This window comes from Oncorhynchus keta, chromosome 1 (assembly GCF_023373465.1).
Source record: "Oncorhynchus keta strain PuntledgeMale-10-30-2019 chromosome 1, Oket_V2, whole genome shotgun sequence".
Classification (NCBI taxonomy): Eukaryota; Metazoa; Chordata; class Actinopteri; order Salmoniformes; family Salmonidae; genus Oncorhynchus; species Oncorhynchus keta.
This window is the reverse complement of record NC_068421.1, coordinates 80694869-80839047: the sequence shown is the minus strand read 5'-3', so window position 1 is coordinate 80839047 and position 144179 is coordinate 80694869. Positions and strand designations below refer to the sequence as shown.

The 144179-nt window shown below is 42.7% G+C and overlaps 4 protein-coding genes and 3 long non-coding RNA genes across 10 annotated transcripts in view; 6 read left to right on the top strand and 1 right to left on the bottom strand.

Moving 5' to 3' along the window:
* The window catches only part of magoh (mago homolog, exon junction complex subunit), a 3957-nt gene extending 1807 nt beyond the window's left edge, over positions 1 to 2150 (top strand). Inside the window, exons 4-5 of the mRNA XM_035786280.2 lie at positions 1707 to 1789; positions 1920 to 2150. Of these exons, the coding sequence (XP_035642173.1) occupies positions 1707 to 1789; positions 1920 to 2019 (183 nt within the window). The 3' untranslated portion in view covers positions 2020 to 2150. The remainder of the gene's footprint in view (positions 1 to 1706; positions 1790 to 1919) is intronic.
* A 152-nt stretch (positions 2151 to 2302) lies between these two features.
* On the bottom strand, positions 2303 to 8033 carry cpt2 (carnitine palmitoyltransferase 2). The gene is made up of 8 exons (XM_035786249.2): positions 7612 to 8033; positions 7203 to 7283; positions 7003 to 7109; positions 5705 to 5966; positions 5141 to 5477; positions 4585 to 4995; positions 4127 to 4421; positions 2303 to 3981 (listed from the first exon to the last, which is right to left on the bottom strand). Exons 1-8 carry the CDS (start codon positions 7785 to 7787, stop codon positions 3653 to 3655), a joined length of 1998 nt encoding a protein of 665 aa, XP_035642142.1. The 5' UTR covers positions 7788 to 8033; the 3' UTR covers positions 2303 to 3652.
* Positions 8034 to 13886: 5853 nt separating this feature from the next.
* On the top strand, positions 13887 to 28662 carry LOC118393521 (sterol carrier protein 2-like). 2 transcript variants are annotated; one of them, XM_035786259.2, is made up of 6 exons: positions 13887 to 14021; positions 14722 to 14821; positions 19451 to 19580; positions 19842 to 19921; positions 26848 to 27081; positions 27468 to 28662. In XM_035786259.2, exons 1-5 carry the CDS (start codon positions 13978 to 13980, stop codon positions 27076 to 27078), a joined length of 585 nt encoding a protein of 194 aa, XP_035642152.1. In that variant the 5' UTR covers positions 13887 to 13977; the 3' UTR covers positions 27079 to 27081; positions 27468 to 28662. The 2 variants fall into 2 exon arrangements, with proteins under 2 accessions (XP_035642152.1, XP_035642161.1); XM_035786268.2 differs by lacking the exon at positions 26848 to 27081.
* Positions 28663 to 58341: 29679 nt separating this feature from the next.
* podn (podocan) lies at positions 58342 to 141292 on the top strand. The gene is made up of 13 exons (XM_052461814.1): positions 58342 to 58583; positions 60172 to 60232; positions 60581 to 60949; positions 65274 to 65367; positions 103190 to 103254; positions 111173 to 111282; positions 113362 to 113518; positions 113779 to 113894; positions 129526 to 129739; positions 130292 to 130496; positions 135072 to 135310; positions 135599 to 135747; positions 139851 to 141292. Exons 3-13 carry the CDS (start codon positions 60665 to 60667, stop codon positions 140029 to 140031), a joined length of 1815 nt encoding a protein of 604 aa, XP_052317774.1. The 5' UTR covers positions 58342 to 58583; positions 60172 to 60232; positions 60581 to 60664; the 3' UTR covers positions 140032 to 141292.
* Positions 67158 to 99325, top strand: LOC127907304 (uncharacterized). Of its 3 annotated transcripts, none has more exons than XR_008064101.1 (7): positions 67158 to 67357; positions 70018 to 70406; positions 71933 to 72566; positions 74278 to 75128; positions 75415 to 76455; positions 90276 to 91206; positions 99281 to 99325. It is a non-coding gene; the product is annotated as an uncharacterized LOC127907304 (long non-coding RNA). The 3 variants fall into 3 exon arrangements; XR_008064102.1 differs by lacking the exon at positions 67158 to 67357 and adding an exon at positions 67475 to 67708 and having other exon boundaries at positions 70054 to 70406; XR_008064100.1 differs by lacking the exon at positions 67158 to 67357 and having other exon boundaries at positions 69682 to 70406.
* Positions 76635 to 79742, top strand: LOC127907305 (uncharacterized). The gene is made up of 3 exons (XR_008064103.1): positions 76635 to 76796; positions 78599 to 79019; positions 79648 to 79742. It is a non-coding gene; the product is annotated as an uncharacterized LOC127907305 (long non-coding RNA).
* On the top strand, positions 95695 to 98178 carry LOC127907306 (uncharacterized). Its single transcript, XR_008064104.1, has 3 exons — positions 95695 to 96238; positions 97987 to 98067; positions 98126 to 98178. It is a non-coding gene; the product is annotated as an uncharacterized LOC127907306 (long non-coding RNA).
* Positions 141293 to 144179: the final 2887 nt, after the last annotated feature.

The following is a 144179-nucleotide window of genomic DNA, read 5'->3' as shown; positions in this document are numbered from 1 at the left end:
TCATGCCCCACAGAAGTTTTCAGCTTTAATTGTAGGTTAACTTTCCAGCTAGCTTACAGCATAATTCACTACCTTAGTGCATTGTGTCATAATAAGCAAACCATAACTCAATAAATGCTGATTTCAAAACTGTTTGTGACCAACAACATTATTAATTAACTTTGTCTCCCTCGCCACCAAAAATGTATTATGTTCTTAGTCTCCCTTGCCTCCTGTCTGGTTTCTAGATTGCATAGCCACAAAGTCAGGTTCCACAGCTACGTTCTGCTTTGTGAATGTCATTAGATTCTTAGAGGCAGTGAACACTTTTATAAAAGAGATTGCTACTATACAAATGTTGATCCATTAAAATAAAATGTTCTCCTAGCAGTTGCCAATAAAAAATCATTATTGAAGGGATTGTTTGTCATCTGTACCCCCATGAAATCAGCTAAAACAATATCAATAACATGCACACACTCTTGAATAATATGCATTCACCTGTATTGTGAGTAGACCTAGTCTACGTCTTGATTTACCCAGTTTCAGTAGATTTATCATTCAAATAAATTATTACCAAAATGTTTTGTAGTTTTTACCAAAGTCAAATTGGTTGTTTAATGCATACATGACTGTATCAAATGTAATGAATTTGAACTTAAAAGATGCCCAACTATTGAACGGAGCAGTAGCTGAATTTGTTGGGATCAAGTGCCATTGTGACCGGATAATATGCCTTTTTCTTTGTGGTATCGAAGTCAAAATCCTGATTTGTGACAACACTGGTGACTGCCTATTACTGCGCATCACTTATTAATAAACCATCCGTTATTTACTTTTAACATATTTCAGTTGTGTATTACTTATTTTATTTGATTACTTATTTCATTCCAAGTCTTCTCATCTTTACTCAGGCATTAGCAGCCAGCTGTCTTTCTGTTCTCCCCAAAGAGTCATCTTTCAGGTTAGCCTAGCTGCCTGACAATCACTATTTCAGTAGTTCTTCAAGGTAGATAAGGCATACTTTTAACATTGCTAAATAATAACTAGCAATCAATTAGATGTAGAGACCATAGTAACTGCTCTTCCTCTGTGTTTGTCTGATGGAAGGAACCAATAAGCACAGGCAAGCTGTAGGTGCAATAGATTCTGGTCATTGTAGTTATGTTTTGCACTTTTTCTGTGAGTTGGACAACATGTCCCGGAGAGAGATCTCTCTCTAAAGAGCTTCTGTGTTGAGCGACAGAGAAAAAAACAGAAAGTGGAATTCAAATAATTGAACCGACGTCGGTCAATTAGTTATTTAAAAAATGAAAATAAACTAATTCGGTTAATTGTCAGGACTAAGGTTAACAGAAAAAATAAACTGATATCAAGATATGTATTGCTCATATCAATATCAAATGATATCCTATCCAATTATAAATATTGGTGCACACCACTTCTAAATACAGAAACTTACAACGCATGGAGGTTGACTGAGGCAGGGTTAGCCATGAAAGTTAAGTTCGTTGTTTACTTAGTGATGGTAGTCTTCTAGGGGTTGTGAGCTCTGCTCTCCATATCAGACATACGTCCAATGAAAGAATTTGAACTAGTGTTCAAGTCTGACCCTTTCAGCACAAGACGGGACTCCAGGCACAACCTCAAGTTATGATTTAGTAAACAATGTTTATTTTATTTTTATGGCTTGAATTACTAATAGCGTCTTAACTTAACTCTTTTAGGAGCTGGAGATCGTCATTGGCGACGAGCACATTTCCTTCACAACTTCCAAGATCGGTTCCTTGATTGATGTCAACCAGTCAAAGTAAGTAAATAATAATCAAATTATATATCCCTCAAAGTTCCCAATGGAACTCAGATCTCCACAAGTGCTTAGTGGGGTTGATGTGGAATTAGGTGCCAGCTTCTAAAGTAAATGCCATTGTGTTTTCCAGGGACCCAGAAGGCCTCCGCGTGTTCTACTACCTGGTTCAGGATTTGAAATGTCTCGTCTTCAGTCTCATTGGACTACACTTCAAGATCAAGCCCATCTAAGAGGGGATGATTTTTTTCTTTTGGGAAATGTTTTAATTTCATTTTTTGATTCATGTATGATTACATTTGTACATTTGCTTTTGATCGGTCAGTCTTTTTTATTTTAAATAAATGATTGGGAAAATTCCAAATGTTTTAATAGCCTTGCTTTTCTATACATTTAAGTGTTACTTACTGGATGCCATAGCTGTGGTTTAGTCCATTTTGATAGTATGAAAAATAATGGAGAATTGCACACTACACTACCACTCAGTCCTGAGACAAAGAAATAGGAGTCTCTCCGTACAGAGGTCAGTCTATTTTATTCCAGCACCAAACTCAATACACAGATCAACAAACTTTTCTACATTTTATTTAACTAGGCAATTAAGTTAATCCAGTTAAGAACACATTCTTATTTTCAATAACAGCCTAAGAACAGTGTGCTATAACTGCCTGTTCAGGGGCAGAATGACAGATTTGTACCTTGTCAGCTCGGGGAGTTGAACGGTTACTAGTCCAACGCTCTAACCACTAGGTTACCCTGCCGTTAAATACAGTCGAGCAAAATATATTAATTCGTCATTCCAGGTCACATTTAGTTGAGTTCTTTACACTACTTCAGTAAAGCTGTGTGTGAGAAACATCCAGTGAACATTCCATAAGGCACAAAGGGAAAGGATTTTCCTGCGTTTTATATTTCCACATCGAAGTTGGAATAATACTGTGAAAATAATGCAAGCGCTGTTTGAAAAGACTGGATTTCAGCCTGTTGGTGGGATGGAGTTTTGACCTTCCATGGTAACATCCCCAATGCGATAATTTGATTAATGGACCGCACATTTTCCATTATCCCCACCCCTTGAAGACAGTCCTAGTAAAATTCTTAAGAAGCTGTTATTTTTGACCATTTCTTTATTAAAACGATCACATGTACGTACTTGTTACCTAGAAAGGATTTGATATTGGAGATAACAGCTGCGTTGGACCTTTAATAGCAAAGATCTTAGGTAATTGCTTTAAAACATTTTACATCACAAAGCAACATGGATATCTGTAAATTGTCATACAATCCTTTGACAAGGCTTGCTACAGCAAAGAAAAATTAAGTGCTACTCTGAATATCAATATTACAGGATTTAATTTCCCTATCAAACTGGCCTTTACATGAGGACATTCATTCAAAAGCACTGGCCTTTATCAGTAAAGGTGGTTTAGTGCTCTTGGGAAGGGTTGCAATGCAATCCTTCCCAAGAGATTACAATGCTAGTTAGAAAAGGAAGAAATATTGGATCAAACAAACACCTGAAGCTTTCATTGTTTTTGCCTTCATGACACGAGTGTATTTGATATTTCCTTGGGCATTATGAATCTGTGTAGTCAGTTAGCTATTTGACAGTATAGGAATATGACCTCTACTGAACCATGCAGAGCTTGTTTGATATTCCCTCTTTATTAACCTATACCAGTACTTCCAACCCACACTACGCCTCAGGAAATGTACCTTTTAAATCCGACATTCATCTCACTGTACTATACAACTGCAGTCTAACTCATCCAAACTACAACAAATTTAGAATTTTCACACAATGTCAATGCCTGACGGTGAAAATTCAGCTGAAGTGGAAGTTAAGATTTGCTGTAAAACTTTTCTTTAGCTGAGAGGCTTTCCTTCCAGAACAGAGAAAATGTCCTCCAGAGACTTATGAACACACTGCAGGAACTCATGAACATTACGCTCTGGGTAACTAGACACATTGCAGCCGATCCACTCATCATGGACACCGTAGCCCACCCCAAATCCATCGGGCACCACAGGGGCAAAGCCTCCCAGGTTAACAGCAGGGCTGGTGAGGGTGCTGGTGGAGAGGATGTTGTGGTTGATGGCGGCGTAGGCTGGGTCCTGGTACAGGCTGTGTAGGGCTTGGCCCTTTGAGTTGGCCAAGTACTTCATGGCAAACAGATGCCGGTCAAAGCCTTGGGCTTGTGGGGGAAACATTCAGAAAAACACAAGAATGTAATATTTGAAATGACTGATCAAATGAGACCATAAAAACATTTCACTCAACTACAGTCTATTCAACTCAATTATCAAATATCATATAATCTAGAAATAAAGTGGACTGACCCATAGCTGCCTCTTTGGTGAGCTGCCCGTGATATTTGGAGCATTCGCTGAGCATGCCTATCAGTTGCTCAACGCTGTGTTTTCCTGGCTGTTGCACGAAGGCCTGAGCACAGCGCTGTGTGTGTATTGTAGCAGGCCGGATGGTCTCTGTACGACCATGTCTGAATGCTGCGGTGCTGCAGGACTCGTATGTGGCCACCGTCTGCCCATACTGCCTCAGGAATCCCATCTGGAACGCTAGCTGAGCAATGGCATCCGGACTCAGCTTCTTCTTCTTCAACTGCTCCTTCCCGCCCTTAGATAGATGGATGATAACTTTTAATCCAAGGGAAAATGTATTTGTCAGCAGCAGCAATATATCCAAAACATACAAAGGACAGGGGGTGACAGCAACAATAAACATCAAAGTGCAAAATGGTTGAAACAATCTTCAGGTTCAGTGCAAACCATCCATTCACCTTCATGAACTGCATGGCGTCTATGGTGAGCTTGGATACAGCTGTGTGGAAGTTCTCTTTGGCCTTGATGACCCCATTCTCCAGCTCTGCGTCTAGGTTGAACTGGAGTCTCCTCACGGCTGAGGCTGAGTCCACAGCTGCAGGCTGAGAGCCAGGGTTCACCAGTGGGTTCTCCGTAGAATCCTTGAACACCTCGTTCTGGAAGCGGAGAACAGCCACGCCGTCGCCCCACGAGTGCTCGAAGTTGATGGCGGCGTTTCCGCATTTAGCCATGATGATACTGAAGGACTTGTCATACCAGCGGTTGGTGCCGTCCCCGTGCAGCATGTTGTGGGAGATGTGGATGTGGTCGTTCATGCTCTCGTCGTCCAGGCACAGACAGAAGAGGGCACTGTCCACCAGACCAAGCACCTGAATTGAATATATATATATTATTTTAAAAAATGTTACATTAACAGTAAGCATTAGATCCCAGAAGACAATTTAAAAAATATATATTTCCAAAGTGGTCCTTAATGGTAAAAGACAAGCATTTGAAGGATATCAAAATATTCACTTCTCCGTTGCCAGTGGCCAGGAGCTTCTCCCTCAGCCGGGCCCATGTGTCCCTGTTCTCGCTGGTCAGCAGCCCCAGGGGGTGGGCCGCAGCTGGGGTCGGGTCCGACAGGATGTGCTTCAGGTGGGCCTGGATCTCTGCTGGCTTAACCAGGTTCCCATCGCGGTCCATCACGTCAAACACGTACATGTTGCCTCCCCTCATAACTAGTAGGTGGCGTCCTTTTGGGTCGGTGAAGAGCTCATCTTTCCCTTGCTTGGGGATGCGGGTTGCATTGAAGAGGCGGAAGTACTGAGACATGTCCAGAGGGTAGGCATTCACCATGAAGGCTCCATACCTGTAAATCAAATAACATCAAGAATGTAACCATTTGTGAACCATTTTGTAATGTATGTTTCGATTAGTTATGTACTGTATTTTCTTGGTCTCCTTTTAAATTTATTGTAAAGCCCATCTTGGAACTGATGCTGTATAATAGTGTAAGCTAAAGTATGATGGTGCATCTTGCTGTTGATGATGATTCAATGTGAACAAGTTTTTAATTTTATCTGTACATTTCATTACCAGGACAGGGAGGAGGGGACCCAGCGGATTAGTTTCTTGAAGCTGTCCGTGTCGCTCTTAGCTGGGTTCAGGTGGAACACCTCGGGTTCCAGGAGTCCAGCACGGAGAGTCTTCATGAAGCGCACAGCGGAAGCCACCATGTTGGTTGCTCGCACTAGCTGGTTGTTGTACTCAGTCTTGGGGTCCGGGTTGAAGGACATAAAGGGGTTGAAGTTCAGCACTATGGAGTCCCGCGCTGACAGGTACATGTCAAACCATGGGGCTAGGAGGAGGATGTGATGACTAGTTAAAATAGGAAGGCCCTAAAAATTGCCAAAGACTCCAGCCACCCTAGTCATACTGCACGGCAAGTGGTACTGGAGCGCCAAGTCTAGGTCCAAATGGCTCCTTAACAGCATCTACCCTCAAGCCATAAGTCACTTTACCCCTACCTACATGATCATATTACCTCGACTAACCTGTACCCCCGCACATTGACTTGGTACCGGTAACCTCTGTTAATATAGCCTTGTTATTGTTATTTAGCATCATTTCTTCCCCAACTTTATTTAGTACATATTTTTCTTAACTGCATTGTTGGTTAAGGGCTTGTAAGTAAGCAATTCAAGGTAAGGTCTACAACTGTTGTGTTCGGCAGCGGTGAAAAAAAGTACCCAAATGTCATACTTGAGTAAAAGTAAAGATATCTTAATAGAAAATGACTCAAGTAAAAGTCACCCAGTAAAATACTACTTGAGTAAGTCTAAATATACTTAAGTCTCGAATGTAAATGTAATTGCAAAAATATACTTATGTATCAAAAGTAAAAGTATAATAATTTCAAATGACTTATATTAAGCAAACCAGACAGCACAGTTTAATTATTTAAAAAAATGGATATCCAGGGGCACACAAACACACAATTTACAAATAAAGCATTTATGTTTAGTGAGTCTGCCAGATCAGAGGCAGTAGGGTAGACCAGGGATGTTCTCTTGATAAGGGCGTGAATTTGACAATTTTCCCATAGAGTACTTTAGGGTGTCAGGAAAAATACATGGAGTAAAAAGTACATTATTTTCTTTAGGAATGGTGTGAAGTAAAAGTTATCAAAAATGTAAATAGCAGATACCCTCCATAAACAACTTAAGTAGTACTTGAAAGTATTTTTACTGAAGTAGTTTACACAACTGGTATTTTGACGCATGTGACAAATACAATTTGATTAGAAAATAAAGGGTTCTATGTACGAACAATGGTTATTTCAATGTTACATAGGTTAATATTGTGAGGTTTCTGTTAAAATGGGAAAATCCTACCCGATATGTAACTGGTGTGCTTGTTCTGCTTGTCTTGCGCTACCAGCTCCTCATGCATTTGTTTCCCCACTCCATTCTCAAAGTCACGGGCCAGTTTCTCTGTGGTACTGAAAACATATTGAATGTGTGGGTGACAAATCATTTACAAGGCACCACCTCAAGTGTTAAGTGTGAGTAACTGGAAGGTGACTGGTGCTTACCTGAACTGTTCGTCATCTAGAAGAGGCCGCTGAGCAGCCAGATACCTTTTGATTGTATCCTCCAGTTTTGGAACTGGTAGCCTGTAGAATTTTGCATTGTTATTGTATCTGAAATAAATGGGTAACTACGGCAGTGCATGGTACATATTTACAAACAGCTCCCTCCAGTGGCTATCCTGTATCTCATTCAGATCTATGTGCACTTTCACCTACATTCCCTTTCGTGCCATGAACAGTCACCTACTTACAGAATGATAACTGTTTTTTAGCAAACTTGATATATTTCAGGGAAAATATATGATTGTCTAAGGTGTGATACTAACAACGATTGACAAGGCATTAGGGGGAGTTATTAAGTAACTAAATAACCAAAACATGCTATAAATGAAATTCACATTTGTTTACATACCTGGGTAAACTCTTCTGGTAGTGCATTGTAGGCACGATGCTTTTATGCAGGTACTCTCTATCTTCGCTGCTGTAGCTTCGTTTGTTTGTCAGTGCTGTAGAAGTGCTTCTCAGAGGCTTCAGATTCCCAGGTTTTCTGAGTGTGGCACAAAACTGCATGGTGAGCAAATTCGCCATGTCTACTAGTAAAATAATTTCCTATTCTCACAGAAAGGGAAGGCTCGGATAGGGAGAACTTGCAGTGCTAAGTGCTATATTATTTCCTTGATTACAAGCGTAATCAATCAATGAATGAGTTAGCTCTCCCGACTGCCCAGTAGATACGTCCTTCTTCTAAAGCTTCCCCTCTTACTGCCTAGTAGGATGACAATAGAGACAGACAGAAATACATTGACAAGAATTTGTAACAGCGGAAGGAGGAAGTGTTTTACAGGATATTGACACCTTGTGGTACGTCAGCGGGGGAACATTACCCACTATAGTTTGTTTCCTATGGCGCACTGCAGACCTTTGTTTACATTTACTGTACTTTGACAAAGTAAGTTTCGTATACATGATTAATCTCACACACAACATAATGATAAATAGTGTACATGTTTGCTATTCAAGGTGATGTTATCCTCATAATAATATGTTTTTATTTTTTAAATTCGGGGTTATTGTAGATCTCTGCCTGACCACAATGTGACAAATAGAAAGGGTTCAAACAAATGTTTTTTGTTACTATTTTCTGAAACGAAAATAGACAACGTTCAGTTTTAGTACAATACTTATACTATACCAGCAGAGGGCAGCATATGCTTGATCGGTGATTAGTTTGGTCTGGCCACGGCAAGCGTTCGCTCAATGCTGTGCTGCATGCTCCCCCGATCTAAAACAACAGACTGTCACTCGCACCAGTAAGCAGTCGGCAGTAGCAAAACATTGTCTGGCTTACCTCGGCTTGGAAAACTGTTAGCCTATAATTTCTGTTGGGCGAGAGAGTAATCAAGCCAGCTTGAGTTTGACGCTCATTCCTTAAATCCTCCCCCACCTGTCCCCAGCAGCACCCACTGTATCTATCAATTTCCCCTCCCTGGATCCATCTCTCAACCTAGCTCCCTGCCCTAAGAATGTGACTGTTCATTAGACTGATGCAATTTTCTGCTGTTATGTTTGCCTCCATTCTGCAGATTACAAACGGGTCGACCTGGCCTGTGCATAAACAGCAGTGTCATTTGCTAACACCCCTGCCCCCACGTCCTCTCACATAGCCTCTCGATCCCAACACTCTTAGAAAAAAGGTGCTCTGCAGAAATATATAGGGTTCTTTAGTTTATTCCACAGGATTCCTATTTGATTCAGCCATGCGTCATTGCCCTTCCAACATTTCCTAATCTCCCACCCCTTCTAATGCGACTAACCCCGATCTCTTTTTCCCCTGCCCCGCTACAACATTTCTCTCTGCAGGCAGTCACTGAGTCTGAAGTGCTAAAGGATCTCTTTAAATTTGACCCCCAAAAACCATCTGGCGACTCCGGGATGCTGGCCTTCTAGGCAGAGTTGCAATGAAAAAGCCATATCTCAGACTGGCCAATAAGAAGAAAAGATTAAGATGGGCAAAAGAACACAGACACTGGACTCCGAGAGGAACTCTGCCTAGAAGGCCAGTATCTCAGTCGCCTCTTCACTGTTGACGTTGAGACTGGTGTTTTGCGGGTACTATTTAATGAAGCTGCCAGTTGAGGACTTGTGAGCTGTCTGTTTCTCAAACTAGACACTCGAATGTACTTGTCCTCTTGCTCAGTTGTGCACCGGGTCCTCCCACTCCTCTTTTTATTCTGGTTAGAGACAGTTTGCTCTGTTCTCTGAAGGGAGAAGTACACAGCTTTGTACAAGATCTTCAGTTTCTTGGCAATTTCTCGCATGGAATAGCCTTCATTTCTCAGAATATGAATAGACTGACAAGTGTTAGAAGAAAGATATTTGTTTCTGGCCATTTTGAACCTGTAATCAAACCCACAAATGCAGATGCTCCAGATACTCAACTAGTCTAAAGAAGGCCCGTTTTATTGCTTCTTTAATCAGGACAACAGTTTTCAGCTGTGCTAACATAATTGCAAAAGGTTTTTTTAATGATCAATTAGCCTTTTAAAATGTTAAACTTGGATTAGCTAACACAACGTGCCATTGGAACACAGGAGTGATGGTTGCTGATAATGGGCCTCTGTACGCATATGTAGATATTCCATTTAAAATCAGCCGTTTCCAGCTACTATAATCATTTACAACATTAACAATGTCTACACTGTATTTCTGATACATTTTATGTTATTTTAATAGATAAAACATTTGCTTTTCCTTCAAAAACAAGGACATTTCTAAGTGACCCCAAACTTTTGAACGGTAGTGTATATAAATATAGGACAATACACATCACGACTAGAGAGACAACACAACACTACATAAAGAGAGACCTAAGACAACAACATATCAAGGCAGCAACACATGGCAACACAGCATGGTAGCAACACAACATGGTAGCAGCACAAAACATGGTACAAACATTATTGGGCACAGACAACAGCACAAGGGAAAGAAGGTAGAGACAACAATACATCACGCAAAGCAGCCCCAACTCAGTAAGAGTGCCCATGATTGAGTTTTTGAATGAAGAGATTGAGATAAAACTGTTCAGTTTGAATGTTTTTTGCAGCTCGTTTCAGTCGTTAGCTGTAGCGAACTGAAAAGATGAGTGATCCAGAGATGTGTGTGCTTTGGGGACTTTTAACAGAACGTGACAGGCAGAACGAGTGTTGTATTTGGAGGATGAGGGCTGCAGTAGATATCTCAGAGAGTGGGGAGTGAGGCCCAAGAGTTAAAAAAAATAAAAAATAAGCATAAACCAGTGGGTCTTGCGACAGGTATGTAGAGATTATAGAGTGCTGTGGTGTGTCCTATAAGGAGCATTGGTGGCAAATCTGATGGCCGAATTGTAAGTCGCTCTGGATAAGAGCGTCTGCTAAATGACTTAAATGTAAATGTAATGTAAATGTAAAGAACATCTAGCCGCTCAAGAGCACCCTTACCTGCCAGTCTATAAATTATGTCTCCGTAATCTAGCATGGGTAGGATGGTCATCTGAATCAGGGTTAGTTTGGCAGCTGGGGTGAAAGAGGAGCGATTACGATAGAGGAAACCAAGTATAGATTTGACCTTAGCCTGCAGCTTTGATATGTGATGAGAGAAGGACAGTGTACTGTCTAGCCATACTCCCAAGTACTTGTATGAGGTGACTACCTCAAGCTTTAAACCATCAGAGGTAGTAATCACACCGGTGGGGAGAGGGGCATTCTTCTTACCAAACCACATGACCTTTGTTTTGGAGGTGTTCAGAACCAGGTTAAGGGTAGAGAAAGCTTGTTGGACACTAAGAAAGCTTTGCTGTTGAGTATTTCACAAAACATCCGGGGAGGTGCCAGCTGAGTATAAGACTGTATCATCTGCATATAAATGGATCTGCATATACTGCATGAGCTATGCTGTTGATGTAAATTGAGAGAGTGGGGCCTAGGATTGAGACTTTGGGGTACTCCCTTGGTGACAGGAAATGGCTGAGACAGCAGATTCTCTGACTTTATACACTGCACTCTTTGAGAGATGTAGTTATCAAACCAGGCCAAAGACCCCTCAGAGACACAAATACTCCTTAGCCGGCCCACAAGAATGGAATGGTCTACCGTATCAAAAGATTTGGCCAAGTCAATAAAAATAGCAGCACAACATTGCATAGAACCAAGGGTGACATCATTGAGGACCTTTAAGGTTGCAGTGACACATCCATAACCTAAGTGGAAACCAGATTGCATACCAGAGAGAATACTATTGACATCAAGAAAGCCAGTCAGTTAATTATTGACAAGTTTTTCCAACACTTTTTATAAACAGGGCAAAATAGAAATAGGCCTATAACAGTTAGGATCAGCTTGATCTCCCGCTTTTTAAGTAAAGGACAAACCGTGGCTGCCTTCCAAGCAATGGGAACCACCCCAGAAAGGTGAGACATGCTTGGCAATGATAGGGGCAGCAACCTTAAAGAAGAAAGGGTCTAAACCATCTGACCCAGATGTTTTTTTGGGGTCAAGTTTCAGGTGCCCCTTTAGCACCTCGGACTCAGTGACTGCCTGCAAGGAGAAACTTTGTAGCGGGGCAGGGGAAAAAGAGTGAGAAGTATCGGGGATAGTCACATTAGAAGGGCTGGGAGATGAAGAAATGTTGGACAGGCAAGGAGGTATGGCTGAGTTAAATAGGAGTCCTGAATGAAGTGGTGATTAAAGAGCTCAGCCATGTGCTTATTGTCAGTAACAACCACATCATCAACATTAAGGGACATGGGCAGCTGTGAGGAGGATGGTTTATTCTCCAGGTCTTTAACTGCTTCCCAGAACTTCTTGGGGGGATACAAATGATCTTGACAACTATCGCCCCATTTCAAGACTATTTTATTTTGGTAAGTTTCTTGAATCCTTGGATAATGTACAATTGTGTTCCTTTTTTCTGATAATTGTATTCTTAATATAAACCAATCAGAGTTTAGTCCTGGGCATAGTACTACCACAGAAACCACACTAGTTGTTAATGATCTTGTCAACGCCGTAGATGCTAAAAAGAGCTGTGCTGCCTTGTTCATTGACCTGTCAAAGGCGTTTGACACTGTTGATCATTCTGTTTTGCTGAAGAAATTATCAAGAATAGGCCTGGGATATACAGTCTGTTTATGGTTTCAGAATGATCTTAGCGACAGAACTCAGACCATCTCGAAAGATTAATCTGAATTTCTTGAGATTCAAAAAGGTATTTTCCTCAGGTTTCGATTTTGGGTAAATTATTGTTCACTTTGTATATTCATGACATAGGAAATGCTGTTAATACTTGTAACATTCATGTCTATACAGATGACACAGTTTTGTTTTCCTGTGCCACCTCAGCGCAGCAGGCCATTCATGAACTTCAGCATGAATTTGATTCAATTCAGAAATCACTTACAGATCTTAAATTCGTGGTAAATACAAGTAAAACCAAGCTCATGCTGTTCTCTAGGTCACAAAATGTTGACCCTGAGTACCTGCATATTTGCGCTATAAATGGAGCCCAACTTGAGATTGTTTCTCAATATAAGTACCTGGGTGTCTGGACTGATGACAAGTTATCCTTCGTAACACATACAAAATCTGACTAAGAAGCTAAGATCCAAGATTGTTTTTTATATAGAAATAAGTCATGCCTTGGTATTACAAATAGGAGAAAGATTGTTCAAACAAAACTTTTTGGTGATATTGCTTACATGCATGCGGCAACCTCTGCTTTAAAACCCTTGGACACAGTCTACCATCCAGCAATACGTTTTATCACTGGGGACAATTTTAGGACTCATCATTGCAGTCTGTATAAAAATGTGGGATGGACCTCTCTGTCTGTAAAAAGAGAGCCCCATTCTCTTTTATTTATTTACAAATCTGCAGAGTTCACTGCAGTTGGATGTGCTGGTGCCACTCAGTCCGTTAAATTGATTGATTGAGGACCTCTATGTAATTGAATGTGATTGCTTTTATTAAATGTTTATTTTTGTTTATTGTTTTATACACGTGTATGTTTTAATAGTCTGTTTTTTTTCTAATGTGTACAGGGCTCTCTTGTGAAATAGAGTTTTAATCTCAATGTGACTCCTTGATTAAATAAAGGTTAAATAAAACAAAAATCGGTGCCTTTTGTAATAAGCACCCATTCGGATACAATATACATTCGTTGTTCAGACACATCACAACAGTGAAATAAATAATGCATCTATCTTAAACATAGCAAGGCTTATCATTGGTTAAATTAGGGGTTTACGCCAGAATAATATTGAACATGTGTGATTTGAATAGCCCAACTTTTGAAATTGTGGATAAAAAATCTTCGCCTCCAAGAACTGTAGAGTGCTGCACTAAAGATCAAATCATCACCCTCTCTGCTATCGTCATGTAGGGTCTTGCGAAGGAATTTCGGGTAGCTAGCTATAAAGTGGTTTCACAACCATAGAGAATTGTAGAGGCCTCTAGTGGCCAAAAGACGTTTGAGTACGGGCAGCGCCATTGAGGGCTTCCACCATTTTAATGTAGTTAACCGGGTGAGACTTTCAACTTCATTCCCTCTTGGTGGGGTCATCAGGAGGGATCAGCTAATCGTGAAGAAGAAAATGTACTACTTTAAAATGGAGATTGCCAGCGCCATTGAGGCAATGATTTCACAGACGCTATAAGGTCAGATCCAAAAAGGAGTCCCCTATCTATCTCTATGTTCACAACAGCAGGCAGAGTTGCACACCAGCTGTGTCGGCCTCTGAACAATGGTTGTTTCACATAACAAAATGCGCGAATCGCAGGTTGTAAGGTGAGATACTTGGGGTTAGTAAAATTATCACAGCCCTTTAATTGCCACTCGTTACCTCGAATTATTCATCTGGTTCGGGTCACCCTTGTGAAATGCAAGGTGTAAAGTTAGCTTGATAGCTAGCTTATTCAAAACAATGACATTACTGTTAGCAGCTAACTTCCTGACTTGTGCAATACTTACCGGAAAATAACACCACCCGAGATAAAAACAAAAAAAAAAACTTGCCAACCTGACGTGGATTCAATAGGAATATAATACATCTTAATTCATCCATTTAATTGCAGGTTATTACTTTTAACGCACTGGCATTACGTTCATCAAATTGCATTTAGATGTCTAAAGCTTCAGATAAGTCTAATTATGTAATCAAATCAGAGCCAAGCCCTTTCTACAATTTAAATCAGACATGTTTTCTGCTCTGCATTTGAACTGCGCTCACTGATAATTAGACTAGTTGAAAGACAACGCCATCATATTGTGACTGAGGCAAGAGCCTTATGAGGACTCTTAGTACGCCTGTGTAATATAGCCCCATCCTATTAGTCTGTTGCCTAGCGTCGTGTTTAAGACTACCATGCTAGTTCTCTTTTCTCCTGCTGAATAATCCTAATGGTTTTGTTATAGTTGTGCCTCACAGGCGATGTATGGCATGCCTCCTGTTATGCTGTCAATTGTGTGTGGTTTCTGTGTGTCTCAGCTCTCAGAGGATCCAGTCAGTTAACACCAATGCAGAGCGTACCCTGGAGGGCTTCAAGGCCCATGCAGTCTTCCAGGAGATCACCAAGAAGCTGGAGGAGGTATCTTCATTCATTACTGTGTGCTATTTGTTTCAGGTGTCATGTATTGCAGTTAACGCTACAAACCCACATCCTGTTTTCACATGAAAATGCTTAGACCTCTTTTTGATCCTTTTCACAGAAAAGGTCACAAAAATATTGTGACCTCTGACCATTTCCTCCACAGTACAGCCATAGAATGAGGGTTCATTTTTTAGGTTGTTTTCAATAAAACATTACAATACGTTCGATTTGGCTGCTGGCGGGCAAGTAGACCCCCAGCTATATGTCATTTTAGAGAATTTGGCACTACATTCAACTGGCCTCACAACCGCAGACCACGTGTAACCACTCTAGCCCAGGACCTCCACATCTGTCTTCTTCACCTGTGGGATCGTCTGAGAAGAAGCAGTGCTGAGGAGTATTTCTGTCTGTAAAAAAAAAAAAAATCATTCTGATTGGCTGGGCCTGGCTCCCCAGTGAGTGGACCTGGTCCCAAGTGGGTTGGCCTATGCTTCCCCAGGCCCACCCATGACTGTGCCCCATCCCAGTCATGTGAAATCCAAAGATTAGGGCCAAATGAATTTATTTCAATTAAATGAATTCCTTCTATGAATCGTAACTTATTAAAGTATTTGAAATTGTTGGATGTTACGTTTATGTTTTTGTTCAATATACATGCTTTTCATGATCAGTAAACATCAATAATCATGTAATTTCACATATGTGAAGGTACCTATCCATTTGACATGTAGCTAGTTAAGCAAACCTCATTTAGCTTGCTTCGTCAGAGATTACAGAAGATTGCAAAGGAAAAGATTATCAGCTAACAGTACCACGGCAAATGCTCCCTTCTGCTGTAAGACCGTCAGAGCCCACAAAAGATGAGAAATGAACCTAAACCACTCATAGTTGTCAGGTGTAGGTCACTTTTATTTTCTATCACTAATTGTTTCAGATGGACTACATATTTATTAATTGGATGGTTCTCCCATTGATCAGGTTCCCACCTAAAAATATCTGGGCATTTCGATTGACTAAGATAATGTTTAAAAATATATGGATGAGCTAGTTAACAAGATGAGATTTAAAGGGGGCTTCTTTTTTAGAAATGAATCTTGACTCCCTAAATAGCAGGAAGCAGATTGTACAGCCAGCATTCCTACCAGTTCTTGATTATGGTGTCACAATTTACCAGATTGCAGCAGAAAGAGACCCTGGTCTCAATGGTGACTCAATGTTTAAATAAAGTAAAAAAATAAATATATATATACAAAAATATACAATTAATGGTGGCCAATATTGAGAGATCTCATAAGGCTACCCTCACATATCTGATCATTGATCATGAAAGACATGCAATTACTTGCTGTATAACTGATTATCTAAATGTGCGCCATTGATTTGCATAGAATAATCAGAAATGTGTAGGTCTGGCCATGCTCTTTAAGAGGTGATGATATTACAACCAAATAGTTAACATTGATTTAAGTTCCTTGAAAACGGCACTCAGTTGTCAATGGTTTAAGCAGAGCTGTGGGTCTCCTTGCTCACAAGCAGGCAAATCCAACACGCTACACCTTATTGTGACGTTACATTGGAAATGACCTATTGATCTTTCGACTTTGACTGTAGCACACTTGGGTTCATTCCCGGAAACAGGTGTTTTCCCTCATCATACAATAACAAGGTTTCCATCCATGTCGGATAAAAAAAAAATAATGACAGGCCTGATGTTGACAAAACACAATACGCTAGACACGGTGGGATATTTTTCTGTCGGTGCAATTATGCGAGAAATGCATTTATGCGCAAATATTGATATAAAACCCTACCGAAGTAAACTTGAAGTCACGTGATGACATGTTGCGTGGTCTTCCCAGTACCACTCATCGGGAAAGCATGCAGTTTATTAGGCTACATATAAAATAAGTTATGATGAACTTCACAGGGTGGTGAAAGTGCAAGGCAATGAGCTTGATGCTCCTTTCCAATAAATATCGAGGGTCTTATTCTGGTGACATGATCTTCGATGCTTGGCTGCCATATGACAAAATAATATTGCTATTTTGTCCATAATAATCTCATCATGGATGTTATACTTGCGCTCTTGGCTAGAACGCATGTGCCGATACCGGAGTGGGCACACTTGCTATAAAACGCAACATAGAGTTGAAAATGTGATGGAAACCCATTTTAACTAGTATTTTTTTTATTCAGTACATGGGAATTTTCTCACAAAATATATTTTTTATGTGCACTACATCATCAAGCACAGTCTCAAGCAACAAGTCAATTTGATGGAAACAAATCTCTGGTGGGAAAATGCACATTGTTTTTTTTGCGGAGTTTAGAATACTCTCAATCTGTCACCAATTGGATGGAAATCTAGCTCATGATATAAGTTGTTATGCTGTTTGAATCAATCAGATAAATGGTTCTGCACTCTAAAGTTGTGTGTTCATTTGCAGCTGCTCTGCTTCTGACCTCACTACTATAAACATCACAAGCTGGATGATGACAGAACTCTCTCTCCCTCTGTCACTCTTTCACTTTTCTCTTTCTCTCTTTTCTCCCTCTTTCTCTCTCTCGCCTTAACTCAGCCTAGCCAGCAGTGAACAGCAGTCTGTCCAAAATACACGACTAGATGTCTATTATACATAGAGTACCAGTCAAAGGTTTGGACACACCTACTTATACACATGGAATCAAGTAGTAACCAAAAAATCCAAATATATTTTATATTTGAGATTCTTCAAAGTAGCCACCCCTTTGCCTTGATAACAGCTTTGCATTCTCTCAACCAGCTTCATGAGGTAGGCATCTGGAATGCTTTTCCAACAGTCTTGAAGGAGTACCCTCATATGCTGAGCACTTGTTGGCTGCTTTTCCTTCACTCTGCGGTCCAACTCATCCCAAACTATCTCAATTGGGGCAGGTGATTGTGGAGGCCAAGTCATCTGATGCAGCACTCCATCACCCACCTTGGTCAAATAGCCCTTACACAGCCTGGAGGTGTGTCTTGGGTCATTGTCATGTTGAAAAACAAATGATTGTCCCGCTAATCGCAAACCAGATGAGATGGCGTATCACTGCAGAATGCTGTGGTAGCCATGCTGGTTAAGATTGCCTTGAATTCTACATTTATTACAGACAGTGTCACCAGCACCATCACACCTCCTCCTTCATGCTTCACGGTGGGAACCATACATGCGGAGATCATCCGTTCACCTGCTCTGAATCTCACAAAGACACGGATGTTGTATCCAAAAATCTCACATTTCGACTCATCAGACCACAGGACTGATTTTCACCGGTCTAATGTCCATTGCTTGTGTTTCTTGGCCCAAGCCAGTCTCTTCTTCCTATTGGTGTCCTTTAACAGTGGTTTATTTGTAGCAATTCAACCGTGAAGGCCTGATTCACGCAGTCTCCTCTGAACAGTTGATGTTGAGATGTGTTTGTTAATTGAACTCTGTGAAGCATTTATTTGGCTTGCGATTTCTGAGGCTGGTAACTCTAATGAACAATTCCTCTGCAGCAGAGGAAACTCTGGGTCTTCCTTTCCTGTGGCGGTCCTCATGAGAGCCAGTTTCATCATAGTGCTTGCTGGTTTTTGCAAATGCACTTGAAGAAACTTTTAAAGTTCTTGAAATGTTCTGTATTGACTGACCTTCATGACCTTCATGTCTTAAAGTAATGATGGATTGTTGTTTTTGTTTGCTTATTTGAGCTGTTCTTGCCATAATATGGACTTGGTCTTTTACCAAATAGGGCTATCTTCTGTGTACCATCCCTACCATGTCACAACACTACTGATTGACTGAAACAAATGAACTTCTAACAAGGCATACCTGTTAATTGAAATGCATTCCATGTGCTGGTTGAGAGAATGCCAAGAGAGGGCAAAGCTGTCATCAAGGAAATGGTGGCTACTACTAAAATATATTTAGATTTGTTTAACACTTTTTTTTTTGGTTACTACATGTGTTATTTCATAGTTTTGATGTCTTTACTATTATTCTACAATGTAGAAAATAGTACAAATAAAGAAAACCCTTGAATGAGTAGGTGTCAACTTTTGACTGGTACTGTATATAGACAGGATTAAATGTAACGAAACTAGTCTGCAACTCTTTCGACTCTGGATGTGTGACATCATCTCCACTCAAGGAGGTTTTCCTCTGTTGTCCTACTTTTAGATTTTCCATCCTTGTGTAAGTCTGTCTGGCAGCAGTGGTGCGGTGCTCTCTGGTTCCCATTAGGATCTTTCTCTGTGTTTTGGCATTATGTTATTCCACTGCTATGTATCTGATTATCCACAGAATAATACAATATTACAGGGGAAAAAAAATCCTTGTTAGACATGTTCAGAAAATAGTTGTCCAGTAGCCTAATTGATCGTTAATGTAAGAGTAGCATGTCTGTGTTTTCAGTGTGGTTTCAGTGAATGATTTGTTATTTTATTGATTTTATAAAGCACATGGATAAAAAAAGATTGTTTAACTGGATGTGAAATGTTTTGTTTAGGTGAATAAGAAATATTTTGTGTCCTTCGTCTTTGGACATGACGATATAAACAGCTTTTGTTATTGATGAACACAGTACTTATTATCCTAATTGTTATGACTACCTTGTATTTCTCTGTAGGATGGGGAGTCATTTGTGAAGAAGATTGGAGGGGTGTTTTCCTTTAAGGTGAAGGATGGTCCGGATGGTCAGGAAGCGACCTGGATAGTGGACGTGAAGAATGGCAAGGGTTGCGTTCACAATGACACAGGTAAGAACAGCAAGGGCCGCATCCACAACGACAGGTCAGAATTAGTGGTTTGGTCCACATTGAGAGTGAGAATGTAAATGAGCTGAATTCACAAAGAAACGTGTGGAGGGGAAATATCTAGTTGTATTTTCACAGGCTGTATCATGATTTTTGTGGTTTTCAATGTACAGTATTTTATGATCAATAAACAAGTGTTTTTTTTCTCTCGCTGTAATTCTCTCTTCCTTCATCTACCCTTCCTCTCCTTTGACCCCTTTCTAGCAAAGAAAGCAGACTGCACCATTTCCATGTCAGATGCAGACCTGCTGGCCTTGATGACAGGGAAAATGAACCCACAGACAGTAAGTATTTCATGGTTATAACCTTGCACATGGACCTCACCAGGACCTGACTTTTGGGGCTTTAGCCCAAATGATTTTGGGTCAGCCCCGAAACTTTTGCTCTGCTGCGATGGTGTAAAAAAAGAAAAAAATGGTTGTCAACTGAATGCAGCATTTAGTTTGTAGAGCTGTGGTAACGTGAAACTCCCGAAGTTATTCAACCATTATAAACAAGGGTGTAGTGCTGCCGGTGAGCAGCGGAGGGACGTTCTGCCACTTCTCAGAATGGTGTGGTGTCTCTTAAGATCACTTAATGATTAATATGTATTCTACACAGCAAACCAACTATAATAGCATAGATAATGTCAGGCTACTGTTAGACCAAAAACACCATGTCATTTCTTATGACAATTTAGGATGATTGTGCTGAAATGTTGCTTTTCTTCTCCACCATAGGTCAGTCAATGGTTAATTGTGAAATAAGGTATGCTAGGTAACAAGCTTCACTGATTGACTGACTTCATAGACTCTTGCTATGGGGCCCAGCAGATCTTTATTATCCTGGTCCCAGACCCGTTTGTGCTGTTTGTCATGACAACCACCATATATAGGACTTGGCCGGACAGCAGAAACAGATCTGGGAACAGGTTAAGTCTTCATGGCTCCTTTAGAAGTGGTTTCCTTCTTCCTTGGCCCCCATGCACACCTGTTTGTCCATCCATTAAAGGGACCTGGGGGGGAAAAGGCAAAGGTATTTGTATTGGATCCCCATATTTGTTATGGATCCCCATTAGTTCCTGCCAAGGCAGCAGCTACTCTTCCTGGGGTCCAGCAAAATTAAGGCAGTTTATACAATTTTTTTAATCATTACATTCACAGATTTCACAACACCCTGTGTGCCCTGAGGCCCCTACTCCACCACTACCACATATCTACAGTATCCATGTGTGCGTATGTTATCGTGTGTGTATGCATATGTCTGTGCCTATGTTTGTGTTGCTTCACAGTCCCTGCTGTTCCATAAGGTGTATTTGTATCTGTTTTTAAAAAATCTAATTTTACTGATTGCATCGATTACTTGATGTGGAATATAGTTCCATGTAGTCATGGCTCTATGTAGTACTGTGCATAGAACTCTCATAGTCTGTCATCGAGTTGGGGACTGTGAAGAGACCTCTTGTGGGGTATGCATGGGTGTCCGAGCTGTGCGCCAGTAGTTCAAACAGACAGCTCGGTACATTCAATATGTCAATACCTCTCATAAATACAAGCAGTGATGAAGTCAATCTCTCCTCCACTTTCAGCCAGGAGAGATTGACATGCATATTATTATTAGCCCTCTGTGTACATCCAAGGGCCAGCCACGCTGCCATGTTCTGAGCCAATTGCAATTTTCCTAAGTCCCTTTTTGTGGCACCTGACCACATGACTCAACAGTAGTCCAGGTGTGACAAGACTATGGCCTGTAGGACCTGCCTTCTTGATAGTGTTGTTAAGAAGGCTGAGCATCGCTTTATTATGGACATACTTCTCCACATTCTTAGCTACTGTTAAATTAATATGTTTTGGCCATGACAGTTTACAATCCATGGTTACTCTAAGCAGTTTAGTCATCTCAACTTGCTCAATTTCCACATTATTTATTAGAAGATTTAGTTGAGGTTTATGGTTTAGTGAATGTTTTGTCCCACATACAATTCTTTCAGTTTTAGAAATATTTAGGACTAACTTATTCCTTGCAGTCCACTCTGAAACTAACTGCAACTCTTTAAGTGTTGCAGTAATATCAGTCGCTGTAGTAGCTGACATGAATAGTGTTGAGTCATCGCATACAGACACAAAAGAAGACCCTCTGTTCTACTGGGTTCCCAGAGGAACAGACAGGGCATGAGCCTCCTGACAAGTGCTCAACTTAAAAGAGCCTATTACCCTTATTGTTTCGGTAATTGGGACATGTTCTGTAATAAAAAATAATGGGTTCAATATGAGTAAGGCTGCAGTCAACGTCTGGTTAATGTCCATGTTATTTTACTTTTCATTTGCTCGGTATGTGTTATTGAGTGGAATTTATTTTACCATGTTGTAGTATGCAAACTCAGCTCGTATTTTGTTGCCTTGCGCTGTATGTATGGTCAGTTCATAGTGACCTTCATTGTACAATGATGTCATACTTGTTACTATTCTCTATTATTATTTTCCAGAAGGTTGTTTTGACCATGAGTCTATTTCTTCTTCTTCTATGCTCGGTTTATACAAGGCCTCTTTTATAACAGAGGATATGTGTCTTTGGAACTAAGGACACCTTCAAGGCTTCTGTTACCATGTGTCCGTTGAGTTCTGTACTCGCTTTAGTTTCTTTTCATACAAATGTCAAGACTCAGTCATGATTTCCATCCTACAAGCGGAATGTGGGGGACAGAGTCACTGTGCCACTGCTGGCTGCCACACATGACACAGTCAGTCCTCAGCCCTCCTTTAAGCCCATCTGGTCTGTAGAGCCTCCTCTTCCTGCTCCTCCTCCTGCTGTCCCACTTTCCACTCTGACATTAATCTCCACTTTAACTCTTTAAACCAGGCAGGAGCACACACTACTGGAGTGAAACGCAGAATCAGGAGTAATTTCCATTCGTGTTGTTTTCCAACCAGCTCTAGAATACTATTTCCCTGCTTTGTTGACTGCAGGGGGATTTACTTTCCACAAAATGGAGTCCCCCTGCACTTTGACGAAGGGGCTGCACTTTGACAAAGAATAGTTTGGAGAGATGAATTGTGTGTGCAAGATACAGTTGAAGTCGGAAGTTTACATACACTTAGGTTGGAGTCATTAAAACTTGTTTTTCAACCACTCTACAAATTTCTTGTTAACAAACTATAGTTTTGGCAAGTCGGTTAGGGCATCTACTTTGTGCATGACACTAGTAATTTTTCAATCAATTGTTTACAGACAGATTATTTCACTTAACTCACTGTGTCGCAATTCCAGTGGGTCAGAAGTTTACATACACTAAGTTGACTGTGCCTTTAAACAGCTTGGAAAATTGGCTTCTAAATGGCTTTAGAAGAATCTGATTGACATCTTTTGAGTCAATTGTAGGTGTACCTGTGGATGTATTTCAAGGCCTACCTTCAAACTCAGTGCCTCTTTGCTTGACATCATGGGAAAATCAAAAGAAATCAGCCAAGACCTCAGAAAGATAATTGTAGAACTCCACAAGTCTGGTTCATCCTTGGGAGCAATTTCCAAACGCCTGAAGGTACCACGTTCATCTGTACAAACAATAGTACGCAAGTATAAACACCACGGGACCACGCAGCCGTCAAACCGCTCAGGAAGGAGACGCGTTCTGTCTACTAGAGGTGAAGGTACTTTGGTGGGAAAAGTGCAAATCAATTCCAGAACAACAGCAAAGGACCTTGTGAAGATGCTGGAGGAAACATGTGCAAAGGTATCTATATCCACAGTAAAACGACTCCCATATCGACATAACCTGAAAGGCTGCTCAGCAAGGAAAAAAACACTGCTCCAAAACCGCCATTAAAAAAGGTGGTTTGCAACTGCACATGGAGACAAAGATCGTAGTTGTTTGAGAAATGTCCTCTGGTCTGATGAATCAAAAATAGAACTGTTTGGCCGTAATGACTATCATTGTGTTTGGAGGAAAAAGGGGAAGGCTTGCAAGCCAAAGAACACCATCCCAACCATGAAGCATGGGGGTGGCAGCATCATGTTGTTTGGGTGCTTTGCTGCAGGAGGGACTCTTGCACTTCACAAAATAGATGACATAATGATGAGGGAAAATTATGTGGATATATTGAAGCAACATCTCAAGACATCAGTCAGGAAGTTAAAGCTTGGTCGTAAATGGGTCTTCCAAATGGACAATGACCCCAAGCATACTTGCAAAGTCAAGGTATTGGAGTGGCCATCACAAAGCCCTGACCTCAAACACATAGAAAATTTGTGGGCAGAACTGAAAAAGCGTCTGCGAGCAAGGAGGCCTACAAATCTGACTCAGTTACACCCGCTCTGTCAGGAGGAATGGGCCAAAATTCACCCAACTTATTGTGGGAAGCTTGTGGAAGCCTACCCGAAACGTTTGACCCAAGTGAAACAATTTTAAGGCAATGCAACCAAATACTAATTGAGTGTATTTGAACTTCTGACCCACTGAGAATGTAATGAAAGAAATAAAAGCTGAAATAATTCTCTCTACTATTATTCTGACATTTCACATTCTTAAAATGAAGTGGTGATGCTAACTGACCTAAGGCAGGGAATTTTTATTGGGATTAAATGTCAGGAATTGTGAAAACTGAGTGAAAATGTATTTGGCTAAGGTGTATGTAAACTTCCGACTTCAACTGTATATATTTTTTCTGTGTAGGTCAGGGGAGCTCTACCGAGCTAACATATGGAATTGATTTAAATGTTCATACCCTGGATCATTTGGCTAATTGATTTAGAATATTAGGACCCCTTTAGGTATAACATACAGTACCAGTCAAACGTTTGGACACACCTACACATTCCAGAGTTTTTCTTTATTTTTTACTATTTTCTACATTGTAGAATAATAGTAAAGACTTAAAACTATGAAATAATGCAATAGGAATCTTGTAGTAACTGAAAGTGTTAAACAAACCAAAATATATTTTATAATTGATATTCTTCAATATAGCCACTCTTTGCCTTGACTACAGCGTTGCACTCTCTTGGCTTTCTCTCAACCAGCTTCATGCGCTAGTCACCTGGAATGCATTTCAATTAACAGGTGTGCCTTGTTAAGTTAATTTGTGGCATTTCTTTCCTTCTTAATGTGTTTAAGCCAGTCAGTTGTGTAGAGGTGGTATACAGAAGATAGCCCTATTTGGTAATTGACCAAGTCCATATTATCACAAGAACAGCTCAAATAAGCAAAGAGAAATGACAGTCCCTCATTACTATATGACATGAAGGTCAGTCAATCTGGAAAATTTCAATAACTTTTGAAAGTTTCTTCAAGTGCAGTCGCAAAAACCATCAAGCGCTATTATGAAACTGGCTCTCATGAGGACCGACACGGGAAAGGACGACCCAGAGTTACATATACTGCAGAGGAATTGTTCATTACTTTACCTTAGATTGTGAAGCATTTATTTGGGCTGCAGAGTTCAAGTAACAGACACGTCTCAACATCAACTTTTCAGAGACTGCGTGAATCAGGCCTTCATGGTCAAATTGCTGCAAAGAAACCACTGTTAAAGGACACCAATAATAAGAAGAGACATGCGCGGGCCAAGAAACACAAGCAATGGACATTAGACCAATGAAAATATGTCCTTTGGTCTGATGAGTCCAAATTTGAGATTTTTAGTTCAAACCGCTGTGTTTTTGTGAGAAGCAGAGTAGGTGAACGGATGATCTCCGCATGTGTGGTTCCCACCGTGAAGCATGGAGGAGGAGGAGGAGGTGTGGGGGTACTTTGCTGGTGACACTGTGATTTATTTAGAATTCAATAATGCACACTTAATCAGCATGGCTACTACAGCATTCTGCAGCGATACGCCACCCCATCTGGTTTGCACTTAGTAGGACTATCATTTGTTTTTCAGCAGGACAATGAACCCAAACACACCTCCAGCCTGTGTAAGGGCTATTTGACCAAGAAGGAGGGTGATGGTGCTGCATCAGATGACCTGGCCCCCACAATCACCTCAACCCAATTGAGATGGTTTGGGATGAGTTGGACCGTAGAGTGAAGGAAAAGCAGCCAACAAGTGCTCAGCATATGTGGGTACTCCTTCAAGATTGTTGGAAAAGCATTCCAGGTAACTACCTCATGAAGCTGGTTGAGATAATGCAAAGGCTGTCATCAAGGCAAAGGTTGGCTACTTTGAGGACTCTCAAATATAAAATATATTTTGATTTGTTTAACTAAATAAATAAAGGAAAACCCTTGAATGAGTAAGTGTGTCTAAAATGTTGACTGGTACTGTATATATATTTGTTTTTTAAGTATTTAAGTTCCCATAGAAATACATTGAATACCACATTCATAAATAGCAAAAAAGACAGTATTAAAAGAAATCATAATCTGTAGGAGATATAAGAAAGCTCAGGAAAATATCCTTGTTGTTTTGGACACATTTAACCGCTTATTTTTGTTGCCACAAAACTACCTCCGTATTTCCATGAATTTGTATGCATTACCATCAGACGAGTCCTGTGCCACTTGTGGGTGAACACCATCGGGTTTGTGAGAGTCATCTTTCCATTGTGTTCATATTAGTTTGTAAGCCAAACCGTTCGGACTCTGCAGACATTTCCCTGAGAAGACCGATTTTTCAGGATGTCTCATGATCTGACAAACACCGCTGTAGCTCGGTCACCTTCCACCGCCGATGCGGAAGGCCGATGCGGAAGGCCGACATAGCTGAAAACTGTAGTTCTGATTAAAGAAGCAATAAAACTGTCCTTCTTTTGACTAGTTGAGCACCGGGTCCTCCCACTCCTGTTTCTTTTCTGGTTAGAGCCAGTTGGCGCTGTTCTGTGAAGGGTGTATTTACGAGATCGATTTACGAGATCTTCAGTTTCTCAGAACAAGAATAGACTGATGAGTTCCAGAAGAAAGTCCTTTGTTTCTGGCCATTTTGAGCCTGTAATCGAACCCACAAATGCTGATGCTCCAGATACTCAACTACTCTAAAGAAGGCCAGTTTTATTGCTTCTTAAATCAGAACAACCGTTTTCTGCTGTGGTAACATAATTGCAAAAGGGTTTTCTAATGATCAATTAGCCTTTTAAAATGATAAACTTGGATTAGCTAACACAACGTGCCATTGGAACACAGGAGTGATGGTTGCCGATAAAGGGCCTCTGTAAAATGGGCCTCTGTAAAAATCAGCCGTTTCCAGCTACAATAGTCATTTGCAACATTAACAATGTCTGCGCTGTATTTCTGATACAGGGTCTCCAGGAAATCACAGACTGCAAAAAGATAACCAGCCTCGTCACGGACACCGACGTCACGCTTCCAGACAAACTAAACACCTTCTTTGTCCGCTTTGAGGATAATATAGTGCCACCGTCGCAGTCCGCTAACAAGGACTGTGGCCTCTCCTTCTCCTTCTCCTTCCCAAACCGGTCCACAGACGATTTAATCGCCATCACACTGGTGCTTCAACAAATTACTGAGTAAAGGGTCTGAATCCTTATGTAAATGTCATATTTCATTTTTTTTTATACATTTGCAAAAATGTCTCAACCTTTTTTTGCTTTGTCACTATGGGGTATTGTGTGTGTGTGTGTGTGTGTATTGATGAGGGGGAAAACTATTTGATCCGTTTTAGAATAAGGATGTAACGTTACAAAATGTGAAAAAGTTAAGGGGTCAGAATACTTTCTGAATGCACTGTATAGTTTTCTGTGCTCGAGGGCAACGGTGTCTAAATGGAATTTGTATTTGTGGTCCTGACAACTGGACCTTTTTTGGAACACCATTATTTTTGTCTTAGAGATTTACTGTCAGGGCAAGTTTCTCACTCTCTGTTCTGGTACTAATGACTGACTCTCTCTTCTGATCCTCAGGCGTTCTTCCAGGGCAAGCTGAAGATCACAGGGAACATGGGAATGGCCATGAAGCTCCAGAGTCTGCAGCTCCAGCCAGGCAAAGCCAAGCTGTGAGGTAGAACCTGGGGTGAGGCAGAGGTTACCACCCTAGCGCTGGTCTAGGATCAGTGCTTCATATCACTATCCTAACCTTAACCACTAGGGGTTACAACAACAAACCTGGTCCAAGATCTGCACTAAGGGGTAACTTCTACATTTTCTGTAGCTCAACAGCAGCCCCCACCATCCAACTAGTAGTGTGAGGAGGGGGGGGGGGGGACGCACTGTAGGAGGAAACGATGGTAGTAGAGATGGAATGATGGATGGAGAGAAATACTGTTTTCAACATCTACCTCTCTTTCTCTGACCCCCTCTGTCTTTTTCTAATATATTAAGGACCAGAACACATTAGACTAGAGATATACCATAGGGGTGTAGTCTACTCTCTCCAACTGTGTAATTTTATATTTATTCAAACTGATTTATTATGACTCACAGAATATGTTTGTATGATGTCATTAATTGAATCATGCCCCTCCTGCGATTTCTCACCTTTTTCCTCTTAAGTTTCATGTGTGTATTGGTAATGGAAATACAATTGCTCTTGACAATTGGGACAGGATGAATCATGTCTTGTATGGTCTCAGAGCTGTGCAACACAGTAATTTCTCCCTAGTCAGCCTTTGAGAGATGAATGGATAAAACAGTGAAGTGCCTCTCAGGTGTGGAATATTCCCTGGTGTCATGAACAAGTGTAAAAAAATTGATACTGTCTCATAATATCAGCTTCATAATATCTAAAACAGGACTGAATGGCTGGACCACTGAATGTTACATTTACATTTTAGTCATTTAGCAGACACTCTTATCCAGAGCTTCTGTAGCTCAGTTGGTAGAGCATGGCGCTTGTAACGCCAGGGTAGTGGGTTCGATTCCCGGGATCACCCATACGTAGAATGTATGCACACATGACTGTAAGTCGCTTTGGATAAAAGCGTCTGCTAAATGGCATATATTATTATTATTATTATTATTATTATAGTGAGTGCATACAGTTCCCTACTCTGTTACTGTGTTACTTTCAGCCATGTTGTTATGACTCTGACCATCTGACCCACTGATGATGCTAAAGTGATTTCTACTAAATAAACTCTCTTACTAATAAACACTGAAATAGGTTTGATTCTCCCTCTTTAGAATTGGTTTACTCCTAGATAGGCATGAAGGGTTGGAGGGGGATAGATAGATAGAGGGAGCTACTGATTACAAAGTTTCATAATACCAGCCAACTGGGGCCATGCATAGTCCGGAGACTCTTTCTGGACTACTGCTGACCCTGTTTTCTAGGGGCCGAGGGAGGCAGTCTTTCTCTTTTACGGTTCCATGGTCATGGTAGATTTATGTTGAGGAAGGGGTAACCTAACGTAGCAGGAGTAAAATAAACACCTGAAACTAGATCCCCTACATACTGGTCTTGACGAGAAGGAAAAAAACTGTCAGGGGAGGTCCTCTTCCACACTGTTCAACCAATCCAGTAAATGTGGAGGAGGAGTTAAGATGGAGTGTCGCCTTGTTAACGTCCAAAACATCCATAGGCTCTTTACATTTCCCCTGAACTGGAATATCCGGTTGTTGGGGACGCACGCAGTAGAGGTTAAGGAATGGGAAACATTGATCAGATGTCTTAAAGTAAAGATTCACCAATTGAATGTTACGTTACCAATTGAATGTTTGAATGTTATGTTATTTTTGTGCATCTCTGGGCGGTGTTCTATCGATTCCCTGGGTCCTTTCATGTTTTCATGCCGTTGAAGCAGGGTGAAATTTGTCTGGCGTAGCATTAAGATTAAGCCGCTCTCACTACACTGGAAGTTAATAGGGATACGCCTTTTAGATCACCAAAACATCTATCATACATGTCAGATTTAAATACTGGATGATGTCATAACGCGGGAGGTTGTCTTCTCTCAAATGAGAGCCATTGATTATATTTTTGCAATATTCCTACCTGGAGAAATGTGTGATTTAACAGAGGGTCTAACGTATAACTATTTGTCTGACTCTTCAGTCCAGGGTGCATTGCGTGGTGGTGTTGCGAATGTCAGTCTCCACTCTGTGAGGAACATCGATCAGCAGGTTGAACATGGTGAGATTGGCGATTTTACAACTAACTACTTCACATGCTGATACTGACTTTGGTATTATTGTGTGTAGCCTTGTTTGCTAGTTAGCTACGTAGCTAGCGAGCCAGCCAACCAGCCAGCCCATAGAGAGAGCCGGTCTCTTCTGGGTCCAGCTTTCTTTAGTTGGACTAAAGAGTTGCGAAACTCACTTAGTATAGATACCAAATCAATGATTGTTTTTAGGGCTGTCAAATGTTTCATGTTTTGTAAAGTATTTTGCCTTTTAAGGGACTACATTATTTATAATGAGGAATACCTGGAGAGAATCTGACCTCCCTTCAGGGAAATCTATTTTTGACCCTACCCTCCATGAACGCTTGAAACGTGACCCTCCCCTATACCCAAAATAATAATTGAAACATAAAGTGGAGAGTGGAGAACATGCCTAATGTTTACCCTCACTCCTAAGACAGACCAGAGCCTTAGATATGCAATTTTAAAAACTGTTCTTCATTTTGGAAGCATTACATGGCAAAGTAGCCAGAAAGTTGTGGATTCGCCGACTACTGCGGACAAGGGTAGGGGTGACAATATATCCATTTTAGATTCATGCACTGCTTTTATTATCATCTTATTTGCGGTCTGTGAAAAACTAGCATTTTATGAATGCGTTTCATGCAATTCTACATGACTGTAGACAACAGAATCTTTTTTAATACCACAACAGAGCAACACTGGAGATGTTTAGATTTTTTACAGGCTGTTGTTAAAAAAGAGGATAGTCAAAGTTTGGAACAGTGCTGAAGTTGTCTACCAACTGTAAAAATGTAGCCCAACAGAACCTGTGACAACTGAATCATCTGATCATCATTGAATTCGAGAAAAAGACATTTGTTGTTTTAACACAGCAGCCGCATATCATCAGGTAGGGCTACATACACTCGTAACTTTTTTGAAATTGAGAAACTATAATTTCCAAATGTATGTTATTCCATGATATTGTTGTTACAAAATACATTTGTGTTGACTGTGATAAGGGCATGGGAATATAAGAGCATCTGCTAGACTAAATGAACAAACTAGGCATGCATAGCTCACCGCATGATCCTCAAGTTAGACTGGCCAAACTCGTGTTTCTAAAAGTGAATTCAAAGGCACTATATAATGACTGTAAGGCAGTTTTTGTTTCATTATTATTTAATTCGAAGTAACTATTTAAAAAATCTATAAATATTATAGTGGGCAAATGCGAAATGTATAGGTGTGTTTTTGAGGGGCTGTTGTGTTGTTGAAATGCTGAGCGCTTCTGCCAGCCTGTAGTGTCACAAATGCTTCACAATTGATTTTCCTAAATGGCAGGCTATAGCCTTGAAATAATACTATAGCCTAAATAATTCATTTTTGTTCCTTCTTTCTGGCTTGCTCCTGACTGATTTGGAGTTAGTATGTTGTAGTAGCTTGTTGAAATGTCAAACGTCAATTGATAGTGACAGAATCAAACATTACTTCCCAAGCACCCATGCGCTGTCCATCTCTGCAGTAGTCGCTTCATAGTAATGTCAGTTATGGAAATGACTAGAATATGGCTTATTGTGAGGTAAATAACTCCGATAAGTAGCTTCGTTATGGGCAATGAAACATATTGTTTATTAAAATCAATTATAGCAGTAGCAAGCTTACCTCCGGTCCTCCTTCCCATTTTCACGCTGTCCCTCTCAAACTGGACAGGACATCAGTAGGCCTAGTCCGTGCGCACAGATATTTCATTCTTTTGACAAATGTTTTTTTGTATTGTTTGAAGAAGCTTTTGACTCACCTCCTGAAGTGCCTCCGTACACAGCACAGTCATTGGTTAGGCAGCACAAAAAGGTTTACATCAGCAAGAGTAGGGCAGGCCAGGGCTCATGATTGGGAATGCTTTTCCATTGCGGTGTGTAATGCAGTGTAGCCTAGTTTTATATACACCATCCCAGCAGCACAAAAGATTTGGAAGGAAGAACATTTTCTTAGGAATATAACTTTGCTTTTTGCTTCTCCCAGCATGCTCTTCATATAGTCTATAGCCTGTAGTATAGGCTATGGATCATTTGATTGAGACTACACTAGGCACACTTGATATTGCTCACCCAGCAGAGAATCAGGGATGAGGGGCACACATCGAGATACTATAATAACCAACTAATTCTCAATCCCTGAGCAATACGACAATCAGTTACAGATTTCAAGACCCTTCCCTGGACTAAAAATAATAATACTAAACCCTCCCCCTGAGTGAAATTGATAAAGCATGACCCTTTTAGGTACAGAAACAATTGTGTACATTTTGACCGCTCCCTGAAGAGGGCTGTTTTTCTAGGCAGGGAGTGTGTCAAATGTTTTGTAACATTCATTTTTCAGGGTTAACTATAACCCACCTGTTTTTGAAATTGTTTTGATATTTTGTTTGAGTGATTAGGAAAATATGAAATAAAAAAAACAGCTTACTTTGCTCTTTCATTTTAGAAAAGTTGTGAAGTGGTGTCGGACAACAATTAAATATTTAAAATGTCAACTTTTAAGTACTCAAACATTTCTATTATCGTATTTGCATAAACAATGCTACTAATATTGTTTACTGTTTTAAATGTAGTAATTACAGAAATTGTACTCATGCCCACACCAAAATGTAAATCTGTGTGGACAGGTGAATATTAGGAAATGTTAAGTATGTAGAGTGTGACCTCTATAGCAATTATAGTATGTGGTATAAGGTTATTATTCAGATTTATGGTAGTCGTGACCACTAGTCCCATTCTATGTAATGTTCCATATCCATGAGATTAGAAAGGATATTGTGCATATATTATGTTTATTTAACAGATGTATAAAACGTGTTTTAATAAGCCGGGTGTAATTCCTCAGTCATCTAGTTTGCCTATTCAGTGCTCTTGAATAGAGAGACTTTGAAAGAGTGAAATGTAAACAGACTAACAAGAATGAACTGGCCTTTTTGTGCTTTCATTGTAAATTCTCCCTGTAACATTGTACCAATAAATAAAGACGCTAGCTATGTCTAGTCGGCGTAGGCCGTCATTGTAAATAAGAGTTTGTTTTTAACTGACTTGCCTAGTTAAATAAATGTTACATATGCTTGTAGAATGTAAAAAGGAGAAATCGCCTTTTAACATAAAGATGGATGGTACATTTTGGAGCCAAATTGCCTTCTTGAAGATTTGTTGTAGGGGGTTATCAAATTGCCCCTAATTATCATCTTAATATTATTATTTTTATTTAAATGTAGCCTTTATTTAACTAGGCAAGCCAGTTAAGAACAAATTCTTATTTACAATGACGGCCTAACCCGGACAACGATGGGCCAAATGTTCGCCGCCCTATGAGACTACCAATCACTGCTGGTTGTAATACAGCCTGGAATCAAACCAGGGTCTGTAGTGACGCCTCTTGCACTGAGATGCAGTGCCTTAGACCGCTGCACCATTCATTGAAGGTGCATAAACAACACACAGAATATTATCTTATTTTGCCTATAACTTTATAAAAATGCCTTTGTCTTTATGATGTTAATCTTACTAAGCATTGGCCAGCCCTCTCATTTAACCGGCCAGGTGATGTTATTCCCTACCATAGCCAATGTAGGTTTCTCCCTGCCAAACAGTTTAATAGGCTGGTATTTTTAAATAGGCTGGTACTTGTATCCTATCTGTGCTGGGAGATGTGTGGGAGATTGGTTTTACATGGAGGAATAAGATGAAGTACAGCAGCACAGCTGAAAAGTGTCTTCACACAGACACACACACAGGCGGTGGAACTTGGAGCCTCTCCCCGTTCAGCTTCAGTGTGGGTGTAAACCAGGCGCGATAGCCAATCTGAGATGTTTTGGTTAAAAAGCCATTTTTAAGACTGGATCCAATTTCACTGAGGACCTTCCAGGAAAGAAGGATTTGCAAGCAATTGATTATGAGTTATGAAGTTCACAAAGTTTTTTCCCCCCACATTCTGTCCGACTGAGAGCTTCGCAAGTAAGCACTCTATTAAAGATGTGATATTAAAGTTGTGGTAAGTGTGAAACAGACCAGGGGTCATTATACGGTGTGTCCTCATTCATTATTGTCTATCTTGAGATGCCTCGGTCAGTACCAATCCCCTCGCTATCACTGTATCTCATAAAATCTCTCTAACATGGTATATGGACTCCCCCAGTCACACTAATAACTCAACACAATAACACATGCATATGTTTTAGTCTCCCCAAGCACTCAGAAATGGTTACTATTCCTATTATGAATACTAGTGAACACATGATATGACCTTGAGAAAACCAAAGAGCAGAATTGTGATAAGAGGATGGTGAATCATAGAAATTTAAGAGAGATGTTCTGCTGACTGTTGTCTTTTCTGATCTGAGAACAGGACCCGTGTTCAAGAAACGTCTCAGGAGAATATTATTCATTATGAAAGGTGAAAATGATCCTGTATCAACGCTCTGAGGCGCTATACATATGGGCAGGGGTGGAAACTACTGTCCGACTCAAGTAGAAGTACTATGAACATCATGGAAACACAAAATGAATGTGCAAACCCACTTAAAATAGAAAAAGGGCTATAGATGATGCATTAGATTGATAAACATGTACAGAGTACATTAGGTTATGTAGTGTTCCTTGTGCAAAAACAAAGGAGTTCTGTTCAAATGCCTTCACTTCTCAGAACTTGCTGTTCAGTTTCAGCAGGCGCTGATTTTCAAAGTGAATCGGGTCTATCCTGGCTTGCTTTGCAGTGAAAAGCAGTCCAACAAGTTTCAAGTTTTATTGTCACGTGCACTAAAAAAGTGAAATGCCTTTTTGCTTACTCTTTCCCAACAATGCAGTAGTACTATAAAAACATGTAAATTACAACCAGACACACAAGAAATAGAAAAAAAGAACACAATAAATTAAGTGAGCTATATAAGGGGAGGGGGTCCAGGGTCAGTTCCAGTACCATCTTTACAATGTGTAGGATACTGGAGTGGTAGGGTTAGATATGTATAGGGGTAAGATGACTAGGCATCAAGATATATGATAAACAGAGTAGCAGCTCGTTGTGTGTGTGTGTGTGTGTGTGAGAGCAAATTAAATGTGTGTTTGTGTTGGAGTGTCAGTATGAGTGAGGGTGTAGAATGTGCAGAGTGAGAGAGCAAACATAAAATAGAAGGGTCAATGCAGATAGTCTGTGTAGCCATTTTGTTAACTATTTGGCAGTCTTCTGGCTTCGGGATAGAAGCTGTTCAGGAACCTGTTGGTGTCAGACTTGATGCTCCGGTACTGCTTTCTGTGCGGAAGCACATATAGCTTGATATACAATGCATTCTGAAAGTATTCAGACCCCTTGACTGTTTCCACATTTGGTTACTTTACAGCCTTATTCTAAAATTAATTAAATAGATTGTATCCGCATCAATCTATACACAATACCACATAATGACAAATAAAAAACAGGCTTTTAGAAATTTGTGCAATTGTATAACCCCCCCCCCCCCAAGAAATATCACATTTACATAAGTATTCAGACCCTTTACTCAGTACTTTGTTGAAGCACCTTTGGCCGCGATTACAGCCTCAAGTCTTCTTGGGTGTGACACTACAAGCTTGGCACACCTGTATTAGGGGAGTTTCTCCAATTGTTCTCTGCAGATCCTCTCAAGCTCTGTCAGGTTGGATGGGAAGCATTGCTGCACAGCTATTTTCACATCTCTCCAGAGATGTTCAATCGGGTTCAAGTCCTGGCTCTGGCTGGGCCACTCAAGGACATTCAGAAACTTATCACGAAGCCACTCCTGCGTTGTCTTGACTGTATGCTTAAGGTCTTTGTTGTGTTAGAAGCTGAAATTTTGGACCAGTTGGAATACTTTCTGAGTGCACTGTTTAGGCAGGAGTGTTTTATTTTATATTTCACCTTTAGTTAACCATGTAGGCCAGTTGAGAACAAGTTCTCATTGTGTGCCTTTCCCAATTCTTTTTAAAAATTTAACCTTTATTTAACTAGACAAGTCAGTTAAGAACAAATTCTTATTTACAATGACAGCCTACCCCGGCGATGCTGGGCCAATTGCGCGTTGCCCTTTGGGACTCCCAATCACAGCCAGATGTGATGCAGCCTGGATTCGATCCAGGCACAGCAGTATCGCCTCTTGCATTGAAATACAGTGTCTTAGACCACTGCGCCACTCGGGAGCCCATAAATCATGTTCAATCAATTGAATTTACAACAGGTGGACTTCAATCAAGTTGTAGAAAAACAGGATGATTAATGGATACAGGATGCACCTGAGCTCAATTTCAAGTCTCATAGCAAAGGGTCTGAATACTTATGTAAATAAGGTATTTTATTTTTGCCTTTTTTTGTTTGTTGCTAAAATGTAAAAAAAAATCTGTTTTCGATTTATCATTTTGGGATATTGTGTGTAGATTGATGAGGGGAAAATTAAATGTAGAACAAGGCTGTAGTGTAACTAAATGTGGAAAAGGGAAGGGGTCTGAATACTTTCCAAATGCACTGTAGAGGTCCTGGATGGCAGGGAGCTCGGCTCCAGTGATGTACTGGGCTGTCCGCACCACCCTCTGTAGCTCCATGCCATCGGGGTGGTGCAGTTACCATATCAAATCAAAATCAAATGTATTTATATAGCCCTTCGTACATCAGCTGATATCTCAAAGTGCTGTACAGAAACCCAGCCTAAAACCCCAAACGGCAAGCAATGCAGGTGTAGAAGCACGGTGGCTAGGAAAAACTCCCTAGAAAGGCCAAATGTTCATAAATGACCAGCATGGTCAAATAATAATAATCACAGGCAGAACAGTTGAAACTGGAGCAGCAGCACGGCCAGGTGGACTGGGGACAGCAAGGAGTCATCATGCCAGGTAGTTCTGAGGCATGGTCCTACCAAGCAGTGATGCAGCCAATCAAGATGCTCTCAATGGTACAGCTGTAGAAGTTTTTGAGGGCCGATACCAAATCTTTTCAACCTCCTGAGGGGGAAGAGGCGCTGCCGTGCCTTCGTCACAACTCTTTGCATGTGTTTGGACCCTTTTAAGTCTTTAGTGATTTGGACACCGAGGAACTTGAAGCTCTTGACCCGCTCCGCTGTAGCCCTGTCGATGTGCATGGGGGGTGTGCTCGCACCCCCTTCCTGTAGTCCATGATCAACTCCATGTTCTTACTTACGTTGAGGGAGAGGTTGTTGTCCTGGCACCACACTGCCAGGTCACTGACCTCCTCCCTGTAGACTGTCTCATTGTCGCCGGTGATAAGGCCTACTACCTTCGTGTCGTCAGCAAACATCATAAAATCCAAATGTATTGGTCGAGTACACAGATTTGCAGATGTTATTGCAGGTGCGGCAAAATGCTTGTGTATTGAGCTCCAACGGTAGTGAGTTTAATAGCAAGTGAATTGGTGTTGTTGTACCCATGGTGACTATTAAAACCTCTTAGGGATCCCCTACGGCTAGAATCCCGTTAACGGGATTGATTTGACAACATCCGGTAAATTGCTGAGCGCGAAATTCAAAAATACTACATTCGTAATATTAAACATTCATGACTATACAAGTGTCTTACATCATTTAAAAGATAAACTTCTTGTTAATCCAGCCGCTGTCAGATTTCAAAAACATGCCTACAAAGGATCTAATAAATTACCTGTAAACTTGGTCCAAACATTTAAAACAACGTTTCTAATCCAACCCCAGGTACCCTAAAATGTAAATAATTGATACATTTTAAGTTGGAATAAACTGTTTCCAATACCAGAGAAAAACAACGAGGAGCGCTCTCATTCACGCGCACCTAAAGACTAGAGTCCACCTGAGTGACACTTAGAAAGAATACGAATACTTCTTCATTTTTCAAAAAAAAAACATTGAACAATTTCTAAAGACTGGTGACATCTAGTTGAAGCCATAGGAACTGCAATCTGAGTCCTAATAATTTGAGTTTCACATAGAAAAGCATTGGAGAATCCAATGACCTCAATCCCCCCCTGGATGGATTGTCCTCGGGGTTTCGCCTGCCAAATCAGTTCTGTTATACTCACATACATCATTTGAACAGTGTTTTCTGTGGAAAGTTTTAAGTTCCTCTGCGTACACATCACGGACAAACTGAAATGGTCCACCCACACAGACAGTGTGGTGAAGAAGACGCGAAAGCAATAACGCTATATGTATAGTAGTTTTGATTGGACTGATCATGTCAACATCATACTTTCAAAGTCTTAGCTAGCAGTCACCATCATGAATCATGTCGACAATCTACTGGCAAATCCTTCTTAATCCATGTCATATGAAGAGAAATAATGAAGAGAAATTATAGATAAAACGTATCAGTGCTTATCGGCCATTGGACATAAACATTACACAACAAGTTGGAAATTGCAAATTCAACAATGAGGAGATTGGAAGGAATCAGTTACAGTGGCAAACTGCAAGCATTGCAAAGCAATCACTAGCCTGCTATTCAGTGGAGTGGCTGTGTGGTTAAGAGGCTCTTTTCCAAGTTTTAAATGATAAACATTCAACATTGGCAATGCTGTCAATGAAGCATTCTGTATACTTCTGGCCCCTCTTTGGACACTGTGTTAACTAACCTCCAGATGAGCTTCAATGCCATACAACTCTCTTTCTGTGGCCTCAAACTGCTTTTAAACGCAGGGGAAACTAACTGCATGCTATTCAAACGATCCCTGCCCGCACCTGCTAACCCGTCCAGCATCACTACTCTGGACCGCTCTGACTTAGAATACGTGGACAACTACAAATACCTAGGTGTCTGGTTAGACTGTAAACTCTCCTTCCAGACTCACATTAAGCATCTCCAATCCAAAATTAAATCTAGAATTGTTTTCCTATATCACAACAAAGCATCCTTCACTCATGCTGCCAAACATACCCTTGTAAAACTGACCATCCTACCGATCCTCGACTTCGGTGATGTCATCTATAAAATAGCCTCCAACACTCTACTCAACAAACTGGATGCAGTCTATCACAGTGCCATCCGTTTTGCCACCAAAGCCCTATACACTACCCACCATTGTGACCTGTACGCTCTCATTGGTTGGCCCTTGCTGCATACTAGTCGCCAAACCCACTGGCTACAGGTTATCTACAAGTCTCTGCTAGGTAAAGCCCCGCCTTATCTCAGCTCACTGGTCACCATAGCAGCACCCACCTGCGCTCCAGCAGGTATATTTCACTGGTCACCCCCAAAGCCAATTCCTCTTTTGGTCGTCTTTCCTTCCCGTTCTCTGCTGCCAATGACTGGAACGAACTGCAAAAATCACTGAAGCTGGAGACTCATATCTCCCTCACTAGCTTTAAGCACCAGCTGTCAGAGCAGCTCACAGATCACTGCACCTGTACATAGCCCATCTGTAAACAGCCCATCTATCTACCTACCTCATCCCCATACAGTATTTATTTATTTATCTTGCTCCTTTGCACCCCAGTATCTCTACTTGCACATTCATCTTCTGCACATCTACCATTCCAGTGTTTAAATTGCTATATTGTAATTACTTCGCAACCATTGCCCATTTATTGCCGTAACTCCCTTATCTTACCTCATTTGCATATTATATATATTATTTGCACTCACTGTACATATACTTTTTGTTTTATTTTGTTCTGCTGTATTATTGACTATGTTTATTCCATGTGTAACTCTGTGTTGTTGTATGTGTCTAATTGCTATGCTTTATCTTGGCCAGGTCGCAGTTGCAAATGAGAACTTGTTCACAACTAGCCTACCTGGTTAAATAAAGATGAAATTAAAAAAAAATATGCCATCGTTTGTCCATCTCAATTGTCATTAAAAAACACATTTGTTTAATCAAGACAGGCATATCAGCTATGTTTCTTTTAAAAGGCAGTAAATGAGGCTGAATGAACTGTTTTGCTGCCAGACAAGGCTCCGCTGATAGCCAGGTGTAGCAGTGGTAAGATGTTGGGACAGCTTTATGTAGGCCCTAACAGTTTGTGGGCACCGTTTGTCACTGTTATAGTGCAATTCATGTATTTTATAGTGTTGTGTAGTGGCTTTGCTGGTATGCATCCCACTTTATTTATTTTTTTGCCACACCAAGATTTACATGCTAAAATCGTCACTGGGAATGAGAAAGTGTGTCCAAACGTTTGACTGGTTCTGTATACACTGAGTATACAAAACATTAAAACACGTCCTCTTCCCATTATATAGATAGACTGACCAGGTAAAAGCTATTATACCTTGTTGATGTCACTTGTTAAAAGTGTGCAACTCATTATTATTAAGATGTTCCTAATTTTTGGTATACTCAGTGTATATAATGGTGTGTATGGACAGTATAGGAATAGAAAAGGTGTGTACAGCAGTAGGTTAAGCCATGACTAGAATACAGTATGTAAACATTATTAAAGTGATCAGTGTTCAATGACTCTATGTACATAGAGCAGCAGTCTCAAAGGTGCAGGGTAGAGTACCAAGTGGTAGCCGGCTTGTAAGAGTGACTAAGGTTCAGGGCAGGGTTCTGGGTGTAGGCCGGCTAGTGGTGATAGTGGTGACTGTATAACAACCTGGAGATATCAGTCTTTCGGTCCCAGCTATGATGCACCTGTACTGTCTCCACCTTCTCGATAGTAGCGGGGTGAATAGTCCGTGGCTCAGGTGGGTGAGGTCCTTGATGATCTTCTTGGACTTGCTATGACACCATGACACTGGGTGCTGTAGATGTCCTGGAGGGCAGGCGGTGTGCCCGCACCACCCTCTGGAGAGCCCTGCAGTTGCGGACTGTGCCATTTCTGTACCAGGCATTGACATAGCCCGACAGGATACTCTCAATGATGCATCTGTAGAAGTTTGTGAGAGTCTTGAGAGCTGAATTTCTTTAGCCACCTGAGGTTGAAGAGGCGCTGTTTCTGATGATGGTGTTGGAGTCGTGCATGGCCACACAGTCATGGATGAACAGGGAGTACAGGAGGGGACTAAGCACACACCCCTGTGGGGCCTCCGCATTCAGGGACAGCATGGCTGAGTTAATGTTTCCTACCCTCACCACTTGGGGTCGGACCGTCAGGAATTCCAGGATCCAGTTGCAGAGGGAAATGTTCAGTCCCAGGGTCTCAAGGTTGCTGACGAACTCAGAGGAGACTCTGGTGTTGAACGGTGAACTGTTGTCAATAATCAGCATTCTCACATGGATATTCCTCTTATCTAGTTGGATGAGGATAGTATGGAGTGCAATTGAGATTGCATTGTCTATGGATCTGTTGGGGCAGTATGAAAATTGCAGTCAATGGTTCTAGGGTGTCTGGGATGATGGAGTCGATGTGTGTCATAACCAGTCTTTCAAAGCACTTCATGATTACAGATGTGAGTGCTACAGGGTGGTAGTCATTGTGGCAGGTAGCCTTAGAGTTCTTGGGAACATAAATTATGGTGGTCAGCTTGAGGCATGTGGGGATAACAGACTGGGACAAGGAAAGGTTGAAAATGACCGTGAATATGCCTACCAGCTGCGCATGCTCTGAGAACGCGCCCTGGAATGCTGTCCGGCCCCACGGCCTTATGAGTTTTGACCTGATTAAAAACTTTACTTTTGGGGCTCCCGAGTGGCGCAGCGGTCTAAGGCACTATATTGTAGAGCTAGAGGCGTCACAACAGACCCTGGTTCGCTCCCGGGCTGTATCACAACTGGCCGTGATCTAGAGTCCCATAGGGCGCTGCACAATTGGCCCAGTGTTGTCCGGGTTAAGGGAGGGTTTTGCCGGGAGGGCTTTACTTGGCTCATCGCGCTCTAGGGACTCCTTATGGCGGGCCGGGCGCCTGCATGTTTGACCTCGGTCATCAGGTAAACGGTGTTTCCTCCAACACAAAGCTGCGGCTGCCTTCCGGGTTAAGCGGGTGGGTGTTAAGAAGTGCGGTTTGGCGGGTCATGTTTTTGAGGATGCATGACTCGACCATCACCTCTCGAGCCCTTTGGGGAGTTTCAGCGATGAGACAAGATCGAAAAAGGGGGTAAAATATACAATAAAATAAATCCTTAGTTTGGCCTCGGAGAGAGTCAGCAAAGCAGTCTTGTAGCGTAGCCTCCAAAACGGAGGACCATTTCTCAATGGAGTGCATCACTGTTTGAGCTTCTACTTGTAAACAGGAAGCAGGAGTATAGAGTCATGATCTGATTTGCCCTGAAGAGGGGCCAAGGGAGGGCCTTGCATGCTTGCTTGTGGGTAGAGTAACAGTGGTCTAGGACTTTATTGCCCCTGGAAGGAGAAGTGTTGATTTAAGTTGGGCAATATGTGTCTTAATGATGCAGAATTGAAATCACCGGCAAAGCAGCCTCCGGGTGCACGGTTTGCTGCTTGTTTATAGCCTCGTAGAGTTTGTTAAGTGCCATCTTGTTGTTTTCATTGTCCTGAGGTGGAATATATACAGAAGTCACGATAAAAGATGAAAACTCTCGGGAAGTAGAAGGGTCGGCATTTGACCATCAAGTATTCCAAGATGGGTGAACAATGGGTCGAAACTTCCACTGCGCCAGTGTCAGCACACCATGTGCTGTTGATGAAGAGGCAAACCCCATCCCCCTTTCAATTTCCCTGAATCCAATGTCCTGTCTGCTCAGTGAATGGAGAATCCATTGAGTGGGATAGCCATGGGGGCTATCTTGTCCAAAAGCCAGGCAATAGAATGGAGGGAAGAGGTGTCAAGTTTTCGCTTCACCTTAATCTCGGCTTCTCTTGACTCTTTTTTTGCCTGCGCTTCCTCTTGGATAGCCCGAAAAGTGGTTCGGAATTACACAAAGAGCCCATTAGTCGAAGTTGAAGCCTGAATTGAGGTTAGTAACGGAAGATCTGATGTTCGGAAGTTCTTGTTGATCATAAGAAATGATAGCGGACACATTTTGTAAAGATAAACGCCAAAAGAATCACAAAATAGCAAAGTTGGGTCGGAGCTCGCAAGACGGCAGCCTACAGTACGGCGCCATCCTATTTCTCTTATTCCTCTCATCCTATGTCATTGTGTCAATATGATGCTTCAGGTAGACCAAACCTGTATAGTGACAAATACATATACTGAATATTTTGGCAAATTCTTCTTTATGTGGAAATTTAGTTCATCATATCACTCACATTACAATAGCCCAAACAACTTAACTTATTATCTCAGATACTGAGACTGTAGTGAGTTTTTCAGATGTTCTCAGACCTAAAAAGTTGTTTAATTTTGATATGTAACTCACCACCTGGATTTGGTCTTATGTGGCAAAATTTGAAATGGTGTTTTTTACATTAGATAAAAGTAGAGGCTCAAAATGGTATGTCATACACTGCATTTGAGGAACAATGGGAAAGTAATTCTGCGTTGAAAGTTGATCAACTTGTAAACTCACTTTTGAGAAAATCGCCTTTGAGTGTTTTGCTATCTAGTGAAGAGCTCTTCTTTGTCTACATTCATTCAGCAGCATTCACACCCTCACCCTAAGCTTTAGCCCCACCCATATTGTTTCGCTTTCGAAGTGCACACTTGACACTGGCCGATGATTTGTTTACCTCTGGATAACATGAAAACAGCCTAACCAGCTCTGCTGGTAACAATTTCAACGCTTTTTTGCAGACGTTTACTGACACCGGCCATATTCAACAGGTGTTGTACACACGTCATGTAACGTTAGCTAACGAGCCAGCCAGACAACGTTAGCTGCTGTAGTTAAACAACAATACCAAAGTGCTGGGAGCTAACCAACCATGTTCAATGTTAGTTAGGTAACAATAGGCTCTAACTAGAACAGCACACAGCTCTGCAAATGGAACTAGCCCGCTAACGTTATCTAGCTGGTTAACAGTACACTTTAGCTTATGACATATAAACAATGTACCTAGCCAGGTTAACAAAGTGTAAGTTCACACACGTCATGTTAGCTAACGAGCCAGCCAGCTAACGCTACAGTAGCTAGTTAAACAACAATGAACCGTGCCAGCAATTCCACAGTGCTTGGAGATACGAATAATAGCATCAGCTAGGGAGCCAGCCAGCTAAAGTTAGCTAGCTAGCTAGCTAGTAGTACACTTTAGCTTGAAATGAAACCACTTTCTGTCAAAAACGTGTAATATCTGAAAATGTAGCTAGCTATCTTACCTGTATACATCATCATGCATGGATGTGTCTCCCTGTCAGGAATGCCACGGTTGCCCTTAGTTTGAAGATGTAATCCAGAGACTTTTCTGTAGCTATCATACTCTAATTCCACTGATTTCAAAATGTGATCCTCCAGAAAGTGGAGCGCAACATTTATGCTGGTCCACTACACAATATCATTTAAAATAAGCCCTGTTCGACATGATTACCAACACAGACTGACGAGCTTCTATGGCAGACCAATCCTCTCTCGGCATGTCCAGCCCACTCATTATTTCAGCCAATCATGGCTAGTGGGAAGGTTGCTAGCTTTGTTCGTGGCTTAACCAACTAGGCTCGTAATTTAACAATTTTATTCATTTTTTTTTTACAGATGGCATACAAGTTTGTTATTAAGGTACATGGACGTTTACATGTTCAAGAAGACACTTCTGCTAAAAACATATTTTGATCAACTTTTTTAACGTACAAACGGCTCTCCTGTGAAGTCGTGACTTGCGACATACGCCTAGTTTCCTAAATCGTGTCACATAAGAGTCTATGTTTAGCTGTACCTATTGTGTGGACTCACACAGTTATGTGCACAGTTAGACTTACTGAGTCTCTGTCTTCTAGATTACAGTACATAACTAAAAATCCTAGGTCTCTCAAGCCTACTAAACTCCACTTCACGGTGAAGGAAGTTTCTTATTAACTCCACCAATGGAGTAGAGCAGAGACCGGGCTTTGTGGAATTCAGATCCGACTCCATTGATTCACCCTAATTATGAAACTTTTCACTTGTACCTATGTTTGTCCACAGTAGTGTCGTGCCTTTTTTTGTTTCCTGAAAGCCATACTTTTTCAATAAACGTTAATCAAATACAACCGACTGTTTCTCATTCCTGTTGCTCTAAGAGGGCAGCTCAATTGAATCTTAACAAGGAAAGAGTTAGTGGTTGTATTTGATTAATGTTTATAAAAACAAATATGAATTTCAGCAAACGAAATCACGCAACTAGAGCGGTGGTAGGGTTCGGGGGAAAATAATATAAAAGGAAAATATATTAAAACAAATATATATTTTAAATCATATATATATTTACAAAAATATATACAGTGGGGAGAACAAGTATTTGATACACTGCCGATTTTGCAAGTTTTCCAAGTTACAAAGCATGTAGAGGTCTGTCATTTTTATCATAGGTACACTTCAACTGTGAGAGGCCGAATCTTAAACAAAAATTCAGAAAATCCCATTGTATGATTTTTAAGTAATTAGTTTGCATTTTATTGCTTGACATAAGTATTTGATACATCAGAAAAGCAGAACTTAATATTTGTTATAGAAACCTTTGTTTGCAATTACAGAGATCATACGTTTCCTGTAGTTCTTGACCAGGTTTGCACACACTGCAGCAGGGATTTTGGCCCACTCCTCCATACAGACCTTCTCCAGATCCTTCAGGTTTCGGGGTTGTTACTGGGCAATACGGACTTTCAGCTCCCTCCAAAGATTTTCTATTGGGTTCAGGTCTGGAGACTGGCTAGGCCACTCCAGGACCTTGAGATGCTTCTTACGGAGCCACTCCTTAGTTGCCCTGGCTGTGTGTTTCGGGTCGTTGTCATGCTGGAAGACCCAGCCACGACCCATCTTCAATGTTCTTACTGAGGGAAGGAGGTTGTTGGCCAAGATCTCACGATACATGGCCCCATCCATCCTCCCCTCAATACGGTGCAGTCGTCCTGTCCCCTGCAGAAAAGCATCCCCAAAGAATGATGTTTCCACCTCCATGCTTCACAGTTAGGATGGTGTTCTTGGGGTTGTACTCATCCTTCTTCTTCCTCCAAACACGGCGAGGAGAGTTTAGAAGAAAAATCTCTATTTTAGTCTCATCAGACCACATTGGCAAACTTCAGACGGGCCTGGACATGTGCTGGTTTGAGCAGGGGGACCTTGCGTGCGCTGCAGGATTTTAATCCATGACTGCGTAGTGTGTTACTAATGGTTTTCTTTGAGACTGCGGTCCCAGCTCTCTTCAGGTCATTGACCAGGTCCTGCCGTGTAGTTCTGGGCTGATACCTCACCTTCCGCATGATCATTGATGCCCCACGAGGCGAGATCTTGCATGGAGCCCCAGACCGAGGCTGATTGATCGTCATCTTGAACTTCTTTCATTTTCTAATAATTGGGCCAACAGTTGTTGCCTTCTCACCAAGCTGCTTGCCTATTGTCCTGTAGCCCATCCCAGCCGTGTGCAGGTCTACAATTTTATCCCTGATGTCCTTACACAGCTCCCTGGTCTTGGCCATTGTGGAGAGGTTGGAGTCTGTTTGATTGAGTGTGTGGACAGGTGTCTTTTATACAGGTAACGAGTTCAAACAGGTGCAATTAATACAGGTAATGAGTGGAGAAGAGGAGGGCTTCTTAAAGAAAAACTAACAGGTCTGTGAGAGCCGGAATTCTTACTGGTTGGTAGGTGATCAAATACTTATGTCATGCAATAAAATGCAAATGAATTACTTAAAAATCATACAATGTGATTTTCTGGATTTTTATTTTAGATGTGAGTCTCTCACAGTTGAAGTGTACCTATGATAAAAATTACAGACCTCTACCTGCTTTGTAAGTAGGAAAACCTGCATAAATCGGCAGTGTATCAAATACTTGTTCTCCCCACTGTATATGGCGGATTGGAAATTATGCAGACCATTATGGTGATAGAAGCCACAATCTATCTGCACTATTAAAGCTTATCTACCCCCTAAAAAAACTACAGAGGACAATAATAGGTACAAGGTAAGTGTTTCATAATAATACTTTTTTAAAGTATTGACCTTGGGCGAATTTATGTAGTCTGAGCTGAAATCCACAAAGCCTGGTCTCTGCTCCACGACGCTGGTGGAGTTCATCAAAACCTTACTTCACTATGGAGTGGAGTTTAGTCAGCTAATGTCTAAATATGGTATGTCATGACCAAGCAAGCTAACGTCAGCTTGCTAGCTCGCTAATTCACTTGCTGATGTTAGTCTAATGTTGTTAGCTAGTCCAGATAACTTACATGGCTAGCTAGCTAGCCACCACCACACATAGCCATTATGGCTTGCACTTCAATGTCACTATCATCATCAAGTGTTGGTTAGCCATGTAGCTAGCCAGCTGATTTAGCTGCAAGCAGGGGCGCAACTTTCACTGGGGAGACATGTCCCCCCCCACATTATGACATTGCACCCCCCAACCCCCAGTTTTGTAATTGTAATGTGATACAAAACGAGGCAACGGTCTGCTTTAGGGCCACACGGACGCCTCTGAGCAGTCGGGTAGGCTGTTTCGAGTGTTTATCCGACTGGATAAAAAAACTATTATGCCCCCCCACTTCTAAAACTAAAGTTGCCCCTCTAAGCTTGCTAACTTTAGTATTCTTGACAACTAGGCTAATGCTAACTTACTTGTTAGACTATTAGATAGCCAGCTGCCAAAGCCATCCATAAAACACAGTATTTGTCATTCATAGCTAGCTAGTTATCTTAACTCTACAATGTTTTCTCATGTTTGAGGCAGAGTTATTGTAGGCTGCCACCTTCGCCATCGTGGGTAAGCAAAGCTTGCATTACATCGCCTCTACTGTGCTTGAAAGAGAACTGGTCACAGCAAACTGGTATTGTTCCTAAAGATTTTAAAATGGCCAAAGTTATCCCCCTCTATAAATCTGGGGATCCAAGATCTTTTACAAATTATCGCCCAGTATCTGTACTACCATGTTTTTCAAAAATACTAGAAAAATTGGTTTATAATAGTATGTTTAAACATTTAAATCAACACTGTATTCTATATGAGCACAAATATGTTTTTTGTAAAAACTACTCCACAGATATGGCTCTTTTGCAACTTGTGTATCAAATCTTTACGGTCCTTAACAACAATGAATACGCTTTTGGCATGTTTTTAGATTTATCGAAAGCCTTTGACATTGTTGATCATGAAATATTACTTTCTAAATGGCATTATTACGGTTTTCATGAATATACATATAATTGGTTGGAGGACAATTTGTTTATGCAACCGGCTGTGCGTCTACCAGAACCAAGATATCCTGTGGCGTCTTCTTTGCTGAAGACACCAATTTGATTTTATCACACAATTTTTATGAACAAATTAGTGAAGCCAACTCAGGCATGGCCAAATTGTCTGAATGGTTCCAGATAAGTGTTTTATCTTTATATGTTAAACAATCTAAATGTATTGTATTCACTAGTTAGAAAAATAAACAGTCAGAATCTCATTTGGTGGGAATGAAATGGAACAAGTCACATCCACTTCCTCTGAGTTTTAATTGATTTGAAGTTATCCTGGAAAGATCATATTTCATTCGTCTGCAAAAAAGTGATGAAATCTGTTGGTATCATCAGAAATGTTTTGTGTTTTGGCTCATCAGGCTTGCATCAGGCTTGCTTCCAAACTCTATACAATAGCTTAAATGACCCGTATCTCATTTAATGTAATATTGTCTGGGCCAGTACATATGCCTCCTACCTACAAAAATTACTTATCATACAAAATAAATGTTCAAGACTAGCCGTCTCCTCTAATTAATTACCTGGCTCCAACTGCACCTTTGTTTAAGAAACTCAATATCTCTTCTATTTACAACATTAATGTACACCAATTATGCACTTCCATCTACAAATACTCATACCTCCCAGAAGTCTAACTAAACCTTTCAATGGATTCTTCCAGGTTAATTCTGAAACAACACAAGACACTGCGATAACCTTCACCTTCCCCACTGCCACACCTCACATAGTCAATTCTTTATCAGATACAGAGGTACCATACTCAGGATTTATTATCTTCACATTGCTAAAACATCATCATCCCTCAATAACTTCAAGAGAAGACTGGGGGTCAGCCTGATGAAGCAAACTACTCAGTAATCTCCTCCATATAGCCTAACTCTCACATACTCACAATAACTTAAAGCGAAGACTGGGGGTCAGCCTGATGAAGCAAACTACTCAGTAATCTCCTCCATATAGCCTAACTCTCACATACTCACAATAACTTAAAGCGAAGACTGGGGGTCAGCCTGATGAAGCAAACTACTCAGTAATCTCCTCCATATAGCCTAACTCTCACATACTCACAATAACTTAAAGCGAAGACTGGGGGTCAGCCTGATGAAGCAAACTACTCAGTAATCTCCTCCATATAGCCTAACTCTCACATACTCACAATAACTTAAAGTGAAGACTGGGGGTCAGCCTGATGAAGCAAACTACTCAGTAATCTCCTCCATATAGCCTAACTCTCACATACTCACAATAACTTAAAGCGAAGACTGGGGTCAGCCTGATGAAGCAAACTACTCAGTAATCTCCTCCATATAGCCTAACTCTCACATACTCACAATAACTTAAAGTGAAGACTGGGGTCAGCCTGATGAAGCAAACTACTCAGTAATCTCCTCCATATAGCCTAACTCTCACATACTCACAATAACTTAAAGTGAAGACTGGGGGTCAGCCTGATGAAGCAAACTACTCAGTAATCTCCTCCATATAGCCTAACTCTCACATACTCACAATAACTTAAAGCGAAGACTGGGGGTCAGCCTGATGAAGCAAACTACTCAGTAATCTCCTCCATATAGCCTAACTCTCACATACTCAAAATAACTTAAAGCGAAGACTGGGGTCAGCCTGATGAAGCAAACTACTCAGTAATCTCCTCCATATAGCCTAACTCTCACATACTCACAATAACTTAAAGCGAAGACTGGGGGTCAGCCTGATGAAGCAAACTACTCAGTAATCTCCTCCATATAGCCTAACTCTCACATACTCACAATAACTTAAAGTGAAGACTGGGGGTCAGCCTGATGAAGCAAACTACTCAGTAATCTCCTCCATATAGCCTAACTCTCACATACTCACAATAACTTAAAGTGAAGACTGGGGGTCAGCCTGATGAAGCAAACTACTCAGTAATCTCCTCCATATAGCCTAACTCTCACATACTCACAATAACTTAAAGTGAAGACTGGGGGTCAGCCTGATGAAGCAAACTACTCAGTAATCTCCTCCATATAGCCTAACTCTCACATACTCACAATAACTTAAAGCGAAGACTGGGGGTCAGCCTGATGAAGCAAACTACTCAGTAATCTCCTCCATATAGCCTAACTCTCACATACTCAAAATAACTTAAAGCGAAGACTGGGGTCAGCCTGATGAAGCAAACTACTCAGTAATCTCCTCCATATAGCCTAACTCTCACATACTCACAATAACCTAAACCGAAGACTGGGGTCAGCCTGATGAAGCAAACTACTCAGTAATCTCCTCCATATAGCCTAACTCTCACATACTCACAATAACTTAAAGCGAAGACTGGGGGTCAGCCTGATGAAGCAAACTACTCAGTAATCTCCTCCATATAGCCTAACTCTCACATACTCAAAATAACTTAAAGCGAAGACTGGGGTCAGCCTGATGAAGCAAACTACTCAGTAATCTCCTCCATATAGCCTAACTCTCACATACTCACAATAACCTAAAGCGAAGACTGGGGGTCAGCCTGATGAAGCAAACTACTCAGTAATCTCCTCCATATAGCCTAACTCTCACATACTCACAATAACTTAAAGCGAAGACTGGGGTCAGCCTGATGAAGCAAACTACTCAGTAATCTCCTCCATATAGCCTAACTCTCACATACTCACAATAACTTAAAGCGAAGACTGGGGGTCAGCCTGATGAAGCAAACTACTCAGTAATCTCCTCCATATAGCCTAACTCTCACATACTCACAATAACTTAAAGCGAAGACTGGGGTCAGCCTGATGAAGCAAACTACTCAGTAATCTCCTCCATATAGCCTAACTCTCACATACTCACAATAACTTAAAGCGAAGACTGGGGTCAGCCTGATGAAGCAAACTACTCAGTAATCTCCTCCATATAGCCTAACTCTCACATACTCACAATAACTTAAAGTGAAGACTGGGGGTCAGCCTGATGAAGCAAACTACTCAGTAATCTCCTCCATATAGCCTAACTCTCACATACTCACAATAACTTAAAGCGAAGACTGGGGTCAGCCTGATGAAGCAAACTACTCAGTAATCTCCTCCATATAGCCTAACTCTCACATACTCACAATAACTTAAAGCGAAGACTGGGGTCAGCCTGATGAAGCAAACTACTCAGTAATCTCCTCCATATAGCCTAACTCTCACATACTCACAATAACTTAAAGCGAAGACTGGGGTCAGCCTGATGAAGCAAACTACTCAGTAATCTCCTCCATATAGCCTAACTCTCACATACTCACAATAACTTAAAGCGAAGACTGGGGGTCAGCCTGATGAAGCAAACTACTCAGTAATCTCCTCCATATAGCCTAACTCTCACATACTCAAAATAACTTAAAGCGAAGACTGGGGTCAGCCTGATGAAGCAAACTACTCAGTAATCTCCTCCATATAGCCTAACTCTCACATACTCACAATAACCTAAAGCGAAGACTGGGGGTCAGCCTGATGAAGCAAACTACTCAGTAATCTCCTCCATATAGCCTAACTCTCACATACTCACAATAACTTAAAGCGAAGACTGGGGGTCAGCCTGATGAAGCAAACTACTCAGTAATCTCCTCCATATAGCCTAACTCTCACATACTCAAAATAACTTAAAGCGAAGACTGGGGTCAGCCTGATGAAGCAAACTACTCAGTAATCTCCTCCATATAGCCTAACTCTCACATACTCACAATAACCTAAAGCGAAGACTGGGGGTCAGCCTGATGAAGCAAACTACTCAGTAATCTCCTCCATATAGCCTAACTCTCACATACTCACAATAACTTAAAGCGAAGACTGGGGTCAGCCTGATGAAGCAAACTACTCAGTAATCTCCTCCATATAGCCTAACTCTCACATACTCACAATAACTTAAAGCGAAGACTGGGGGTCAGCCTGATGAAACAAACTACTCAGTAATCTCCTCCATATAGCCTAACTCTCACATACTCACAATAACTTAAAGCGAAGACTGGGGGTCAGCCTGATGAAGCAAACTACTCAGTAATCTCCTCCATATAGCCTAACTCTCACATACTCACAATAACTTAAAGCGAAGACTGGGGGTCAGCCTGATGAAGCAAACTACTCAGTAATCTCCTCCATATAGCCTAACTCTCACATACTCACAATAACTTAAAGCGAAGACTGGGGGTCAGCCTGATGAAGCAAACTACTCAGTAATCTCCTCCATATAGCCTAACTCTCACATACTCACAATAACTTAAAGTGAAGACTGGGGTCAGCCTGATGAAGCAAACTACTCAGTAACCTCCTCCATATAGCCTAACTCTCACATACTCACAATAACTTAAAGCGAAGACTGGGGGTCAGCCTGATGAAGCAAACTACTCAGTAATCTCCTCCATATAGCCTAACTCTCACATACTCAAAATAACTTAAAGCGAAGACTGGGGTCAGCCTGATGAAGCAAACTACTCAGTAATCTCCTCCATATAGCCTAACTCTCACATACTCACAATAACTTAAAGCGAAGACTGGGGGTCAGCCTGATGAAGCAAACTACTCAGTAATCTCCTCCATATAGCCTAACTCTCACATACTCACAATAACTTAAAGCGAAGACTGGGGGTCAGCCTGATGAAGCAAACTACTCAGTAATCTCCTCCATATAGCCTAACTCTCACATACTCACAATAACTTAAAGCGAAGACTGGGGGTCAGCCTGATGAAGCAAACTACTCAGTAATCTCCTCCATATAGCCTAACTCTCACATACTCACAATAACTTAAAGCGAAGACTGGGGGTCAGCCTGATGAAGCAAACTACTCAGTAATCTCCTCCATATAGCCTAACTCTCACATACTCACAATAACTTAAAGCGAAGACTGGGGGTCAGCCTGATGAAGCAAACTACTCAGTAATCTCCTCCATATAGCCTAACTCTCACATACTCAAAATAACTTAAAGCGAAGACTGGGGTCAGCCTGATGAAGCAAACTACTCAGTAATCTCCTCCATATAGCCTAACTCTCACATACTCACAATAACTTAAAGCGGAGACTGGGGGTCAGCCTGATGAAGCAAACTACTCAGTAATCTCCTCCATATAGCCTAACTCTCACATACTCACAATAACTTAAAGCGAAGACTGGGGTCAGCCTGATGAAGCAAACTACTCAGTAATCTCCTCCATATAGCCTAACTCTCACATACTCACAATAACTTAAAGCGAAGACTGGGGTTCAGCCTGATGAAGCAAACTACTCAGTAATCTCCTCCATATAGCCTAACTCTCACATACTCAAAATAACTTAAAGCGAAGACTGGGGTCAGCCTGATGAAGCAAACTACTCAGTAATCTCCTCCATATAGCCTAACTCTCACATACTCACAATAACTTAAAGCGAAGACTGGGGTCAGCCTGATGAAGCAAACTACTCAGTAATCTCCTCCATATAGCCTAACTCTCACATACTCACAATAACTTAAAGCGAAGACTGGGGTCAGCCTGATGAAGCAAACTACTCAGTAATCTCCTCCATATAGCCTAACTCTCACATACTCACAATAACTTAAAGCGAAGACTGGGGGTCAGCCTGATGAAGCAAACTACTCAGTAATCTCCTCCATATAGCCTAACTCTCACATACTCACAATAACTTAAAGCGAAGACTGGGGGTCAGCCTGATGAAGCAAACTACTCAGTAATCTCCTCCATATAGCCTAACTCTCACATACTCACAATAACTTAAAGCGAAGACTGGGGGTCAGCCTGATGAAGCAAACTACTCAGTAATCTCCTCCATATAGCCTAACTCTCACATACTCACAATAACTTAAAGTGAAGACTGGGGGTCAGCCTGATGAAGCAAACTACTCAGTAATCTCCTCCATATAGCCTAACTCTCACATACTCACAATAACTTAAAGCGAAGACTGGGGGTCAGCCTGATGAAGCAAACTACTCAGTAATCTCCTCCATATAGCCTAACTCTCACATACTCACAATAACTTAAAGCGAAGACTGGGGGTCAGCCTGATGAAGCAAACTACTCAGTAATCTCCTCCATATAGCCTAACTCTCACATACTCACAATAACTTAAAGCGAAGACTGGGGTCAGCCTGATGAAGCAAACTACTCAGTAATCTCCTCCATATAGCCTAACTCTCACATACTCACAATAACTTAAAGCGAAGACTGGGGTCAGCCTGATGAAGCAAACTACTCAGTAATCTCCTCCATATAGCCTAACTCTCACATACTCACAATAACTTAAAGCGAAGACTGGGGTCAGCCTGATGAAGCAAACTACTCAGTAATCTCCTCCATATAGCCTAACTCTCACATACTCACAATAACTTAAAGCGAAGACTGGGGTTCAGCCTGATGAAGCAAACTACTCAGTAATCTCCTCCATATAGCCTAACTCTCACATACTCACAATAACTTAAAGCGAAGACTGAGGGTCAGCCTGATGAAGCAAACTACTCAGTAACCTCCTCCATATAGCCTAACTCTCACATACTCACAATAACTTAAAGCGAAGACTGGGGGTCAGCCTGATGAAGCAAACTACTCAGTAATCTCCTCCATATAGCCTAACTCTCACATACTCAAAATAACTTAAAGCAAAGACTGGGGTCAGCCTGATGAAGCAAACTACTCAGTAATCTCCTCCATATAGCCTAACTCTCACATACTCACAATAACTTAAAGCGAAGACTGGGGGTCAGCCTGATGAAGCAAACTACTCAGTAATCTCCTCCATATAGCCTAACTCTCACATACTCACAATAACTTAAAGCGAAGACTGGGGGTCAGCCTGATGAAGCAAACTACTCAGTAATCTCCTCCATATAGCCTAACTCTCACATACTCACAATAACTTAAAGCGAAGACTGGGGTTCAGCCTGATGAAGCAAACTACTCAGTAATCTCCTCCATATAGCCTAACTTTCACACACTCACATGTACACCTACACACACACATTTAAACAAAACTAAAAAATGTTTGTGATTAAAGATCAGTTAATTTATACATTTATAATGAATAGTTTTGTTATCTGCCTCCAATTTCTCCTAAATACAAGTAAAACTAAATGCTTGCTCTTCAACCGATCGCTGCCTGCACCTGCCCGCCTGTCCAACATCACTACTCTGGACGGCTCTGACTTAGAATACGTGGACAACTACAAAATACCTAGGTGTCTGGTTAGACTGTAAACTCTCCTTCCAGACCCACATCAAACATCTCCAATCCAAAGTTAAATATAGAATTGGCTTCCTATTTCGCAACAAAGCATCCTTCACTCATGCTGCCAAACATACCCTTGTAAAACTGACCATCCTACCAATCCTCGACTTCGGTGATGTCATTTACAAAATAGCCTCCAATACCCTACTCAACAAATTGAATGCAGTCTATCACAGTGCCACCCGTTTTGTCACCAAAGCCCCATATACTACCCACCATTGCGACCTGTACGCTCTCGTTGGCTGGCCCTCGCTTCATACTTGTCGCCAAACCCACTGGCTCCATGTCATCTACAAGACCCTGCTAGGTAAAGTCCTCCCTTATCTCAGCTCGCTGGTCACTATAGCAGCACCCACCTGTAGCACAGCAGGTATATCTCTCTGGTCACCCCAAAAACCAATTATTTCTTTGGCCGCCTCTCCTTCCAGTTCTCTGCTGCCAATGACTGGAACGAACTACAAAAATCTCTGAAACTGGAAACACTTATCTCCCTCACTAGCTTTAAGCACCAGCTGTCAGAGCAGCTCACAGATTACTGCACCTGTACATAGCCCACCTATAATTTAGCCCAAACAACTACCTCTTTCCCTACTGTATTTAATTCATTTATTTTGCTCCTTTGCACCCCATTATTTTTATTTCTACTTTCTACTGGCACATTCTTCCTCTGCAAATCTACCATTCCAGTGTTTTACTTGCTATATTGTATTTACTTTGCCACCATGGCCTTTTTTTGCCTTTACCTCCCTTATCTCACCTCATTTGCTCACATTGTACATTGTACTTGTTTCTGCTGTATTATTGACTGTATGTTTTACTCCATGTGTAACTATGTGTTGTTGTATGTGTCGAACTGCTTTGCTTTATCTTGGCCAGGTCTCAATTGCCTACCTGGTTAAATAAAGGTGAAATAAAAATAAATAAAATAAAAATACAGGCCAAATCAAGGCCTCATAGCCTCAGATGGGAATGCGGCTCTGCAGACGTGCACGGCCAGTCTAGTCAGACTCTCTCTTCACTTGACTTTAAAGTGGATACATTTTACATCATCATGATGATGTGGCCAGTGACACTTTGCTTCTTGAATGTCCAATATCTTGAAAACTTGACACATTTTGGGACTCTATCAACAGTGGACTAATGAAAAAAATGCTAAAAGATCATTTTGAGTTCCCCTTTAACACATAACACACATTGAAAGTGTTTTTTAGTCCAGGACTAGGCTTAATATCTGTCTGGGAAACTTCCCAAGTGATAGTGATAATAAGTGATAATTACTTCTTTCTATCTAAATTCACAATTTACAGCCATAGGAATCAGGAAGGAAGCCACTGTGTCGTACTTTATCATTTATTTTTGATCCAGGTTTAGTCCTATAATTTATGTGACATAACTCCGGCGGAATGTCCTCTGAGAAGTGTCTTAGGGAATATAGAAAAATAGGCTTGCTGTTGGTGGAATTTGCGATACAAAGACATTTTTACAGAAAGCAGATGTACAACACCATAACGCCTAATGGGAGGTATAGACTATGTAGAGAGAGACCCTTCTACACAACGTGTGAGTTATTAGGCCATATCCTGTCTGTCGCCTCTTTCGGGCAGACTCTTGTTTCCTGTCTATATGAAATGTCTTCAAAATAAATGCCCTTTCAAGATAAATGTGGATTACATGAGTTCTCTATAAATACTTGTTTTCTAATACTGATCAGATTCTAGGCTCATATTGGTTACAATTTTTGGTCATCTTTAGTAAAACGTTTATTTATTTAATCTCAAGCACTGCAGTTGTTCGATGTGATATAATGAGAAAATAGGAGAGGATGTTTAGGCCTTTGAGGGAACAAATAGCTAACAAGACAATGTTACTGCCATTCCTGGCTCCCTGGGTCATGACTACTCTCTTTGTAGCAGGCTCAAAGAAGAAACAGGGCATGTATGATTCAGCAATATCATCTATTTGAAGTGAAATTACTTTTAAGTTCATCCAAGATACTTTCAGTCCAATATACTCACTCAGTTTTGCTGTGATACTAATCTCTGTTGATTCATGAGAAATGCATACAGTACCAGTCAAACGTTTGGACACATCTACTCATTCCAGGGTTTTGCTTTATTTTTTACTGTTTTCTACATTGCAGAATATTAGTGAAGGCATTACATTATGAAATGACACAAATGGAATCATGTAGTAACCAAAAAAGTGTTAAACATATCTAAATATATTTTCTATTCTTCTAAGTAGTCAACCTTTGCCTTTATGACAGCTTGGCACACTCTTGGCATTCTCTCAACCAGCTTCACCTGGAATGCTTTTCCAACCTCCTTGAAGCAATTCCCACATATGCTGAGCACTGCTGGGCTGCTTTTCCTTCACTCTACAGTCCAACTCATCCCAAACCATCTCAATTTGGTTGAGGTTGGGTGATTGTGGAGGCCAGGTCATCTGATGCAGCACTCCATCACACTCCTTCTTGGTCAAATAGCCCTTACACAGCCTGGAGGTGTGTTGGGTCATTGTGCTGTTGAAAAATAAATAATAGTCCCACTAAGCGCAAACCAGATGGGTTGGCGTATTGCTGCAGAATGCTGTGGTAGCCATGCTGGTTAAGTGTGCCATTAATTATTTGAGCTGTTCTTGCCATAATATGGACTTGGTCTATTACCAAATAGGGCTATCTTCTGTGTACCACCCCTACCATGTCACAACACTACTGATTGGCTCAAACACATTAAGAATGAAAGAAATTCCACAAATGAACTTCTAACAAGGCACACTTGTTAATTGAAATGCATTCCAAGTGACTACCCCATGAAGCTGGTTGAGAGAATGCCGAGAGTGTGCAAAGCTGTCATCAAGGAAATGGTGGCTACTTTGAAGAATATCAAATATCAAATATATATTTAGATTTGTTTAACACTTGTTTTGGTTACTACATGATTCCATATGTGTTATTTCATAGTTTTGATGTCTTTACTATTATTCTACAATGTAGAAAATAGTAAAAATAAAGAAAAACCATTGAATGATTAGGTGTGTCAACTTTTGACTTGTACTGTGTATATACAGTACATACAGTATATATATTTTTCTTTCTTTCTTTCTTTCTTTCTTTCTTTCTTTCTTTCTTTCTTTCTTTCTTTCTACAGAAAAAACGAATTGCAACATGAAATGTTTTCATTACCATATAGGGATTGGTAAAAACCTGTCTCAGACGACTAAAAAAATAGAAGCAAGAAAGCAAAGAATTCTGGGCATTTGGCTATCCTTCAACTCAGTTTCCTCTCCCACTCGCACTGTTTTCCCTCTCTCTCTTCTCTCTTTCCTTCTTTCCTTCTTTCTCTGAACTTTCCCTCTCTCACTCCCACTCTCCTGTCACATCTGGTGGGGATCTGGATCTGAACTGACCAGGGCCGGCCCTGGGAGTGACTGTGTAGTTACTGTGGCTCCTCTCTATCCTGCTATGGGACTGTCTCTGGCTGGACTGGAAACCAGACTGCTTTGCCTCTGTCTCTGCTAACCTCCCTCTGTCAGAGAAGGTAAAGAATGCATGTATACTGGATATCTTCTGTAATATTTGAGTATGTATTTATGCATGCACGCTTGTTACTTTATACGTTAGGCTCTTGTTAGATAATGCTAAGGTGGAATATGATTGTCAGTTCCATAGTCACTCTTTCATGGCACTTTGAACATGTGGACCAGAGCTTTAAATAGATGCTCTGTATATAATGTAAGATATTAATTTGATCACCCTGTTGCAGGAAAACTGCAATGGTGCAATTTTAAACGTATAGCATATTTGAGGTTTAAAAAGGTTTCTGAAGTTTGTTATATCTACTTTGAAATGTCAGACTTGATTTTCCCTAATGAAAAATGCATCAACCCATACAAAAATGTACATTAATTATAATCCACAAGTTATATGGCTCTCATGTGGACAGAGTCTAATGTTCGTAATGCATTATGGGCTGACTATGAATTGATAATGTGCCACCAATCATATAGCAATATAGTAGTGAATGACTGGACTGTTTATGGACTGAGTGGCAGAGTGCCAACCATTATCTTAGCGAATAATAGTAAGCTGTGCAAGTGCACAGCTGTCCAGATGTGTACAAGCTTTTACAGACTATCACATAAAACATATAAAAAGATTATATAGCTGAGATTTTGATTCAATGTTCAATGTTTTTGAGCGTGTAAACTAATCATTTATGTTGGGGTGAGAATGTGATCAGTCAGTTTATGAGTAGCATAGTGCATGTGGGGTTTAATGTATTCCTGCTATATGCGTTGTGCATTTGTTATTGCCAGAGTGGGTGGTATGTGTGCACATATTTGTGTGGGGGATACAGCACCATACTCAGGGTCACATGTTTTTCTCATCTGATGTGAACATAGACACTTGGCTGGTGTTTAGATACACTGTGATTCCCCTGGTTCACACACACACACACACACACACACACACACACACACACACACACACACACACACACACACACACACACACACACACACACACACACACACACACACACACACACACACACACACACACACACACACACACACACACACACACACACACACACACACACACACACACACACACACACACACAGAGGTGAAGTAGTAGAGTCTCTCCAGTCCCTCAGCTGGATTGGACAGACTGGTGCTATGCGCTCTCTGGTAGATGAATGGTTTTTAAAGGTTAGCCAGGAGAGCAGAGTGCCTGTTTGGAACATGTTCATCAGCACAAGAGAAGGCAACTTAACTACACTGCATAGCAGCACCGCAATGTCTTTATTGTACAAAAAAAACACACACAAAAAACAACAACAGACTTTGTGTATATTTAACTCAACTATATGGAAAATAGTCAACCTGAATTGGACAAGACATTTTAATAAAAGAGAACATGGATGCTGGGTGCTGTAGGTCAACCCATAAAATCAACACAAGGTATGAGAGAACAGATTTGAAAAATAAGCCAAACAGGAACAGAATGTCTAACAATCCTCAGTCCTTGCAGGTGGTCAGGGGTGGCCAGCCCTGCTCAGCACTCCAGGGTTGGTTGTTGGGCCAGTGGAACTAAAATTGAAGATGTTTTTATTGTCACAGATACTACACTTTGTGTCCTCCTTCGCCTAACCACCGCCGGGAGGCCTGCTGTTCTGACAATGTGAGCAACATGAGCTACCTTCTGTAGTACACATCCTTTTATGTTTTATCTCTCCTGTCAAAATATAATTTGGCTATGCAGGACCATTGCTCTATTTGCTCAGTATGAAAAAAGTATGAACATGTATGCACTCACTACTGTAAGTCGCTCTGGATAAAAGCTTCTGCTAAATGACTCAAATGTAAATGTAAGCATTTATTTTCTGTTGAAAACCTCTATAAAGGCAACATAAAAAAAATGTGTCCCTCTTATTAATTGTGATATGTTATCTATGGGCACTGATTACACAATATCTACTTCATTTATCCATGCTTTGATGCAATACACTGTTATTAAACTGTTTTCCAGACCTATCTGACCATCGGTGGTACAGGGCAGCTCAGGTAGGTCAGGTAGCTGAAGAAGTGAGACGACCAGGCACCACCAGCAGACATGGCCAGGACATCTCTGCTGCAGGGCCTGACTGTGTTGCTCCTGGCCTGGGCTCTGGTGCACTGCCAAGCCCCTCTGGAGCCCCAGGAGGAAGAGGAAGAGGACGATCCCATGGAGGAGACAGAGATAGAGACCTTCCTGGTCCCGGCCGTGGTGAAGGTGGAGCCGGTGGTGTGTCCTGGCGAGTGTAGCTGTACAGAGGAGGGAGCAGTGGACTGTGCTGGGGTTGACCTCATGGACTTTCCTAGTGAGCTGTCTGAGAGCACGCGCATTCTCTCGCTGCAGGTGGGTCATACACACCCAACACCCACATTCTCTTCCTACAGGTGGGTAATCACACATCCATTAGACCTGTGGGGAGGGTTTAACATACGGCCTGCCAGCTCGATCCAGTCTGTGAGGGGGTCCAGGTCATTCCAGGTTTTTTCTTTATGTTTACTATTTTTTACATTGTAGAATAATAGTGAATACATCAAATCTATGGAATAACACAGAATCATTTAGTAACCAAAAATGTGTAAATATATTTAAGTAGTCACCCTTTGCCTTGATGACAGCTTTGCACACTCTTGGCAATCTCTCAACCAGCTTCATGATGTAATCACCTGGAATGCATTTCAATTAACAGGTGTGCCTTGTTAAAAGTTATATTGTGGAATTTCTTTCCTTCTTAATGCGTTTGAGCCTATCAGTTGTGTTGTGACGAGGTAGAGGTGGTATACAGAATAGACCCCTATGTGGTAAAATACCAATCCATAGTAAATTAAAATGGGGCCGGAGCAGAAGGCAGACGTTTTACATGCCCCCAACTGATTGTGTTATTTGTTTGTTTATCTGTGTTATTTGTGACTTATTTGTTTTACTAATTTTGTAAATAATGTTGTCACTACCGTCTCTTATGACCGAAAATAACTTCTAGACATCAGGACCGCGATGACTCACCACGAACCTAGCAGAATCCTTTTTCTTATTTCACGACTCTGACGAGCCCGAGTTGGAGGATATACGGCTTCCTCGGGAACAGGCCCCGAGCCCCGTTATCTGCATGAAGAGGAGGCTGAGAAAAAGAGGCCAGAGAGTGTGCTGCCTGCTGAGAAGTTGAAGGCGATCAAATAAACCCCTACTTCCCTCAGTTCTGCTAGCAAATGTGCAATCTTTGGACAATAAAATCATGAGTTACGAGTTACGGTTAAGATTAAACTACCAACGGGACATTAAAAACTGTAACATCTTATGCTTCATGGAGTCGTGGCTGAACGACGACAATATCAACATACAGCTGGCTGGTTATACGCTGTACCGGCAGGATAGAACAGTGGCGTCTGGTAAGACAAGGGGCGGCGGTCTATGTATTCTTGTAAACAACAGCTGGTGCACAATATCTAAGGAAGTCTCGTGCTATTACTCGCCTGAGGTTGAGTTTCTTATGATAAGCTGTAGACACTACCTACCTAGAGTGTTTTCATCTGTATTCTTTGTGGCTATTTTACATACCACAACAGTCAGAGGCAGGCACTAAGATAGCATTGAATGAGCTGTATTCCGCCATAAGCAAACAAGAAAACGCTCAACCAGAGTTGGCACTCATATTAGCCGGGGACTTTAGTGCAGGGAAACTTAAATCAGTTTGAACAAATTTTAAATGTGCTACCAGAGGGAAAATAACTCTGGACCACCTATACTCCACACACAGAGACGCATACAAAGCTCTCCCTCGCCCTCCATTTGGCAGATTTGACCATAATTCCATCCTCCTGATTCCTGCTTACAAGCAAAAATGTACAGGACTAAGATCTAGTCGTACTACACCGGCTCTGAGGCTCGTCGGATGTGGCAGGGTCTGCAACCCGTTACAGGCTACAAAGGGAAACACAAACGAGAACTGCCCAGTGACAACAGCCTAAAAGACGAGCTGAACTACTTCTATGTTCACTTCGAGGCAAATAACACTGAAACATGCATGAGAGCACCAGCTGTACCGGAAGACTGTGTCATCACGCTCTCCATAGCCGATGTGAGTTAGACCTTTAGACAGGTCAACATTCACAAGGCCGCAGGGCCAGACGGATTACCAGGACGTGTACTGCGAGCATGCGCTGACCAACTAGCAAGTGTCTTCACTGACATTTTCAACCTGTCCCTGTCCGAGTCTGTAATACCAACATGTTTTAAGCAGACCACCATAGTGCCTGTGCCCAAGAACACTAAGGTAACCTGCCTAAATGATTACCGACCTGTAGCACTCACATCTGTAGCCATGAAGTGCTTTGAAAGACTGGTCATGGCTCATCAACACCATCATCATCAACACCATCATCCCAGAAACACTAGACCCACTCCATTTTGCATACCACCCCAACAGATCCACAGATGATGCAGTCTCTATTGCAGACTCCTGAACATCTAGTCAAATGGCTACCCAGACTATTTGCATTGCCCCTCCCCCTTCCCCTCTCCACACCACTGCCACTCTCTGTTGTCATCTATGCAGAGTGACTTTAATTAGCTCTACCTGCATGTACATACTACCTCAACTAACCTGTGCCCCTGCACATTGACTCTGTACCGGCACCCATCTACAGTCAGTCCATCATTAATTTAAAACACGAAGGTTAACTTTGAAAGTTTCAAGTGTGATCTCAAAAACCATTCAGCGCTATGATGAAAATGGCTGTCATGACCGCCACAGAAAAGGAAGACCCAGAGTTACATCTGCTGCACCGTATACGTTCATTAACTGCACCTCAGATTGTAGCCCAAATAAATGCTTCACAGAGCTCAAGTAACAGACACATCTCAACATCAACTGTTCAGAAGAGACTGCGGGAATCAGGCCATCATGGTCGAATTGCAGCAAATAAACCACTTCTAAAGGACACCAATAAGAAGAGACTTGCTTGGGCCAGTAAACAAGTGCAATGGATATTAGACCAGTGGAAATCTGTTCTTTTGTCCTTTGGTGAGACACAGAGTAGGTGAACGAATGATCTCCGCATGTGTGGTTCCCACCATGAAGCATGGAGGAGATGTGATGGTGTGGGGGTGCTTTGCTGGTGACACTGTCAGTGATTTATTTCGAATTCAAGGCACACTTAATCAGCATGGCTACCACAGCATTCTGCAGTGATACGCTATCCCATCTGGTTTGCGCTTAGTGGGACTGTCATTTGTTTTTCAACAGGACAATGACCCAAAACAAAACTCCAGGCTGTGTAAGGGCTATTTGATCAAGAAGGAGAGTGATGGAGTGCTGCATCAAATGACCTGGCCTCCACAATCACCCGACCACAACCCAATTGAGATGGTTTGAGATGAGTTGGACCGCAGAGTGAAGGAAAAGCAGCCAACAAGGGCTCAGCATGTGGGAACTCCATCAAGACTGTTGGAAAAGCATTCCTTATGAAGTTGTTTGAGAGAATGCCAAGAGTATGCAAAGCTGTCATAAAGGCAAAGGATGGCTACGTTGAAGAATCTCAAATATAATAATAATAATAATAATATATGCCATTTAGCAGACGCTTTTATCCAAAGCGACTTACAGTCATGTGTGCATACATTCTACGTATGGGTGGTCCCGGGAATCGAACCCACTACCCTGGCGTTACAAGCGCCATGCTCTACCAACTGAGCTACAGAAGGACCTATATAAATAAAAAATATATTTAGATTTGTTTAACTCTTTTTTGCTTACTACATGATTCCATATGTGTTATTTCATAGTTGTGATGTCTTCATTCGTCTACAATGTAGAAAATAGTAAGAATTAAGAAAAACCGTTGAATGAGCAGGTGTGTCTGAAATTTTGACTGAAACTGTATATATACTGTATGTACTGTATATACATTTTCTTTCTTTCTTACTTTTTTTCTACAGAACAAAACTAATTGTAACATGAAATGTTTTCTAAAATACATGTTGGTTTGTTTCATACTTTCTTGGTTAGTACATGATTCCATATGTGTTATTTCATAGTTTGATGTCTTCACTATTATTCTACAGTGTAGAAGATAGTAAAAAATAAAGACAAACCCTTGAATGGGTAGATGTATACAAACTTTTGACTGGTACTGTACTTTAAAATTATTAAAACTAAATTGAAACTGTACAGAAATGATAATGGACTTGTATTCATACACTTTCTTCACTGTGTCCAGCTCGTTAATAATCACCCAAATGAAAGCTAGATAGTCAGGGAGCATCGAAAAATCCAAAAACGATGGATAGAGGACTATTTTTGAAAATTGTGATGGCAAGGAAATACAACACATTTTCAGTGAGGCCCTCCGGACTTTGTTGAAGATTGTGACTCCCGGGGCGAAATGTGTTTGACACCCCTGCATTAGTCACATATCAGTCATTTAGCACGAGTGAATTGGACATTGACAGACACACCCAATGTCTGATAGATCTTACCACAAGTGGGTCACACACACACCTAAAACTTGATAGATATTCCTTCATAGGACTGATGTAAGGTTTTAAAAGCATTAGTGAATGCTCTCCAAGGCGGAAGTCAAATTAGTCTATGTCAATCAATAATGAATGAATGAGGCATTGCTGTTCTGGCAAATAATATTTGTGTCTCCTCTATGCCTCCGCTTTGTCTTAGAACAACCGGATAGAAATATTAACTGTTGAGGACCTGGCACGTCTGCAGCAACTGGAAACACTAAATCTGCAAAACAACCGTCTGACCACGCAAGGTAAGAACTAGACAGAGAGAGAGCAAAGTAAAAACTAGACAGAGTGAGAGCAAGCTAAACACCAGACATGGAGAGAGAGAGAGCAAGGTAATAACTAGACAGAGACGGGAGACAGAGAGCAAGGTAATAACTAGACAGAGATCAAGGTAATAACTAGACAGAGCCGGGAGAGAGAGAACAAGGTAATAACTAGACAGAGAGCAAGGTAATAACTAGACAGAGACGGGAGACAGAGAGCAAGGTAATAACTAGACAGAGAGCAAGGTAATAACTAGACAGAGACGGTAGACCGAGAGCAAGGTAATAACTAGACAGAGAGCAAGGTAATAACTAGACAGAGACGGGAGACAGAGAGCAAGGTAAAACTAGACAGAGATCAAGGTAATAACTAGACAGAGACGGGAGAGAGAGAGCAAGGTAAAAACTAGACAGAGACGGGAGACAGAGAACAAGGTAATAACTAGACAGAGACGGGAGACAGAGAGCAAGGTAATAACTAGACAGAGAGCAAGGTAATAACTAGACAGAGAGCAAGGTAATAACTAGACAGAGATCAAGGTAATAACTAGACAGAGAGCAAGGTAATAACTAGACAGAGACGGGAGACAGAGAGCAAGGTAAAACTAGACAGAGATCAAGGTAATAACTAGTCAGACGGGAGAGAGAGAGCAAGGTAAATACTAGACAGAGACGGGAGAGAGAGGGCAAGGTAAAAACTAGACAGAGACGGGAGAGAGAGAGCAAGGTAAAAACTAGACAGAGACGGGAGACAGAGAGCAAGGTAAATACTAGACAGAGATGGGAGAGAGAGAGCAAGGTAATAACTAGACAGAGATCAAGGTAATAACTCGTCAGACGGGAGAGAGAGAGCAAGGTAATAACTAGACAGAGAGCAAGGTAATAACTAGACAGAGATCAAGGTAATAACTAGTCAGATGGGAGAGAGAGAGCAAGGTAATAACTAGACAGAGAGCAAGGTAATAACTAGACAGAGATCAAGGTAATAACTAGACAGAGAGCAAGGTAATAACTAGACAGAGAGCAAGGTAATAACTAGACAGAGAGCAAGGTAATAACTAGTCAGAGAGCAAGGTAATAACTAGACAGAGAGCAAGGTAATAACTAGACAGAGACGGGAGACAGAGAGCAAGGTAAAACTAGACAGAGATCAAGGTAATAACTAGTCAGACGGGAGAGAGAGAGCAAGGTAAATACTAGACAGAGATGGGAGAGAGAGAGCAAGATAATAACTAGACAGAGAGCAAGGTAATAACTAGTCAGACGGGAGAAAGAGAGCAAGGTAATAACTAGACAGAGAGCAAGGTAATAACTAGACAGAGATCAAGGTAATAACTAGTCAGATGGGAGAGAGAGAGCAAGGTAATAACTAGACAGAGAGCAAGGTAAAAACTAGACAGAGACGGGAGACAGAGAACAAGGTAATAACTAGACAGAGGCGGGAGACAGAGAGCAAGGTAATAACTAGACAGAGAGCAATGTCATAACTAGACAGAGCCGGGAGAGAGAGAGCAAGGTAATAACTAGACAGAGAGCAATGTAATAACTAGACAGAGCCGGGAGAGAGAGAGCAAGATAAATACTAGACAGAGACGGGAGACAGAAAGCAAGGTAATAACTAGACAGAGAGCAAGGTAATAACTAGACAGAGACGGAGACAGAAAGCAAGGTAATAACTAGTCAGACGGGGAGAGAGGGAGCAAGGTAATAACTAGACAGAAAGCAAGGTAATAACTAGACAGAGACGGGAGACAGAAAGCAAGGTAATATCTAGTCAGACGGGAGAGAGGGAGCAAGGTAATAACTAGACAGAGAGCAAGGTAATAACTAGACAGAGATGGGAGAGAGAGAGCAAGGTAATAAGTAGACAGAGAGCAAGGTAATAACTAGACAGAGATCAAGGTAATAACTAGTCAGACGGGAGAGAGAGAGCAAGGTAAATACTAGACAGAGACGGGAGAGAGAGAGCAAGGTAAAAACTAGACAGAGACGGAGACAGAGAACAAGGTAATAACTAGACAGAGACGGAGACAGAAAGCAAGGTAATAACTAGACAGAAAGCAAGGTAATAACTAGACAGAGACGGGAGACAGAAAGCAAGGTAATAACTAGTCAGACGGGAGAGAGGGAGCAAGGTAATAACTAGACAGAGAGCAAGGTAATAACTAGACAGAGATGGGAGAGAGAGAGCAAGGTAATAACTAGACAGAGAGCAAGGTAATAACTAGTCAGACGGGAGAGAGAGAGCAAGGTAAATACTAGACAGAGACGGGAGAGAGAGAGCAAGGTAAAAACTAGACAGAGACGGGAGACAGAGAACAAGGTAATAACTAGGCAGAGACAGGAGACAGAGAGCAAGGTAATAACTAGACAAAGAGCAAGGTAATAACTGGACAGAGACGGAGACAGAAAGCAAGGAAATAACTAGACAGAGAGCAAGGTAATAACTAGACAGAGAGCAAGGTAAATACTAGACAGAGACGGGAGAGAGAGAGCAAGGTAATAACTAGACAGAGACGGGAGACAGAAAGCAAGGTAATAACTAGACAGAGAACACGGTAATAACTAGTCAGACGGGAGAGAGAGAGCAAGGTAATAACTAGACAGAGAGCAAGGTAATAACTGGACAGAGACGGAGACAGAAAGCAAGGAAATAACTAGACAGAGAGCAAGGTAATAACTAGACAGAGACGGGAGACAGAAAGCAAGGTAATAACTAGACAGAGAGCAAGGTAATAACTAGACAGAGAGCAAGGTAAATACTAGACAGAGACGGAGAGAGAGAGCAAGGTAATAACTAGACAGAGACGGGAGACAGAAAGCAAGGTAATAACTAGACAGAGAACACGGTAATAACTAGTCAGACGGAGAGAGAGAGCAAGGTAATAACTAGACAGAGAGCAAGGTAATAACTGGACAGAGACGGAGACAGAAAGCAAGGAAATAACTAGACAGAGAGCAAGGTAATAACTAGACAGAGAGCAATGTAATAACTAGACAGAGCCGGGAGAGAGAGAGCAAGGTAATAACTAGACAGAGAGCAATGTAATAACTAGACAGAGACGGGAGACAGAAAGCAAGGTAATAACTAGACAGAGAGCAAGGTAATAACTAGACAGAGCCGGGAGAGAGAGAGCAAGGTAATAACTAGACAGAGAGCAAGGTAATAACTAGACAGAGACGGAGACAGAAAGCAAGGTAAATACTAGACAGAGACGGAGAGAGAGAGCAAGGTAATAACTAGACAGAGACGGAGACAGAAAGCAAGGTAATAACTAGACAGAGATCAAGATAATAACTAGTCAGACGGGAGAGAGAGAGCAAGGTAATAACTAGACAGAGAGCAAGGTAATAACTAGACAGAGACGGGAGACAGAGAGCAAGGTAAAAACTAGACAGAGACGGGAGACAGAGAACAAGGTAAAAACTAGACAGAGACGGGAGACAGAGAGCAAGGTAAAAACTAGACAGAGAGCAAGGTAATAACTAGACAGAGAGCAAGGTAAAAACTAGACAGAGAGCAAGGTAATAACTAGACAGAGAGCAAGGTAAAAACTAGACAGAGAGCAAGGTAAAAACTAGACAGAGAGCAAGGTAAAAACTAGACAGAGAGCAAGGTAATAACTAGACAGAGAGCAAGGTAAAAACTAGACAGAGAGCAAGGTAAAAACTAGACAGAGACGGGAGACAGAGAACAAGGTAAAAACTAGACAGAGACGGGAGACAGAGAGCAAGGTAAAAACTAGACAGAGAGCAAGGTAATAACTAGACAGAGAGCAAGGTAATAAATAGACAGAGAGCAGGGTAAAACTAGACAGAGATCAAGGTAATAACTAGTCAGACGGGAGAGAGAGAGCAAGGTAAATACTAGACAGAGATGGGAGAGAGAGAGCAAGATAATAACTAGACAGAGAGCAAGGTAATAACTAGTCAGACGGGAGAAAGAGAGCAAGGTAATAACTAGACAGAGAGCAAGGTAATAACTAGACAGAGACGGGAGACAGAGAGCAAGGTAAAAACTAGACAGAGACGGGAGACAGAGAACAAGGTAAAAACTAGACAGGGACGGGAGACAGAGAGCAAGGTAAAACTAGACAGAGATCAAGGTAATAACTAGTCAGACGGGAGAGAGAGAGCAAGGTAAATACTAGACAGAGACGGGAGAGGGAGAGCAAGGTAAAAACTAGACAGAGACGGGAGAGAGAGAGCAAGGTAAAAACTAGACAGAGACGGGAGACAGAGAGCAAGGTAAATACTAGACAGAGATGGGAGAGAGAGAGCAAGGTAATAACTAGACAGATATCAAGGTAATAACTAGTCAGACGGGAGAGAGAGAGCAAGGTAATAACTAGACAGAAAGCAAGGTAAATACTAGACAGAGACGGGAGAGAGAGAGCAAGGTAATAACTAGACAGAGATCAAGGTAATAACTAGTCAGACGGGAGAGAGAGAGCAAGGTAATAACTTGACAGAGAGCAAGGTAATAACTAGACAGAGATGGGAGAGAGAGAGCAAGGTAATAACTAGACAGAGAGCAAGGTAATAACTAGACAGAGATCAAGGTAATAACTAGTCAGACGGGAGAGAGAGAGCAAGGTAAATACTAGACAGAGACGGGAGAGAGGGAGCAAGGTAAAAACTAGACAGAGACGGGAGACAGAGAACAAGGTAATAACTAGGCAGAGACGGGAGACAGAGAGCAAGGTAATAACTAGACAGAGAGCAAGGTAATAACTGGACAGAGACGGAGACAGAAAGCAAGGTAATAACTAGACAGAGAGCAAGGTAATAACTAGACAGAGAGCAATGTAATAACTAGACAGAGCCGGGAGAGAGAGAGCAAGGTAATAACGAGACAGAGAGCAAGGTAATAACTAGACAGAGACAGGAGACAGAAAGCAAGGTAATAACTAGACAGAGAGCAATGTAATAACTAGACAGAGCCGGGAGAGAGAGAGCAAGGTAATAACTAGACAGAGAGCAAGGTAATAACTAGACAGAGACGGGAGACAGAAAGCAAGGTAAATACTAGACAGAGACGGGAGAGAGAGAGCAAGGTAATAACTAGACAGAGACGGGAGACAGAAAGCAGGGTAATAACTAGACAGAGATCAAGGTAATAACTAGTCAGACGGGAGAGAGAGAGCAAGGTAATAATTAGACAGAGAGCAAGGTAATAACTAGACAGAGACGGGAGACAGAGAGCAAGGTAAAAAGTAGACAGAGACGGGAGACAGAGAACAAGGTAAAAACTAGACAGAGACGGGAGAAAGAGAGCAAGGTAATAACAAGTCAGAGAGCAAGGTAATAACTAGACAGAGATCAAGGTAATAACTAGTCAGACGGGAGAGAGAGAGCAAGGTAAATACTAGACAGAGACGGGAGAGAGAGAGCAAGGTAAAAACTAGACAGAGACGGGAGACAGAGAGCAAGGTAAATACTAGACAGAGATGGGAGAGAGAGAGCAAGATAATAACTAGACAGAGATCAAGGTAATAACTCGTCAGACGGGAGAGAGAGAGCAAGGTAATAACTAGACAGAGAGCAAGGTAATAACTAGTCAGACGGGAGAGAGAGAGCAAGGTAATAACTAGACAGAGAGCAAGGTAATAACTAGACAGAGACAGGAGACAGAGAGCAAGGTAAAAACTAGACAGAGAGCAAGGTAATAACTAGACAGAGAGCAAGGTAATAACTAGACAGAGAGCAAGGTAATAACTAGACAGAGACGGGAGACAAAGAGCAAGCTAAAACTAGACAGAGACGGGAGACAGAGAACAAGGTAAAAACTAGACAGAGACGGGAGACAGAGAGCAAGGTAATAACTAGACAGAGAGCAAGGTAATAACTAGACAGAGAGCAAGGTAATAACTAGACAGAGAGCAAGGTAATAACTAGACAGAGACGGGAGACAAAGAGCAAGCTAAAACTAGACAGAGATCAAGGTAATAACTAGTCAGACGGGAGAGAGAGAGCAAGGTAAATACTAGACAGAGACGGGAGAGAGAGAGCAAGGTAAAAACTAGACAGAGATGGGAGAGAGAGGGCAAGGTAAAAACTAGAGAGAGCCGGGAGAGAGAGAGAGCAAGATAAATACTAGACAGAGATGGGAGAGAGAGAGCAAGGTAATAACTAGACAGAGATCAAAGTAGTAAATCGTCAGACGGGAGAGAGAGAGCAAGGTAATAACTAGACAGAGATCAAGGTAATAACTAGTCAGACGGGAGAGAGAGAGCAAGGTAATAACTAGACAGAGAGCAAGGTAATAACTAGACAGAGACGGGAGACAGAAAGCAAGGTAATAACTAGACAGAGACGGGAGACAGAGAGCAAGGTAATAACTAGACAGAGAGCAATGTAATAACTAGACAGAGCCGGGAAAGAGAGAGCAAGGTAATAACTAGACAGAGATCAAGGTAATAACTAGACAGAGACGGGAGACAGAAAGCAAGGTAATAACTAGACAGAGAGTAAGGTAATAACTAGACAGAGCCGGGAGAGAGAGAGCAAGGTAATAACTAGACAGAGACGGGAGACAGAAAGCAAGGTAATAACTAGACAGATAGCAAGGTAATAACTAGACAGAGACGGGAGACAGAAAGCAAGGTAATAACTAGACAGAGAGCAAGGTAATAACTAGACAGAGCCGGGAGAGAGAGAGCAAGGTAATAACTAGACAGAGACGGGAGACAGAAAGCAAGGTAATAACTAGACAGAGCCGGGAGAGAGAGAGCAAGGTAAATACTAGACAGAGACGGGAGAGAGAGAGCAAGGTAATAACTAGACAGAGAGCAATGTCATAACTAGACAGAGCCGGGAGAGAGAGAGCAAGGTAATAACTAGACAGAGACGGGAGACCGAAAGCAAGGTAATAACTAGACAGAGAGCAAGGTAATAACTAGACAGAGCAGGGAGAGAGAGAGCAAGATAAATACTAGACAGAGACGGGAGAGAGAGAGCAAGGTAAAAACTAGAGAGAGACGGGAGAGAGAGAGCAAGATAACAATTAGACAGAGACGGGAGAGAGAGGGCAAGGTAAAAACTAGAGAGAGCCGGGAGAGAGAGAGCAAGGTAAAAACTAGACAGAGACGGGAGAGAGAGAGAGCAAGATAAATACTAGACAGAGACGGGAGAGAGAGAACAACGTAAAAACTCCACGGAGACGGGAGAAAGAGAGCAAGGTAAAAACTAGACAGAGACGGGAGAGAGAGAACAAGGTAATAACTAGACAGAGAGCAAGGTAAAAATTAGACAGAGAGCAAGGTAAAAAGTAGACAGAGCCGGGAGAGAGAGAGCAAGGTAAAAACTAGACAGAGAGCAAGGTAATAACTAGACAGAGAGCAAGGTAAAAAGTAGACAGAGACGGGAGACAGAGAACAAGGTAAAAACTAGAGAGAGCCGGGAGAGAGAGAGCAAGATAAATACTAGACAGAGACGGGAGAGAGAGAGCAAGGTAAAAACTAGACAGAGAGCAAGGTAAAAACTAGACAGAGCCGGGAGAGAGAGAGCAAGGTAAAAACTAGAGAGAGCCGGGAGAGAGAGAGAGCAAGATAAATACTAGACAGAGACGGGAGAGAGAGAGCAAGGTAAAAACTAGACAGAGAGCAAGGTAAAAACTAGACAGAGCCGGGAGAGAGAGAGCAAGGTAAAAACTAGACAGAGAGCAAGGTAATAACTAGACAGAGAGCAAGGTAAAAAGTAGACAGAGACGGGAGACAGAGAACAAGGTAAAAACTAGACAGAGACGGGAGACAGAGAGCAAGGTAATAACTAGACAGAGAGCAAGGTAATAACTAGACAGAGAGCAAGGTAATAACTAGACAGAGAGCAAGGTAATAACTAGACAGAGACGGGAGGCAGAGAGCAAGGTAAAACTAGACAGAGATCAAGGTAATAACTAGTCAGACGGGAGAGAGAGAGCAAGGTAAATACTAGACAGAGACGGGAGAGAGAGAGCAAGGTAAAAACTAGAGAGAGACGGGAGAGAGAGAGCAAGATAACAATTAGACAGAGACGGGAGAGAGAGAGCAAGGTAAAAACTAGAGAGAGCCGGGAGAGAGAGAGCAAGGTAAAAACTAGACAGAGACGGGAGAGAGAGAGAGCAAGATAAATACCAGACAGAGACGGAGAGAGAGAACAACGTAAAAACTCCACGGAGACGGGAGAAAGAGAGCAAGGTAAATACTAGACAGAGACGGGAGAGAGAGAACAAGGTAATAACTAGACAGAGAGCAAGGTAATAACTAGACAGAGAGCAAGGTAATAACTAGACAGAGAGCAAGGTAATAACTAGACAGAGACGGGAGACAGAGAGCAAGGTAAAAGTAGACAGAGATCAAGGTAATAACTAGTCAGACGGGAGAGAGAGAGCAAGGTAAATACTAGACAGAGACGGGAGAGAGGGAGCAATGTATAAACTAGACAGAGAGCAAGGTAATAACTGGACAGAGACGGAGACAGAAAGCCAGGTAATAACTAGACAGAGAGCAAGGTAATAACTAGACAGAGAGCAATGTAATAACTAGACAGAGCCGGGAGAGAGAGAGCAAGGTAATAACTAGACAGAGAGCAAGGTAATAACTAGACAGAGACGGGAGACAGAAAGCAAGGTAATAACTAGACAGAGAGCAAGGTAATAACTAGACAGAGCCGGGAGAGAGAGAGCAAGGTAATAACTAGACAGAGAGCAAGGTAATAACTAGACAGAGACGGAGACAGAAAGCAACGTAAATACTAGACAGAGACAGAGAGAGAGAGCAAGGTAATAACTAGACAGAGAGCAAGGTAAAAATTAGACAGAGACGGGAGAGAGAGAGCAAGGTAAAAACTAGACAGAGACGGGAGAGAGAGAACAACGTAAAAACTCCACGGAGACGGGAGAAAGAGAGCAAGGTAAATACTAGACAGAGACGGGAGAGAGAGAACAAGGTAATAACTAGACAGAGAGCAAGGTAAAAATTAGACAGAGATGGGAGAGAGAGAACAAGGTAATAACTAGACAGAGAGCAAAATAAAAACTAGACAGAGATGGGAGAGAGAGAGCAACGTAAAAACTCCACGGAGACGGGAGAGAGAGAGAGCAAGGTAAAAACTAGAGAGAGATCAAGGTAATAACTAGTCAGACGGGAGAGAGAGCAAGGTAAATACTAGACAGAGACGGGAGAGAGAGAGCAAGGTAAAAACTAGACAGAGACGGGAGACAGAGAACAAGGTAATAACTAGACAGAGACGGGAGACAGAGAGCAAGGTAATAACTAGACAGAGAGCAATGTCATAACTAGACATAGCCGGGAGAGAGAGAGCAAGGAAATAACTAGACAGAGACGGGAGACCGAAAGCAAGGTAATAACTAGACAGAGAGCAAGGTAAAAATTACACAGAGATGGGAGAGAGAGAACAAGGTAATAACCAGACAGAGAGCAAGGTATAAATTAGACAGAGACGGGAGAGAGAGAGCAAGGTAAAAACTAGAGAGAGCCGGGAGAGAGAGAGAGAGCAAGATAAATACTAGACAGAGACGGGAGAGAGAGAGCAAGGTAAAAACTAGACAGAGACGGGAGAGAGAGCGCAAGGTAATAACTAGAGAGAGCCGGGAGAGAGAGAGAGCAAGGTAAAAACTAGAGAGAGCCGGGAGAGAGAGAGAGCAAGGTAAATACTAGACAGAGACGGGAGAGAGAGAACAAGGTAATAACTAGACAGATAGCAAGGTAAAAATTAGACAGAGACGGGAGAGAGAGAGCAAGGTAAAAACTAGAGAGAGCCGGGAGAGAGAGAGAGCAAGATAAAAACTAGACAGAGCCGGGAGAGAGAGAGCAAGGTAAAAACTAGACAGAGAGCAAGGTAATAACTAGACAGAGAGCAAGGTAAAAAGTAGACAGAGACGGAGACAGAGAACAAGGTAAAAACTAGAGAGAGCCGGGAGAGAGAGAGCAAGATAAATACTAGACAGAGACGGGAGAGAGAGAGCAAGGTAAAAACTAGACAGAGAGCAAGGTAAAAATTAGACAGAGACGGGAGAGAGAGAGCAAGGTAAAAACTAGAGAGAGCCGGGAGAGAGAGAGAGCAAGATAAATACTAGACAGAGACGGGAGAGAGAGAGCAAGGTAAAAACTAGACAGAGAGCAAGGTAAAAACTAGACAGAGCCGGGAGAGAGAGAGCAAGGTAAAAACTAGACAGAGAGCAAGGTAATAACTAGACAGAGAGCAAGGTAAACAGTAGACAGAGACGGGAGACAGAGAACAAGGTAAAAACTAGACAGAGACGGGAGACAGAGAGCAAGGTAATAACTAGACAGAGAGCAAGGTAATAACTAGACAGAGAGCAAGGTAATAACTAGACAGAGAGCAAGGTAATAACTAGTCAGACGGGAGAGAGAGAGCAAGGTAAATACTAGACAGAGACGGGAGAGAGAGAGCAAGGTAAAAACTAGAGAGAGACGGGAGAGAGAGAGCAAGATAACAATTAGACAGAGACGGGAGAGAGAGAGCAAGGTAAAAACTAGAGAGAGCCGGGAGAGAGAGAGCAAGGTAAAAACTAGACAGAGACGGGAGAGAGAGAGAGCAAGATAAATACCAGACAGAGACGGGAGAGAGAGAACAACGTAAAAACTCCACGGAGACGGGAGAAAGAGAGCAAGGTAAATACTAGACAGAGACGGGAGAGAGAGAACAAGGTAATAACTAGACAGAGAGCAAGGTAATAACTAGACAGAGAGCAAGGTAATAACTAGACAGAGAGCAAGGTAATAACTAGACAGAGACGGGAGACAGAGAGCAAGGTAAAAGTAGACAGAGATCAAGGTAATAACTAGTCAGACGGGAGAGAGAGAGCAAGGTAAATACTAGACAGAGACGGGAGAGAGGGAGCAATGTATAAACTAGACAGAGAGCAAGGTAATAACTGGACAGAGACGGGAGACAGAAAGCAAGGTAATAACTAGACAGAGAGCAAGGTAATAACTAGACAGAGAGCAATGTAATAACTAGACAGAGCCGGGAGAGAGAGAGCAAGGTAATAACTAGACAGAGAGCAAGGTAATAACTAGACAGAGACGGGAGACAGAAAGCAAGGTAATAACTAGACAGATAGCAAGGTAATAACTAGACAGAGACGGGAGACAGAAAGCAAGGTAATAACTAGACAGAGAGCAAGGTAATAACTAGACAGAGACGGGAGACAGAAAGCAACGTAAATACTAGACAGAGACAGGAGAGAGAGAGCAAGGTAATAACTAGACAGAGACGGAGACAGAAAGCAAGGTAATAACTAGACAGAGATCAAGGTAATAACTAGTCAGACGGGAGAGAGAGAGCAAGGTAATAACTAGACAGAGAGCAAGGTAATAACTAGACAGAGACGGGAGACAGAGAGCAAGGTAAAAACTAGACAGAGACGGGAGACAGAGAACAAGGTAAACACTAGACAGAGACGGGAGACAGAGAGCAAGGTAATAACTAGACAGAGAGCAAGGTAATAACTAGACAGAGAGCAAGGTAAAAGTAGACAGAGATCAAGGTAATAACTAGTCAGACGGGAGAGAGAGAGCAAGGTAAATACTAGACAGAGACGGAGAGAGAGAGCGCAAGGTAAAAACTAGACAGAGACGGGAGACAGAGAGCAAGGTAAATACTAGACAGAGATGGGAGAGAGAGAGCAAGATAATAACTAGACAGAGATCAAGGTAATAACTCGTCAGACGGGAGAGAGAGAGCAAGGTAATAACTAGACAGAGAGCAAGGTAATAACTAGTCAGACGGGAGAGAGAGAGCAAGGTAATAACTAGACAGAGAGCAAGGTAATAACTAGACAGAGACGGGAGACAGAGAGCAAGGTAAAAACTAGACAGAGACGGGAGACAGAGAACAAGGTAAAAACTAGACAGAGACGGGAGACAGAGAGCAAGGTAATAACTAGACAGAGAGCAAGGTAATAACTAGACAGAGAGCAAGGTAATAACTAGACAGAGAGCAAGGTAATAACTAGACAGAGAGCAACGTAATAACTAGTCAGACGGGAGAGAGAGAGCAAGGTAAAACTAGACAGAGATCAAGGTAATAACTAGTCAGACGGGGAGAGAGAGAGCAAGGTAAATACTAGACAGAGACGGGAGAGAGAGAGCAAGGTAAAAACTAGACAGAGACGGGAGAAAGAGTGCAAGGTAAAAACTAGACAGAGACAGGAGACAGAGAGCAAGGTAAATACTAGACAGAGATGGGAGAGAGAGAGCAAGGTAATAACTAGACAGAGATCAAGGTAATAACTCGTCAGACGGGAGAGAGAGAGCAAGGTAATAACTAGACAGAGAGCAAGGTAATAACTAGACAGAGACGGGAGACAGAGAGCAAGGTAAAAACTAGACAGAGACGGGAGACAGAGAACAAGGTAAAAACTAGACAGAGACGGGAGACAGAGAGCAAGGTAATAACTAGACAGAGAGCAAGGTAATAACTAGACAGAGAGCAAGGTAAAACTAGACAGAGATCAAAGTAATAACTAGTCAGACGGGAGAGAGAGAGCAAGGTAAATACTAGACAGAGACGGGAGACAGAGAGCAAGGTAAATACTAGACAGAGATGGGAGAGAGAGAGCAAGGTAAAAACTAGACAGAGACAGGAGACAGAGAGCAAGGTAAATACTAGACAGAGATGGGAGAGAGAGAGCAAGGTAATAACTAGACAGAGATCAAGGTAATAACTCGTCAGACGGGAGAGAGAGAGCAAGGTAATAACTAGACAGAGAGCAAGGTAATAACTAGACAGAGACGGGAGACAGAGAGCAAGGTAAAAACTAGACAGAGACGGGAGACAGAGAACAAGGTAAAAACTAGACAGAGACGGGAGACAGAGAGCAAGGTAATAACTAGACAGAGAGCAAGGTAATAACTAGACAGAGAGCAAGGTAAAACTAGACAGAGATCAAGGTAATAACTAGTCAGACGGGAGAGAGAGAGCAAGGTAAATACTAGACAGAGACGGGAGAGAGAGAGCAAGGTAAAAACTAGACAGAGACGGGAGACATAGAGCAAGGTAAATACTAGACAGAGATGGGAGAGAGAGAGCAAGATAATAACTAGACAGAGATCAAGGTAATAACTCGTCAGACGGGAGAGAGAGAGCAAGGTAATAACTAGACAGAGAGCAAGGTAATAACTAGACAGAGACGGAGACAGAGAGCAAGGTAAAAACTAGACAGAGACGGGAGACAGAGAACAAGGTAAAAACTAGACAGAGACGGGAGACAGAGAGCAAGGTAATAACTAGACAGAGAGCAAGGTAATAACTAGACAGAGAGCAAGGTAATAACTAGACAGAGAGCAAGGTAATAACTAGACAGAGACGGGAGACAGAGAGCAAGGTAAAACTAGACAGAGATCAAGGTAATAACTAGTCAGACGGGAGAGAGAGAGCAAGGTAAATACTAGACAGAGACGGGAGAGAGAGAGCAAGGTAAAAACTAGACAGAGACGGGAGAGAGAGTGCAAGGTAAAAACTAGACAGAGACAGGAGACAGAGAGCAAGGTAAATACTAGACAGAGATGGGAGAGAGAGAGCAAGGTAATAACTAGACAGAGATCAAGGTAATAACTCGTCAGACGGGAGAGAGAGAGCAAGGTAATAACTAGACAGAGAGCAAGGTAATAACTAGTCAGACGGGAGAGAGAGAGCAAGGTAATAACTAGACAGAGAGCAAGGTAATAACTAGACAGAGACGGGAGACAGAGAGCAAGGTAAAAACTAGACAGAGACAGTAGACAGAGAACAAGGTAAAAACTAGACAGAGACGGGAGACAGAGAGCAAGGTAATAACTAGACAGAGAGCAAGGTAATAACTAGACAGAGAGCAAGGTAATAACTAGACAGAGAGCAAGGTAATAACTAGACAGAGAGCAAGGTAATAACTAGACAGAGACGGGAGACAGAGAGCAGGGTAAAACTAGACAGAGATCAAGGTAATAACTAGTCAGACGGGAGAGAGAGAGCAAGGTAAATACTAGACAGATATCAAGGTAATAACTATTTAGACGGGAGAGAGAGAGCAAGGTAAATACTAGACAGAGACGGGAGAGAGAGAGCAAGGTAAAAACTAGACAGAGACGGGAGAGAGAGTGCAAGGTAAAAACTAGACAGAGACGGAGACAGAGAGCAAGGTAAATACTAGACAGAGATGGGAGAGAGAGAGCAAGGTAATAACTAGACAGAGATCAAGGTAATAACTCGTCAGACGGGGAGAGAGAGCAAGGTAATAACTAGACAGAGAGCAAGGTAAATACTAGACAGAGACAGGAGAGAGAGAGCAAGGTAAAAACTAGACAGAGATGGGAGAGAGAGAGCAAGATAATAACTAGACAGAGAGCAAGGTAAAACCTAGACAGAGACGGGAGACAGAGAACAAGGTAAAAACTAGACAGAGACGGGAGACAGAGAGCAAGGTAATAACTAGACAGAGAGCAAGGTAATAACTAGACAGAGAGCAAGGTAATAACTAGACAGAGAGCAAGGTAATAACTAGACAGAGACGGGAGACAGAGAGCAAGGTAAAACTAGACAGAGATCTAGGTAATAACTAGTCAGACGGGGAGAGAGAGAGCAAGGTAAATACTAGACAGAGACGGGATAGAGAGAGCAAGGTAAAAACTAGTCAGAGACGGGAGAGAGAGAGCAAGGTAAAAACTAGACAGAGAGCAAGGTAATAACTAGACAGAGATGGGAGAGAGAGAGCAAGGTAATAACTAGACAGAGATCAAGGTAATAACTCGTCAGACGGGAGAGAGAGAGCAAGGTAATAACTAGACAGAGAGCAAGGTAATAACTAGACAGAGATCAAGGTAATAACTAGTCAGACGGGAGAGAGAGAGCAAGGTAATAACTAGACAGAGAGCAAGGTAATAACTAGACAGAGATGGGAGAGAGAGAGCAAGGTAATAACTAGACAGAGAGCAAGGTAATAACTAGACAGAGATGGGAGAGAGAGAGCAAGGTAATAACTAGACAGAGAGCAAGGTAATAACTAGACAGAGATCAAGGTAATAACTAGTCAGACGGGAGAGAGAGAGCAAGGTAAATACTAGACAGAGACGGGAGAGAGGGAGCAAGGTAAAAACTAGACAGAGACGGGAGACAGAGAACAAGGTAATAACTAGGCAGAGACGGGAGACAGAGAGCAAGGTAATAACTGGACAGAGACGGAGACAGAAAGCAAGGTAATAACTAGACAGAGAGCAAGGTAATAACCAGACAGAGAGCAATGTAATAACTAGACAGAGCCGGGAGAGAGAGAGCAAGGTAATAACTAGACAGAGAGCAAGGTAATAACTAGACAGAGACGGGAGACAGAAAGCAAGGTAATAACTAGACAGAGAGCAAGGTAATAACTAGACAGAGCCGGGAGAGAGAGAGCAAGGTAATAACTAGACAGAGAGCAAGGTAATAACTAGACAGAGACGGGAGACAGAAAGCAAGGTAAATACTAGACAGAGACGGGAGAGAGAGAGCAAGGTAATAACTAGACAGAGAATGGGAGACAGAAAGCAAGGTAATAACTAGACAGAGATCAAGGTAATAACTAGTCAGACGGGAGAGAGAGAGCAAGGTAATAACTAGACAGAGAGCAAGGTAATAACTAGACAGAGACGGGAGACAGAGAGCAAGGTAAAAACTAGACAGAGACGGGAGACAGAGAACAAGGTAAAAACTAGACAGAGACGGGAGACAGAGAGCAAGGTAATAACTAGACAGAGAGCAAGGTAATAACTAGACAGAGAGCAAGGTAAAACTAGACAGAGATCAAGGTAATAACTAGTCAGACGGGAGAGAGAGAGCAAGGTAAATACTAGACGGAGACGGGAGAGAGAGAGCAAGGTAAAAACTAGACAGAGACGGGAGACAGAGAGCAAGGTAAATACTAGACAGAGACGGGAGACAGAGAGCAAGGTAATAACTAGACAGAGAGCAAGGTAATAACTAGACAGAGACGGGAGACAGAGAGCAAGGTAAAAACTAGACAGAGACGGGAGAGAGAGAGAGCAAGGTAATAACTAGACAGAGAGCAAGGTAATAACTAGACAGAGACGGGAGACAGAGAGCAAGGTAATAACTAGACAGAGAGCAAGGTAATAACTAGACAGAGACGGGAGACAGAAAGCAAGGTAAATACTAGACAGAGACGGGAGAGAGAGAGCAAGGTAATAACTAGACAGAGAATGGGAGACAGAAAGCAAGGTAATAACTAGACAGAGATCAAGGTAATAACTAGTCAGACGGGAGAGAGAGAGCAAGGTAATAACTAGACAGAGAGCAAGGTAAAAACTAGACAGAGACGGGAGAGAGAGAGCAAGGTAAAAACTAGACAGAGACGGGAGACAGAGAGCAAGGTAAAAACTAGACAGAGACGGGAGACAGAGAGCAAGGTAAATACTAGACAGAGATGGGAGAGAGAGAGCAAGGTAAATACTAGACAGAGACGGGAGAGAGAGAGCAAGGTAAAAACTAGACAGAGACGGGAGAGAGAGAGCAAGGTAAAAACTAGACAGAGACGGGAGACAGAGAGCAAGGTAAATACTAGACAGAGATGGGAGAGAGAGAGCAAGGTAATAACTAGACAGAGATCAAGGTAATAACTCGTCAGACGGGAGAGAGAGAGCAAGGTAATAACTAGACAGAGAGCAAGGTAAATACTAGACAGAGACAGGAGAGAGAGAGCAAGGTAAAAACTAGACAGAGATGGGAGAGAGAGAGCAAGATAATAACTAGACAGAGAGCAAGGTAATAACTAGACAGAGACGGGAGACAGAGAGCAAGGTAAAACCTAGACAGAGACGGGAGACAGAGAACAAGGTAATAACTAGTCAGACGGGAGAGAGAGAGCAAGGTAAATACTAGACAGAGACGGGAGAGAGAGAGCAAGGTAAAAACTAGAGAGAGACGGGAGAGAGAGAGCAAGATAACAATTAGACAGAGACGGGAGAGAGAGAGCAAGGTAAAAACTAGAGAGAGCCGGGAGAGAGAGAGCAAGGTAAAAACTAGACAGAGACGGGAGAGAGAGAGAGCAAGATAAATACTAGACAGAGACGGGAGAGAGAGAACAACGTAAAAACTCCACGGAGACGGGAGAAAGAGAGCAAGGTAAATACTAGACAGAGACGGGAGAGAGAGAACAAGGTAATAACTAGACAAAGTGCAAGGTATATACTAGACAGAGACGGGAGAGAGAGAGAGCAAGGTAAATACTAGACAGAGACGGGAGAAAGAGAGCAAGGTAAAAGTAGACAGAGATCAAGGTAATAACTAGTCAGACGGGAGAGAGAGAGCAAGGTAAATACTAGACAGAGACGGGAGAGAGGGAGCAATGTATAAACTAGACAGAGAGCAAGGTAATAACTGGACAGAGACGGAGACAGAAAGCAAGGTAATAACTAGACAGAGAGCAAGGTAATAACTAGACAGAGAGCAATGTAATAACTAGACAGAGCCGGGAGAGAGAGAGCAAGGTAATAACTAGACAGAGAGCAAGGTAATAACTAGACAGAGACGGGAGACAGAAAGCAAGGTAATAACTAGACAGAGAGCAAGGTAATAACTAGACAGAGCTGGGAGAGAGAGAGCAAGGTAATAACTAGACAGAGAGCAAGGTAATAACTAGACAGAGACGGGAGACAGAAAGCAACGTAAATACTAGACAGAGACAGGAGAGAGAGAGCAAGGTAATAACTAGACAGAGACGGGAGACAGAAAGCAAGGTAATAACTAGACAGAGATCAAGGTAATAACTAGTCAGACGGGAGAGAGAGAGCAAGGTAATAACTAGACAGAGAGCAAGGTAATAACTAGACAGAGACGGGAGACAGAGAGCAAGGTAAAAACTAGACAGAGACGGGAGACAGAGAACAAGGTAAACACTAGACAGAGACGGGAGACAGAGAGCAAGGTAATAACTAGACAGAGAGCAAGGTAATAACTAGACAGAGAGCAAGGTAAAAGTAGACAGAGATCAAGGTAATAACTAGTCAGACGGGAGAGAGAGAGCAAGGTAAATACTAGACAGAGACGGGAGAGAGAGCGCAAGGTAAAAACTAGACAGAGACGGGAGACAGAGAGCAAGGTAAATACTAGACAGAGATGGGAGAGAGAGAGCAAGATAATAACTAGACAGAGATCAAGGTAATAACTCGTCAGACGGGAGAGAGAGAGCAAGGTAATAACTAGACAGAGAGCAAGGTAATAACTAGTCAGACGGGAGAGAGAGAGCAAGGTAATAACTAGACAGAGAGCAAGGTAATAACTAGACAGAGACGGGAGACAGAGAGCAAGGTAAAAACTAGACAGAGACGGGAGACAGAGAACAAGGTAAAAACTAGACAGAGACGGGAGACAGAGAGCAAGGTAATAACTAGACAGAGAGCAAGGTAATAACTAGACAGAGAGCAAGGTAATAACTAGACAGAGAGCAAGGTAATAACTAGACAGAGAGCAAGGTAATAACTAGTCAGACGGGAGAGAGAGAGCAAGGTAAAACTAGACAGAGATCAAGGTAATAACTAGTCAGACGGGAGAGAGAGAGCAAGGTAAATACTAGACAGAGACGGGAGAGAGAGAGCAAGGTAAAAACTAGACAGAGACGGGAGAAAGAGTGCAAGGTAAAAACTAGACAGAGACAGGAGACAGAGAGCAAGGTAAATACTAGACAGAGATGGGAGAGAGAGAGCAAGGTAATAACTAGACAGAGATCAAGGTAATAACTCGTCAGACGGGAGAGAGAGAGCAAGGTAATAACTAGACAGAGAGCAAGGTAATAACTAGACAGAGACGGGAGACAGAGAGCAAGGTAAAAACTAGACAGAGACGGGAGACAGAGAACAAGGTAAAAACTAGACAGAGACGGGAGACAGAGAGCAAGGTAATAACTAGACAGAGAGCAAGGTAATAACTAGACAGAGAGCAAGGTAAAACTAGACAGAGATCAAAGTAATAACTAGTCAGACGGGAGAGAGAGAGCAAGGTAAATACTAGACAGAGACGGGAGACAGAGAGCAAGGTAAATACTAGACAGAGATGGGAGAGAGAGAGCAAGGTAAAAACTAGACAGAGACAGGAGACAGAGAGCAAGGTAAATACTAGACAGAGATGGGAGAGAGAGAGCAAGGTAATAACTAGACAGAGATCAAGGTAATAACTCGTCAGACGGGAGAGAGAGAGCAAGGTAATAACTAGACAGAGAGCAAGGTAATAACTAGACAGAGACGGGAGACAGAGAGCAAGGTAAAAACTAGACAGAGACGGGAGACAGAGAACAAGGTAAAAACTAGACAGAGACGGGAGACAGAGAGCAAGGTAATAACTAGACAGAGAGCAAGGTAATAACTAGACAGAGAGCAAGGTAAAACTAGACAGAGATCAAGGTAATAACTAGTCAGACGGGAGAGAGAGAGCAAGGTAAATACTAGACAGAGACGGGAGAGAGAGAGCAAGGTAAAAACTAGACAGAGACGGGAGACATAGAGCAAGGTAAATACTAGACAGAGATGGGAGAGAGAGAGCAAGATAATAACTAGACAGAGATCAAGGTAATAACTCGTCAGACGGGAGAGAGAGAGCAAGGTAATAACTAGACAGAGAGCAAGGTAATAACTAGACAGAGACGGGAGACAGAGAGCAAGGTAAAAACTAGACAGAGACGGGAGACAGAGAACAAGGTAAAAACTAGACAGAGACGGGAGACAGAGAGCAAGGTAATAACTAGACAGAGAGCAAGGTAATAACTAGACAGAGAGCAAGGTAATAACTAGACAGAGAGCAAGGTAATAACTAGACAGAGACGGGAGACAGAGAGCAAGGTAAAACTAGACAGAGATCAAGGTAATAACTAGTCAGACGGGAGAGAGAGAGCAAGGTAAATACTAGACAGAGACGGGAGAGAGAGAGCAAGGTAAAAACTAGACAGAGACGGGAGAGAGAGTGCAAGGTAAAAACTAGACAGAGACAGGAGACAGAGAGCAAGGTAAATACTAGACAGAGATGGGAGAGAGAGAGCAAGGTAATAACTAGACAGAGATCAAGGTAATAACTCGTCAGACGGGAGAGAGAGAGCAAGGTAATAACTAGACAGAGAGCAAGGTAATAACTAGTCAGACGGGAGAGAGAGAGCAAGGTAATAACTAGACAGAGAGCAAGGTAATAACTAGACAGAGACGGAGACAGAGAGCAAGGTAAAAACTAGACAGAGACAGTAGACAGAGAACAAGGTAAAAACTAGACAGAGACGGGAGACAGAGAGCAAGGTAATAACTAGACAGAGAGCAAGGTAATAACTAGACAGAGAGCAAGGTAATAACTAGACAGAGAGCAAGGTAATAACTAGACAGAGAGCAAGGTAATAACTAGACAGAGACGGGAGACAGAGAGCAGGGTAAAACTAGACAGAGATCAAGGTAATAACTAGTCAGACGGGAGAGAGAGAGCAAGGTAAATACTAGACAGATATCAAGGTAATAACTATTTAGACGGGAGAGAGAGAGCAAGGTAAATACTAGACAGAGACGGGAGAGAGAGAGCAAGGTAAAAACTAGACAGAGACGGGAGAGAGAGTGCAAGGTAAAAACTAGACAGAGACGGGAGACAGAGAGCAAGGTAAATACTAGACAGAGATGGGAGAGAGAGAGCAAGGTAATAACTAGACAGAGATCAAGGTAATAACTCGTCAGACGGGAGAGAGAGAGCAAGGTAATAACTAGACAGAGAGCAAGGTAAATACTAGACAGAGACAGGAGAGAGAGAGCAAGGTAAAAACTAGACAGAGATGGGAGAGAGAGAGCAAGATAATAACTAGACAGAGAGCAAGGTAAAACCTAGACAGAGACGGGAGACAGAGAACAAGGTAAAAACTAGACAGAGACGGGAGACAGAGAGCAAGGTAATAACTAGACAGAGAGCAAGGTAATAACTAGACAGAGAGCAAGGTAATAACTAGACAGAGAGCAAGGTAATAACTAGACAGAGACGGGAGACAGAGAGCAAGGTAAAACTAGACAGAGATCTAGGTAATAACTAGTCAGACGGGAGAGAGAGAGCAAGGTAAATACTAGACAGAGACGGGATAGAGAGAGCAAGGTAAAAACTAGTCAGAGACGGGAGAGAGAGAGCAAGGTAAAAACTAGACAGAGAGCAAGGTAATAACTAGACAGAGATGGGAGAGAGAGAGCAAGGTAATAACTAGACAGAGATCAAGGTAATAACTCGTCAGACGGGAGAGAGAGAGCAAGGTAATAACTAGACAGAGAGCAAGGTAATAACTAGACAGAGATCAAGGTAATAACTAGTCAGACGGGAGAGAGAGAGCAAGGTAATAACTAGACAGAGAGCAAGGTAATAACTAGACAGAGATGGGAGAGAGAGAGCAAGGTAATAACTAGACAGAGAGCAAGGTAATAACTAGACAGAGATGGGAGAGAGAGAGCAAGGTAATAACTAGACAGAGAGCAAGGTAATAACTAGACAGAGATCAAGGTAATAACTAGTCAGACGGGAGAGAGAGAGCAAGGTAAATACTAGACAGAGACGGGAGAGAGGGAGCAAGGTAAAAACTAGACAGAGACGGGAGACAGAGAACAAGGTAATAACTAGGCAGAGACGGGAGACAGAGAGCAAGGTAATAACTAGACAGAGAGCAAGGTAATAACTGGACAGAGACGGAGACAGAAAGCAAGGTAATAACTAGACAGAGAGCAAGGTAATAACCAGACAGAGAGCAATGTAATAACTAGACAGAGCCGGGAGAGAGAGAGCAAGGTAATAACTAGACAGAGAGCAAGGTAATAACTAGACAGAGACGGGAGACAGAAAGCAAGGTAATAACTAGACAGAGAGCAAGGTAATAACTAGACAGAGCCGGGAGAGAGAGAGCAAGGTAATAACTAGACAGAGAGCAAGGTAATAACTAGACAGAGACGGGAGAGAGAGAGCAAGGTAATAACTAGACAGAGAATGGGAGACAGAAAGCAAGGTAATAACTAGACAGAGATCAAGGTAATAACTAGTCAGACGGGAGAGAGAGAGCAAGGTAATAACTAGACAGAGAGCAAGGTAATAACTAGACAGAGACGGGAGACAGAGAGCAAGGTAAAAACTAGACAGAGACGGGAGACAGAGAACAAGGTAAAAACTAGACAGAGACGGGAGACAGAGAGCAAGGTAATAACTAGACAGAGAGCAAGGTAATAACTAGACAGAGAGCAAGGTAAAACTAGACAGAGATCAAGGTAATAACTAGTCAGACGGGAGAGAGAGAGCAAGGTAAATACTAGACGGAGACGGGAGAGAGAGAGCAAGGTAAAAACTAGACAGAGACGGGAGACAGAGAGCAAGGTAAATACTAGACAGAGACGGGAGACAGAGAGCAAGGTAATAACTAGACAGAGAGCAAGGTAATAACTAGACAGAGACGGGAGACAGAGAGCAAGGTAAAAACTAGACAGAGACGGAGACAGAAAGCAAGGTAATAACTAGACAGAGAGCAAGGTAATAACTAGACAGAGCCGGGAGAGAGAGAGCAAGGTAATAACTAGACAGAGAGCAAGGTAATAACTAGACAGAGACGGGAGACAGAAAGCAAGGTAAATACTAGACAGAGACGGAGAGAGAGAGCAAGGTAATAACTAGACAGAGAATGGGAGACAGAAAGCAAGGTAATAACTAGACAGAGATCAAGGTAATAACTAGTCAGACGGGAGAGAGAGAGCAAGGTAATAACTAGACAGAGAGCAAGGTAATAACTAGACAGAGACGGGAGACAGAGAGCAAGGTAAAAACTAGACAGAGACGGGAGACAGAGAACAAGGTAAAAACTAGACAGAGACGGAGACAGAGAGCAAGGTAATAACTAGACAGAGAGCAAGGTAATAACTATTCAGACGGGAGAGAGAGAGCAAGGTAAATACTAGACAGAGACGGGAGAGAGAGAGCAAGGTAAAAACTAGACAGAGACGGGAGAGAGAGTGCAAGGTAAAAACTAGACAGAGACGGGAGACAGAGAGCAAGGTAAATACTAGACAGAGATGGAGAGAGAGAGCAAGGTAATAACTAGACAGAGATCAAGGTAATAACTCGTCAGACGGGAGAGAGAGAGCAAGGTAATAACTAGACAGAGAGCAAGGTAAATACTAGACAGAGACAGGAGAGAGAGAGCAAGGTAAAAACTAGACAGAGATGGGAGAGAGAGAGCAAGATAATAACTAGACAGAGAGCAAGGTAAAACCTAGACAGAGACGGGAGAGAGAGAACAAGGTAAAAACTAGACAGAGACGGGAGACAGAGAGCAAGGTAATAACTAGACAGAGAGCAAGGTAATAACTAGACAGAGAGCAAGGTAATAACTAGACAGAGAGCAAGGTAATAACTAGACAGAGACGGGAGACAGAGAGCAAGGTAAAACTAGACAGAGATCTAGGTAATAACTAGTCAGACGGGAGAGAGAGAGCAAGGTAAATACTAGACAGAGACGGGATAGAGAGAGCAAGGTAAAAACTAGTCAGAGACGGGAGAGAGAGAGCAAGGTAAAAACTAGACAGAGAGCAAGGTAATAACTAGACAGAGATGGGAGAGAGAGAGCAAGGTAATAACTAGACAGAGATCAAGGTAATAACTCGTCAGACGGGAGAGAGAGAGCAAGGTAATAACTAGACAGAGAGCAAGGTAATAACTAGACAGAGATCAAGGTAATAACTAGTCAGACGGGAGAGAGAGAGCAAGGTAATAACTAGACAGAGAGCAAGGTAATAACTAGACAGAGATGGGAGAGAGAGAGCAAGGTAATAACTAGACAGAGAGCAAGGTAATAACTAGACAGAGATGGGAGAGAGAGAGCAAGGTAATAACTAGACAGAGAGCAAGGTAATAACTAGACAGAGATCAAGGTAATAACTAGTCAGACGGGAGAGAGAGAGCAAGGTAAATACTAGACAGAGACGGGAGAGAGGGAGCAAGGTAAAAACTAGACAGAGACGGGAGACAGAGAACAAGGTAATAACTAGGCAGAGACGGGAGACAGAGAGCAAGGTAATAACTAGACAGAGAGCAAGGTAATAACTGGACAGAGACGGAGACAGAAAGCAAGGTAATAACTAGACAGAGAGCAAGGTAATAACCAGACAGAGAGCAATGTAATAACTAGACAGAGCCGGGAGAGAGAGAGCAAGGTAATAACTAGACAGAGAGCAAGGTAATAACTAGACAGAGACGGGAGACAGAAAGCAAGGTAATAACTAGACAGAGAGCAAGGTAATAACTAGACAGAGCCGGGAGAGAGAGAGCAAGGTAATAACTAGACAGAGAGCAAGGTAATAACTAGACAGAGACGGGAGAGAGAGAGCAAGGTAATAACTAGACAGAGAATGGGAGACAGAAAGCAAGGTAATAACTAGACAGAGATCAAGGTAATAACTAGTCAGACGGGAGAGAGAGCAAGGTAATAACTAGACAGAGAGCAAGGTAATAACTAGACAGAGACGGGAGACAGAGAGCAAGGTAAAAACTAGACAGAGACGGGAGACAGAGAACAAGGTAAAAACTAGACAGAGACGGGAGACAGAGAGCAAGGTAATAACTAGACAGAGAGCAAGGTAATAACTAGACAGAGAGCAAGGTAAAACCAGACAGAGATCAAGGTAATAACTAGTCAGACGGGAGAGAGAGAGCAAGGTAAATACTAGACAGAGACGGGAGAGAGAGAGCAAGGTAAAAACTAGACAGAGACGGGAGACAGAGAGCAAGGTAAATACTAGACAGAGACGGGAGACAGAGAGCAAGGTAATAACTAGACAGAGAGCAAGGTAATAACTAGACAGAGACGGGAGACAGAGAGCAAGGTAAAAACTAGACAGAGACGGGAGAGAGAGAGCAAGGTAATAACTAGACAGAGAGCAAGGTAATAACTAGACAGAGCCGGGAGAGAGAGAGCAAGGTAATAACTAGACAGAGAGCAAGGTAATAACTAGACAGAGACGGGAGACAGAAAGCAAGGTAAATACTAGACAGAGACGGGAGAGAGAGAGCAAGGTAATAACTAGACAGAGAATGGGAGACAGAAAGCAAGGTAATAACTAGACAGAGATCAAGGTAATAACTAGTCAGACGGGAGAGAGAGAGCAAGGTAATAACTAGACAGAGAGCAAGGTAATAACTAGACAGAGACGGGAGACAGAGAGCAAGGTAAAAACTAGACAGAGACGGGAGACAGAGAACAAGGTAAAAACTAGACAGAGACGGGAGACAGAGAGCAAGGTAATAACTAGACAGAGAGCAAGGTAATAACTAGACAGAGAGCAAGGTAAAACTAGACAGAGATCAAGGTAATAACTAGTCAGACGGGAGAGAGAGAGCAAGGTAAAAACTAGACAGAGACGGGAGACAGAGAGCAAGGTAAATACTAGACAGAGATGGGAGAGAGAGAGCAAGATAATAACTAGACAGAGAGCAAGGTAATAACTAGACAGAGACGGGAGACAGAGAGCAAGGTAAAAACTAGACAGAGACGGGAGACAGAGAGCAAGGTAATAACTAGACAGAGAGCAAGCTAATAACTAGACAGAGACGGGAGACAGAGAGCAAGGTAAAAACTAGACAGAGACGGGAGACAGAGAACAAGGTAAAAACTAGACAGAGACGGGAGACAGAGAGCAAGGTAATAACTAGTCAGACTGGAGAGAGAAAGCAAGGTAATAACTAGACAGAGAGCAATGTAATAACTAGACAGAGACGGGAGACAGAGAGCAAGGTAATAACTAGACAGACACGGGAGACAGAGAGCAAGGTAATAACTAGACAGAGAGCAAGGTAATAACTCGACAGAGACGGGAGACAGAGAGCAAGGTAAAACTAGACAGAGATCAAGGTAATAACTAGTCAGACGGGAGAGAGAGAGCAAGGTAAATACTAGACAGAGACGGGAGAGAGAGAGCAAGGTAAAAACTAGACAGAGACGGGAGAGAGAGTGCAAGGTAATAACTAGACAGAGAGCAAGGTAATAACTAGACAGAGATCAAGGTAATAACTAGTCAGACGGGAGAGAGAGAGCAAGGTAATAACTAGACAGAGAGCAAGGTAATAACTAGACAGAGACGGGAGACAGAAAGCAAGGTAATAACTAGACAGAGACGGGAGACAGAGAGCAAGGTAATAACTAGACAGAGAGCAATGTAATAACTAGACAGAGCCGGGAGAGAGAGAGCAAGGTAATAACTAGACAGAGAGCAAGGTAAATACTAGACAGAGACGGGAGAGAGAGAGCAAGGTAAAAACTAGACAGAGACGGGAGACAGAGAGCAAGGTAAATACTAGACAGAGATGGGAGAGAGAGAGCAAGATAATAACTAGACAGAGATCAAGGTAATAACTTGTCAGACGGGAGAGAGAGAGCAAGGTAATAACTAGACAGAGAGCAAGGTAATAACTAGTCAGACGGGAGAGAGAGAGCAAGGTAATAACTAGACAGAGAACAAGGTAATAACTAGACAGAGACGGGAGACAGAGAGCAAGGTAAAAACTAGACAGAGACGGGAGACAGAGAACAAGGTAAAAACTAGACAGAGACGGGAGACAGAGAGCAAGGTAATAACTAGACAGAGAGCAAGGTAATAACTAGACAGAGAGCAAGGTAATAACTAGACAGAGAGCAAGGTAATAACTAGACAGAGACGGAGACAGAGAGCAAGGTAAAACTAGACAGAGATCAAGGTAATAACTAGCCAGACGGGAGAGAGAGAGCAAGGTAAAAACTAGACAGAGACGGGAGAGAGAGAGCAAGGTAAAAACTAGACAGAGACGGGAGACAGAGAGCAAGGTAATAACTAGACAGAGAGCAAGGTAATAACTAGACAGACGGGAGAGAGAGAGCAAGGTAATAACTAGACAGAAAGCAAGGTAAATACTAGACAGAGACGGGAGAGAGAGAGCAAGGTAATAACTAGACAGAGATCAAGGTAATAACTTGGTCCTTCTGTGGCTCAGTGGTCCTTCTGTGGCTCAGTTGGTAGAGCATGGCGCTTGTAACGCCAGGGTAGTGGGTTCGATTCCGGGACCACCCATACGTAGAATGTATGCACACATGACTGTAAGTCGCTTTGGATAAAAGCGTCAGCTAAATGGCATATATTATATTTATTATATTAGTCAGACGGGAGAGAGAGAGCAAGGTAATAACTAGACAGAGATGGGAGAGAGAGAGCAAGGTAATAACTAGACAGAGAGCAAGGTAATAACTAGACAGAGATGGGAGAGAGAGCAAGGTAATAACTAGACAGAGAGCAAGGTAATAACTAGACAGAGATCAAGGTAATAACTAGTCAGACTGGAGAGAGAGAGCAAGGTAAATACTAGACAGAGATGGGAGACAGAAAACAAGGTAATAACTAGGCAGAGACGGGAGACAGAGAGCAAGGTAATAACTAGACAGAGAGCAATGTAATAACTAGACAGAGACGGGAGACAGAAAGCAAGGTCATAACTAGACAGAGAGCAAGGTAATAACTAGACAGAGCGGGGAGAGAGAGAGCAAGGTAATAACTAGACAGAGAGCAAGGTAATAACTAGACAGAGACGGGAGACAGAAAGCAAGGTAATAACTAGACAGAGATCAAGGTAATAACTATTCAGACGGGAGAGAGAGAGCAAGGTAATAACTAGACAGAGAGCAAGGTAATAACTAGACAGAGACGGGAGACAGAGAGCAAGGTAAAAACTAGACACAGACGGGAGACAGAGAACAAGGTAAAAACTAGACGGAGACGGAGACAGAGAGCAAGGTAATAACTAGACAGAGAGCAAGGTAATAACTAGACAGAGAGCAAGGTAAAACTAGACAGAGATCAAGGTAATAACTAGTCAGACGGGAGAGAGAGAGCAAGGTAAATACTAGACAGAGACGGGAGAGAGAGAGCAAGGTAAAAACTAGACAGAGACGGGAGAGAGAGTGCAAGGTAATAACTAGACAGAGAGCAAGGTAATAACTAGACAGAGATCAAGGTAATAACTAGTCAGACGGGAGAGAGAGAGCAAGGTAATAACTAGACAGAGAGCAAGGTAATAACTAGACAGAGACGGGAGACAGAAAGCAAGGTAATAACTAGACAGAGACGGGAGACAGAGAGCAAGGTAATAACTAGACAGAGAGCAATGTAATAACTAGACAGAGCCGGGGAGAGAGAGAGCAAGGTAATAACTAGACAGAGAGCAAGGTAAATACTAGACAGAGACGGGAGAGAGAGAGCAAGGTAAAAACTAGACAGAGACGGGAGACAGAGAGCAAGGTAAATACTAGACAGAGATGGGAGAGAGAGAGCAAGATAATAACTAGACAGAGATCAAGGTAATAACTTGTCAGACGGGAGAGAGAGAGCAAGGTAATAACTAGACAGAGAGCAAGGTAATAACTAGTCAGACGGGAGAGAGAGAGCAAGGTAATAACTAGACAGAGAGCAAGGTAATAACTAGACAGAGACGGGAGACAGAGAGCAAGGTAAAAACTAGACAGAGACGGGAGACAGAGAACAAGGTAAAAACTAGACAGAGACGGGAGACAGAGAGCAAGGTAATAACTAGACAGAGAGCAAGGTAATAACTAGACAGAGAGCAAGGTAATAACTAGACAGAGAGCAAGGTAATAACTAGACAGAGACGGGAGACAGAGAGCAAGGTAAAACTAGACAGAGATCAAGGTAATAACTAGCCAGACGGGAGAGAGAGAGCAAGGTAAAAACTAGACAGAGACGGGAGAGAGAGAGCAAGGTAAAAACTAGACAGAGACGGGAGACAGAGAGCAAGGTAATAACTAGACAGAGAGCAAGGTAATAACTAGACAGACGGGAGAGAGAGAGCAAGGTAATAACTAGACAGAAAGCAAGGTAAATACTAGACAGAGACGGAGAGAGAGAGCAAGGTAATAACTAGACAGAGATCAAGGTAATAACTTGGTCCTTCTGTGGCTCAGTGGTCCTTCTGTGGCTCAGTTGGTAGAGCATGGCGCTTGTAACGCCAGGGTAGTGGGTTCGATTCCCGGGACCACCCATACGTAGAATGTATGCACACATGACTGTAAGTCGCTTTGGATAAAAGCGTCAGCTAAATGGCATATATTATATTTATTATATTAGTCAGACGGGAGAGAGAGAGCAAGGTAATAACTAGACAGAGATGGGAGAGAGAGAGCAAGGTAATAACTAGACAGAGAGCAAGGTAATAACTAGACAGAGATGGGAGAGAGAGCAAGGTAATAACTAGACAGAGAGCAAGGTAATAACTAGACAGAGATCAAGGTAATAACTAGTCAGACTGGAGAGAGAGAGCAAGGTAAATACTAGACAGAGATGGGAGACAGAAAACAAGGTAATAACTAGGCAGAGACGGGAGACAGAGAGCAAGGTAATAACTAGACAGAGAGCAATGTAATAACTAGACAGAGACGGGAGACAGAAAGCAAGGTCATAACTAGACAGAGAGCAAGGTAATAACTAGACAGAGCCGGGAGAGAGAGAGCAAGGTAATAACTAGACAGAGAGCAAGGTAATAACTAGACAGAGACGGGAGACAGAAAGCAAGGTAATAACTAGACAGAGATCAAGGTAATAACTATTCAGACGGGAGAGAGAGAGCAAGGTAATAACTAGACAGAGAGCAAGGTAATAACTAGACAGAGACGGGAGACAGAGAGCAAGGTAAAAACTAGACACAGACGGGAGACAGAGAACAAGGTAAAAACTAGACGGAGACGGGAGACAGAGAGCAAGGTAATAACTAGACAGAGAGCAAGGTAATAACTAGACAGAGAGCAAGGTAAAACTAGACAGAGATCAAGGTAATAACTAGTCAGACGGGAGAGAGAGAGCAAGGTAAATACTAGACAGAGACGGGAGAGAGAGAGCAAGGTAAAAACTAGACAGAGACGGGAGACAGAGAGCAAGGTAAATACTAGACAGAGATGGGAGAGAGAGAGCAAGATAATAACTAGACAGAGAGCAAGGTAATAACTAGTCAGACGGGAGAGAGAGAGCAAGGTAATAACTAGACAGAGAGCAAGGTAATAAATAAACAGAGACGGGAGACAGAGAGCAAGGTAAAAACTAGACAGAGACGGGAGACAGAGAACAAGGTAAAAACTAGACAGAGACGGGAGACAGAGAGCAAGGTAATAACTAGACAGAGAGCAATGTAATAACTAGACAGAGAGCAAGGTAAAACTAGACAGAGATCAAGGTAATAACTAGTCAGACGGGAGAGAGAGAGCAAGGTAAATACTAGACAGAGACGGAGAGAGAGAGCAAGGTAAAAACTAGACAGAGACGGGAGAGAGAGAGCAAGGTAATAACTAGACAGAGACGGGAGACAGAAAGCAAGGTAATAACTAGACAGAGATCAAGGTAATAACTAGTCAGACGGGAGAGAGAGAGCAAGGTAATAACTAGACAGAGATGGGAGAGAGAGAGCAAGGTAATAACTAGACAGAGAGCAAGGTAATAACTAGACAGAGATGGGAGAGAGAGCAAGGTAATAACTAGACAGAGAGCAAGGTAATAACTAGACAGAGATCAAGGTAATAACTAGTCAGACTGGAGAGAGAGAGCAAGGTAAATACTAGACAGAGATGGGAGACAGAAAACAAGGTAATAACTAGGCAGAGACGGGAGACAGAGAGCAAGGTAATAACTAGACAGAGAGCAATGTAATAACTAGACAGAGACGGGAGACAGAAAGCAAGGTCATAACTAGACAGAGAGCAAGGTAATAACTAGACAGAGCGGGGAGAGAGAGAGCAAGGTAATAACTAGACAGAGAGCAAGGTAATAACTAGACAGAGACGGAGACAGAAAGCAAGGTAATAACTAGACAGAGATCAAGGTAATAACTATTCAGACGGGAGAGAGAGAGCAAGGTAATAACTAGACAGAGAGCAAGGTAATAACTAGACAGAGACGGGAGACAGAGAGCAAGGTAAAAACTAGACACAGACGGGAGACAGAGAACAAGGTAAAAACTAGACGGACACGGGAGACAGAGAGCAAGGTAATAACTAGACAGAGAGCAAGGTAATAACTAGACAGAGAGCAAGGTAATAACTCGACAGAGACGGGAGACAGAGAGCAAGGTAAAAACTAGACAGAGACGGGAGAGAGAGTGCAAGGTAATAACTAGACAGAGAGCAAGGTAATAACTAGACAGAGATCAAGGTAATAACTAGTCAGACGGGAGAGAGAGAGCAAGGTAATAACTAGACAGAGAGCAAGGTAATAACTAGACAGAGACGGGAGACAGAAAGCAAGGTAATAACTAGACAGAGACGGGAGACAGAGAGCAAGGTAATAACTAGACAGAGAGCAATGTAATAACTAGACAGAGCCGGAGAGAGAGAGAGCAAGGTAATAACTAGACAGAGAGCAAGGTAAATACTAGACAGAGACGGGAGAGAGAGAGCAAGGTAAAAACTAGACAGAGACGGGAGACAGAGAGCAAGGTAAATACTAGACAGAGATGGGAGAGAGAGAGCAAGATAATAACTAGACAGAGATCAAGGTAATAACTTGTCAGACGGGAGAGAGAGAGCAAGGTAATAACTAGACAGAGAGCAAAGTAATAACTAGTCAGACGGGAGAGAGAGAGCAAGGTAATAACTAGACAGAGAGCAAGGTAATAACTAGACAGAGACGGGAGACAGAGAGCAAGGTAAAAACTAGACAGAGACGGGAGACAGAGAACAAGGTAAAAACTAGACAGAGACGGGAGACAGAGAGCAAGGTAATAACTAGACAGAGAGCAAGGTAATAACTAGACAGAGAGCAAGGTAATAACTAGACAGAGAGCAAGGTAATAACTAGACAGAGACGGGAGACAGAGAGCAAGGTAAAACTAGACAGAGATCAAGGTAATAACTAGCCAGACGGGAGAGAGAGAGCAAGGTAAAAACTAGACAGAGACGGGAGAGAGAGAGCAAGGTAAAAACTAGACAGAGACGGGAGACAGAGAGCAAGGTAATAACTAGACAGAGAGCAAGGTAATAACTAGACAGACGGGAGAGAGAGAGCAAGGTAATAACTAGACAGAAAGCAAGGTAAATACTAGACAGAGACGGGAGAGAGAGAGCAAGGTAATAACTAGACAGAGATCAAGGTAATAACTTGGTCCTTCTGTGGCTCAGTGGTCCTTCTGTGGCTCAGTTGGTAGAGCATGGCGCTTGTAACGCCAGGGTAGTGGGTTCGATTCCCGGGACCACCCATACGTAGAATGTATGCACACATGACTGTAAGTCGCTTTGGATAAAAGCGTCAGCTAAATGGCATATATTATATTTATTATATTAGTCAGACGGGAGAGAGAGAGCAAGGTAATAACTAGACAGAGATGGGAGAGAGAGAGCAAGGTAATAACTAGACAGAGAGCAAGGTAATAACTAGACAGAGATGGGAGAGAGAGCAAGGTAATAACTAGACAGAGAGCAAGGTAATAACTAGACAGAGATCAAGGTAATAACTAGTCAGACTGGAGAGAGAGAGCAAGGTAAATACTAGACAGAGACGGGAGACAGAGAACAAGGTAATAACTAGGCAGAGACGGGAGACAGAGAGCAAGGTAATAACTAGACAGAGAGCAAGGTAATAACTAGACAGAGACGGAGACAGAAAGCAAGGTAATAACTAGACAGAGAGCAAGGTAATAACTAGACAGAGACGGAGACAGAGAGCAAGGTAATAACTAGACAGAGAGCAAGGTAATAACTGGACAGAGACGGAGACAGAGAGCAAGGTAATAACTGGACAGAGATCAAGGTAATAACTATTCAGACGGAGAGAGAGAGCAAGGTAATAACTAGACAGAGAGCAAGGTAATAACTAGACAGAGACGGGAGACAGAGAGCAAGGTAAAAACTAGACACAGACGGGAGACAGAGAACAAGGTAAAAACTAGACGGAGACGGGAGACAGAGAGCAAGGTAATAACTAGACAGAGAGCAAGGTAATAACTAGACAGAGAGCAAGGTAAAACTAGACAGAGATCAAGGTAATAACTAGTCAGACGGGGAGAGAGAGCAAGGTAAATACTAGACAGAGACGGGAGAGAGAGAGCAAGGTAAAAACTAGACAGAGACGGAGACAGAGAGCAAGGTAAATACTAGACAGAGATGGGAGAGAGAGAGCAAGATAATAACTAGACAGAGAGCAAGGTAATAACTAGTCAGACGGGAGAGAGAGAGCAAGGTAATAACTAGACAGAGAGCAAGGTAATAAATAAACAGAGACGGGAGACAGAGAGCAAGGTAAAAACTAGACAGAGACGGGAGACAGAGAACAAGGTAAAAACTAGACAGAGACGGGAGACAGAGAGCAAGGTAATAACTAGACAGAGAGCAATGTAATAACTAGACAGAGAGCAAGGTAAAACTAGACAGAGATCAAGGTAATAACTAGTCAGACGGGAGAGAGAGAGCAAGGTAAATACTAGACAGAGACGGGAGAGAGAGAGCAAGGTAAAAACTAGACAGAGACGGGAGAGAGAGAGCAAGGTAATAACTAGACAGAGACGGGAGACAGAAAGCAAGGTAATAACTAGACAGAGATCAAGGTAATAACTAGTCAGACGGGAGAGAGAGAGCAAGGTAATAACTAGACAGAGAGCAAGGTAATAACTAGACAGAGATGGGAGAGAGAGAGCAAGGTAATAACTAGACAGAGAGCAAGGTAATAACTAGACAGAGATCAAGGTAATAACTAGTCAGACGGGAGAGAGAGAGCAAGGTAAATACTAGACAGAGACGGGAGAGAGAGAGCAAGGTAAAAACTAGACAGAGACGGGAGACAGAGAGCAAGGTAATAACTAGACAGAGAGCAAGGTAATAACTGGACAGAGACGGGAGACAGAAAGCAAGGTAATAACTAGACAGAGAGCAAGGTAATAACTCGACAGAGACGGGAGACAGAAAGCAAGGTAATAACTAGACAGAGAGCAAGGTAATAACTAGACATAGCCGGGAGAGAGAGAGCAAGGTAATAACTAGACAGAGACGGGAGACAGAAAGCAAGGTAATAACTAGACAGAGCCGGGAGAGAGAGAGCAAGGTAATAACTAGACAGAGAGCAAGGTAATAACTAGACAGAGACGGGAGACAGAAAGCAAGGTAAATACTAGACAGAGATGGGAGAGAGAGAGCAAGGTAATAACTAGACAGAGAGCAAGGTAATAACTAGACAGAGATCAAGGTAATAACTAGTCAGACGGGAGAGAGAGAGCAAGGTAAATACTAGACAGAGCCTGGAGAGAGAGAGCAAGGTAAAAACTAGACAGAGACGGGAGACAGAGAACAAGGTAATAACTAGACAGAGGCGGGAGACAGAGAGCAAGGTAATAACTAGACAGAGAGCAATGTAATAACTAGACAGAGCCGGGAGAGAGAGAGCAAGATAAATACTAGACAGAGACGGGAGAGAGAGAGCAAGGTAATAACTAGACAGAGAGCAATGTAATAACTAGACAGAGACGGGAGAGAGAGAGCAAGGTAAATACTAGACAGAGCCTGGAGAGAGAGAGCAAGGTAAAAACTAGACAGAGACGGGAGACAGAGAACAAGGTAATAACTAGACAGAGGCGGGAGACAGAGAGCAAGGTAAATACTAGACAGAGACGGGAGAGAGAGAGCAAGGTAAAAACTAGAGAGAGCCGGGAGAGAGAGAGAGCAAGGTAAATACTAGACAGAGACGGGAGAAAGAGAGCAAGATAAATACTAGACAGAGACGGGAGAGAGAGAACAACGTAAAAACTCCACGGAGACGGGAGAAAGAGAGCAAGGTAAATACTAGACAGAGACCGGAGAGAGAGAGCAAGGTAAAAACTAGAGAGAGCCGGGAGAGAGAGAGAGCAAGATAAATACTAGACAGAGACGGGAGAGAGAGAGCAAGGTAAAAACTAGAGAGAGCCGGGAGAGAGAGAGAGCAAGATAAATACTAGACAGAGACGGGAGAGAGAGAGCAAGGTAATAACTAGACAGAGACGGGAGAGAGAGAGCAAGGTAATAACTAGACAGAGACGGGAGAGAGAGAACAAGGTAATAACTGGACAGATAGCAAGGTAAAAATTAGACAGAGCCGGGAGAGAGAGAGAGCAAGATAAATACTAGACAGAGACGGGAGAGAGAGAGAGCAAGGTAATAACTAGACAGAGACGGGAGAGAGAGAGAGCAAGGTAAATACTAGACAGAGACGGGAGAGAGAGAGAGCAAGGTAAATACTAGACAGAGACGGGAGAGAGAGAGAGCAAGGTAAATACTAGACAGAGACGGGAGAGAGAGAGCAAGGTAAAAACTAGAGAGAGCCGGGAGAGAGAGAGAGCAAGATAAATACTAGACAGAGACGGGAGAGAGAGAGCAAGGTAATAACTAGACAGAGACGGGAGAGAGAGAACAAGGTAATAACTGGACAGATAGCAAGGTAAAAATTAGACAGAGCCGGGAGAGAGAGAGAGCAAGATAAATACTAGACAGAGACGGGAGAGAGAGAGAGCAAGGTAATAACTAGACAGAGACGGGAGAGAGAGAACAAGGTAATAACTGGACAGATAGCAAGGTAAAAATTAGACAGAGCCGGGAGAGAGAGAGAGCAAGGTAATAACTAGAGAGAGCCGGGAGAGAGAGAGAGCAAGGTAAATACTAGACAGAGACGGGAGAGAGAGAGAGCAAGGTAATAACTAGAGAGAGCCGGGAGAGAGAGAGAGCAAGGTAAATACTAGACAGAGACGGGAGAGAGAGAACAAGGTAATAACTGGACAGAGAGCAAGGTAAAAACTAGACAGAGAGCATGGTAATAACTAGACAGAGAGCAAGGTAAAAATTAGACAGAGACGGGAGAGAGAGAGCAAGGTAATAACTAGACAGAGACGGGAGAGAGAGAGCAAGGTAAATACTAGACAGAGCCGGGAGAGAGAGAGAGCAAGGTAAAAACTAGACAGAGAGCAAGGTAAGAACTAGTCAGAGAGCAAGGTAAAAACTAGTCAGAGACGGGAGAGAGAGAGCAAGGTAAATACTAGACAGAGCCGGGAGAGAGAGAGAGCAAGGTAAAAACTAGACAGAGAGCAAGGTAAGAACTAGTCAGAGAGCAAGGTAAAAACTAGTCAGAGTCGGGAGAGAGAGAGCAAGTATAAAACTAGACAGAGGGGCCTCCCGGGTGGCGCAGTGGTCTAAGACACTGCATCACAGTGATAGCTGTGCTACAAGAGATCCTGGTTCTGACCCAAACTTAAGGAAAGCTTTGACTATGTACAGACTTAGTGAGCATAGCCTTGCTATTGAGAAAGGCCGCCGTAGACGGACCTGGCTCTCAAGAGAGGACAGGCTATGTGCACACTGCCCACAAAATGAGGTGGAAACAGCTGCACTTCCTAACCTCCTGCCAAATGTTTGACCATATTAGAGACACATATTTCCCTCAGATTACACAGATCCACAAAGAATTCGAAAACAAATCCAATTTTGATAAACTCCCATATCCACTGGGGGAAATTCCACAGTGTGCCATCACAGCAGCAAGATTTGTGACCTGTTGCCACAAGAAAAGGGCAACCAGTGAAGAACAAACACCATTGTAAATACAACCCATATTTATGGCATATATTATTATGCTTATTTATTTTCCCTTGTATTCTTTAACCATTTGCTCATTCTTACAACACTGTATATATATATATAATATGACATTTGTAATGTCTTTATTGTTTTGACATTTCTGTATAATGTTTACTGTTAATTTTTATTGTTTATTTCACTTTTGTATATTATCTACCTCAATAGCTTTGGCAATGTTAACACATGTTTCCCATGCCAATAGAGCCCCTTGAATTGAATTGAATTGAATTGAATTGAGAGAGCAAGGTAACTAGACAGAGAGAGAGAGAGCAAGGTAAAAACTAGTCAGACTGGAAGAGAATCAACTTATTAAGTTTACTATGGGAGCAAGAGACAGACAGACAGACAGACAGACAGACAGACAGACAGACAGACAGACAGACATTTAGTCTGAAAGTAGCCAAGGGAGAAAGAGACAGTCAGACGTTAGTCTGACCATGTGTAACAGTATAACTGTAGACCGTCCCCTCGCTCATACCCGGGTGCGAACCAGGGACCCTCTGCACGCATCAACAACAGTCACCCACGAAGCATTGTTACCCATCATTGTTACCCATAGCTCCACAAAAGCCGCGGCCCTTGCAAGTGACGTCACCGATTGAACCGCTATTTAGCACGCACCACAGCTAACTAAGCTAGCCGTTTCACATCCGTTACACATGCAAGATAAACCAGACACAGAGACTAAGAGAGAAAGAATCAAACGAAAACAACAAATGAATGACATTAGGGGACGGATATCTGAAAGTAGCTAGTGGAGATACAGACATTATGTGTGGTTGGACATTTTTTTATTTGTTGACAACAAACTGTGAGAACTCTGTTTGTGTCTTATTATTGTCTTGTTCTTTCTGTCTTTCTCTGTCTGGGTCCATGTGGAATCGCAGCCTCTGGTAGACTGTCGGGTTTACAGACTGGGCTCCAGTTCTTCTAGATCCACCCCATTTATAACATATATATGCTTAGCTGGAATTTTGATTAACATATGTGTGTTATTTTCTCTTATTTGCTGTCCAGCTTTTTTCACTTAAGCAAAGCAGTCCGATCTTTATCTTCTGTGTTGTATATGCTTTTAAGCATGGGTTGAAGGCTGAATAACATGTTCTATATTCATGTTCCATTTAGTTTGCGTGTGTGTTTATGTGTGTGTGTGTGTGTTTTCAGGCCTTGAAGATGAAGGGTTTACAGTGCTGGAACAGCTGACCTACTTGTACTTGGCCAATAACAAGGTGCGTCATTATAAACACTGTCGTAAACAGAGACCTTCGCCTTCAGAAAAAACAAATCACTATTCTTCCCTCACTGTTACAGAACTTGAATCTGGTTCATTTGGGCCTATGTAAACATTCTTCAGTTCGTTTTCACGGTCACACTTTATTTGAATAGTCCGGATTGCCCATCTGTAGATGCTCTACAGATGGTCATACTATCAACAAACTATCTGCTGACAAGTAACTGCTTGCTAAGGTTAGGGTTAGGGTAAAGGTAAAGACTGGGGCTAGGGTTAGGATTAGGATAAGGGTTAGGGTTAGTAGATAGTCTGTAGAGCATCTACAGATGGATTAGGATAAGGGTTAGAGTTAGGATTAGGATAAGGGTTAGGATTAGTAGATAGTCTTTAGAGCATCTACAGATGAACTATCCAATTAAAGTTTTACCATTTTCACTTGTGGTAATCATACATAATCAGAACTCCCAGGAGAGAGTAGCACACAGTATAGTGTGTTGTGCTCATTAAAAGTGCTGCTAGGGTCACCATGGAGCTCTCTGAAACCATCTTCACACCTCCACTTGGTTCTACTCCTATAGGAATCATAATAAGAAAAAAAAACAGTTTTAAAGTTTTATTTTGAGCAATACAAACCATACTGAGTGAGCTTGGATGATCTCCAGGTTGAGACAACCAAAGTCCTACATCCACAAGAATTCAGCAATACAAATATGTAATGACTCAGGCTAGAGCCATAACACAATATCTCCCGCCAAAGAGTAATTGCTTTCTCAACAAAACCGCAAAATAACCAAATGGCTGAAATACCCGGAATTTGAAACTCATGCTTTTGTTGGTTCTAGAATTAACATTTTGCTTTCCCTTCCATACTAGGATCTTCCACCCAGGATCTCCTATTCTTAGTGTGTCACAGTACAATTCTGTGTGAAATGTCTAATATATTATTTTATGTTGTGATGCTGTATGTTTGCCAGCAGTGCTGCTGTTGCCAGAAGGAAAGGTGGCAGACAGTCAACTAGGCGATATCCATTCTCTTCTCACCCAGTGTGTGCCCGCTTATGGTTGTAATCACTTCCAGTGTATCCATGCCAGCTGGTCAGATCTAAAATGTCGCTGTGGCATACAGTCATTTTTGACTGTGCGAGAGAGGGGTGAGGGAGAGAGAGAGTGAGGGGGAGAGGGAGGGAGGGAGTGAGGGAGGGAGAGAGAGAGAGAGAGAGCGAGAGAGAAAGGGAGAGAAAGGGAGAGGGGGAGGTAGAGAGATGGAGAAAGGGAGAGAAAGGGAGAGGGGGAGGTAGAGAGATGGAGAAAGGGAGAGAAAGGGAGAGGGGGAGGTAGAGAGATGGAGAAAGGGAGAGAAAGTGAGAGGGGGAGGTAGAGAAATGGAGAAAGGGAGAGGGGGAGGTAGAGAGATGGAGAAATGGAGAGGGGGAGGTAGAGAGATAGAGAAAGGGAGAGCGGGAGGTAGAGAGATGGAGAAAGGGAGAGGGGGAGGTAGAGAGATGGAGAAAGGGAGAGAAAGGGAGAGGGGGAGGTAGAGAGATGGAGAAAGGGAGAGGGGGAGGTAGAGAGATGGAGAAAGGGAGAGGGGGAGGTAGAGAGATGGAGAAAGGGAGAGGGGGAGGTAGAGAGATGGAGAAAGGGAGAGAGGGGAGGTAGAGAGATGGAGAAAGGGAGAGAAAGGGAGAGGGGGAGGTAGAGAGATGGAGAAAGGGAGAGGGGGAGGTAGAGAGATGGAGAAAGGGAGAGGGGGAGGTAGAGAGATAGAGAAAGGGAGAGGGGGAGGTAGAGAGATGGAGAAAGGGAGAGAAAGGAAGAGGGGGAGGTAGAGAGATGGAGAAAGGGAGAGGGGGAGGTAGAGAGATGGAGAAAGGGAGAGGGGGAGGTAGAGAGATGGAGAAAGGGAGAGAAAGGGAGAGGGGGAGGTAGAGAGATGGAGAAAGGGAGAGGGGGAGGTAGAGAGATGGAGAAAGGGAGAGAAAGGGAGAGGGGGAGGTAGAGAGATGGAGAGGGGGAGGTAGAGAGATGGAGAAAGGGAGAGAAAGGGAGAGGGGGAGGTAGAGAGATGGAGAAAGGGAGAGGGGGAGGTAGAGAGATGGAGAAAGGGAGAGAAAGGGAGAGGGGGAGGTAGAGAGATGGAGAAAGGGAGAGGGGGAGGTAGAGAGATGGAGAAAGGGAGAGAGGGAGGTAGAGAGATGGAGAAAGGGAGAGAAAGGGAGAGGGGGAGGTAGAGAGATGGAGAAAGGGAGAGGGGGAGGTAGAGAGATGGAGAAAGGGAGAGAAACAGAAAGAAAGGGGATTTTAAAGTGCTCACTAAGCCTAAAAGAAACCCATGTTTCTTTAATCCATAAAAGCATGTTGATAGGGGAGCAGATATAAAGCCATGTAACACTAACGTTAAGCTTGCTACTACTGTAGCAGTTACTCCTATTTCTGTATTCTCTCTCTGTTACTACATTTCTAATAGTTGATCAAATATTCAGAGGAGTGACTGAAAGGAGTTTTACCCTGTTTTAGATGAGGGGAGAGTAAAGCCTGCCACAGTCATACAGTGCATCTGTAAAGTATTCAGACCCCTCCACATTTTGTTACGTTATTTTAAATAGATTAAATCATTTTTTCCCCCTAATCAATCTACACACAATACCCCATTATGACAAAGCAAAAACAGGTTTTTAGACATTTTTGTCACGCCCTGGTCAAAGTATTTTGTGTTTATCTTTATGTATTGGGTCAGGCCAGGGTGTGGCATGGGGTTTTTGTATTGTGGTGTGTTTTGTCTTGGGGTTTTGGTGTTGGTATTGGGATTGTAGCTTAGTGGGGTATCTAGCAAAGTCTATGGCTGTCTGGAGTGGTTCTCAATCAAAGGCAGGTGTTTATCGTTGTCTCTGATTGGGAACCATATTTAGGCAGCCATATTCTTTGGTTGTGTTGTGGGTGATTGTCCTTAGTGTCCTTGTAACTGTCTAGTGTTAGTTTGCACCAGTTTAGGCTGTTTCGGTTTTCATTACGTTTATTGTTTTTGTATTGAGTCGTGTTTACTTTGTTTTTATTAAACATGAATCTCAATAGCCACACCGCATTTTGGTCCGACTCTCTTTGCCATACAGAAAACTGTTACAGAATCACCCACCACAAACGGACCAAGCAGCGTGTCAACAGGCAGGAGCAGCCCAAAGAGGAGATGCGTAAGAAGGATTTCTGGACATGGGAGGAAATCCTTGACGGGAGAGGACCCTGGGCTAAACCAGGGGAGTGTAGCAGGAGAAGAGGAAACAGGAGCAGCCCAAAGAGGAGTACAGTATGGACTATACTTCTTGGGAGGAGATAGACAGGTGGGCGGTCGACCCAGGGAGAGTGCCGGAGCCCGCCTGGGATTCGAGGGAGCAGTGCGCGGAAGGTTACAGGAGAATGAGGTTGGCGAAGCAAGCACGGCGGCGCGGACGGAAGGCCGAGAGTCAGCCCCAAAAATGTATTGGGGGGGGCTCACAGGGAGTAGGGCTACGCCAGGTAGGAGACCTACGCTAACTTCCTGTGGTTACGGGTGCATAGCCCGGTGCGGTATATTCAAGCTCCGCGTATCGGCCGGGCTAGATTGAGCGTCGAGGCAAATGCCATGAACCCGGCTCTACGCATCTGGTCCCCAGTGCGTCTCCTTGGGCCGGCTTACATGGCACCAGCCTTGCGCTCGGTGTCTCCGGTTCGCCTGCATAGCCCAGTGCGGGCTATTCCACCTCGCCACATTGGCAGGGCGACCGAGAGTATTCAACCAGGTAAGGTTGGGCAGGCTCGGTGCTCAAGAGCTCCAGTGCGCCTGCACGGTCCGGTCTATCCAGTACCACCTCCACACCCCAGCCCTCCGGTAGCAGCTCCCCGCACCAGGCTTCCTGTGCGTGTCCTTGTTTCAGTACCACCAGTGCCAGCACCACGCATCAGGCCTACAGTGCGCCTCGCCTCTCCAGCGCTGCTGGAGTCTCCCGCCTGTTCAGCGCAGCCAGAGCCTTCCTCCTCTACAGCGCTGCTGGAGTCTCCCGCCTGTTCAGCGCAGCTAGAGCCTTCTTCCTCTACAGAGCTGCTGGAGTCTCCTGTCTGTTCAGCGCAGCCAGAGCTGCCAGCCTGCATGGAGCAGCCAGAGCTGTCAGCCTGCATGGAGCAGCCAGAGCTGTCAGTCTGCATGAAGCAGCCAGAGCTGTCAGTCTGCATGAAGCAGCCAGAGCTGTCAGTCTGCAAGGAGCTGTCAGTCTGCAAGGAGCTGTCAGTCTGCAAGGAGCTGCCAGTCTGCAAGGAGCTGTCAGTCTGCAAGGAGCTGCCAGTCTGCAAGGAGCTGTCAGTCTGCACGGAGCCGCCAGAGCTGCTAGTCTGTAAGAAGCCGCCAGAGCCGTCAGCCTACATGGAGCAGCCAGAGCCGCCAGTCAGCATGGAGCAGCCAGATCTTTCAGTCTGCCAGGATCCGCCAGTCAACCAGCCTCTACCAGATCCGCCAGTCAGCCAGACTCTTCCAGATCTGCCAGAACTGCCAGTCGGCCAGGATCTGCCAGTCGGCCAGGATCTGCCAGTCGGCCAGGATCCGCCAGTCAGCCAGGATATGCCAGATCAGCCAGGATCTGCCTGTCAGCCATGATCTGCCAGTCAGCCAGGATCTGCTGAGACCACCAGCCAGCCAGGATCTGGTAGATCTATCTACCTGCCTGAGCTTCCTCTCACTCCTGAGCTTCCTCTCACTCCTGAGCTTCCTCTCACTCCCGAGCTTCCTCTCACTCCCGAGCTTCCTCTCACTCCCGAGCTTTCTCTCACTCCCGAGCTTTCTCTTACTCCCGAGCTTTCTCTCACTCCCGAGCTTCCCCTCAGTCCCGAGCTGCCTCAGTCCCGAGCTGTCCTTCAGTCCCGATCTGCTCCTCAGTCCAGTGGGGTTCTGGGTGAGGACTACTAGGCCATGGTTGGCGGCGAGGGTGGACTATCCAGGGACGCGAGGAGAGGGGACTAAGACATTGACTGAGTGGGGTCCACGTCCCGCGCCGGAGCCGCCACCATGGACAGACGCCCACCCGGACCCTCCCTATTGTTTTGAGGTGCGTTCGGGAGTCCGCACCTTAGGGGGGGGTTCTGTCACGCCCTGGTCGAAGTATTTTGTGTTTATCTTTATGTATTGGGTCAGGCTAGGGGGTGGCATGGGGTTTTTGTATTGTGGTGTGTTTTGTCTTGGGGTTTTGGTGTTGGTATTGGGATTGTAGCTTAGTGGGGTATCTAGCAAAGTCTATGGCTGTCTGGAGTGGTTCTCAATCAGAGGCAGGTGTTTATCGTTGTCTCTGATTGGGAACCATATTTAGGCAGCCATATTCTTTGGTTGTGTTGTGGGTGATTGTCCTTAGTGTCCTTGTAACTGTCTAGTGTTAGTTTGCAACAGTTTAGGCTGTTTCGGTTTTCATTACGTTTATTGTTTTTGTATTGAGTCGTGTTTACTTTGTTTTTATTAAACATGAATCTCAATAGCCACGCCGCATTTTGGTCCGACTCTCTTTGCCATACAGAAACCGTTACAATTTTTGCACATTTATATATATATATATATAAATGTAAAATATATATATTACATTTACATAAGTATTCAGACTCTTTCCTCAGTATTTTGTTGAAGCACCTGGCAGCGATTACAGCCTTGAGTCTTCTTGCGTATGACGCTACAAGCATGGCACACCTGTATTCGGGGAATTTCCCCCATTCTTTTCTGCAGATTCTCTCAAGCTCTGTCAAGTTGGATGGGGAGCGTCGCTGCACAGCTATTTTCAAGTCTTTCCAGAGATGTTCGATTGAGTTCAAGTCCTGACTAGGTCTGGGTTTTCATCAAGGATATCTCTGTACTTTGTTCCATTCATCTTTCCCTCGATCCCGACTAGTCTCCCAGTCCTTGCCGATGAAAAACATCCCCACAGCATGATGCTGCCACTACCATGCTTCACCATACGGATGCTGCCAGGTTTCTTCCAGACGTGACGCTTGGCATTCAGGCCAAAGAGTTCAATCTTGGTTTCATCAGACCAGAGAATCTTGTTTCTCATCTTTAGGTGCCTTTTGGCAAACTCCAAGCGGGCAGTCATGTGCCTTTTACTGAGGAGTGGCTTCCATCTGTCCACTCTACCATAAAGGCCTGATTGTTGGAGTGCTGCAGAGATGGTTGTCCTTCTGCAAGGTTCTCACCATCTCCAAAGAGGAACTCTGGAGCTTAGTCAGAGTGACCATTGGGTTCTTGGTCACCTCCCTGACCAATGCCCTTCTCCCCGTATTGCTCAGTTTGGCCGGGCAGCTCTAGGAAGAGTCTTGGTGGTTTCAAACTTCTTCCATTTAAGAATGGCGGCTGCCACGGTGTTCTTGGGGACCTTCAATTCTGCAGAAATGTTTTGGTACCCTTCCCCAGATCGGTGCCTCGACACAATCCTGACTTGGAACTCTATGGACAGTTCCTTCAACCTAATTACTTGTTTTTTCTCTGACATGCACTGTCAACTGTGGGACCCTATATAGACAGGTGTGTGCCTTTCCAAATCATGTCAAAACAATTGCATTTACCACAGTTGGACTCCAGTCAAGTTGTATAAACATCTCAAGGATGATAAATGGAATCCGGATGCATCTGAGGTCAATTTCGAGTCTCATAGCAAAGGGTCTGAACACAAAATTTCTAAAAACCTGTTTTCATTTTGTCAATATAGTGTAAATTGATGAGGAAAACATGTAATTTCATACATTTTTGAATAAGGCTGTAATGTAACAAAATGTGGAAAAAGTCAAGGGATCTGAGTACTTTCTGAATGCACTGTATGCCAACAATGCAATAACTTCCTGTTGACGTATGGGACATTTTTGAAAGTTTACTGAAAATGAAATACAGAAATATCTAATTTACCTAAGTATTCACACCCCTGAGTCAATACTTTGTAGAAGCACCTTTGACAGCGATTACAGCTGTGAGTCTTTCTGGGTAAGTGCCATTGTCACGCGGGACTAGGTGGGTGCAGGAATCAGATGCAGAAAGAGAGAGTAACTGAGTTGAAGTGCTTTACTTTTGCACACCAAAATAATAAGCCCAACAAAATACAGGACACTATACAAGACAACCCATAAACCACAGGGTGCCAAGTAAGGAAAAGGAAATACACCACTACCTAACATGCACACACGTAACATTAAGACAATCCCGCACAAAACAAGGGCGGGTCAAACTACTACATATAGGGAAGCTAATTAAACCAAAATAAACACAGGTGAAACTAATAAGACAAAACCAACAGACAAACGAAAAAGGGATCGGTAGCGGCTAGTAGGACGGCGGCGACGACCACCGTGCACCGCCCGAACAGGCAGGGGAGCCAACTTCGGCGGAAGTCGTGACACCGATAGATTTTCAAGTAGATTTAAGTAAAAAACTAACTTAGCGACTCCAGAACATTCACTGTCTTCTTGGTAAGCAGCTCCAGTTTAGATTTTTAAACACTGTTATTGCACACAGAGTGAGTCCATGGAACTTATTATGTGACTTGTTCAGCGCATTCTTACTTCTGAACATATTTAGGCTTGCCATAACAAAGGGGTTGAATACTTTCCAGCTTTACATTATTAATGAATTTGTAAAAATGTCAAAAAACACTATTTCACTTTGACATTATGTGGTATTGTGTGTCGGCCAGTGAAAAACAATCTCAATTGAATCCATTTTAAATTCAGGCTGGTACACAGCAAAAGGAGGAAAAAGTGAAGTGGTGTGAATACTTTCTGAAGGAATGTAAATGAACCCTTACTGCCATTGGTCAGTACAACAGTAGAAAATAAATTAAGAGAGCATCTCTCTCTCTCTCTCTCTCTCTCTCTCTCTCTCTCTCTCTCTATCTCTCTCTCTCTCTTCGTCTCTTTTTCCCTCCCAGCTCACCACAGCACCCAGACACCTGCCTCCCTCACTGGTCAGTGCTGATTTTGCCGCAAATTCACTCACAAAGATCTACCCGTACACATTTGGCCAGAAGCCAGGACTGAAGTAAGTCTGTCTGTCTGTCTGTCTGTCTGTCTGTCTGTCTGTCTGTCTGTCTGTCTGTCTGTGTGTGTAGGTTGGTGGGACGTTTTGTGTAGGAGGATTACATTCTCACAGTAGATTACATTACATTCTCACAGTAGAAAGGTCTTATTCAACTATTACAGACTACAAAGGGAAGCACAGCCGAGAGCTGCCCAGTGACACGATCCTACCAGATGAGCTAAATTACTTCTATGCTCGCTTCGAGGCAAGTAACACTGAAACATGCATGAGAGCACCAGCTGTTCCGGACGACTGTGTGATCACGCTCTCCGCAGCCGTTGTGAGTAAGACCTTTAAACAGGTCAACATTCACAAGGCCGCAGGGCCAGACGGATTACCAGGACGTGTACTCCGAGCATGCGCTGACCAACTGGCAAGTGCATATATTATTCACTGACATTTTCAACCTCTCCCTGTCTGAGTCTGTAATACCAACATGTTTCAAGCAGACCACCATAGTCCCTGTGCCCAAGAACACTAAGGTAACCTGCCTAAATGACTACCGACCCGTAGCACTCACGTCTGTAGCCATGAAGTGCTTTAAAAGGCTGGTCATGGGTCACATCATCACCAGTATCCCACTCCAATTTGCATATCGCCCCAACAGATCCACAGATGATGCAATCTCTATTGCACTCCACACTGCCCTTTCACACCTGGACAAAAGGAACACCTATGTGAGAATGCTATTCATTGACCATAGCTTAGCATTCAGCACCATAGTGCCCTCAAAGCTCATCACTAAGCTAAGGACCCGGGGACTAAACACCTCTCTTTGCAACTGGATCCTGGAATCCCTGACGTGCCGCCCCCAGATGGTAAGGGTATGTAACAACACATCCGACACGCGCATCCTTAACACAGGGACCCCTCAGGGGTGCGTGCTCAGTCCCCTCCTGTACTCCTTGTTCATTCATGACTGCACGGCCAGGCATGACTCCAACACCATCATTACGTTTGCTGATGACACAACAGTGGTAGGCCTGATCATCAACAACGACGAGACATGATTGTGGACTACAGGAAAATGAGGACCGAGCATGCCACCATTCTCATCGACGGAGCTGTAGTGGAGCAGGTTGAGAGCTTCAATTTCCTTGGTGTCCACATCACCAACAAACTAACATTGTCCAAGCACACCAAGACAGTCGTGAAGAGAGCACTACAAAACCTATTCCCCCTCAGAAGACTAAAAAGATTTGGCAATGGTCCTCAGATCCTCAAAAGGTTCTACAGCTGCACCATCGAGAGCATCCTGGTTGCATTGACACATTTTTTTGGGCCAATTTTTAAGGTCTTCCTCTGACACCGTCTGGGATAGAGGTCCCGGATGGCAGGAAGCTTGATGTACAGGCACTGTACGCACTACTTTCTGTAGTGCCTTGAGGATGGACGCCAAGCAGTTGTCATACCAGGCAGTGATGCAACCACTGGTTGTCAAAGACTCCAGCCACCCTAGTCATAGACTGTTCTCTCTGCTACTGCATGACAAGCAGTACGGAAGCGTCAAGTCTAGGTCCAAGAGGCTTCTTAACAGCTTCTACCCCCAAGCCATAAGACTACTGAACATCTAAACAAATGGCTACCCAGACTACTTGCATTGTCCCCACCCCCTTTTATGTTGCTGCTGCTCTCAGTTATTATCTATGCATAAGTCACTTTAATAACTCTGCCCAAATGTATATATTACCTCAATTACCTCGACTAACCGGTGCCCCCGCACATTGACTCTGTACCGGTACCCAATGTATATAGCCTCGCTATTGTTATTTTACTGCTCCCCATTATTTGTTACTTTATTTCTTATTTTTTAACATATTTTTCTTAAAACTGCATTATTGGTCAAGGGCTTGTAAGTAAGCATTTAACTGTACGGCCTACACCTGTTGTATTCGGCGCATGTGACAAATACAATTTGATTTGATGTTGCTATAGGTGTTATATTGTTATATTGCCTTTAATTACCTTGCATCTTTCATAGCATAACAAATGTAACCACGAATAACATGCTTTCTCCCCTGTGTCCTAACTCCACCCCAGGTCAGTGTATCTCCATAACAACAAACTGACAGATGCAGGGCTACCAGAGAACATGTTTAACGGTTCTGACAGCCTAGAGGTTCTCATCATGTCCAGTAACTTCCTCCGCTACGTCCCTAGGAACCTGCCCTCTGCTCTCTACCGCCTACATCTAAAGGTATTGTATGTACAGAGTACCTGACCTTAGACAATTAAGACGCGTCAGAACAGCACACTCCACATACATACAGCTAAGCATTTGAGGCTCTTTCTCAATTTCCTCGATTACTCATGTTCTCTCCTCCTGTCTTCTCCACACCTTCCATGTTAGTGGGAATTGAGGAGGGGGATTAAAGGAGAAGAGGAAACAAAAATATTGACAAGTGTCTGTGATAATCACAAGTGTTGATGATTGTGTGTGTCTTCTTGGTATAACAGAACAACATGCTGGAGAAGATCCCATCAGGGGCGTTTGATAGCCTGACCCAGCTCAGAGAGCTCTACCTACAGAACAACCTGCTTAGCAACGAAGGCATGGACAACGAGACCTTCAGGTACTGTAGTACCATTTACTGTCAATGTGTATGATACTCAGACTTACAGACAAACACAAAAACACAACAGAGAGCCATTAAGTCCACCTGAGCAAAGTCTTCTTCTACGATTCAATATATCCGAGGACACCTATTACATTATTACTGAGGGTATTGATGAAAAGCAAAGACCTGTAGACTTTACAACACACGCCAATGTAAAGCTGGGACAATGACACTGCAAAATGAAACAGGCAGGGGAATCATACTGTAATGAAACAGGGAGGGACAATGATACTGTAATGAAACAGGCAGGGACAATGATACTGTAATGAAACAGACAGGGACAATGATACTGTAATGAAACAGGAAGGGACAATGATACTGTAATGAAACAGACAGGGACAATGATACTGTAATGAAACATGGAGGGACAATGATACTATAATGAAACAGGGAGGGACAATGATACTGTAATGAAACAGGGAGGGACAATGATACTGTAATGAAACAGGGGGACAATGATACTGTAATGAAACAGGGAGGGACAATGATACTATAATGAAACAGGGAGGCACAATGATACTGTAATGAAATAGGGAGGGACAATGATACTATAATGAAACAGGGAGGGACAATGATACTGTAATGAAACAGGGAGGGACAATGATACTGTAATGAAACAGGGAGGGACAATGATACTGTAATGAAAAAGGCAGGGACAATGATACTGTAATGAAACAGGCAGGGGAATCATACTGTAATGAAACAGGGAGGGACAATGATACTGTAATGAAACAGGGAGGGACAATGATACTGTAATGAAACAGGGAGGGACAATGATACTGTAATGAAACAGGCAGGGACAATGATACTGTAATGAAACAGGGAGGGACACTGATACTGTAATGAAACAGGGAGGGACAATGATACTGTAATGAAACAGACAGGGACAATGATACTGTAATGAAACAGACAGGGACAATGATACTGTAATGAAACAGACATGGACAATGATACTGTAATGAAACAGGGAGGGACAATGATACTGTAATGAAACAGGGAGGGACAATGATACTGTGATGAAACAGACATGGACAATGATACTGTAATGAAACAGGGAGGGACATTGATCCTGTAATGAAACAGGGAGGGACAATGATACTGTAATGAAATAAGGGGGGACAATGATACTGTAATGAAACAGGCAGGGACAATGATACTGTAATGAAACAGGGAGGGACAATGATACTGTAATGAAACAGGCAGGGACAATGATACTGTAATGAAACAGGGAGGGACAATGATACTGTAATGAAATAGGGGGGGACAATGATACTGTAATGAAACAGACATGGATAATGATACTGTAATGAAACAGGGAGGGACAATGATACTGTAATGAAACAGGCAGGGGAATCATACTGTAATGAAACAGGGAGGGACAATGATACTGTAATGAAACAGGGAGGGACAATGATACTGTAATGAAACAGGGAGGGACAATGATACTGTAATGAAACAGGCAGGGACAATGATACTGTAATGAAACAGGGAGGGACAATGATATTGTAATGAAACAGGGAGGGACAATGATACTGTAATGAAACAGACAGGGACAATGATACTGTAATGAAACAGGGAGGGACAATGATACTCTAATGAAACAGGGAGGGACAATGATACTGTAATGAAACAGGGAGGGACAATGATACTGTAATGAAACAGACAGGGACAATGATACTGTAATGAAACAGGGAGGGACAATGATACTGTAATGAAACAGACATGGACAATGATACTGTAATGAAACAGGGAGGGACAATGATACTGTAATGAAACAGGGAGGGACAATGATACTGTGATGAAACAGACATGGACAATGATACTGTAATGAAACAGGGAGGGACATTGATCCTGTAATGAAACAGGGAGGGACAATGATACTGTAATGAAATAAGGGGGGACAATGATACTGTAATGAAACAGGCAGGGACAATGATACTGTAATGAAACAGGGAGGGACAATGATACTGTAATGAAACAGGCAGGGACAATGATACTGTAATGAAACAGGGAGGGACAATGATACTGTAATGAAATAGGGGGGGACAATGATACTGTAATGAAACAGACATGGAGAATGATACTGTAATGAAACAGGGAGGGACAATGATACTGTAATGAAATAGGGAGAGACAATGATACTGTAATGAAACAGGGAGGGACAATGATACTGTAATGAAACAGGCAGGGCAATGATACTGTAATGAAACAGACATGGACAATGATACTGTAATGAAACAGGGAGGGACAATGATACTGTAATGAAACAGGGAGGGACAATGATACTGTAATGAAACAGGCAGGGACAATGATACTGTAATGAAACAGGGAGGGACAATGATACTGTAATGAAACAGACATGGACAATGATACTGTAATGAAACAGGGAGGGACAATGATACTGTAATGAAACAGGGAGGCACAATGATACTGTAATGAAACAGACATGGACAATGATACTGTAATGAAACAGGGAGGGACAATGATACTGTAATGAAACAGACATGGACAATGATACTGTAATGAAACAGGCAGGGACAATGATACTGTAATGAAATAGGGAGGGACAATGATACTGTAATGAAACAGGGAGGGACAATGATACTGTAATGAAACAGACATGGACAATGATACTGTAATGAAACAGGGAGGGACAATGATACTGTAATGAAACAGGGAGGCACAATGATACTGTAATGAAACAGACATGGACAATGATACTGTAATGAAACAGGGAGGGACAATGATACTGTAATGAAACAGACATGGACAATGATACTGTAATGAAACAGGCAGGGACAATGATACTGTAATGAAATAGGGAGGGACAATGATACTGTAATGAAACAGGGAGGGACAATGATACTGTAATGAAATAGGGAGGGACAATGATACTGTAATGAAACAGGGAGGGACAATGATACTGTAATGAAACAGGGAGGGACAATGATACTGTAATGAAACAGGCAGGGACAATGATACTGTAATGAAACAGGGAGGGACAATGATACTGTAATGAAATAGGGGGAGACAATGATACTATAATGAAACAGACATGGACAATGATACTGTAATGAAACAGGGAGGGACAGTGATACTGTAATGAAACAGGCAGGGGAATCATACTGTAATGAAACAGGCAGGGGAATCATACTGTAATGAAACAGGGAGGGACAATGATACTCTAATGAAACAGGCAGGGACAATGATACTGTAATGAAACAGGGAGGGACAATGATACTGTAATGAAACAGACATGGACAATGATACTGTAATGAAACAGGCAGGGACAATGATACTGTAATGAAACAGGGAGGGACAATGATACTGTAATGAAACAGGAAGGGACAATGATACTGTAATGAAACAGACATGGACAATGATACTGTAATGAAACAGGGAGGGACATTGATCCTGTAATGAAACAGGGCGGGACAATGATACTGTAATGAAATAAGGGGGACAATGATGCTGTAATGAAACAGGCAGGGACAATGATACTGTAATGAAACAGGGAGGGACAATGATACTGTAATGAAATAGGGGGGGACAATGATACTGTAATGAAACAGACATGGACAATGATACTGTCATGAAACAGGGAGGGACAATGATACTGTAATGAAACAGGCAGGGACAATGATACTGTAATGAAATAGGGAGGGACAATGATACTGTAATGAAACAGGGAGGGACAATGATACTGTAATGAAACAGGCAGGGCAATGATACTGTAATGAAACAGGGAGGGACAATGCTACTGTACTGAAACAGGGAGGCACAATGATACTGTAATGAAACAGGGAGGGACAATGATACTGTAATGAAACAGGGAGGGACAATGATACTGTAATGAAACAGGCAGGGACAATGATACTGTAATGAAACAGACATGGACAATGATACTGTAATGAAACAGGCAGGGACAATGATACTGTAATGAAATAGGGAGGGACAATGATACTGTAATGAAACAGGGAGGGACAATGATACTGTAATGAAACAGGGAGGGACAATGATACTGTAATGAAACAGGGAGGCACAATGATACTGTAATGAAACAGACATGGACAATGATACTGTAATGAAACATGGAGGGACAATGATACTGTAATGAAACAGGCAGGGACAATGATACTGTAATGAAACAGACATGGACAATGATACTGTAATGAAACAGGCAGGGACAATGATACTGTAATGAAATAGGGAGGGACAATGATACTGTAATGAAACAGGGAGGGACAATGATACTGTAATGAAACAGGCAGGGACAATGATACTGTAATGAAACAGGAAGGGACAATGATACTGTAATGAAACAGGGAGGGACAATGATACTGTAATGAAACAGACATGGACAATGATACTGTAATGAAATAGGGAGGGACAATGATACTGTAATGAAACAGGGAGGGACAATGATACTGTAATGAAACAGACATGGACAATGATACTGTAATGAAACAGACATGGACAATGATACTGTAATGAAACAGGGAGGCACAATGATACTGTAATGAAACAGACATGGACAATGATACTGTAATGAAACAGGGAGGGACAATGATACTGTAATGAAACAGACATGGACAATGATACTGTAATGAAACAGGCAGGGACAATGATACTGTAATGAAATAGGGAGGGACAATGATACTGTAATGAAACAGGGAGGGACAATGATACTGTAATGAAATAGGGAGGGACAATGATACTGTAATGAAACAGGGAGGGACAATGATACTGTAATGAAACAGGGAGGGACAATGATACTGTAATGAAACAGGCAGGGACAATGATACTGTAATGAAACAGGGAGGGACAATGATACTGTAATGAAATAGGGGGAGACAATGATACTATAATGAAACAGACATGGACAATGATACTGTAATGAAACAGGGAGGGACAGTGATACTGTAATGAAACAGGCAGGGGAATCATACTGTAATGAAACAGGCAGGGGAATCATACTGTAATGAAACAGGGAGGGACAATGATACTCTAATGAAACAGGCAGGGACAATGATACTGTAATGAAACAGGGAGGGACAATGATACTGTAATGAAACAGACATGGACAATGATACTGTAATGAAACAGGCAGGGACAATGATACTGTAATGAAACAGGGAGGGACAATGATACTGTAATGAAACAGGAAGGGACAATGATACTGTAATGAAACAGGGAGGGACAATGATACTGTAATGAAACAGACATGGACAATGATACTGTAATGAAACAGGGAGGGACATTGATCCTGTAATGAAACAGGGCGGGACAATGATACTGTAATGAAATAAGGGGGGACAATGATACTGTAATGAAACAGGCAGGGACAATGATACTGTAATGAAACAGGGAGGGACAATGATACTGTAATGAAATAGGGGGGGACAATGATACTGTAATGAAACAGACATGGACAATGATACTGTCATGAAACAGGGAGGGACAATGATACTGTAATGAAACAGGCAGGGACAATGATACTGCAATGAAATAGGGAGGGACAATGATACTGTAATGAAACAGGGAGGGACAATGATACTGTAATGAAACAGGCAGGGCAATGATACTGTAATGAAACAGGGAGGGACAATGCTACTGTACTGAAACAGGGAGGCACAATGATACTGTAATGAAACAGACATGGACAATGATACTGTAATGAAACAGGGAGGGACAATGATACTGTAATGAAACAGGCAGGGACAATGATACTGTAATGAAACAGACATGGACAATGATACTGTAATGAAACAGGCAGGGACAATGATACTGTAATGAAATAGGGAGGGACAATGATACTGTAATGAAACAGGGAGGGACAATGATACTGTAATGAAACAGGGAGGGACAATGATACTGTAATGAAACAGGGAGGCACAATGATACTGTAATGAAACAGACATGGACAATGATACTGTAATGAAACATGCAGGGACAATGATACTGTAATGAAACAGGCAGGGACAATGATACTGTAATGAAACAGACATGGACAATGATACTGTAATGAAACAGGCAGGGACAATGATACTGTAATGAAATAGGGAGGGACAATGATACTGTAATGAAACAGGGAGGGACAATGATACTGTAATGAAACAGGCAGGGACAATGATACTGTAATGAAACAGGAAGGGACAATGATACTGTAATGAAACAGGGAGGGACAATGATACTGTAATGAAACAGACATGGACAATGATACTGTAATGAAACAGGGAGGGACATTGATCCTGTAATGAAACAGGGAGGGACAATGATACTGTAATGAAATAAGGGGGGACAATGATACTGTAATGAAACAGACATGGACAATGATACTGTAATGAAACAGGGAGGGACAATGATACTGTAATGAAACAGGCAGGGACAATGATACTGTAATGAAACAGGGAGGGACAATGATACTGTAATGAAATAGGGGGGGGACAATGATACTGTAATGAAACAGACATGGACAATGATACTGTAATGAAACAGGCAGGGACAATGATACTGTAATGAAATAGGGAGGGACAATGATACTGTAATGAAACAGGGAGGGACAATGATACTGTAATGAAACAGGCAGGGACAATGATACTGTAATGAAACAGGAAGGGACAATGATACTGTAATGAAACAGGGAGGGACAATGATACTGTAATGAAACAGACATGGACAATGATACTGTAATGAAACAGGGAGGGACATTGATCCTGTAATGAAACAGGGAGGGACAATGATACTGTAATGAAATAAGGGGGGACAATGATACTGTAATGAAACAGACATGGACAATGATACTGTAATGAAACCGGGAGGGACAATGATACTGTAATGAAACAGGCAGGGACAATGATACTGTAATGAAACAGGGAGGGACAATGATACTGTAATGAAATAGGGGGGGACAATGATACTGTAATGAAACAGACATGGACAATGATACTGTAATGAAACAGGGAGGGACAATGATACTGTCATGAAATAGGGAGAGACAATGATACTGTAATGAAACAGGGAGGGACAATGATACTGTAATGAAACAGACATGGACAATGATACTGTAATGAAACAGGGAGGGACAATGATACTGTAATGAAACAGACATGGACAATGATACTGTAATGAAACAGGGAGGGACAATGATACTGTAATGAAATAGGGAGGGACAATGATACTGTAATGAAACAGGGAGGGACAATGATACTGTAATGAAACAGACATGGACAATGATACTGTAATGAAACAGGGAGGGACAATGATACTGTAATGAAACAGGGAGGCACAATGATACTGTAATGAAACAGACATGGACAATGATACTGTAATGAAACAGGGAGGGACAATGATACTGTAATGAAACAGGGAGGGACAATGATACTGTAATGAAACAGACATGGACAATGATACTGTAATGAAACAGGGAGGGACAATGATACTGTAATGAAACAGGGAGGGACAATGATACTGTAATGAAACAGGGGGGGACAATGATACTGTAATGAAACAGGGAGGGACAATGATACTGTAATGAAATAGGGAGGGACAATGATACTGTAATGAAACAGGGAGGGACAATGATACTGTAATGAAATAGGGAGGGACAATGATACTGTAATGAAACAGGGAGGGACAATGATACTGTAATGAAACAGGGAGGGACAATGATACTGTAATGAAACAGACATGGACAATGATACTGTAATGAAACAGGGAGGGACATTGATCCTGTCATGAAACAGGGAGGGACAATGATACTGTAATGAAACAGGGAGGGACAATGATACTGTAATGAAACAGACATGGACAATGATACTGTAATGAAACAGGGAGGGACATTGATCCTGTAATGAAACAGGGAGGGACAATGATACTGTAATGAAACAGGGAGGGACAATGATACTGTAATGAAACAGGGAGGGACAATGATACTGTAATGAAACAGGGAGGGACAATGATACTGTTATGAAACAGGGAGGGACAATGATACTGTAATGAAATAGGGAGGGACAATGAGAGAGAGACTTTGACTTTTGGTCTTTCTTTATTGAAACATTCTCAATTCATTTAACTCACCCCCCCCACTCCTAAAATATATTTTTTTAAATATATCCTGTACTGCATACATGTACCATACTCACCTCTCCATCTACCACATGATACAAATCACCATACACAAAAACCCTCTCCTACAACCGTATATCCAAAACATCTTCCCCAGCAATACAGACAGCCCCCCCAACACACCATATCTCCTCAAACATCTCCACACATTTGATCATTTTATAGAACTCAAACTCAACCCTAAGGCGCGCAGAGACCATCCCATTAAACAGTAGTAAAGGGTCTGTTATCCCCCACCTTTGACCCTGTTCCTCCTTGTTAGCCAAATAGCTAACTTTGCCTGAGCAAACAGAAAATTCAACAAAACACATTTTTCTTTCTCCTTACTCGAATACCTGTATCCCATTATAAACATCCCAACAGCAAAAACCACCCCCAACCTGTCACACAGACATTCCAACAGAGACATTAATGGCATTAACCTGGTGCACACAGAAAACACATGAATTACAGTTTCTTTCATTTGACAGAAAGGACACCCCTGCCCAATTCTCGGATCAACCCGTGCCAACCAGCTGTTAGTGGCCAGGGCTCCATGAAGAACCCTCCACTGGAGGTCCCCTGACCTCTTTGGTACTGGGGGTTTGTAGAGCGCCCTCCATCTAAAACCCACCATACTCTCCGCCCCACATACCCCCTGCCACTGATGTGCCTTCACTCCTGTTAGGCTTCTAATGCTCCTAACCTTAACGCAGAGGTTTTAGAGGGCTTTACCTCCCACCCCCTCAAACTCCCCCAGGCTCGGAGTGTTAAAATCTAACAAGTCCTCCAGACCCCCTTGCCAGTCTCCAGTCTCTGCCGTCACCTGCAGTGGCGGGAACATTGGTGGCCCCTCTCCCTTTGGCCTCTCAAACACCCCCTTACCGGCTCAGACAGTGCCTCCTGGACCTCCTCCAGGAATCTCTCCAGCAGCCTAAGAGACGTTATTCCTGTTTGTTGCGCCAAGACCTCCGGGGTTTTCCACCCCTCCTCTCCCAGCAGTCTCAGGTCACCCAGCCTTTGTAAACCCCCTGCCATCAGTTGCCTCTGCAGGGTGGCCGACTGAAGCGATCTCAAAGGGATGGCTGGGTTGTGGAAGATAGGCTCCTCCCACACCCACTGCCCAGGCTCCACACCCCTTCTCGTGTGGGCCTTAGCAGCTGCCAGGCCCTCAGCACCGCAGAGTAAAGCTCTGAGAGACCTGCTGTACTCAGCCTCTCCAGCTTCATGAGGAACAGCTGCTGGTCCAACCCTAATCCGCCAGCTCTCCTCAGCAGCGCATGCTGGTTCCCTCCAGCCAACATCAGTGTGGTACAGCAGTCTCTGCACCGCCTTTAGTCGGAAAGCAGCCATCCTGCTCTCCAGTTCCACCAGGCCCTGTCCTCCTTCGTGGACGGTCATGTACAAAACTGCTGCCTTCAGCCAGTGATGTCCCGACCAAAAGAAGTCCACCAGCTTGCGTTGCAGGTCTGCAAGCAGACCGGCGGGGGGGTTGAGGACAGCCAGTTTATGCCACAAGGAAGATGCCACCAGGTTATTGATTATCAGCACCCTCCCTCTATATGACACTTGGGACAGGAGCCACCTCCACCTGGCCAGTCTTGACACCACTGCCTGTGACAGCCCCTCCCAGTTCTTGCTGACCCACCTTTCCGAGCCCAGGTACACCCCCAACACTTTAAGCCCTTCACAACCCCACTGCAAACCCCCTGGAAGCAGAGGAGGAGCCCTATCCCCCCATGCCCCACATAACAGAGCTTTGCTCTTTCCCCAGTTTACCTTAGCTGATGAAGCTCCCTCGTACACCTTCAGACTGGTCTCTAGTTCCTGCATATCTTGCCCATCCCTGACCATCACAGAAACATCATCTGCATATGCTGAGACTGCTATTCCTGTCACCACATCCATGCCTGTCCAGCATACTCCCCGCAGTCTCCTGCGTAGCAGTCCTAAAAAAAGGCTCAATGGCTAGTGTGTACAGCTGCCCAGATAGAGGGCATCCTTGTCTAATGCCCCGTCTCACCCAGACTGGCCTACTGTGCCCCCCTCCCACCTTAACCATACATGACGCCCCAGCATACAACAGCTTCACACAGGTCACAAAACTCTTCCCAAACCCAAACACAGACATCACATTAAACAGATACTCATGATCCACTCTATCAAAAGCCTTCTCTTGATCTAAAGAGACCCGTCCAAAGTTCACATTAGAACCTCTCGACAAGTCCAACATGTCACTAATCAAGAACAAGTTGTCCGTGATTGAGCGTCCCGGTACACAATATGTCTGGTCCTTGTGTATTATAGAGTCCAGATGGGACTTCAGTCTGTTAGAGAGGACCTTGGCAAAAATCTTGTAGTCCGCACAGAGTAATGCCACAGGCCTCCAGTTCTTAAGTTCACACAAGTCCCCTTTTTTGGGCAGGAGAGTCAGAGCCGCCCGACGGCAGCTCATCGGCAACTCTCCTACCCCGACGCATTCTCGCAACACGCAAAGAAATCCTGTCCAATTGTTCCCAGAATTTTTGTAAAATTCCACTGGAAGTCCATCGACCCCAGGTGCACGACCGGGGACATCTGGGTTACTGCCTCTGCCAGTTCATGTGACAACAGAGGAATGTCCATTTCATCCCTCTGTGCCCGAGAGAGCTTAGGGAGTCCTGCGAACAAGACCTGAGCACACATAGGATCACACATTTCTGCCCTATACAATTCAGTATAAAACTCCACAGTCCGCTCCCGCATCTCCCCCACCACAGAGGTCACCCGCCCATCAGACAGCCGTAGACAATGCATACCCTTGGCTTCACTGCTCTGTCTTTCCAAACCAAAGAAGAAGGAGCTGGGAGCATCCATCTCCTTGAGCATGGAGAACCTAGCTCTTACAAGTGCTCCCTTTGCTTTAACCTGGAAAAAACTGCCCAGGTCCCTACGTAATTCGGCTAAGTTAGCCTGGAGGCCTACATTGCCTTGCCCCACCATCTCTACCTCCATCTCACTAATACACCGCTCTAGTTCCCCCAATACTCTCCTAGCCTCTGAGGATGAGAGAGCTGTGTACTGTTGACAGAAAAGCCGAATTTGCACTTTCCCCACATCCCACCATTGACTCAGAGACTCATACTCCTCTCTTCGCTGCCCCCATCTTTCCCAAAAAGTCTGGAAACCTGAGCAAAAAGTGGCATCTTGTAAGAGCTTTACATTGAACTTCCAATAAGATGCCTGCCGGGGCCCTGGTGAAATAGACAGCCGAGCCATGGTTATGTGGTGATCCGAAAACCCCACTGGGAGAATGGTAGCACCCAGCAGCCTATTGCTCTGATTCCTGGACATGTAAAAACGATCAAGTCGAGCTGCACTCACCCTAGCCCCAAAAACCTTCACGTATACTGTCTTGTGTTTGGATGTTTAGTTCTCCATACATCCACTAGGTCAAACTGATTAAAGATGTCCCTTAACACTCCCACTGACACTGAATGAGGCTCTTCCCCATTTCTGTCTTTTTCTGCTCTTGTGCCCCAAATCCCCACATTCAAAACACCGTAGACTATCTGTGCTGGCAAAACCTGCATAGAGCCCCTCCCCATGCCTCACTTTAAAATGCACATTTAGCTGTTGCTCATTATTGTTCAGAAACATAAACACTTGCCTCCTGAATGAAACAACGTGCTTAACGGCATCTGCCTGAAAACCTGCTTACAGTACACGGAAACCGCTAGCAAACTTACCAAAACGACTCAGCTCTTTCCTAATTTGATCATCCGTAATAAACGGAGGCAAATTTGCCACTACAACTTTTGTTGAAGGGGTAGAGAGAGGTGAAATTGACACCAACACATCCCTTACAAATATTCCGCTAGCAATTAGCCTACCGACCAAATTAGCCCTTTTCATGAACACAACCACAGCTTTGTTCATTCTAGAAGCAGAATGTATAAACTCAGCTCCTACCTGTTCACCGACCGCGAGCAGAACCTCCTCCACCTTAACTCCGTTCTCAGGAACACACCTGAACCCATGCTGTATCGACAGCGTCTCCTCCGCACTAGGCTGAGAAGCCATTGCGCACACTACACCTTCCAACCCCCAGGAAAGTTACTCTGTCCTCTTCCACCCTAACTTTGAAAAAAAAACTTTGGATGCCCCTAAAAACAAATATTGCATTAACCCTCCACCATAGAAAATAACATGTAAAGAAAAGAATCAAGAAAGTTAGTTAGGATAGAGCTTTCCACACCAAACACTCAAACTCCAAAAACACCCAGCATGCACCGAGAGAGAGAGAGAGAGAGAGAGAGAGAATCACTAAAACAATACAGAAATACACTACGGAAAAAGAAAATCCGCTCCCTAGACTTAGAATCCATAGACTCTAACCACTTCTGGGAAAATTGGAAAACACTAAACAAACAACAACACAAAGAATTATCTATCCAAAATGGAGATGTATGGGTAAACCACTTCACCAATCTTTTTGTCTCTATAACAAAGAATAAAGAGCAAAAACATATACATGATCAAATACAGATCTTAGAATCAACTATTAAAGACTACCAGAACCCACTGGATTCTCCAATTACATTGAATGAGTTACAGGACAAAATAAGAACCCTCCAACCCAAAAAGGCCTGTGGTGTTGATGGTAATCCTCAATGAAATGATCAAATATACAGACAACAAATTCCAATGGGCTATACTAAAACTCTTTAACATCATCCTTAGCTCTGGCATCCTCCCCAATATTTGGAACCAAGGACTGATCACCCCAATCCACAAAAGTGGAGACAAATTTGACCCCAATAACTACCGTGGAATATGCGTCAACAGTAACCTTGGGAAAATCCTCTTCATTATCATTAACAGCAGACTCGTACATTTCCTCAATGAAAACAATGTACTGAGCAAATGTCAAATTGGCTTTTTACCAAATTACCGTACAACAGACCATGTATTCACCCTGCATACCCTAATTGACAACCAAACAAACCAAAACAAAGGCAAAGTCTTCTCATGCTTTGTTGATTTCGACTCAATTTGGCATGAGGGTCTGCTATACAAACTGATGGAAAGTGGTGTTGGGGGTAAAACATTCGACATTATAAAATCCATGTACACAAACAACAAGTATGCGGTTAAAATTGGCAAAAAACACACACATTTCTTCACACAGGGTCGTGGGGTGAGACAGGGATGCAGCTTAAGCCCCACCCTCTTCAACATATATATCAACGAGTTGGCGCGGGCACTAGAAAAGTCTGCTGCACCCGGCCTCACCCTGCTAGAATCCGAAGTGAAATGTCTGCTGTTTGTTGATGATCTGGTGCTTCTGTCACCAACCAAGAAGGGCCTACAGCAGCACCTAGATCTTATGCACAGATTCTGTCAGACTTGGGCCCTGATAGTAAATCTCAGTAAGACCAAAATAATGGTGTTCCAAAAAAGGTCCAGTCACCAGGACCACAAATACAAATTCCATCTAGACACTGTTGCCCTAGAGCACACAAAAAACTATACATACCTTGGCCATCAGCGCCACAGCGCCATCAACTTCCACAAAGCTGTGAACGATCTGAGACACAAGGCAAGAAGGGCATTCTATGCCATCAAAAATAACATAAATTTCAACATACCAATTAGGATTTGGCTAAAAATACATGAATCAGTCATTGCCCTTTATGGTTGTGAGGTCTAGGGTCCGCTCACCAACCAAGACTTCACAAAATGGGACAAACACCGAATTGAGATTCTGCAGCAAAAATATCCTCCGTGTACAACGTAGAACACCAAATAATGCATGCAAAGCAGAATTAGGCCGATACCCACTAATGATCAAAATCCAGAAAAGAGCCGTTAAATTCTATAACCACCTAAAAGGAAGCGATTCCCAAACCTTCCATAATAAAGCCATCACCTACAGAACCTGGAGAAGAGTCCCCTAAGCAAGCGGGTCCTGGGGCTCTATTCACAAACACACCATACAGAGTCCCAGGACAGCAGCACAATTAGACCCAACCAAATCATGAGAAAACAAAAAGATAATTACTTGACACATTGGAAAGAATTAACAAAAAAACAGAGCAAACTAGAATGCTATTTGGCCCTACACAGAGAGTACACCGCGGCAGAATACCTGACCACTGTGACTGACCCAAAATTAAGGAAAGCTTTGACTATGTACAGACAGTGAACATGGGCAGTGAGCATAGCCTTGCTTTTGAGAAAGGCCGCCGTAGGCAGACATGGCTCTCAAGAGAAGACAGGCTATGTGCTCACTGCCCACAAAATGAGGTGGAAACTGAGCTGCACTTCCTAACCTCCTGCCCAATGTATGACCATATTAGAGAGACATATTTCCCTCAGATTACACAGATCCACAAAGAATTCGAAAACAAATCCAATTTTGATAAACTCCCATATCTACTGGGTGAAATTCCACAGTGTGCCATCACAGCAGCAAGATTTGTGACCTGTTGCCACGAGAAAAGGGCAACCAGTGAAGAACAAACACCATTGTAAATACAACCCATTTTTATGCTTATTTATTTTTATCTTGTGTCCTTTAACCATTTGTACATTGTTAAAACACTGTATATATATAATATGACATTTGTAATGTCTTTATTGTTTTGAAACTTCTGTATGTGTAATGTTTACTGTTAATTTTTTATTGTTTATTTCACTTTATATATTCACTTTATATATTATCTACCTCACTTGCTTTGGCAATGTTAACACATGTCAATAAAGCCCTTGAATTGAATTGAATTGAGAGAGAGAGAGATGGGGAGAGAGAGAGATATGGGGAGAGAGAGAGAGATGGGGAGAGAGAGAGAGAGATGGGGAGAGAGAGATGGGGAGAGAGAGAGAGATGGGGAGAGAGAGAGAGAGAGAGAGAGAGAGATGGGGAGAGAGAGAGAGATGGGGAGAGAGAGATATGGGGAGAGAGAGAGAGATGGGGGGAGAGAGAGAGAGAGAGAGAGAGAGAGAGAGAGAGAGAGAGAGAGAGAGAGAGAGAGAGAGAGAGAGGGGGGAGAGAGAGAGAGAGAGAGAGATGGGGAGAGAGAGAGAGATGGGGAGAGAGAGATATGGGGAGAGAGAGAGAGATGGGGGGAGAGAGAGAGAGAGAGAGAGAGAGAGAGAGAGAGAGAGAGAGAGAGAGATATGGAGAGAGAGAGATGGGGGAGAGAGAGAGAGAGATGGGGAGAGAGAGAGATGGGGGAGAGAGAGAGAGAGAGAGAGAGAGAGAGAGAGAGAGAGAGAGAGAGAGAGAGAGAGAGAGAGAGATGGAGAGAGAGAGATGGGGGAGAGAGAGAGGCCAATGGTGAGATATTAGGTTGAGCTGGTACATTCTGAGAAAATATCAAAATGGGAGAGAAAAGTGAGATTCGTCTATTCATGGAAAGATGAGCTTTAAAGATAAAGTGATAACCTAACCTCTTCTCTATCAAAGATAACATCACCCTCTCTTCTCCCCTCTCAGCCAGTTGACCAAGCTGGAGTATCTGGACCTGTCCAACAACAACCTGAGTGTGGTTCCTCAGGGTCTGCCTCGAGGTCTGATACTGCTACACCTAGAGAAGAACAACATCCGCAGTATCCCTGGCGATGCCCTCATAGCCTGCCGTAACCTGGAGTACCTACTGCTGCACAACAATCAGCTACGCTCCCGCTCCATACACCAAGCTGCATTCCATGTATGCCTACAGCATTGCTGAATACTTAGGTTACTTAAGTCCCGCATATGGCCCTATTGCCCCACTTTTGTTGAATAGAAAAATATATATTTCTACTATGTATTTGAGCTTGTGTCTTCATAAGTGAGTACAACTATTTGTACAAAGAAAGGTGAGTACCAGACCTTTATTAAACTATGCAACATGACCATTTATTGTTAATGGCCATCTCATGAAAAATAATTATGTTTGGGTATGTCTATTTAGACGGAAATCTAAATGTTGCCTTTTTTATTCAACTGGTTAAATCTAATACTGTGGATAGATACACCGCCACAGGTGTATCTAGCTCAAAGGACCATGAAAAATATGATAGATGGCTATATAGCTTGATCTGATGGTTAGTTTGGTCAGGTTGAACCACCACAGAGTGTCGGGCACAATTGTTGTGATGTTATGATTATCATCATTTGTGTATATGTTTTTGTATTTATGAGAAATGTGAAATGTGCAATGATATGCGCTTACAATAACGTTAAATTGTTCACAAAAATAGTTTTCTCTTCTCCCCAGGGCCTGAAGAAGCTACACACCCTCCACATGTACAACAACCAGCTGGAGCGTGTCCCCAGGGGTCTACCCCGCCGAGCCAAGACCCTTATGCTGCTTCACAACGGCATAAACGAGATTGGACGCAATGACCTGGTGATGCTTTACACCCTGACCGAGCTCAACCTCAGCTACAACCGCCTCATTAGCCCCAAGCTGCACCGAGAAGGTACACCTGTTAATCCTACGTGGAACATAAGGCTTTCACCTATATACAGTGCATTTGGAAAGTATTCAGAACCCTTGATTATTTTCAGGTCTCTCCAGAGTTGTTTGATCGGGTTCAAGTCCGGGCTCTGGCAGGGCCACTCAAGGACATTCAGAGATTGTGTTGACTTAACTTTGGGTGTAGGGTCGTCGTCCTGTTGGATGGTAAACCTTTGCCCAAGTCTGAGGTCTGAAGCAGGTTTTCATCAAAGATCTCTCTGTACTTTGCTCCGTTCGATCCAGACTAGTCCCCCAGTCCCTGTCGCTGAAAAACATCCCCACAGCATGATACTGCCACCACCATGTCTGGTTTCCTCCAGATGTGACGCTTGGCATTCAGGCCAAAGAGTTCAATCTTGGTTTCATCAGACCAGAGAATCTTGTTTCTCATGGTCTGAGGCCTTTAGTGTGCCTTTTGGCAAACTCCAAGTGTGCTGTCATGTGCCTTTTACTGATGAGTGGCTTCCACCTGGCCACTGTAATATAATATATGCCATTTAGCAGACGCTTTTATCCAAAGCGACTTACAGTCATGTGTGCATACATTCTACGTATGGGTGGTCCCGGGAATCGAACCCACTACCCTGGCGTCACAAGCGCCATGCTCTACCAACTGAGCTACAGAAGTACAATCAAGGCCTGATTGGTGGAGTGCTGCAGAGATGGTTGTCCTCCTGGAAGGTTCTCCCATCTCCACAGAGGAACTCTGGAGCTCTGTCAGAGTGACTATCAGGTTCTTGAACACCTTGATGACCAAGGCCGGGCGGCCAGCTCTAGGAAGAGTCTTGGTGGTTGCAAACTTCTTCCATTTAAGAATGGAACCTTCAGTGCTGCAGACATGTTTTGGTACCCTTCCCAGATCTGTGCCTCGACACAATCCTATCTCGGAGCTCTACAGACATTTTTTTGACCTCATGGCTTGGTTTTTTGTTTTTTGCTCTGACATGCACTGTCAACTGTGGGACCTTATATAGACAGGTGTGTGCCTTTCCAAATCATATCCAATCAATTGAATTTACCACAGGTGGACTCCAAGTTTATAAACATCTAAAGGTTGATATATGGAAACAAGATGCACCTGAGCTCAATTTCAAGTTTTATAGCAAAGGATCTGAATACTTACGTAAAAAGGAATTTCAGTTTTTTATTTGTAATACATTTGCTAAAATGTCTAAAAAACAGTTTTTACTTTGTCATTATGGGGTATTGTGTGCAGATTGATGAAACTACTATTCAATAAGGCTGTAACGTAACAAAATGTGGAAAATGTCAAGGGGTCTGAATACTTTCCGAATGAACTGTATATGTATATTTTTTTGTGTTTTGTTATATGCTGTACAGACATTGTCTATGTGAATACTGTATGTCTAATGTTAGATGACTCTTGCACAATGTACTGTTTGTCATGTTTGTCATGTTCTGTATGTCTGTCTACATGAATGTATACTGTATGTATACTGTATACTGGAATGCATTATGAAACAGAAATGGATTCAAATAAAGTCTTCATCATCATAACTGATATTTCAGCTCAGGTGATATAAACAGTTGAAGTCGGAAGTTTATATACACCTTAGCCAAATACATTTAAACTCAGTTTTGCACAATTCCTGACATTTAATCCTAGTACAAATGTCCTGTCTTAGGTCAGTTAGTATCACCACCTGATTTTAAGTATATGAAATGTCAGAATAATGGTAGAGGGAATGATTTATTTCAGCTTTTATTTCCTTCATCACATTCCCAGTGGGTCAGAAGTTTACATACACTAAATTAGTATTTGGTAGCATTGACTTTAAATTGTTTAACTTGGGTCAAACGTTTCGGGTAGCCTTCCACAAGCTTCCCACAATAAGTTTGGTGAGTTTTGGCCCATTCCTCCTGACAGAGCTGTTGTAACTGAGTCAGGTTTGCAGGCCTCCTTGCTCGCACATGGTTTTTCAGTTCTGCCCACAAATTTTCTATGGGATTGAGGTCAGGGCGTTGTGATGGCCACTCCAATACCATGACTTTGTTGTCCTCAAGCCATTTTGCCACAACTTTGGAAGTATGCATGGCATCATTGTTCATTTGGAAGACCCATTTGCGACCAAGCTTTAACTGATGTCTTGAGATGTTGCTTCAATATGTCCTCATAATTTTCCCTCATCATGATGCCATCTATTTTGTGAAGTGCACCAGTCCCTCCTGCAGCAAAGCATCTCCACAACATGATGCTGCCACCCCCATCTTCACGGTTGGGAAGGTGTTCTTCGGCTTGCAAGCCTCCCCCTTTTTCCTCCAAACATAACAATGGTCATTATGACCAAACAGTTTTATTTTTGTTTCATCAGACCAGAGGACATTTCTCCAAAAAGTACAACCTTTGTCCCCATGTGCAGTTGCAAACCATAGTATGGCTTTTTTATGGCGATTTTGGAGCAGTGGCTTCTTCCTTGCTGAGCGGCCTTTCAGTTTATGTCGATATATGACTCGTTTTACTGTGGATATAAATACTTTTGTACCTGTTTCCTCTAGCATCTTCACAAGGTCCTTTGCTGTTGTTCTGGGATTGATTTGCGCTTTTCGCACCAAAGTATGTTCATCTCTAGGAGACAAATCAAAATCAAATCAAATCAAATGTATTTATATAGCCCTTCGTACATCAGCTGATATCTCAAAGTGCTGTACAGAAACCCAGCCTAAAACCCCAAACAGCAAGCAATGCAGGTGTAGAAGCATGGTGGCTTGGAAAAACTCCCTAGAAACGCCAAAACCTAGGAAGAAACCTAGAGAGGAACCAGGCTATGTGGGGTGGCCAGTCCTCTTCTGGCTGTGCTGGGTGGAGATTATAACAGAACATGGCCAAGATGTTCAAACGTTCATAAATGACCAGCATGGTCGTATAATAATAAGGCAGAACAGTTGAAACTGGAGTAGCAGCACGGTCAGGTGGACTGGGGACAGCAAGGAGTCATCATGTCAGGTAGTCCTGGGGCATGGTCCTAGGGCTCAGGTCCTCCCAGAGAGAGAGAGAAAGAAAGAGAGAATTAGAGAGAGCATATGTGGGGTGGCCAGTCCTCTTCTGGCTGTGCTGGGTGGAGATTATAACAGAACATGGCCAAGATGTTAAAATGTTCATAAATGACCAGCATGGTCGAATAATAATGAGGCAGAACAGTTGAAACTGGAGCAGCAGCACGGCCAGGTGGACTGGGGACAGCAAGGAGTCATCATGTCAGGTAGTCCTGGGGCATGGTCCTAGGGCTCAGGTCAGTTGAAACTGGAGCAGCAGCACGGCCAGGTGGACTGGGGACAGCAAGGAGTCATCATGTCAGGTAGTCCTGGGGCATGGTCCTAGGGCTCAGGTCCTCCGAGAGAGAGAAAGAAAGAGAGAAGGAGAGAATTAGAGAACGCACACTTAGATTCACACAGGACATCGAATAGGACAGGAGAAGTACTCCAGATATAACAAACTGACCCTAGCCCCCCGACACATAAACTACTGCAGCATATATACTGGAGGCTGAGACAGGAGGGGTCAGGAGACACTGTGGCCCCATCCGAGGACACCCCCGGACAGGGCCAAACAGGAAGGATATAACCATACCCACTTTGCCAAAGCACAGCCCCCACACCACTAGAGGGACATCTTCAACCACCAACTTACCATCCTGATACAAGGCTGAGTGTAGCCCACAAAGATCTCCGCCATGGCACAACCCAAGGGGGGGCGCCAACTCAGACAGGATGACCACATCAGTGAATCAACCCACTCAGGTGACGCACCCCCTCCAGGGACGGCATGAGAGAGCCCCAGTAAGCCAGTGACTCAGCCCCTGTAATAGGGTTAGAGGTAGAGAATCCCAGTGGAAAGAGGGGAACCGGCCAGGCAGAGACAGCAAGGGCGGTTCGTTGCTCCAGAGCCTTTCCGTTCACCTTCCCACTCCTGGACCAGAACGCGTCTTCTTCCTGAGCGGTATGACGGCTGTGTGGTCCCATGGTGTTTATACTTGCGTAGTATTGTTTGTACAGATGAACGTGGTACCTTCAGGCGTTTGGAAATTGCTCCCAAGGATGAACCAGACTTGTGGAGGTCCACAATTTTTTTCTGAGGTCTTGTCTGATTTCTTTCGATTTGCCCATGATGTCAAGCGAAGAGGCACTGAGTTTGAAGGTAGGCCTTGAAAAACAGTTACACCTCCAATTGACTCAAATGATGTCAATTAGCCTATCAGAAGCTTCTAAATCCATGACATAATTTTCTGGAATTTTCTGACCCATGGGAATTGTGGTAATTGTGGATACAGTTAATTATAAGTGAAATAATCTGTCTGTAAACAATTGTTGGAAAAATTACTTGTTTCATGCACAAAGTAGATGTCCTTACCGACTTGCCAAAACTATAATTTTTTAACAACAAGTTTGTTGAGTGGTTGTAAAACAAGTTTTAATGACTCCAACCTAAGTGTATGTAAACTTCCGACTTCAACTGTAACCACAGTAGTTAAATATCTCTATTGTGACATATTCTAATGAGACCGCGTTGATCGTCCAGCTTTCAGGAAGCTGCGTCTGCTGGAGACCTTGGACCTGTCAGGGAACGCCCTCCACTCCCTGCCCCTGGGGCTTCCCCGCTCCCTGCAGGTCCTCCGGGTGAAGGACAACCAGCTGACCTCCATACCAGAGGGGGCGCTGCAGGGCATGTCCAAGCTCAGGGAGATCCACCTCAACCACAACCAGCTCAAACTCAACTCCATCTACCAGGGAGCCTGGATGGAGCTCAGAGCTCTGACGGTGAGACCGGGTGATTATTGGGGTGTGTGAGGTGGAGGGGAGAGGGGAGAAGTAGAGAGGAAGAGAGAGGATGTATGTTGCCCCCCCCAATACACACCTCACCATTACAATCTGTCTGATCCCCTCAACCACTTCTTTCCTCTCAGTTTACTGAACCTACAGGTTTTCTGTGTTATAAAGCTGGCTGCTGGCTCTGACCTTCAGTTGTTGGTAGTTGGTTAGCACTCTGATGGTGTAGAAGGGCCCAATAAATACAAGGTGATTGATTTGATTGATGTGTTTGTCCAGACATTGGACCTGTCCAATAACCAGCTGTCCCATGTCCCCTCTGACCTGCCTGAGTCTCTGGAGTACCTGTACCTTCAGTCCAATCGTATCAGCACTGTCCCTGCCACCGCCTTCGAGGGCACCCCCAACATCAAGGGCATCTTCCTACGGTGAGAGACTAAACACTAATGCATGCCCACACACACTGACACAACTAGAAAAACACTTGCACCTGAACCTATTTCTCAGTTCAAACCCACAGCTCATGTTCAGTAAGTTCAAGTCCCAATATCAAATGCGAGTGTCAATCAAACTCTCTCAAATCACCATATATATACACACACACACACACACACACACACACACACACACACACACACACACACACACACACACACACACACACACACACACACACACACACACACACACACACACACACACACACACACACACACACACACACACACTTTACTATGCTTTTTTAGATAACATTAATTCAACCGTCATTCAACTCCTGACCCCTTCCATTAACTCTGAGGCCCAGTGTTCTCCTTTCCACTCCACTGTTCCATCCGTTTCTGTTGCATTGTTTCTGAATGAGACATTTCTGGCCTTCTACTCAGCTCAAATCATCACCATTCATCCTCTACTGGGAGTGTGTGACTAAGTCCTGTTAATTGATACCAGCTGTAAGACAGAGCCACATAGCCCCTAGTTGAGTCCCAAGCTTCGTCCAATAGCACCCTATTCCCTATATAGTGCACTACTTTTGAAACGAGCCCTACTCAAATGTAGTGTACTGTATATGGAATTAGCATGTCATTTGGGACGCAGTCCCAGGGCTCTGATGGACATTTGGTTGATAGTTCCCTCATCATCCTTCCGTGTGGTTATTTTCTGTTTGGACCTGATCTATGTTGCGCTGTGCTGAGGAGACTTATGTAACGGACACAGAGAAGGAGGGAGCTGCTGACAGAACAAGTTGTCCTTCTGCTTTACCTCTGTGTTGACTGTACTCATTAAAATCTCCTACACATATACGCAATGTAAAGTACCCATCAGATGGTTGTTTTGTAATTGATCTACTTTCCTAAACTCTCCTAATTATCTGGTTGGGGTATGAAATGTATATTATGTAAATGAATCAGGTGCTTTTCTAAAACTCAGCATTGATAACCAAGTAAAAGTCACTGTTTCATTTGGGTGTAAATTCCTGTTCATCTGTTTTTTGCAGGATAGAACAGAACTGATGGTGGTAAAGATTTAGGGATACTCCCTCTGTGTCTAGTTCTGTTTCTTGGCTTGTGATGCTCTGCTGCTTTTACTATTGATTAAATCAAGTGAAATGATTGGATTTCCAACTAAAACAGCTCAGACCTGCCAACTAGTTTTCTCTTAGTTTCCTTCCGTCTGTCCTCTTCGGACTTCTTCCTTGTCTGTGGGCGGAGTTGGGTCCCAAAAGTCTAAACCATTAACATCCTTGTCTCCTCATCTGCTTGCTACCACTGGTCTGAATAGATACTGGTGTATGTAGCTAGCCAGGTTAGTATCAGTTTCCATCATATCACTTTACCTCTTAGACCACTAATCATTTCAGGACATTTTGCCCAGTGGTCAGTTTGGAAAGTAAATCATCTAAGATTGGTGGAACACCGGCCTGAGGGTTTGTCTGGTTGGTTTAGAGACAGCTGTTTTTTTCAGCAGGAGTCTGACTGACTGCTCTAGGCTGTTTTATCAGCTCAAGGACTTTACAGGCCCTGACCTCATCCAGCCCACTCTGTCCTCCAGCCTGTTGGTCTCTTCATGCTGTGGGGTCAGCCTCAGCAGCTGCTGAAGTATCACAGCAGTTAGAAACGCTTGTTTTTCCTCTAAATCCCTCCACAGCTGTGGGAGCTGCTGGCCTGAGCCAATTTACAGCGGATGGAATGCTGCATGGGTTCAGTGAGGGAGGAAGGGGGTTGTGTGCTTGTTTGTGTGTGTGTAGCTTATGCATGCATCTGTTTACATTGAGTGTGCGTAGATATACAGTTGAAGTCGGAAGTTTACATACACTTAGGTTGGAGTCATTAAAACTCGTTTTTTAATCACTCCACAAATGTCTTGTTAAAAAAAATATACTTTTGGCAAGTCGGTTAGGACATCTACTTTGAGCATGACACAAGTAATTTTATCCAGCAATTGTTTACAGACAGATTATTTAATTTATAATTCATTGTATCACAATTCCAGTAGGTCAGCAGTTTACATACACTCAGTTGACTGTGTCTTTAAACAGCTTGGAAAATTCCAGATAATGATGTCATGGCATTAGAAGCTTCTGAGTCATTTTAGTCAACTGGAGGTGTAACTGTGAATGTATTTCAAGGCCTACCTTCAAACGCAGTGCCTCTTTGTTTGACATCATGGGAAAATTGAAAGAAATTAGCCAAAAAATTCATCCTTGGGAGCAATTTCCAAACGCCTGAAGGTACCACGTTCATCTGTACAAACAATAGTACGCAAGTATGAACACCATGGGACCACGCAGACGTCATACAGCTCAGGAAGGAGACGCGTTCTGTCTCCTAGATATGAACGTACTTTGGTGCGAAAAGTGCAAATCAATCCCAGAACAACAGCAAAGGACCTTGTGAAGATGCTGGAGGAAACAGGTACAAAAGTATCTATAGCCACAATAAAACGAGTCCTATATCAACATAAGCTGAAAGGCCGCTCAACAAGGAAGAAGCCACTGCTCCAAAACTTCCATAAAAAAGCCAGACTATGGTTTGCAACTGCACATGGGGACAAAGATTGTACTTTTTGGAGAAATGTCCTCTGGTCTGATGAAACAAAAATAGAACTGTATGGCCATAATGACCATCATTATGTTTGGAGGAAAAAGGAGGTTTGCAAGCTGAAGAACACCATCCCAACCGTGAAGCATGGGAGTGGCAGCATCATGTTGTGGGGGTGCTTTGTTGCAGGAGGGACTGGTGCACTTCACAAAATAGATGGCACCATGAGGAGGGGAAATTATGTGGATATATTGAAGCAACATCTCAAGACATCAGTCAGGAAGTTAAAGCTTGGTCGCAAATGGGTCTTCCAAATGGACAATGACCCCAAGCATACTTCCAAAGTTGTGGCAGAATAGCTTAAGGACAACAAAGTCAAGGTATTGGAGTGGACATCACAAAGCCCTGACCTCAATCCCATAGAAAATGTGTGGGTAGAACTGAAAAAGCGTGTGCGAGCATGGAGGCCTACAAACCTGACTCAGTTACACCAGTTCTGTCAGGAGGAATGGGCCAAAATTCACCCAACTTATTGTGGGAGGCTTGTGGAAGGCTACCCAAAACGTTTGACCCAAGTTAAACAATTTAAAGTCAATGCTACCAAATACTAATTGAGTGTATGTAAACTTCTGACCCACTGGGAATGTGATGAAAGGAATAAAAGCTGAAATAAATATTTCCCTCTACCATTATTCTGACATTTCACATACTTAAAATAAAGTGGGGATCCTTACTGACCTAAAGACAGGGAATTTTTACTTGGATTAAATGTCAGGAATTGTGAAAAACTGTATGTAAACAGTTTTGGCTAAGGTGTATGCAAACTATGTATGCAGACTTCAACTGTAAATATGTGTGTGCGCGTGTGTGTGTAGAAGGTGTGAGTGTCTGGGACAGATCATGAGTGTATTATAAACTAAGATGGATCCACTTCACTGACACTCAAGACATTGGCTTGATTGGGATAACATGGTGTCATGTACCCTTGATGCAGTACAGGGAGTATCAGAGTTGACTCATAGACAGAACAGCAGACAGACAATCTGATTGGCTAAGACCACATACTGTGCTTATTTACTTACTGAATCTCAACACCTGATTTGTTTACACCACATGTTGTGCCGGTCCTTATGGACAATGTCCATATTGGATTGGTTCTCATAATATGCTCGTTCAGATTCTAAACACAACGTCCTATCGGTTAGCAGCTCTTGCTGTGCTGGTTTACACATCAAACTCCAGCAGCATCTGCTCAGTCATCATCACATAATATTGAGAAATTCAGCACCTGATTCCTTTTGTTATGATTAGTTGCTAGTTATATAGGATTCAAGTCTAGGATCAGATCCTCCAGGCCATATAATCTTATTCATGATCTAATGATGAAAAAAAAGACAAAAAGACAAAACGGATCCTATATGCCCTCCTACTATGAGACAGTTTGTGAATACGGGCCCTGACCCCCACAGACCTTTGCTCTGTCCCCCTCTCAGGTTCAACCGTCTGTCAGCCCACTCTGTGAAGGAGAGCTCCTTCAAACACCTGACCAACCTGCGGGTGCTAGACATTGGCCACTTGAGTCATTCCGACCCCTCTGGCTCCCCCGGACCCCCCTTCGGACAAGAGGAAGAGGAGGAGGAAGAGATAGAGGAAGTGGGAGAGGGATTTGCTTAATAAGTTTAGCCCATGGACACAAGCTGCTTGAATGATCGGAACCAAATGGTGCAGTTGTTTGAGATGCCATCCCAAAGTCCTGTTATTTTGAACGTACAGAAACATTTATTTTTGCAGTAGATCAGACTCAATTCAAAAATGTAAATTAAACTATGAATGGAAGGGGAACGTGGTATTTTGTCCCATTGCATATAGTCGTGAATTGCAGATGCACATATCTCTGGTGCAGGATACTAGATGAAATTGTATTTTTGTTTGTTGTATTTTTTATTTTTCTGGCCTTTGCTTGTCTATGCAACGACAGATACGGTTGATTTTTGCTCATCCCAAATTGCACCCCATTCACTATTGTTTGCACTACATTTGACTAGGGCCTATAGGGCTCTGGTCAAAAGTACTGCACTATATAGGGAATAGTGTGCCAATTGGGACACCGCTTGTCTCACCACCAGGTTAGTGTAACCAGAAAGAAAGAGACAGTCAGACCTCATATGTTGATCATGCTGTATGAGTCCCATCTCTGAACTTTACTGTATGCTAGCTGTGTCACCATACAAAGAAGATTTGAAGTTATTGTCATCAGTTCTGAGCCTGTATTCATACAGATGTAGGATCTTAATTTGATCACCCTGTTGCAGGAGAACTTTCCTGCAATGCAGGAAATGTAAATTGTGTACCGTAGTGTAAGGTTTCTGGAGTTTGTAATTCTCACATTGAAATTTCAGACTTGATTTTCCATTGCAAAAGAATGTATCAACTCCTACAAAGATGTTCATGAATTATAATCCACATAATAATTCACATTTCCATTTCCTGTTACAGCAGGATTATTTTCCTGCTGTAGTAAACTGGCTCAAATGAAGATCCTACATCTGTACAGTAAAGACTAGGAGTATTGATCTTGGATCAGATCCCCGCTCTTATTCATTATGGTCTAAAAGGCTAAACTGATCCTATATCAGCACTCCTACTCTGAGATGCTTTGTGGATACTGGCTCTGGCTGTGATTGTGTGTCATGGCCTGGTAAGACAGTCTGGCTTTATGTCATTCTGTTATTCTTATATCATCGTTAATATGCCACAGAAGTTCCGTGACTGTGTCACAATCTCCTCCCTCGCTCAGCCTACCAGGAGCTTGATCCATGCTGCTAATCTAATGCCTTGCTTTAATCCAGTCTTGTTTTACAATGATAACGATTGCAAATATTTGTATATGGTTTCTGAAAAACTCATGCTATTAAATTAATCTTGTTGCTATGAACCAATGCTTTTCTATGTATTGCACCTTCGGATTTATGCATAGGGATTTCACACAGCAATGCATTATTTGAAAAATTATTAAATATTTGAAGTATTTTCCTTTACATCGATGGAAAAATAAAAATAAACTTCCTGCATGAACAGTTTTCTGAGCACAACCCAATATTAAGAGTGAAATATACAGTACCAGTCAAAAGTTTGACACACCTACGCATTCAATGGTTTTTCTTACTTTGTAGAATAATAATTATTTGTAGAATAATAGTGAAGACATCAAAACTATGAAATACTATGAAATAACATATATATTTCAAGTACATTTCCTAACCGACTTGCCAAAACTATAGTTTGTTAACAAGAAATTTGTGGAGTGGTTGAAAAAAGAGTTTTAATGACTCCAACCTAAGTGTATGTAAACTTCTGACTTCAACTGTATCCCATGGGACCCTGGTCAAAAATGGTGCACTATATGGCAGAACAGTAAATCAAATAACATAGGTCTGCCTCCGGTCTGCCTGTCTGCCCAGCAGGGAAATCTATCCTCCTGCTATTTACCCTTTATCCAACTCTACTACAACATTCAATCTAAAAGAGAGCAAAAGAAATAGCCGAGATGTAGGGAGGCAGGAAAGTCATTGAGAACATAACAGGGTAATAAAACAGAATATAGATAAACCACTGTGAGTGAGGTGGAGATACATTTCACCAAAAATGTCTGACATTTACTTCTCCCCGAGACAAATCCAATATTTTACTCAGTGGGTAAAATTGGCTCATTCATTTGGGCCAGTTTGATCTTCCTTGTCAAAGCAGTTTGGAGAGACGTAATACTTTTCTATTGAATTACACCATCATTGATCTCTCTAAGAAGTGTGGATATACTGTATGTTCAGGACTGGGCTGATGGAATGTAAAGGCGTCGTCCCTCAACACACTGTGAACAACAGAGACTTACTCATTGGTGTGCTAATCCTAGAGTGATGAGAAACATGCGAGCAGAGCAAAATCCTGAGCCCAATGCTACACGACACACTCATTAAAATGTCACAGCCTCTTAGTTCCATAGTTCCTATGATTCCACAGTTCTATATTCCAGTTCTATATTCCAGTTCCATATTCCAACACAACATCCTCTGTGATAACAGGCTAACGGATGCTCTACGAAGTTTCTGTAACCCAGATGTAACCCAGATGTTGCGCTTGTTTTTTTCAAGACTGCCAATTATAGAAGGGCTGAGTTAGTTCTAGGAAATATATATAATGGAAAGAAACACATGATAATCTACTGTGGTTGTGTGTGACATAAGAGGCCAGCATTGACATAATTGTAATTGATGGCCACTTTGCACAGAACATGATGACTACCATTTAGTACAAAAACAACAGGTAACTCAACCAACCAACTAATTCACAGTGGTGGAAAAAGTACACAATTGTCATACTTGAGTAAATTTAAGAATACATCAATAAAAAATGACTCAAGTGAAAAGTAAATGTAATTGATCAAATATACTTAAGTATTAAAAGTAAAAGTATTAAACACTATATTAAGCAAACCAGTCGGCATCATTTTCTTGTTTTTTTTAATTTATTTACGGATAGCCATGGGCACACTCCAACACTCAGACATCATTTACAAACAAAGCATGTATTTAGTGAGTCCACCAGATAAGAGGCTGTAGGGATGACCAGGGATGTTCTTTTAAAAAGTGTGTGAATTAGACAATTTTATTGCCCTGCTATGCATTCCAAATGTAATGAGTACTTTTGGGTGTCAGGGAAAATGTATGGAGTAAGTACGTCATTTTCTTTAGGAATGTAGTGAAGTAAAAGTTGTCCAAAATATAAATAGCAAAGTAAAGTACAGATACCCCCGAAAATTCTTAAGTAGTACATAATTTTCTTTAGGAATGTAGTGAAGTTAAAGTTGTCCAAAATATAAATAGCAAAGTAAAGTACAGATACCCCAAAAAACTACTTAAGCAGTACCTTTAAGTATTTTTACTTAAGTACTTTACACCACTTTTAATGAATAATGTCTCGTGTAAGCATCACCTCTATTCACATGTAATTTAAATGTAACAACTTCCAAAAAAGAAAAAAAGTGAAATGGACAAAGCTTTAAAAATAATGTAACCTTTGTATATCAGTGCACAAAAAGATTGAGAAGCTTTCATCAAAAGGATAACATCAATGGTATTTCATGATCAGTAGCAAGGTGGTTAAACCTTGAAAAGTCCTCTTTCCCCCACTCAGCACCACCGGCTTCGTTAAGGCAAAAAATAAATACTAAATAAAAATAAATAAAAGAGAAGAAAAATCAATGTCTCTCAGATGAGACTTTAGCCAGCAGATCCGACCCACTTGTTTACAGCTGCACCAGGGTTGGTCAGCATTGCTGTGTGAAAAAAGACAGTTCGGAGCCGCCGTGACATATGGCTTGGAAAACATACCTCAATCCAGGGATGAGAAATGGATTATACTCCGAATTGTCCCATTATCCCAACTGTTACGCTGAGAATATTGAATGACTGCTTAAACTTAGCAGTTGTTCAATCTTATCGGTGTAACAGTTTGGATAATGGGACAATTCAGAGTGCAAAGCATTTCTCATCCCTGGATTGAGGTACGTTTTCCGAGCCATGTCTTGCGCCAGCTCCACGGTGTCAATGTACACAGGAATGCTGTCTGACCCTAGTGCAGCTGTAAGCAAGCGGGTCGGAGCTGCTGGCTAATTAGACTTCTGACATCTTGTCGTCCTCTCTCTTTTCTGCTCGGTTTCATGACAAAGAGAGCTGTCTGATTCACTTATTTTATGTTGCAGACAGTGACAGTAGCGAGAGCCACAAAACTTACTCATATGGCCCATTTGCGCTCTTCTGCAGAAA

What these genes read in the sequence shown, in the direction of transcription:
- cpt2 (XM_035786249.2), bottom strand. Translation starts at nt 7,787, where the DNA reads ATGGCGAATTTGCTCACCATGCAGTTTTGTGCCACACTCAGAAAACCT. An exon ending in ACGCCATGCAGTTCATGAAG is followed by an intron (nt 4,422 to 4,584) that starts GTGAATGGATGG and finishes CATCTATCTAAG; the next exon opens with GGCGGGAAGGAGCAGTTGAA. An exon ending in CACCAAAGAGGCAGCTATGG is followed by an intron (nt 3,982 to 4,126) that starts GTCAGTCCACTT and finishes TTCCCCCACAAG; the next exon opens with CCCAAGGCTTTGACCGGCAT.
- LOC118393521 (XM_035786259.2), top strand. Translation starts at nt 13,978, where the DNA reads ATGGTTGTTTCACATAACAAAATGCGCGAATCGCAGGTTGTAAG. An exon ending in CGCGAATCGCAGGTTGTAAG is followed by an intron (nt 14,022 to 14,721) that starts GTGAGATACTTG and finishes TGTGTGTCTCAG; the next exon opens with CTCTCAGAGGATCCAGTCAG. An exon ending in TTGCGTTCACAATGACACAG is followed by an intron (nt 19,581 to 19,841) that starts GTAAGAACAGCA and finishes ACCCCTTTCTAG; the next exon opens with CAAAGAAAGCAGACTGCACC.
- podn (XM_052461814.1), top strand. Translation starts at nt 60,665, where the DNA reads ATGGCCAGGACATCTCTGCTGCAGGGCCTGACTGTGTTGCTCCTGGCC. An exon ending in TCTACCGCCTACATCTAAAG is followed by an intron (nt 113,519 to 113,778) that starts GTATTGTATGTA and finishes TTGGTATAACAG; the next exon opens with AACAACATGCTGGAGAAGAT. An exon ending in ATGGACAACGAGACCTTCAG is followed by an intron (nt 113,895 to 129,525) that starts GTACTGTAGTAC and finishes CTCCCCTCTCAG; the next exon opens with CCAGTTGACCAAGCTGGAGT.